Raw genomic sequence first — 122,100 nt, forward strand, 5'->3', positions numbered from 1 at the left:
ACAAAATGGTACATACTTTTCACTACATACATGCATATGAGGGAATACCAAATACATGCTAAATTGAAGTTGTCTGACCCCTTTAAGCCAACATTTATCATAGAAATGGTCACATCCTGGTAGGGTAGGTTGTGAGATCCAACTCCTCTCCCTCATTTGTAACATGAACACCTGTTTATCATTATTGCCCTCATCTGTGTTCCTATTCACTGTCCCTCAGTGAATATAAGTTATTCCTTTCCTAGTGTATCGTCAGTCTTTGTTTTGGTTTCGCCCATGTGTAACATTGTTTGGTTTTCTTGATTTAAGTTCAGTTACATCTTAGTTCTTTTGATTAAAATTCCTGTGTTCTCAGTGCATATGTGTCCTGCCTTTTCGTGAATTGTCACAGCGATATATTTCTTGGGCTACATTTCCTTGCTAATGACTCTTATACCATGTTTTTATTTAATCTCTTTTACAGTGGCTTCTGAATGTATTCAGACCCCTTCACTTTCTCCAAATGTTGTTGTTATAGATTTTACAATTCTTTTTTTGTCATTAATCTACATAAAACCCCATAACCTCAAAGCAAAAACGTGTGAGACCAAATAGAGACAAATCTGGTCAGTTTGGTGTTACCCATACAGGTGAATGCAAACACACGATGCAGAGAGGAAAGGGGATCTCAAAGGACATCAGAGAGAGGGTAGTCAGAGCACTTCAGTCTGGGGATGGCAATACAAATATCTCAAAACCATTTGAGCAGTTCACTGTAATGCAAATAATTTACAAATAGAGAAATATAATTTGATAGCAACTCAGCCTAGACATGGACTCCCTTCCAAAATATCTCTAACAGCCGCAAGAAAACATTTTAATTAGGTAGACCAACCCAATCACACTCCTCCATGAACTGCCACCTTAACGTGGTGGAGGGGTTTGAGTACCCGAGTGACCCTAGGAGCTATGTTGTCTGGGGCTATATGCCCCTGGTAGGGTCTCCCAAGGCAAACAGGTCCTAGGCGACGGGTCAGACTAAGAGCGGTTCAAAACACCCCTTAATGATGAATAATTATTTGAGTTCCGTGACGTCGCCCGGTATGGCGCAGCCGGGGCCCCACCCTGGAGCCAGGCCCGGGGTTGGGGCTCGCACGCGAGCGCCTGGTGGCCGGGCCTTTCCCCATGGGGCCCGGCCGGGCATAGCCCGAAGGAGCGACGTGGGGCCGCCTTCCCGTGGGCTCACCACCCACATGAGGGACCATAAGGGGTCGGTGCGTAGAGGATCGGGCGGCAGTCGAAGGCAGGGGCCTAGGCAACCTGATCCCTGGACACGGAAATTACCTCTAGGGACGTGGAACGTCACCTCGCTGGCGGGGAAGGAGCCTGAGATAGTGCGTGAGGTTGAGAGGTTCCGACTGGAGGTAGTCGGAATCACCTCTACGCACGGCTTGGGCTCTGGAACCACACTCCTTGAGAGAGGATGGACTCTTCACCACTCTGGAGTTGCCCATGGTGAGAGGCGGCGGGCTGGTGTGGGTTTGCTTATAGCTCCCCAGCTCTGCCGCCATGTGTTGGAGTTTACCCCGGTGAACGAGAGGGTCGTTTCCCTGCGCCTTCGGGTCGGGGATAGGTCTCTCACTGTTGTTTGTGCCTATGGGCCGAACGGCAGTGCAGAGTACCCGACCTTCTTGGAGTCTCTGGGAGGGGTGCTGGAAAGTGCTCCAACTGGGGACTCTATCGTTCTACTGGGGGACTTCAACGCCCACGTGGGCAACGACAGTGACACCTGGAGGGGTGTGATTGGGAGGAACGGCCCCCCTGATCTGAACCCGAGTGGTGTTCAGTTATTGGACTTCTGTGCTAGTCACAGTTTGTCCATAACGAACACCATGTTCAAGCATAAGGGTGTCCATCAGTGCACATGGCACCAGGACACCCTAGGCCGCAGGTCGATGATCGACTTTGTTGTCGTTTCATCTGACCTGCGGCCGTATGTCTTGGACACTCGGGTGAAGAGAGGGGCGGAGCTGTCAACTGATCACCACCTGGTGGTGAGTTGGATCCGATGGCGGGGGAGGAAGCTGGACAGACTCGGCAGGCCCAAGCGTACTGTAAGGGTCTGCTGGGAACGTCTGGCCGAGTCTCCTGTCAGAGAGATCTTTAACTCCCACCTCCAACAGAGCTTCGACTGGATCCCGAGGGAGGCTGGAGATATTGAGTCCGAGTGGACCATGTTCTCCACCGCCATTGTCGAAGCGGCCGTTCGGAGCTGTGGACGTAAGGTCTCCGGTGCCTGTCGAGGCGGCAATCCCCGAACCCGGTGGTGGACACCGGAAGTAAGGGATGCCGTCAAGCTGAAGAAGGAGTCCTATCAGGCCTGGTTGGCTTGTGGGACTCCTGAGGCAGCTGACGGGTACCGACAGGCCAAGCGGACTGCAGCCCGGGTGGTTGTGGAGGCAAAAACTCGGGCCTGGGAGGAGTTCGGTGAGGCCATGGAGAAGGACTATCGGCTGGCCTCGAAGAGATTCTGGCAAACCGTCCGGCGCCTCAGGAGAGGGAAACAGTGCCCTACCAACGCTGTTTACAGTAGAGGTGGCCAGCTGTTGACCTCAACTGGGGATGTCGTCGGGCGGTGGAAGGAGTACTTCGAGGATCTCCTCAATCCCGCCGTCACATCTTCCATTGAGGAAGCAGAGGATGAGGGCTCAGAGGTGGACTCGTCCATCACCCGGGCTGAAGTCACTGAGGTGGTCAAGAAACTCCTCGGTGGCAAGGCACCGGGGGTGGATGAGATCCGCCCTGAGTACCTCAAGTCTCTGGATGTTGTGGGGCTGTCTTGGTTGACACGCCTGTGCAACATCGCGTGGCGGTCGGGGACAGTGCCTTTGGGATGGCAGACCGGGGTGGTGGTCCCTCTTTTTAAGAAGGGGGACCGGAGGGTGTGTTCCAACTACAGGGGGATCACACTTCTCAGCCTCCCCGGGAAAGTCTATGCCAGGGTTCTGGAGAGGAGAATACGGCCGATAGTAGAACCTCGGATTCAGGAGGAACAGTGTGGTTTTCGTCCGGGCCGTGGAACACTGGACCAGCTCTATACCCTCTACGGGGTGTTGGAGGGTTCATGGGAGTTTGCCCAACCAATCCACATGTGTTTTGTGGATTTGGAGAAGGCATTCGACTGTGTCCCTCGCGGCATCCTGTGGAGAGTTCTTCGGGAATATGGGGTCCTGGGTCCTTTGCTAAGGGCTGTCAGGTCCCTGTACGACCGAAGCAGGAGCTTGGTCCGCATTGCCGGCAGTAAGTCAGACTTGTTCCCAGTGCATGTTGGACTCCGGCAGGGCTGCCCTTTGTCACCGGTTCTGTTCATAATTTTTATGGACAGAATTTCTAGGCGCAGCCAGGGGCCGGAGGGTGTCAGGTTTGGGGACCACACGATTTCGTCTCTGCTCTTTGCGGATGATGTTGTCGTGTTGGCCTCTTCAAACCAGGACCTTCAGCATGCGCTGGGACGGTTTGCAGCCGAGTGTGAAGCGGTGGGGATGAGAATCAGTACCTCCAAATCTGAGGCCATGGTCCTCAGTCGGAAAAGGGTGGCTTGCTCACTTCAGGTTGGTGGAGAGTGCCTGCCTCAAGTGGAGGAGTTTAAGTATCTAGGGGTCTTGTTCACGAGTGAGGGAAGGATGGAACGGGAGATTGACAGACGGATCGGTGCAGCTTCTGCAGTAATGCGGTCGATGTATCTGTCTGTCGTGGTGAAGAAAGAGCTGAGCCACAAGGCGAAGCTCTCGATTTACCGGTCAATCTACGTTCCTACTCTCACCTATGGTCATGAGCTTTGGGTCATGACCGAAAGGACAAGATCCCGGATACAGGCGGCCGAAATGAGCTTTCTCCGCAGGGTGGCTGGGCGTTCCCTTAGAGATAGGGTGAGAAGCTCGGTCACCCGGGAGGAGCTCGGAGTAGAGCCGCTGCTCCTCCACATCGATGGGGTCAGCTGAGGTGGCTTGGGCATCTGTTTCGGATGCCTCCGGAACGCCTTCCAGGGAAGGTGTTCCGGTCCCGTCCCACCGGGAGGAGACCCCGGGGAAGACCTAGGACACGCTGGAGGGACTATGTCTCCCGGCTGGCCTGGGAACGCCTCGGTGTCCCCCCGGAAGAGCTGGAGGAAGTGTCTGGGGAGAGGGAAGTCTGGGCATCCCTGCTTAGACTGCTGCCCCCGCGACCCGGCCCCGGATGAAGCGGAAGAAGATGATGATGATGATGAACCCAATCACAACATGTGGAGGTTTACAGGCCTCCCTGGCAGCGTCTCAGGTTACTGTGAATGCTTCAACATTAAAAAAAGACTGAAATGACAATGGCATTCATGGGACAGTTGCTAGGAACCAACCTTCCCGTCTTAACCAAACTCCCTGTGTAAGAGCACCTGGATACACCTGAAGATTTCTGACAGTTCATTCTCTGGACAAACAAGTCCAATTTTTTTTCTTTTGGTCACAACCAAAACGGATATCTTTGACAAAAACCTAATATTGCCTAACACCATTTTTTTTTATCCCAACAGTCAAGCATGATCGTGGAAATGTCAAGATCTGGGGCTACTTTTCCTATTCTGAACCTGGTCAACATCATTAAGGGAATCATCAGCCAAAGAGATAATGCTGGGCCGAAAATGATTCCTTCAACCAGACAACAAACCAAATCATTCGGGCAAATCTACCAAAGAATGTCTCAAGATTTCAAGATTCTCAAGATTTATGTTTTGAATTGGCTGAGCCACATTTCTGACCTTAATCCAATTGAGATGCAGTGGCAGGACCTGAAGTGGGCAGTATATGCCAGCACCCCTCGAATCCTCACTCAAAAGTTTGAGTGGAAAAATCACACAAAAAAATATGTCAGAGACTGACTAGTTGCTATAGGAGACATTTACTCTAATTTAGCGCTGCTAATGGAGGTGTGAGAGGCTATTGAATAAAGTGGTTCACATATTTTTTCACAGATAAATTCTGAGAATTTTTTTAAAATTCCAAAGATGGAGTCCAAAGAAGTTTGGCTGATCAAAGGACACAAGGTAAATTTGTATGCAATTTGGAGTATCATAGTGTCTGAATAAGTAGCTGTAGGTATGTAAAATATAGAAATTTTTAATTTTCAATAAATTAGAATACATTTTTTCGTCATGGGGTAGTATGTATAGATGAATGACAAAAAAGAAAATGTAATCAATTATAAATTAAGTTTAGGGGACGGAATGCCTTCTGAATGCACTGCATATGCAGTAACATATACAACCCCTTTTCCAAAAAAGTTGGGATGCTGCATAAAATGCAAATAGAAACAAAATGCAATGATGTGCAAATCATTTATCCCTATATTTCATTAAAAACAGTACAAAGGCAACAGGCTTGGTGTCTTTTAAAAGCACTGTGTGACAACTGCTGATGTAAAAAGATCTTTATAAATTAATTTATTTGTTTGAACATATCAAATGGTGAATGTGAGAAATGTTATTGTTTTTGGAAAAATATATACCCATTTTGAATTTGATGCCAGCAACACATTTCAATATTTGGGACAAGGCCATGTTTACCATTGTGTTACAACACCTCTTCTTTTAACAATACTCTGCATGTGTTCTTGGAACTACAAGGTCTTCTCTGAAAAAGACATCTGGATGGCAGCATATGTTGCTCCAAAACCTGTATACATTGTTCAGCATTAATGGTGTCTTCACAGAGGTGCAAATCACCCATGCCATGTGCACTAATGCACCCTCATACCATCACAGATGCTGGCTTTTGAACTGTGAGCTGACATCAAGCCGGATGGTCCCTCTCATCTTTAGTTCAGAGGACGCAGTGTCCATGATTCCCAAATATTATTTCAAATATTGATTAGTCCAACCACAGGACAGTTTTTCACTTTGCCTCAGTCCATCTTAAATGTGCACAGACCCAGAGCAGGGGGCAGTTGTTCTGGATCTTGTTTATATTACGGGTTCTTCTATGCACGGTAGAGTTTTAACTTGTATTTGTTGATGCGGCGATGTACTGTGTTCACAGATAATGATTTTTGGAAGTGTTCCCCACTTCCAAACAGAGTGGCCCCATCCTCACTTCTGACAGACCCATCCTCACTGGAATGATCTTTTAATACCCAAACATGTTACTGACCTGTTACCAATTAACCTAATTATTTGTGTAATATTCCACCAGTTTGTTTTGTTAGCATTACACAGCTTTTCCAGTCTTTAATTGCCTCTGTCACAACTTTTTTGAAACATGTTCCTTGCATCAAGTTCAAAGTGGTCATATATTTTTCAAGAAACAATACAATTTCTCAGTTTCAACATTTGATAAGTTGTCTTTGAACTTTCTATTTTCTATTGGATATTGAGTGCATTCAGTTTTTATTTACATTTTATGCAGCGTCCCAACTTCTTTGGAAAAAGGGTTGTACATAATGTATCAAGGTTGGATTTGAAGACAGATTGTTCTCATCTTAATAATGTATTTAATTGGTCATTGACTGAAAGGTTGTCATCTAGGTGTAGCTTCTAGCCAAGTTTTTCTTTGCATATCTTGTATGTCAAACTTAGAATTATGGCCTATTCACACAAGATAGAAGACTTGATCAAAGTTTACATTTCTGCAAGTGATACATACCAGTGATCATTGCTCATGGCCTTTACAACAAAACAAGAAGTAATATATTATATAATAACTCCCTCCCCAGGTTTTAGACTGTGATGACTGCTTCCATCTTATCGGTTCTTCTCAGCTTGTGCAAAAATAGAATATACATTTTGCTACACAACATTGCCTTCCCTATCCTGAACTAGAATTATTGTTGATTCAAGGAACCCCTTGAGGTTCTTAAAGTACATATGCTAGTCATTGTGTGCACATGTGCATTTTTGAAAATATGTCAAATGGTTCTTACACAATTCCTTCAATTTTAATGTCAACGTGCATGCAGACATGTCCATCGTAATTTTTTGGGATTGGTTTAAAAGGCCCTGGGCTATTCTGAATACTCCTGGGGCTGAATCCCTGGAACCAAGCCTAGGCCCTACAACTCTACTGGGCTAGGGTATGAAGGGCACATACCGTGGTACTTAGAAGGATGTGAACTATTGTTTTGTGTTCACCATGAAATCTTCATTTATCAGGAAGCCTCTTCTTTTCTTTACCCAATATAACAGATTTCATAGTTACCAATTCCATAGAATGGTGTAGAGCAAAACATGAGTGTAATAGAACAACTAAATGAAAAAATAAGTGAATCCCTTCATTCAATAGCTTTATTTATCACTGCACCTCCATTAGCAGTGATAAATCAGCGATAAGAGCAGCCACTAATAAGTCTCTGATATAATTATTTAAATTGTTTTGCCCACTCCTCTTTACAGAACTCAGCCAATTTAATGAAGTCTGAGGGGTGCCTGGCATTTACTTCCCACATCAGATCCAGCCACAGCATGTGGCTTGAATTAAGGTCATGACTTTGAGTTGGCCAATCCTAAGCACAAATCGTATTTTTCCTGAGCCATTCTTGTTTTAATGCATGAATTGGTTTCTTGTTGGAAGACCCGTTTTTGTCTTAGCTTTAATTCCTTGACTGATGGCTTGACTGCTCAAGGATCTCCTGCTGTACCTTACAATTTATGGTTCCCTTAATGATGTGCAGTATACCAGGTCCAGAGGAGGAAAAGCAGTCCCAGAACTTGACATTACCACCATCATGCTGGACTTTAGTGATAAGTTTATATTGGTGGAAGGCAGTGTTGGGTTTTCATCAAACAATGCGGTTTGAATTGTGATCAAAACGGAGAATTATGGACAAAATCTTTTTTAGAAGGTTGTATAGGCATTCTCAGACTGATGTGCTCTCACTACCCTTTTCCTAATGTCCTCTGAAATCTCCTTTCCTCTTGTCATGTTGGGTTTTGCCTTCACCTGTAAGGCACAAAACTAACCAGGTTTCTAATGTCTATTTATCAGTCCCGTCCCAACGGTTTCCAAAAGATACCTCCTTTGATTGGTCCATTTGGTATCCATTTATTTACCCTCCAGATTATACTTACCCACATAATTTAACTAATTCAACGTGGGATTAAACTATTTGTGCATCCTTTTTCATTTAGTTTTTCTGCTACATTCATGATTACCTCAAAACCAACATACAGTGCCCTCCACTGATATTGGCACCCTTCGTAAACATGAGCAATACGGGACTTCAAACCTTTAATTGAATATGAATAAATCAAACCTTAACTGGCAGCACTTCCCAATAAAGGCATTCATTGACATTAGTTGATGATGTAGTAAATATTAACAAACAATAATTATTCATATAATACATGAATATCTTCTGTCATCACGGTTAAGGTTAGAACATGTTTTCTCTTCAAATGATCATGCATTTTGGTCGTGCTCCCTTGCCATAAGAGTTCTGCATTGCAAACTGTTTTTATTGAATTCCTAAACATAAAGTGGTCCCATACGGTACTTTTTAAGTTTTGGATCGTACGCGACTACCCTCGGCTGCAGCCTCCACCATTTTTTTTATTTTAAATTTGTTGCTGCGTCTTGTGTCGACCCAACTAATTGATAATGACATTCATTGCCAGCAATTTTTATTATCAACGTTATCGACACAAGCATATATAAAGTATAGTTGTAACTCAAAGATGAGTACATTCTAGTTAGTCCTCTGTCCTCAACCTGTTCCCAAGAGGAAGATGTGATACTGGAAGAAGAGCAAGTAAGTTAAATGTGCAGAGACCGAAAATAGCTAGATAAAATACTGTCTAATAAATGTATTATAGTTATTTCCTTCAAGAGAACAATCACTTATTAAATGAGTGTGGTAATTGTTAATACATTTGAACTAATACATTACCAAACATTAATGCTTATATGTATTACTGCTTAGGTAATATTAACAAGAAAATAAATACATGTTTATTAAGACTTGTAACTAATGTTTGTTAATATTTACTACATCATTAACTAATGTGAGTTAATATACCCTTATTGTAAAGTGTTACCCTGAGGGGTTATCGGTGCATCTGACGCCGCCAAGTAGCGCCACAGACTGTCCAGGAGCTCACTGTGTAAAGGACCTTTGTGTTCACATAGAAACAGCCTTCTCTTGCCATTGCTTACCATAATTTTGTAATGGCCCTTTTCCACTGCTTGGTACCGGCTCAACTACTCGCCTACAGCCTCGACTTTAATGCTTCATGGGGGACAGTTCTTTACTGTGTTTAAACACCGCCGTGTCCGTAGATGGCGCTGTAGCGAATATGAATTGCACATAAGGCAAGAAAATCGCATTTTGCAAACTAGGAATCCCACGTTCTAGTAATGAGAAAACTGGATGATTTTAGTGACTTGGTTCTTTAAGTCTCGTTCAGGAAAAGGAACAACTCAGGGTGTAAGGTATAAGCTATATGCTCTGAACTGGACAATACAACGTGGATTATGACATTGTTTTATTACAATTTGATGAAGCCCCAAAACATACAGACATACGTTGGACTGAAAATTATTGAACGCTGAGTCACCTACATAGCTATGGTGATTTCGGTCCTGCGTTATTATAAATAACTAAGTGTTGTTAGGTTACTAAGTAAGAATGTAATTACTTTTGTATTAAACAATGACTGTATGCAATATTCAGTTAACATTCAAATGTTTAGTCAGTCAGTGGTAGCTGAACGCAAGTTCTAAACCATTGGCGGGAAAACATGTAATAGAAACTGAGCTTGTAAAAAACAGTGTTGGCCTGAGATGAAATACCTACAGTACCCCTTGTGTATCCACATTGTTCTTAGCTAGCCTGTGTGTTTCTTATGCTGCCGGTTTTTTTAACTTATTTTCTAAACATTGCTTTCAGGTTATGACGTTTTCTGTAGTTTTGTTCCCGGAGGAGGATGACTGTGTGGCAGTAGTTCCACCCCTGTGGCTCAAAGGGGGACATAACTGGCAACCACACAGCATCACCTGCAGGAAGTACTTCAGCCACAACAAGTTTGTCCGAACTTGTTCACCACCTGAAGACCCCTGTGAGGCTGTCCCTTATAAGCTCATCCAGCATGCAGGTGAATTTGAAAAGGTAATAACCATTTGAAACTTGGAATGAAAATATGTTTTGCAGGGAAAATGCTTACAAAACCTTTACTTTTCCTAGACACCAGACGTGTGTATCGCCAGAAGAGCGAAAATCGTTCCAGCGTGGGCCCCTACCACCCCAAGGATGCACCTCCACACCACAACACCCTGTGGATTGCAGCCCTGGAGGTATATGAATAACATGTTAATCTTGTAATTGAATGAATAATTAACTGTCTTTACTTTTGGAACATTTGGAGATGACCGTGCAGGTGGGAGAAGACGTCGCTGCGGTACAAGGGACCTGCCGTGAATATGAATGACATCTCCAGCACAACCAATATTGTTGTTAATCTACAGTACTCTTGTTTATTTATTTTTTAACTGCTGCTGTACAGTGTTATGTATATGAGCACATTATCCTCTTAATATATTTAAAGCATGGGAATGTGTGGGAATGTTCTTAATTCTGACTGTAGTTGTAGTTTGCTATGCCATCATTTATATGCTTATTGCACTGATGTATCTATAATATTCAATAAGTATTGATTGCTGCTAGGTCATACTTATGTATATTACTGGCATTCTAGCCCTTTTTTATTTAGTATTGTATTATGTTTATTTTGTACTTTTTCACAATCAAATAATTTGATTTCATCTCTTGCTGGACATGTTGTACTATTTGATTTTAAACATTTTATTTCAATTCATTCGCACATGTTTATTTTGTATGCTTGCTGTATAATGCATGTTTTTTTGTATGCATTTTATTCAGTTCATTATAATTTCTTATATGACCAAAATTATAAAGGATTATTATATATAAAACCTAATATTGGGGCGTGAGGCATCCTGCTGGGTTTAGTGCATAAAAGCGGCTAGCCGCCGTCGAGCCGCTGGTAAGCCGCTGATCAGGGTATTGTTAGAAGGCACATAAGGCACACATGCCCCTATAACAAAAGGTGGCCACATCTGGCAGCCCGCTGGTCAGACGCTTTGAAGAAACGCTCGGCGACCGCAGCAGCAGAAAGCTTGTGGGCCGCCGGTGGGCCACTGGCGTGTTGCTTGCTAGGTATCAGTAAAATATAACAATAACAACATAATTTGGTGCATAGTGCATGATTATTGAGAAGGGAAATAATCTGCCCCCTGCATCATTTGATGGACAGCCCATCTCTGAAATTCTAAAAATACTGTGGGCAATCAGGCTTCCCCATGTGGGGGTTTACCACAAATAATAAGTTACAGCAAATAAAGAATAACAACTGTGTTTGCGTGTGTGTGTTCCAAAGGAAAGAGTTGAACTTTGAGATTTGACTAGTCAAGGTGTGATAGGCGAAAAGCACCTTTGGAATTTCCTATCTTCAGCTGATAAAATATATTCTGGCTATGACACATACAACTCATAATTGACGGCATTTAGTCCTCATGCTGTCAGACTGGTCAATAAAACACAAATTAAAACTCAAAATAAAAGCCCAGAATCAAGACAAGATATTGAAATCTAATGATGCAAACAAACACCTACCTATGAGATATAACATAGTACATTTCCCAAACAAACACCTACCTATGAGATATAGCATAGTACATTTCCCAAACAAACACCTACCTATGAGATATAGCATAGTACATTTCCCAAGTACTTATGGTACCCTAAAATGTAGGGACTATTTACAAAACATGTTGTTAATTTTTCAATAGTTAAAATAGATAAATATACCCATAATTCAATAATAGCTGATAGTATTCATTTGGGTGATTTGAAATGATAGACCTATCCATTTCAAACCACTGATCACAAGAACGAGCCCATGACAAAATTAGAGTGGCTCAATGAAAAAAAGGTCTATGTCCCACTGTGGCCTGATATCCATCCCATTTATTTTGCCAATTTAATAGCTGCAAAGTAATTTGACATTTCTGGAATGTATATGTAGTGTAATGAAATAAGTTCTTTAGAAGGTTTGTGAAGGTGCTGTGTTGTCTGGCATCTCAGCTCAGGGGGGCATCCTAACCTCACACCAATGGGCCTATTTGCGTCCTGAAAGGAACGGACATGCTGGGTGGTGTTCAAGGTAGCCCCATCTGCTCAGACAAACCAGGTGTGAGGATGGACAATTCAACAAAGTATGACTTCCGTTGGATTAACTGCACTGATGTTTGGTCTTTTAATATGTGTCCAATAAAGGGATGAACACTCCAATATGTTTCAATGCTGCACATGTTATGTGTCGTTTGTTACAGGTTAATGTTTACTAGATGAAGAATCCTACAAGACTAAGTGTCTAGCTTTGGATTTGATATGTGTAAATGTGTGAATGCCGGTTTCTTTGTTTTAATTGTTTTAATTTTAGCCAAGTTGAGGTTATTTTCATTTTCCATGAAAGTAACACCAAATTGATCAGAAATACAGTGTAGACATTGTTAACATCATAAATGTCTATTGCAGCTGGAAACTTTTTGAATGGAATATCTAGATACAGAGGCCCATTATCAGCAACCATCTGTCTTGTGTTCCAATGGCACATTGTGTTTGCTAATACAAGTTTATCATTTTAAAAGGCTAATTGATCATTAGAAAACCCTTTGACAATTATGTTAGCACAGCTGAAAATCGGTGTGCTGATTAAAGAAGCTATAAAACTGGCCTTCCCGGCAGTTGGCTATTGTGGAGGCTTTCGGGCGAGTGACTAAATACAGATGTGACAGTGCCAGATGGCGCACGTTAACAGACTGTGTAACACAATATATATATAGTCAAAGAAATTATGCTGTTCAATACTGCTGAAAAAACAGCACTTTTTGCGGGCAAATGTTTGACGTTAAGTTATTATTTATGTAATATTTACCCTTTGTTTACAAAGATCAAAAAGAACAAAGAAATTATATTTATTCTTAAATACAGTTCCAATGTTAATTGTCAATAAATTACTTTTCATAAGGCTTATGTGTATTATTCCAATATTATTAGGCTTAAGACACTAATAATGTCATAAAATGTACAATATTGATAATTAAATTGTTTATTGCAATTATTTGTGTGACAATTTATCGGCAGCTAAAATTTCATAAATGTGACATTGTTAGGAATGGAGAGAACATGATTGTATGAATACTCCAGAACATATTAAGGTAATCCAAGCACAGAGCGCAATATTTTATTATGAAACAGTTCAAAAGGATTAACTCCCCAGTGAGCAATCGATGGCGGCCCGCCGGCGTTTTGCTGCTGGCGGGCCGCAGGAGGCTATACTGTCCTACAGCCAGCAGGCCACCAGCTTTTGCATCAGCTTATTTACATCTCACGCGGCTTTCCACCAGCAACCCGACTGCTTTACGTTGGCGGCTAGCCACCGAAGAGAGGGCGTGCGCTGTGATTTGCTGTATCTGCTTGTGTTTCCATTTTCTTCCAGCAGAGATGCTATTGTACCCCTTTCATTCTTGTACTGATTATTTGTATGAACTTTATTTTAATATTGTTAAATCTTAGTGAACAGAATTTTGGTCAACATTGGTAGTTTATAAATAAAATAGACTTTGACTTATACACTATTGCTTGTATAAAGGACCTTTGTGTAGACATGTACAGTAAACACATAGAAACAGCCTTCTCTTGCCCTTGCTTACCATAATTTTGTAATGGCCCTTGCATTTTACCATCTCAACTACTCATCTATAGCCTCGACTTTAATCGCAAGGGGGACAGTTCTTTACTTTGTTTAACCCTCCTATTATGTTGTGGGTCAATTTGACCAATTTCCACTTTTGCGTCATCTAATATACTAGTTAACCACTTTTTTTCGCCATGAAATTACATGATTTTTCCTCATTTAGGGTCATGAACCTAACTGTAAAATGTGGACATACTGATGTGTTGTGGAATGTCTGTGTAGATTTTGTATGATGTTGTGGGTCATTTTGACCCGGAGGCTTTCATGGGTATATATATTTGCACAGGTGCAAAATAAAAAGTGTCTTTGATTTATTTTGTTTTGACTTGTCCTGGTTGCACTTTTAGAATTGTGTTTGGGTGAAAAGGGCTTACCTAAGCTCGGTATGAGAGCAGCAGGTCTCTGACACAGACACTCAAAAATGAGCTCCAAAAGATTTTCAATCAATGAAGTCTTATCACAAATGCTGGACTGTGACAGTGAAAAATAAGAAGAGGTTTCAGAGACAGAGGATATTTCAGAGATAGAGGACAATGCTGTTGATGATCCAGATTTAGTCTTCAGTGAAGAGGATTCAGAGGAGGAGTCTGCCCTAACATCCCCTCCATCAGATGAGAGAGAGAGCATACAACAACCATTACCAAGAGAAGAGAAGATATGGAAGTCTAAAGATGGACATATTGAATGGTCACCGTCACCACAACGAAGTCAAGATAGACTCTCAGCTTCCAATGTAATAAAAATGGTTCCAGGGCCTACACGATTTGCTGTCACTCGAGTCCATGACATACAATCAGCTTTTGAGCTCTTTTTACCCCTAGCAATAGAGGAGATTGTACTGGACATGACCAACTTGGAGGGGAGCCCTGTGTTTCAAGAGAACTGGAAGCCACTGGATCGGATTGACTTGCATGCATACATTGGATTGCTCTCATTAGCTGGAGTCTACCGGTCAAACGGAGAAGCAACGGCCAGCCTGTGGAATGAAGAGAATGGAAGGCCAATATTTCGGGCAACAATGTCTCTACAAGAATTCCACATAATTTCTCGGGTGATTCGCTTTGATAACCGTGATACCAGACCGGGTCGACGTGAAAGAGACAAACTAGCTGCAATCAGAGATGTATGGGATAAATGGGTGGAAATTCTACCGTTACTGTACAATCCCAGTCCTCATGTAACAGTTGATGGACGTTGTCCCTTCCGACAGTATATGCCAAACAAGCCTGCAAAATATGGCATCCAAATATGGGCAGCATGTGATGCCACATCAAGCTATGGATGGAATATGCAAGTTTACACTGGGAAGCCACCCGGCGGAGTGCCTGAGAAAAACCAGGGGATGCGGGTGGTGCTGGACACAAGTGTAGATCTGCAAGGTCATTACATCACGTGTGACAACTTCTTCACATCCTACCGCCTTGGTGTTGAACTACAGAAGAGAAAGCTGACCATGGTTGGAACAATAAGAAAAAACAAACCTGAAATTCCCATTGAGCTTCTGAAAATGCAGGGCAGAACTGTGCATTCCTCTAAATTAGCTTTCTCTGAAAATGCAACTGTCGTTTCATACTGCCCAAAGAAGAACAAGAATGTTATTGTAATAAGCACAATGCACAAAGATGCTGTCACAAACGGTGGTGTAGTGCAGTGTTGCATGGACAAGGAACCAGGTGCAGGCAGGGGTAGTCGGTGTGGATTCTTTAATTGATAAGAAATAAACAAACACCGAGCACAAAACACACAAAGTAAAGGGCTGACTAAAGCAGCAAAAAACGACAATATGAAATAACACAAGTACTTACAATAACGGCAACATACACGACATCCAAACATGACAAGCACAATGAGCCACAATGTGGGGAGCAGAGGGGAAACATATATACACATACAAACGAGCTAGATTGGGACCTGGTGTGGAAGATTGGAAACATGTGACAGTCCGGGATGTGTTCGTGAGATATGGGAACTTGTGAAAACATGGCACGGTGGCGCTGCTGCTCACCGCACCATGACAGTACCCCCCCCCAAAGGCCCGGCCACCGGACGGGCCAAGACGAACCCCAGCCCAAGGGAGGGGGGGCGGGGCAGCACAGTACCCCCATCGGCACAAACCCGCCGAGGGGGCGGAACAGCCGCGACTAACCAGGGTGGCGGAGCCGTCGGGACAGGCCGGGGAGGCAGAACCGGCTGAAGATCAGGAGCCGGCGGAGGGTCAGGGGCCGGGAGAGCCGACGGAGGGTCGGTAGCCGGCGGAGGGTCAGAGGCCGGGAGAGCCGACGGAGGGTCGGTAGCCGGCGGAGGGTCAGAGGCCGGGAGAGCCGACGATGGGTCGGTAGCCGGCGGAGGGTCAGAGGCCGGGAGAGCCGACGATGGGTCGGTAGCCGGCGGAGGGTCAGAGGCCGGGAGAGCCGACGATGGGTCGGTAGCCGGCGGAGGGTCAGAGGCCGGGAGAGCCGACGGAGGGTCGGTAGCCGGCGGAGGGTCAGAGGCCGGGAGAGCCGACGGAGGGTCGGTAGCCGGCGGAGGGTCAGAGGCCAGGAGAGCCGACGGAGGGTCGGTAGCCGGAAGAGCCGAAGGAGGGTCGGTAGCCGGAAGAGCCGAAGGAGGGTCGGTAGCCGGAAGAGCCGAAGGAGGGTCGGTAGCCGGAAGAGCCGAAGGAGGGTCGGTAGCCGGAAGAGCCGAAGGAGGGTCGGTAGCCGGAAGAGCCGAAGGAGGGTCGGTAGCCGGAAGAGCCGACGGTGGGTCGGTAGCCGGAAGAGCCGACGGTGGGTCGGTAGCCGGAAGAGCCGACGGTGGGTCGGTAGCCGGAAGAGCCGACGGTGGGTCGGTAGCCGGAAGAGCCGACGGTGGGTCGGTAGCCGGAAGAGCCGACGGTGGGTCGGTAGCCGGAAGAGCCGACGGTGGGTCGGTAGCCGGAAGAGCCGACGGTGGGTCGGTAGCCGGAAGAGCCGACGGTGGGTCGGTAGCCGGAAGAGCCGAAGGAGGGTCGGTAGCCGGAAGAGCCGAAGGAGGGTCGGTAGCCGGAAGAGCCGAAGGAGGGTCGGTAGCCGGAAGAGCCGAAGGAGGGTCGGTAGCCGGAAGAGCCGAAGGAGGGTCGGTAGCCGGAAGAGCCGAAGGAGGCGCCGGGGCGGCCGGGACAGGAGAGGGCGGTGGCAGCCAAACCCCGGCAAGCTCAGGCGGTGCAGGCCACTCCTCCTCGGCCTCAGGCGGTGCAGGCCATTCCTCCTCGGCCTCAGGCGGTGCAGGCCACTCCTCCTCGGCCTCAGGCGGTGCAGGCCACTCCTCCTCGGCCTCAGGCGGTGCAGGCCACTCCTCCTCGGCCTCAGGCGGTGCAGGCTGCTGCCACTGGCAGGAAGGAGGCCCTGGCTGCTGCTCCAATGCAGCAGGGGGCGCTGACTGCCGCTGCTGGCAGGTAGGAGGCGCTGGCTGCTGCTCCAATGCAGCAGGGGGCGCTGACTGCCGCTGCTGGCAGGTAGGAGGCGCTGGCTGCTGCTCCAATGCAGCAGGGGGCAATCGGCGCCGTGGCGCAGGGACAGGGGCGGCGGAAGGCCGCGGAGCAGGAAGCGGTGTGCGCCTAATTGCCAGCCTACAGCCTGGCCAGCCTGCACGGGGTCGAGGAGGCCCCGGACATAGAGGGGGCGCCGTCGGGGCTTCCCTCGGGCACCCACTCAGCCCCCCCCTAAAATTTTCCTGGGGGGACCTCGGGCTGAGCTTTGGGCACCTTGCCCTCTTCTGTGCTTTCCCAGACGAAGGGAAGATGTCCCTCCGCAGACGGAATGGGTACCGGGCCAGCAGCTCCTTCGTGCTGGTGATGGCCCGTTGTCTGCACGCCTCCACGAGTACACGCTCGACACGCTCCACCGTAAAGGGAGCTTCCCGCTCCATGTCTCGGTAGAGGAACGTGCCGAGCATGCATGAGAGGAGGCGGCGATTCCATAGGTGGTCCTCCTCCGTCATAGCCTGCGGGTTCCAGATTAGGTGGCTCATTCTGTCACAAACGGTGGTGTAGTGCAGTGTTGCATGGACAAGGAACCAGGTGCAGGCAGGGGTAGTCGGTGTGGATTCTTTAATTGATAAGAAATAAACAAACACCGAGCACAAAACACACAAAGTAAAGGGCTGACTAAAGCAGCAAAAAACGACAATATGAAATAACACAAGTACTTACAATAACGGCAACATACACGACATCCAAACATGACAAGCACAATGAGCCACAATGTGGGGAGCAGAGGGGAAACATATATACACATACAAACGAGCTAGATTGGGACCTGGTGTGGAAGATTGGAAACATGTGACAGTCCGGGATGTGTTCGTGAGATATGGGAACTTGTGAAAACATGGCACGGTGGCGCTGCTGCTCACCGCACCATGACAGATGCACCGCTGAGCACAAGAGACATCAAGCCACAAATCATACAGGGCTACAATTCCACCAAAGGAGGAGTTGACAATTTGGACAAAGTCACAGCAACATATAGTTGTCAGCGCATGACTGCCCGCTGGCCTTTGGTGATTTTCAACAACATTGTGAATGTGTCTGCTTACAATGCTTATGTCCTGTGGACTGAAATCAACCAGCAATGGAATGGTGGCAAATTGTACCGACGTCAGCTTGTCCTAGAGGAGCTAGGTCGACAGCAGCTGCATCTGCCATCCAGAAAATTCAAGCTGGACCATCAAGACATGCCTCCAATCAACCAGAAATGGATCCAGTGGATACAGGCAGTGGCAAGAAACAGAAAAGATGCCAGCTCTGCCCCCCTCGACAAGACAGTATAACAAGCATTACTTGTGTAGAATGCAATAAATACATCTGCAGAAAGCACACACACACACACATTGTGTTCAACATGTGGAGAGAAAGACTGAAAGGATAATATTGACCAATAGGGGGAAAAAAACCTACTTGGGGAAACTGAAAAATCTTGTTTGTGAGAAAAGAAATGTGTTTTACCAAATAGTTCTTAAATATCATTTAAAAAAAATTAAATGTCTTGTATTTCATCTTTCTGAAATGTCTGATAAGACAAAATAAAGTTGTTGCTGTTTTTACTTAATTCTTTGACTGTCTTGAGTGTGTTTAAACTGTGCGGGTCAATTTGACCCGTAACATAGTGGATGTCATTTTTCTTTGCATAATAGGAGGGTTAAACAACGCTGTGTCCGTAGATGGCGCTGTAGCGATGTAAATTACATGTTGATCTCGTAATGGCTGCAATGTTTACTTGGTTTCACCATATTTACCTGTTCACCAACTTTTATGTTTATTTTTAGGATGGAGCAAGCACAGTACTCCAAGGCACCAGAGAGGTAATCCACGCCACCATGTGGAGGACTGCTACATAGATATGTGTGGGTTCATTCACTTAACCCAGATGCTTAACTTGTTATTAAAGCATGTTGCTTCCAATTTTATTTGTCAGTTTAACTGTCTGTCTTTACTTTCAGAAAATTTGGAGAAGATCAAGCGGCTGACTGAAGAGAAGGTCGAGCTGAGGGAAACAGGACACAGGTTAGAGACACACACACATAGTCTGACAGGCGAGACAGAAACCAGAAGGGGACAAGAAGATGTTTGCATTTATCCTTATAAGGAATAGAACTGGAACTGGACCAATAGCATACTTGCTTTGTGAATTTAACGACTCTATCTTTTGGGCGTAGTAGAAGTATAAAATTATCTGTTGAATGTTGATCCTTAGACATTGTGCGGCGACACTTGTCTCCAAAAGCTTTTGTAATAAATGGAATATACGGTATGGTAATTGACCTGACTCCTGGTGTTTTATTCTCCTTTCCAACAAACCAACTCGGGGAAGTGTTAGACTTCAACAATTTTGGGGGCTCGGTCCGGGATTGGAAAAAGGGAGAAGGAATTTGACTCGGTCCAGTTGAACTACACGGGACTCACAGGTTCCAGCACCGGTGCATCATAAAAAAGGTAAGCAGAGCCTGTTATATCTAAATCTGCATATTGGCTATGAACTAAATTGTGAACCTGTGGAAAACGTATTGGGATACTGGTTTAAATTCAGGAGGGCGAGGCAATTGCTATTGGTTCTGGGGTTGACTACCCTACGCCACTTCCCGAAGGGGACAGTGGAGAGTTGCGAGTTAGAGTCTTGGCAACCAGTCGGGTTAGAGGCCCGAGGACTTAGGGGCACCTCGAAATACTTATTGTGTGTAAAAGTTCAGCTGGGTTAGAGGCCCAGGGAGTTTGGAACTCCCCGAATTTTTTATCAGAGAACTGGGTTCAAGTCCCAAAAGTGTTGGGTCAGGGACCCGTTAATCATTTGTTAATCATTCTGAGTCTGGGACTCACAGTAACATAAGTCAGGTTGAAATGGACGGGGAGTTTGAGAGAGAAGTAGATGACGACGGGTGGGGTCCAGGTACGGGAAAGTGGAAACAATTGGGGATACAGGTGGCAAATGTAATGACGGTTGTAGGCAGGATGGACCCAATTCAGATAGAAAAAGAAGGGATAGAAGAGAAATTGCGACAAGTGGTGAGTGAGGCAGGATTAAGGATGGAGGAAAGGAGACCATTACATGTTATTTTGTGGAATAAGGAGAAGGATTGTTCCAAAAATCGAGATAGAGTTAGAGACAAAAAGGAAACAGCAAATTTGGTCAAGAGAGGGAGATATAGAGAAAAGGAGAACGAATGGGAAAAGCACAGAAAAGAATGGTGTAAATTAGCAGTGTGGTGTCAGGGCGTAGACCATTTCAACAAAGAGAAAAAGGAACAGAAAATTAAGGAGGAGAAAAAGGGAGGAGAGATAGAACCCCCAGTATATGAAGATGACTTGGTGCTTGGTACAGAGCGTGCACCATTAGATCCAGTGTTACGTTTAGAGAAGGGGATATTGTCTTTAGACACACAGAACAGCAGGCCCATAACTCAATTCACAGGAAAGCAAGATAAGAGAAAGTTGAGTAGGAAGGCGGAGTCAGAGAGCGAGACAGACACTGAGGGGGAGGTGAAACCATTCAAGGCAAGGGCAGAGAAAGAGGAGCGAGAAGGGGAGACAACTAGGAGAGAATAAACAGGATGAGATTACAGGGGCCAGAAAGAAAAGATCAGGCCGTACTAAAGGCAGGTTAGGTGAGAACTCAAAGTCAGGGTCGGACGATAGTGACACAGTGAGAAGGACCAGAACCAGGCAGAACAAAGGAAATTCACATAGAGGACGGGTGGTACTCACGGGCAATGCAGTAGGGAGATGGACTGACTCAGACGAAGACCCCAACGCAGACAGTAGTGGAGATGGGAGTAAGGGAGACGTAGACGTATACCCTCTCCCGCGTACGCCCCCACCAGAACATAAACTACACCATGACGCAGTAGAATCAATTCAAAAGACTCAAAATAAAATGTATATGCGGTCACATGCAGGGGAAGCTTGTTGTGCTGGGTTTCAGCTGCCTCTCTTTAGAGTGGGAGGCGGCGAACCGCGATATAAACCATTGGGGCTGGGAGACGCACAGGCACTGGTGGATAAATTACCCCCGATGGGAGAGGGAGGTGGACTATGGTTGTCACAATTTGATAAACTCACAGCTGGTCAAATGTTGGCACTGGGGGACTGGAGGGCAGTAGCCGCCCGAGCCATGTCTGCCCAGGATACCCTGACGACACCCTTTCAGTCAGGTGGTCGGACGCATAGACGCAGCCCTGAGGGAATGATTCCCATTGCTGGCTGGGGCCCCGGTACCTAAGTTACCCTGGGAAAAAGAGCAACACCCTAGACAGAATCTGGAAGAATGCAAAGAAACATGGGCCAAACACACAGGGCACCATCCGGGGAAGGGAGGTCTGCAGCAGGAGTGGTTTAGAAGGGCGGTCTTAGAGGGACCTCCAGAGAAAATAAAAGAGGCAATGATGGCAAATCCTGACTTGCCGGGTAGTGAATCACACGTATGGGAAAGAAATGTAGTGCATCATTTACAGAGGGCTAAAGACGAGGAGACCGAGAAAGACAAACAGATGCAGGGACTGAAAGAGAAGTTGTTGCGCTTACAGCTGCGGGAGGCCAAAGTAAAGGCAAACGAGTGTAAAAAGAAACACAGACAGATGGCAGCCCTAGGCTCAGGAGAACCTGACACACACGATTTATACCCTGTTCCCACATGGGCACCCCAACCTCACAGTGGCCGGGGGGCATTCACCGCGCCCTATCGACCAGGGACTCCGAGGGGAGGTTATGGTAGGGGGAGGGGGCAGGGTAGAGGCAGAGGGACTCCAGGAGCCCAAGTCCCATACGGAGCCTGCTTTGCGTGTGGTGACCCGAACCACTGGTCCAGAGAGTGCCCACAGAACACTACAAAGGGAAGAGGATACCCAAACCAAGGGGCAGCTCCAGTTCCCAACCCACACGCCATCACACCACCTAGTGCACCTGGACAATTCCCACTCTCTTATGAGGGAGGGTGGGACCAGGAATGACGGTCTACAGGGAGGGGAGGGGACAGCGGGGGAAAGGCAGACCCTATGCTGTCCCTGAATATCGACGGGAAGGACTTAACTTATTGGGGAGAGACTTGTTGATAAAACTGGGGGCTAATATCTTGTGTTCTCCAGATGGACTAACTGTCACGTTACCAGGCGGGACATCGACTTCAAGTGGAGGCCGTGGATCTCCCTCCTCGAGCCGTACTTTCCTCCGCCAGACCCCCCCACATGTAACCCTATTTTATGATCGGCAGGGCGATGAGGTGTATAGAGAGGGGTTTGGGGATGTAGTGTGTGGGGACACGTGGCAGGTCGGGTCTAAATTCATATATGTAGGCCCTGAAGGGGTAGCGGCAGATGTACAGTTGACAGAGGAGCAGGATCAGTGGTACATGATGGCGGAGGAGTCCGTCCCGCATGTGTCACTGGCCCTGCATCCTAAACACCAAGCAAAAGACCTGGGGCCCATGGTTAAAAGGGCGGTCGAATGTAATGATTGGCGCCAAACGTATGGTACTCACACAGCTGTAAGACGTAAAAATGGTTCACCTGCATTGACCTGGCTAACGCTTTTTTCTGTCTCCCACTAGCAGAGGAACTTCGTGATATTTTTTCTTTCACACATAGGGGTCGGCAATGGCGATACCCGAGACTACCACAGGGGTTCGCACTTTCCCCTGGCATATTCAACCAGGTACTGAGAGAAGCGCTGCAGGGATGCTGCCTACCGACAGGGGTAACTTTGGTCCAGTACGTAGACGACCTGCTGCTGACGGCCCCGACGGTGGCCGCCTGCATCCAAGCTACAATGACGGTCCTCACCAGACTGGCTGAGAAAGGGTTCAAGGTGTCAAAAGAAAAGCTACAGCTGGTAAGGACGCAGGTCTCCTTTCTGGGCAGAGTAATCTCGCAGAAGGGAGCGGGGCTTTCCCCAGCTCACCGCACAACCATCCTCCACCATCCTAAACCCACTACTGTTCAGGAAATGCTATCATTCCTGGGGCTCACGGGGTACAGCCGCAATTACATCCCAAACTATTCAGGGCTCACAGGGCCACTTAGAGCGCTAGTTAAAGAGCAGGGAATGCGTAAACTTAAAGCCACTCTCAATTGGACTTGCCCGGCCGACCAGACCTTCATTATGCTGAAACAACAACTAGCCACCGCAGCTGATTTGGCAGTTCCCAACTACACAAAACCCTTTTTTTTCTAGATGTTTCTGAAACAGGTCGAGTCATGAACGGGATCCTGTTTCAGAAAAAAGGGGGAGAAGGCCCTGAGAGAGACGGGCTAGTGAAACATCAAAAGGGGGCTTCCCCACAAGAGAAAACAATTTGGCAACAGAGAGGAGCAACAGAGACGAGCGGGCTCTGGAGAGGGCCAGACAGTAGAGTAATACTTCCACCAGCCATGCGGGGAGATAAATTTGCAGAAGCCCATGGGTTGGGCCATGTAGGGCCAGCACAGATGTTGAGGAACTTGTGCCATTGGTGGCACCCGTTTATGGTAGACATGGTACGTAACTACACTAGGACATGCACCATCTGCACACACCACAACCCAAAACCGACGATCAAACCTGAGATGGGGGCGTTCCCCATGACGACGAGACCTGGACAAGAGATAGTGATAGACTACACGGACATGGGGGAAACAGTATGGGGGTGCCGTTACATGTTAGTGTGTGTGGACATGTTCACAGGGTGGCCAGAAGCCTGGCCGGCAAGAAGGGAGGACAGTCAGACAGTGATCAAGTGTTTAGTGAACCAGTACATTCCCAGACACGGCTTCCCAGAGAAAATTAGGTCAGACAATGGGACTCACTTTAAGAACAGTGATTTACAGGAGGTAGAGAGCTTATTGGGCCTAAAACATGCTTTTGGCACGGTGTACCATCCACAGTCCCAGGGAAAGGTAGAAAGGATGAACCAAAACTTAAAAAACAAGTTGGCTAAGATATGTGCACAGACTAAATTGAACTGGGTGGATGCACTGCCACTGGCACTCATGACGATTCGATGCTCGTTAAATCAGACCACTGGGTTCACCCCATACGAGCTGCTGACGGGGAGACAGTTTCCAGTACCAGCCGCGGGGCCTGCGGTCCCGGAAGGGGAAAAGTGGCCCAAAGACCATAAAGTGTATTTTGATGAATTGCGAGCTCTCGTTTCAGAATTCACCAACAGAGTCGGAGAAAGGAGGGACCTGCACCCGCTGGACCAGAACCTGCCCCAGGCGGAGTGGGTGTTGCTGAAGGTCATCAAGCAAAAGTGGTCGGAGCCAAGGTGGACGGGTCCTCATCAGGTGGTGGAGAGAACGAGTCATGCGGTCCGCCTGAGGGACAAAGGAGAGACCTGGTACCATTGGAGTCAGTGTACAACACTGACCAACACCAGCCGGACCGGTGCCAGGAGCGGATCCCAGGACACGGCGGGACCACGAGCGAGTGAAGGAGACAAAGGACGGCGTCAGGAGAATAGACTTTTAGGGGAAAGAACTGAAGAATACTGTAACAAAAGGGGGTATAGGACACCGAGTGGCTCATACCACTCGTACCAAGATGACAGGGTTACAGAGAAAGGTCTGAGGAGATGAGAATAGAATGAAGTGGTACATGGACATTGGTGGAATAATGATGTGTGTTGTTACAGGTTTCCCAGGTTGGCATCGGGTCTTCATTCCCCCAGCGAAGAGGTTCGCGACACCTGTTTGAGGAAATTTGGGGGATTGAATTGGACTATGTCAAGGGGTCGCATGCGAGCATTCTGGGATAGATAATCCGCTGGAGGAATGGATGATCTCGATGTTCGGCCAGTGGAGAGGTTTGATAATGTCTGTTCTTTTATCACTTGCTACATTTGGTGCTATAATGGTTACTTGTGGGTGTTGTTGTATCCCATGCATAAGAGGGCTTGCCATGAGAGTGATCTCTACAGCCATTGAGAAGGCTCCAGGATCGCCACCAGGGATGCTGATGCCTCTACTGGAGCAGCATGACCCAGGAGAACTGGAGCTTGGCGAATAGGGGTGATCTCTCTGGGGAGAGATCAAAAGGGGGAATTGTAGATGTAGTGATTGTATGAGTTAGTGAACTGTTGTAAGCTGTTGTAACCAATGTAGATGTATTGATTGTATAAGTTAGTGAACTGTTATAAGCTGTTGTAACCAATGAAACAGAATATTAAATGTTTGTAGTATGAGCTGAAACTGAAGGAGCAAGTAGGAGAATAGGAAACCCTGTTCAAGCGGTTGCCGGGGAGAGAAAGATTTAGTATGTCTGTCTTTTGAGAAACAGGACACAGGTTAGAGACACACACATAGTCTGACAGGCGAGACAGAAACCAGAAGGGGACAAGAAGATGTTTGCGTTTATCCTTATAAGGAATAGAACTGGAACTGGACCAATAGCATACTTGCTTTGTGAATTTAACGCCTCTATCTTTTGGGCGTAGTGGAAGTATATAATGATCTGTTGAATGTTGATCCTTAGACATTGTGCGGCCACACTTGTCTCCAAAAGCTTTTGTATTAAACGGAATATACGGTATGGTAATTGACCTGACTCCTGGTGTTTTATTCTCCTTTCCAACAAACCAACTCGGGGAAGTGTTGGACTTCAACAATGTATATGTCAGTTTTGTTTATTTCACTATTAAACTATTGACATTTCATTGTGCTTTTTAAGCTTCTGATAAAAGTCTAACTGAAGAGAATGTCGAGCTGAGGGCACAGCTGGCTCTACAATCAGGTAAAAACAAGACTACAGTTGCTCTAGCATGTTGTCTTCATGAAACATTTAATTTGTCTGGTATGTCGTGCAATTTTCTAAATCATGCCAGACCATTGAAGTACAATATCTAATGACTTTTTTACCAACCTGGTCTCAGGAACCTACGTAGACAATTTTCCGAAAATTCTTGGCACCCGATTTCGTATGATATGTGACGTTACGTTCGGTTACATTACAATGCGCCACCAAACCGTATGATACATAACAAAATTATTAAAATGTAACGCTATTACAACGTAGCAAATTTGACGTGCACTATTAAAATATAAAATAACATACGAATGCCAGACAAACGTATGATATTTACGAACGCTATGAAAGAAAAAAAATATTACAAAATGTTTGACCTGTGTTTTGAACCAGCAAGATTTAGATAAGAAGACAGTCACCCTATTCTCTACCCCACACTGGAAATGTGGATTTAAGGTGAGTAACAGGTCCCTAGAATATGTTAAAAAAGTATGTTATCTTTAAAGTTAGGTTAAGGTTAGGCATCACAGCATTAGGGTTAGGGTTAAGGTTAGATATCACATCATTGGGGTTAAGGTTTCGTCTACGGTTAGGAAACAAAAAAGGTTACTTAAAGGTTTGGTTAGGGTTAGGTCTCACAGCTCTGAGGTTTAGGTTAGGGTTTGGGTTAAAGTTAGGTATCACAGCACTGGGGTTAAGGTTAGGGTCATGGTTTGGGTTAGGATTACAAAGAAAATCACTTCAAACTTATTTACAGTGGTATGAAAAAGTTTAGGCACCCCTCTGAGGCTATGTAACGAGGACTCGCGAGGGAGATGCCCGCCCTCCCCCCCTGCATGGTTGCACACTCCCCCACGGCATTTCCTCGCACACTACGACAACACACGCTGACAGGCTGCATAATAATTTACTCTGTCATCACAGAAAATTATCACAGTGGCATGCCATTCATTTTCGAATAAAAGCTGAGTACTGGGGTAATTTCCAGACAAAGAGTTTTAGTGTAGCAATATTAAGTTGTATGAAATCAAATCAGATGTGAAAAATAGGCTATGCAAAAATTTGGGCACCCTTGTCATTTTGTTGATTTGAATACCTGTAACTACTTAGCACTGATTAATTGGAACACACAATTGTTTTGGTAAGCTCATTAAGCCTTGAACTTCATAGACAAGTGCATCCAATCATGAGAAAAGGTATTTAAGGTGGCCAATTGCAAGTTGTTGTTCTCTTTGACTCTCCTCTGAAGTGTGGCCTCAAAAAAACTCCTTAAAACAAAGATTATTCAACATTATGGTTTAGGGGAAGGCTACAAAAAGCTATCACAGAGATTTAAGCTGTCAGTGTCCACTGTGAGGAACATAGTGAGGAAATGGAAGACCACAGGCACAGTTCTTGTTAAGGCCAGAAGTGGCAGGACAAGTAAAATATCGAAGAGGCAAAGGCGAAGGATGGTGAGAACGGTCAAAAACAGCCCACAGACCACCTCCAAAGACCTACAACATCATCTTGCTGCAGATGGTTTCACTGTGCATCGTTCAACAATTCAGCGCACTTTGCACAAGGAGAAGCTGTATGGGAGAGTGACGCAGAAGAAGCCTTTTCTGCACACACGCTTGATGTATGCAAACGCACATTTGGACAAGCCAGCTTCATTTTGGAATAAGGTGCTGTGGACTGATGAAACAAAGATTGAGTTATTTGGTCATAACAAGGGCCGTTATGCATGGCGGCAAAAGAACACAGCGTTCCAAGAAAAACACTTGCTACCCACAGTAAAACTTGGTGGAGGTTCCATCGTGCTGTGGGGCTGTCTAGCCAGTGCTGGTACTGGGAATCTTGTTAAAGTTGAGGGTTGCATGGATTCCACTCAATATCAGGGTTAGTTGAAGCTGGATATTTCAACAAGACAACGACCCAAAACACTGCTGAAAATCTACCCAGGCATTTATGCAGAGGAACAAGTACAATGTTCTGGAATGGCCATCCCAGTCCCGAGACCTGAATATCATTGAGAATCTGTGGGATGATTTGAAGCTGGCTGTCCATGCTCGGCAACCATCAAACCTAACTGAACTGCAGATGTTTTGTAAGGAGGAATGGTCCAAAATACCTTCATCCAGGAATTGTCTAGAGGCTGTTATTTTTTGCAAAAGGAGGCTCTACTAAATATTGATGTGATTTTTCAGTTGGGATGCCTAAATTTATGCACCTGTCTAATTTCATTTTGATGCATATTGCGCATTTTCTATTCATCCAATAAACCTGATTTCACTACTGAAATATTACTGTGTCCATCAGTTATTTGATAGATCAAAATGAAATTGCTGATCCAAACACCCAATTATTTATAAATGAAAATCATGGAACTTGTCAGGGGTGCCCAAACTTTTTCATATGACTGTATGTAGTAAGAACACCACTCGCCTTTGTGGGTTACAGGTTCCTCACTGGGGCAGTGGGTAGTACACCTGCCAGGGATGTGGAAGGTTGCCAGTTCAAAACATGGTTTTTCAGTTTTTTTTCCCTCCATTCTGACTCTAACTATATTTTACTGAACGTAATATATCTTACGAAATCCCCTGGCTAAAATGTACGTAAAATAGTCTGCGTAATCCTTCTGAGACCAGGTTGGTATTACAGGAGCCATTAGGAAGAATCCTTCCAACTGGGATGCCACTGGCGAGGCTGTCTTCAGGTACCAGAAAGGGGCAGCTGACCAAACAGGTGGAGAAGACGTTGCGGCGGTACAAGGGACTTGCCGTGAATATGAATGACATCTCCAGCACAACCAATATTGCTGCTAAGCTGCATTACTGTATTTCTTTTTTATTTCTGCTATGTACAGTGTTATATATATGATTACATTATCCTCTTAATATATTTATAGCTCTGTGTGATTGTTCTTAATTCTGACAGTAGTTGTAGTGTTGCACAACAACAACAGGGTGTTGTGGTGTAGATGTGCATCCTTGGGGTGGTAGGAGCTTAAGGACTTCCTGCTGGTGATGCTGTTTGGTGGCCAGTAGCAAAGTCCTCCTTTGAGCCATAGGGGTGGAACTACTGCCACACAGTCATCCTCCTCCGGGAACAAAACTACAGAAAACGTCATTACCTCAAAGCAATGTTTAGAAAAGCTTAAGACTCACACAGGCTAGCTAAGAACAATGTGGATACACAAAGACACCTCAGTAACGGAATTGTAACAAGTGCAGGTTTAGCTAGTCTAAATTTACTGCCAAGAGTAACGTTATCCACATGATGTGGATAGCATTACATAAAGAAACACGATTTAGCTAACGTTATGTATCAGTTGATAAAGTTACAAGGAGTAAGCACATATTATAATATTCTAACTTGTTGATACCCTAAGAAACAAGATTTAGACAAGTTAGCTAACGATGTTACCATACCTGTTCAACTGTTGAAATGCGAAGAAGCACAAAACCTCCAAACTTGAGGATAAACGAAGAAACAAAAAATAGTAAGCAACCAAACTTGTGGGCACATGAATAAACAAGGGTTACTGTAGGTATTTAATCTCAGGCCAATGCTGTTTTTTTCAAGCTCAGTTTCTATAACTCGTTTTCCTGCCAATGGTTTAGAACTTGGGTTCAGCTACCAGTAACTTGACTAAAGAATTTGAATGTTAATAGAATATTGCAAACAGTCATTCTTTAATACAAAACAGTCATTATGTTCTTACTCAGTAAGCTAACAACACTTAACGCTAGTTATTTATAATATAATTATTTATAATAGAACAGAACTCACCATAGCTATGTAGATGACTCAGCGTTCAACAACATCTTCGTTTGTTTCGGGAGTTCATCAAATTGTAGTAAAACATTGTGATAATCCACATGTTGTATTGTCCAATTCAGAGCATATAGCTTATACCTTACACACTTTGACAAAAGAACCAAGTCGCTAAAATGAATGATCCTTCTAGTTTTCACGGTACTACAGCGTGGGATCCAAATGGCGATTGTCTTGCCTTACACATGTGCAATTCACATTCGCTATAGCGCCATCTACGGACACGCCAGTGTTTAAACACAGTAAAGAACTGTCCCCCATGAAGCATTAAAGTCGAGGCTATAGATGAGTAGTTGAGCCGGTACCATGCAGTGGAAAATGGCCATTAGTTCGGGAAAATATTATGGTAAGCAATGGCGAGAGACGACTGTTTCTATGTGTTTACTGTACATGTCTACACAAAGGTCCTTTACACAAGCAATAGTGCAATAGTCAAAGTCTATTTTATTTATAAACTACAAATGTTGAGCAAAATTATGTACACTAAGATTTAACAATATTAAAATAAACCAAATAATCAGTACAAGAATAAAAGGGGTACAATAGCCTCTGCTGGAAGAAAATGGCAACACAAGCAGATACAGCAGACTAAAGCGCACGCCCTCTTTTCGGTGGCTAGCCGCCAGCGTAACGCAGTGGGGCCGCTGGTGGAAAGCCGCCTGAGATGCAAATTAGCTTATTAAAATTGAGATCAGGAGAAAAACGGCGAAAGCTTGTAGCCCGCTGGCTGTACTACATTATAGCCGCGTGCACGATTGCTCACTGGGTTATTATATTAGATTCAAATTTATTGTCATTGAACAAGTACAAGTACAGTCACAGTTGGGGAGTAATGGATTACAAGAAAACAGTAACTGTTATCCGTTACGTTACCAACAAAAATATTACAGATATTGTAAAAAAAAATCTATGATTAATTTTGGATTATGTCAATAGAAAAATTATAGGCGCGCAAAATAATTATGACACGTCGGATGTTTGATTTTGTTATTTAATGTTTTAAAAACATCTTTATTCGAACCAAAATATGAATTGCGTGCCTTAGTTGTGTGTGAACATCATGCGCACAAAGGTGTGCTCTTATAACCAGATTAGTGACAGAAGAAACGCTAGTTCATTTTCTCCGGTTTTGGTTGGTTGGTCAAAACAAAATATATTTACGACAATATTAGCCGAGCAATATGTTTAGTTATCTACTGGATGCATCTTTCTCAGAACAATAACAGGCCTACCTGGTGTTATATATTTTTCAAGTTTCAAGGTATATCTGTCAAATGCACCGAACAACAGAGCCAGGACTAGTTGCACAGAACAATTTACAGGAATTGTTAAAAAAAATTAGGCAACTGTTTGTAAGACAGCTGTAACATGGCGCTTCTTTCAAGACTAAACATTTTATGTAATTTGTCACGACATTTGAGGAGAAAATGTGTGTTGGGAAACACTGCCAAAGGATGATTATTTTCATTTGACACAGTCACACCAACTCTGTCCATACCGGTAGACCATGTGCTTGCTTTGCATCTCTGAAAATTGTGTTAATTGGTTATCACTGGCTGCTGACGTCATTCATTTTAAGCTAAGAGTGCAGGTTTATAATCGCAGTTGTTTATTTAATTAGTGTTTTGAAAATCTGTCACTGATTGCTCTAATAATCGCAGGTTACGTTCGCGCGGGTAAATCTTATTTCTATGTGGGTGTTCACGATAGCAAACTGGTATTTGCGTGGTTTCTGCAACATTTTGACAATGTTGTTGGTTGTGGAGCAAAACATCACACTAATGCATATTAAGTTTATGCGCGAAAAGCTATGGATATCTTATTTTTTATATACAACACTGCACTTTTCGAAATTGCCATTTATTTTTCAACAATGTTTGGAAGCATTTAAAAACATGAATGAAATAGAAATAACAGAATAGGCTAACACATCCTTAGATTTTGGGTTATGTTCAGATAAAAATATGTTCAGATTCTGGAAGACCAAGCGTTATTGGTTTTATTCAAATGACTGAATGTCTGACAGGCCGTTAGAGTGTAATGTAGAGATGTTGCCCAGTGCACCCCGGAGCAGGACGGGTTGCCGGAGCCGAGGGAGGCTCTACCCGAGGAGCAGGATGGGGTGCCGGAGCAGAGGGAGATTCCACCCCCAACGCAGGACGTGGTGCCGGGACAGATGGCGGTGGCGGTATTGGCTCGTTGTCCCACCCCTCCAAGGGTGGCACTGGCGGCTCAGGGCAGGGGACCAGTGGCACCAGCTCCCCGAGCGTGAGAGGCGGAAGCGGCTCTCCTTCCTCCTCCCAAGGCTGCAGGGGCTCTCTCAGGAGCCCCCACAGGTGTTGTGGCAGGAGAACCTCGTTTTCCTCCAACGATGACTCCAGGTACTCCTGCTCCCAGGGCTGAAGGGGCTCTCTTCTGAACAGGGCAATTCTAGATGTGCAATCTAGCCAAATTTAAGGAGTAAGGTAGCATATGCAACCAGGATTCAGAGATAGCAGCAATTAAGGTAGACATACGTATGTAATAAATGCAAGCACCGTGGCAATTCTTGATGTGCAAAGAAGCTATTTGAATGTGCAAGGTGCATGTTCAACTGAAATGCAGGGACAGCAGCAGTGAGGGTCCTAAGGTAGACATGTACCTGTAACAACTGAAAACTTACATTATCAGAGTAGTACAAGGCAGTGTCAGAGTAGTACAAGGGAGTAGTGCAAGGTCCCTGAGACGCGGGGGGCGGGTCACAGTTCTCTGGGTCAGAGTTTAGCAGGGTTACAGTAGCTGGAAAGAAACTGTTCCAGATCCTGCTGGTGCGGAGGCGAAGAGACCAAAAAAACAGTTTGTGGCAGGGATGTGGACGGTCGCTGATGATCCCAGGCACCCTGTGCAGACACCACTTGCACTGGAGGTCTACGATGGCAGGAAGCTGGGCACTAGTGGGCGTTTTTCACAGCCCATTGCAGGGCCTTCCAGTCGGCTACAGAGCAACTGCTAACTGACCGGAAGCGGCCTTTCTTTCACTGTAAGATTACGAGTAGGTAATTATCATTTCCAATTTGTATTGTGAGAGCTGTGACTTGACGAGTATTGGCTAGATTGACTGAAATAAAAAAAATAAAAATCTAGATCGAAGTCACATACGGTAACAAGCAGGCAAGGGCATAGGTTTGTATTTCATTTTGGTGGGTCAGGGTCTTTTTTATGTTTTCCAGGGGTTCAAATTGACCTGTTATATTTCCGTAGGGTTCATGACCCACCTGACCCCCCAAATCTACACCCCTGCATGACGAATACATGTTACAGTCCCAGAGCCTCTTTTTAACTAGTGTTGAAGTCTAACACTTCCCCGAGTTGGTTTGTTGGAAAGGAGAATAAAACACCAGGAGTCAGGTCAATTACCGTATCATATGTCCATTTATTACAGAAGCTTCTGGAGACACGTGTCGCCGCACAATGTCTAAGGATCAACATTCAAAACATCATTTTTATACTTCTACTACACCCAAAAAGATAGAGTCGTTAAATTCACAGAACAAGTGTGCTATTGGTCCAGTTCCAGTTCTATTCCTTATAAGGATAAACGCAAACATCTTCTTGTCTCCTCCTGGTTTCTGTCTGGCCTGTCAGACTATGTGTGTGTGTCTCTAACCTGTGTCCTGTTTCTCAAAAGACAGACATACTAAATCTTTCTCTCCCTGGCAACTGCTTAAACAGGATTTCCTATTCTCCTACTTGCTCCTTCAGTTTTGGTTCATATTACAGACATTTAATATTTTGTTTCATTGGTTACAACAGCTTATAACAATTCACTAACTTATATAATCAATACATCTACATTGGTTACAACAGCTTACAACAGTTCACTAACTTATATAATCAATACCTCTACATTGGTTACAACAGCTTACAACAGTTCACTAACTCATACAATCACTACATCTACACTAGCCAGTCAGCATGTAACTGTTACAAAATCACAGGAGGCAGGGGTAGACCCAAGCACGGAGCATAGGTTTTTTAGGCAGATGTACAAAAGGAGCAGGCCAGGAAAAAAGGGGGGACAGGTAGAAGTTCCAATAAACACAATAGCGGATCACAGGGCAGAAGTGCAGACTAGGAATGGGCAGAGACAACGATTTCTGATAACCAAGCTAGAATTGACAACAGATGTGAAAACCAGAGAACAAGCTAAACGCTCAGCATGCACGGAGAACCATACAATACTTCGCAAAGCACACAGGGAAATCAGGGGTACTTATACACAGGCTTAATAACAGTAATCATGATACAGGTGTGCACAACAGAAGGGCGGGGACGGAATGGAACATTCCAGAATCTAAGCAGAGGAAGGGAGAACGTGGGATATGCCAGGAACAGATCAATATTCAGGGGACTGGGAGCGCTGAGATGTGACAGTAACTCTCAAGTATCAGGACATTAGAATGTTTTAGCTGTACCATTTGTTCATTCTCTCATAATTTTTGTATGTGTATTTCGTAGCCAGTTATTGGCAGCTTGCTGTAAAGGCCAGATTAGATTTTTCCAAAAAAACACTGAAAAAAGCCAGCCCATGTCTGGAACAGTATTCTTTGGACAGATGAAACTAAGATTAACCTGTACCAGAATGATGGAAAGAAAAAAGTATGGAGAAGGCTTGGAACGGCTCATGATCTGAAGCATACCACATCATCAAAAACACGGTGGAGGCAGTGTGAGGGCAAGGGCATGCATGGGGCTTCCAATGGCCCTGAGTCACTAGTGTTTATTGATGATGTGACAGAAGACAGAAGCAGCTGGATTATATAGGGATATATTGTCTGCTCAGATTCAGCCAAATTCAGTAAAATTGATTGGACTGCGTTTCCAAAACATACCGTGAAAGCAACCCAAGGGTTTTTTAAGGCAAAGAAGTGGAATATTCTGCAATGGCCAAGTCAATCACCGGATCTCAACCCGATTGAGCATGTATTTCACTCGCTGAACACAACTTCAGGTAGAAAGACCCACAAACAATCAACAACTGAAGACAACTGCAGTAGGCCTGGAAAAGCATTGCAAAGGAGTAAACCCAGTGTTTGGTGATGTCCATGCGTTCCAGACTTCAAGGAGTCTTTGCCTGCAAAGATTCTCAAAGAAATTAAAAATAAAATTAATGACAAATGTATTGTGGTAATTTGTCCAATTACATTTGAGCCCCTGAAATAAGGGGACTGTTTATGAAAATGGTTGCAGGATGGGGCGCCGGAGCAGAAGTTGGGGCGCCTGCTTGAAATAAAGCTGAGAGTCTGCACTCCAACTGCATTTCGGTTGTTTCATTGCAAATCCATTGTTGTGTTGAGTCAAAACTATGAAAATTGTGTCAGTGTCCAAATATTTTCAGACCTAACTGTATAATTACATGGTCTGTACCACAAATAAGCCAGTCCACTGTGTCTAACTGGCTTTTTTGTTTAGTTTAGTAGAGTGAGTCTGAGCCAGAGGCAGGGCACTGTCAGAGGTTTGTGAGGGACAGCAGGGTTGATGCTGTGGTGAGTGATAAATGCATAAACCTGTTTAATGCATTTATTGTGGTACTCTTGCTACAGATAGCCTATCAGTGGCTCCCAACCTTTTTCTGTTACTGTACCCCCAAAAAGATTTTGCACTGCTTGAAGTCATTTGTGTTTTCAAGTACTCCCAGTGGAGAGGCCAACTACCCCCAGGGGTCCTAATATCCCTGGTTTGGAACCACTGGTGTAGATTAATGTCTTAGCATTACAGTGGATATAAAAAGTATATACACCCCTGGTTCTTGTGATGTAAAAAAATTTGACAAAGATAAATCATGTCAGAACCTTTTCCACCTTTAATGTGACCTATAACGTGAACAATTAAATTGAAGAACAAACTAAAATCTTTGAGGGAATTTTTTTTAAATTCACAACCTGGTTGCATACAGTGGGGGAGAACAAGTATTTGATACAATTCATCTTCCTTTTATTTACTTATTTATTTGTCATTTCAATGTCACTTTATTTTAAATCCTCTTCCTAATTATTTTCAACCCAATTACAGTGTAATTTGATAGTAAAGGCATGAAAGTATGAGGAAATACCATTGACACAAAATCTCATAATGCTTTAAAAAAAAATCTTGATGCTGAATGGCAGAAATGTTTTCAGAAAAAAAAATTGAAAAGCCTTTCAAACAGATGAGTTTTATAAATAGTCACCCAGAAGTCTGTTTTTATGTGTTTTTATTGTAGCCAGAGGGGTTGCTATTAAAAGGATACATCATAATAGGTTGTATCTGTTACAGAAATGAATCTAGGACCCAAAATGTCCCACTAGTGAAATCCGGCCGAAAGCCCCATAGGCTACCAAGGGTTAAGACAGGATTTATTTTATTTTTTATTATTATTTTCTCGTTGAGGACCCCCTGTCTTAATAGGTTTTAAGTTTCCAATATCCTCTTGGTCTTAAGATGTCTGTCAGGATTTTGTGGATGGATATCAGATAATAGTCAATCCCTAATCAATACTTTGCTGTCAGCACCACTGAGAATGAAATCAAACTACAAGCTCATTAAAGCTTCCTCCAGGTATTGTGATGGAAATTTCTAAAGTCAAAACGATTTCCGAAGACAGAGGAAAACTCAAATACACAAGCAAGGAGTGAATACACAGGTTACAATGTAACAATGAATAATCTCTAAATTAGTATAGGAAAATCATCAGTATCTAAGGAGGGAAAAGGGGTGTGGTAAGATCAATCAATCACATTTATTTATGAAGCCCTTTTTACAACAGCTGTTGTCACAAAGTGCTTTACAGAGACACCCGGCCTTAAACCCCAAGGAGCAGACAACAGTAGTGTTGAATTTCAGTGGCTAGGAAAAACTCCCTAAGAAGGGAGTCCAATTGGAATAATAAATACATTTCTCTGGGCTAAATCCAGAGTATATTTGATTTTAGACTAGGTCAGAAGTATGACCAGCTGGACAAGGACAGGGACAGCAACGGTCCCCCCAAACCAGGTAATCCGCAGGTGTGGACCAGGACCTCATCTCCTCCTAAAATGTAAAACTGGAGGAGACTGAGAAAAGGTAGTAGTGCATTCCTCATATCCCCCAGCACAATAATATAGCAGCGTAGCACCTTGGAACTGAGACGGGGGGGTCCGGTGACACTGTGGCCCTACCCGGGGGAGGCCCCGGACAGGGCCCAACAGGCAGGAAATCAATCCACCCACATTGCCAGGCATCAACCAAAGGGACACCCACCAACCGCAACCCCCCTGAATGAGGGCCGAGTATTGCTAGCAGCGTAGAGCCCAATTGCACAAGTGCGCAACAGAGAGTCAACAACAAGCCAGTGACTCTTCCCCCGAAAGGCATTGGAGGGAGGGCATCCCAGTAGCGATGAGAGCCCGCCTGGCAAAACAGCAAGGGTGGACAGTATCAAGCCTACTGGTCACCTTCACGCCCCCGGGCCAGGCTACACCTAATTATAAACCGTGCTGTAGAGATTAGTTTTTAGTAGACACTTGAAAGTTTGCACTGAGTTTGCATTTCTAACCTTAATTGGCAGATCATTCCACAGGAGTGGAGCTCTATGAGAAAAGGCCCTGCCGCCAGCTGTTTGTTTAGAAATTCTAGGTACAATTAAAAGGCCTGCATCTTGCGATCTAAGGTTACGTGTAGGTGTGAATGGCTGGATCATTTCAGCAAGGTAAGTAGGAGCAAGTCCATGTATTGATTTATAGGTTAAGAGTGAAAGCTTAGATGCTACCCATCTGTCCCATGTCAATCAAACACATGTTGTCTTCCCCCATCTGGTTTACTTTCTCAATCCTTGAGGGGGAATTAAAGCATAACACACTCCTCTTCACATCCAAACAATCAGTCCTTTACTCAGTAAGAATGCATCAGGTTTCAGAAATTTCCCTGACAGTATACATTTCAAGCCCCATGCTTTTAAGCCTTTGAAAATATATATATATATTTTTTATTTATTCCCCAAATATGTCTTTTCTTTGGGTGTAGACTGGCCTTAGTTCTTTGAACCCCAATATTCCATCAATCATATTTTATTTTCATTCAGTTGAAAAACTCTGCAGGTTTTTGTTCATTGGAGTTAGTAGTTAGGTTTCTAATATTGTAAGTATCCAGGTAATCCAAATCATCTCTGTCCTTCGGGAATCTCTTTTTCCCTTTTGAGACAAATCTTTAGAAGTTTTCTTTACCTGGACACTAATTGTTAGATCCATCATTTGTCTTTATTTTCATTGCCTAACACCATTATAAAATTGGAGAAAGGTTGCAGCTTTTACTGCTGTTGCATTATAATTTTGCAAAGTGTTTTCAAACAACCAAATGAATAGATATAAAACAAACCATTTCAATGTTGCTTTATGTTTAACTCAAAATACTAAAATAGTGTTTTCAACCTTTCTGAACAATGCTGCTAGTTTTCTGGTTGTCATGTTACAACACACCAAGACATTTTTTCAAACTTCACGGAATGATGTGTTTCAATACTACAGCGATGTTAAAGTTTCTTATCCTTGAAGTTTGTGGCAGCTCAATTGCCACTAGCTTTGATGTTTCAAATCACCTCGTTAGGACAAGTCCGATATGTGCATGTTCAAGAAACAAATATACCAGATATAACTTGATCTAATTTTCAAAAACAAAGTTTATTTGATGTGACATGTTAGTTTCCTTGTTCCTTGGCTTTTTTTTTTAAATTGGATTGTAAGACAATGCAGCTTTTATAGGCAATTTGAAAATTGTAATGTTCAACATGATGTAGTGCAATACAATCTGTAATATTGTACTCAACTACAGGCTATATATGGTTCACAAACCAGTAATGTTAGCTATGTATATTTCTGATACTGTTACAATGATGACATTGTATTTTAAAAGTTAAAGGGTCCTGGTTTAATACCTTTTATTGTAAGCTAACGTAAAGGTTTGAATGATATGTATTCTGAAAGAAGAGAAGGCAACAAAAAATAACTCATTATGACAGCCACAATGTGGATATAGAAGATGGAACTGCTCAACGCTTGGACTTTAAGTTGAAAAGTGCATGGTTTGCTTACCTATTTTTTAATGATTTTTTTTAACAAGGTACTTAACAATGAGATCTGAGAACACAAAGGAGTTGTAAGGATGTGTTATGGCCTCAATTCCTTGCTTTGTCAATAGTACCCTGCAAAATATTAAACATAGATAAACTTTTGCTCTCTTTGAAAAATAAAATACTTTTTTACCCGGTCGTGACAGAAAGACAGCCTTGGAGTAAACCTTTTATAAAAACCAACAGAATGACCTCATCACGTCTCCATGGCAATCTGTCAGCTCTGAACATAACTTCTTATATAATCAGGACCTGTATTCAAAAAAATTATCATGGTAAGAGAGTACAGACAATCAGCGTGAATGGATAAGGAGTTTGTTATTAAAAGCTTGATTATAACAATTCCTATCAACACCTTGTCATAATGTATTTAGCTTTCTGTAAACCATAATAATGTTAATAATAATGTCAGCACTGCACATTATAGTTGATATTAAATCCGGGGTTGCCTTCCATGAACAGTTATAACGGTTACTACAAACGTTGCAATGAGAACTTAATTTCACCCCACAAGACACATGCTTATTTAACTGTTGTTTAAGGGACAATTAATGTGAAGTGTGACATAAAATCTGATATGACTCATGGTGTTTTGTGTGTGTGACCAAAACAACACAGAAAATACAAATGGATGTCACCAACTCTGCGCAATCCAATATTTCCCTCGTGAAATAATTAAACACGATTGAAAAGGAAATGTGGCAGGGGGTAGCAGCGTTTTATTTACTCAGATGCTTACATTTTATTATCTTTTGTGACTGCCCATTAGGATAAAAACAGCAGGCCAACGATTTACCTTGAGTGATAGGTACTCCGAAAGGGTTCAGTCATTATTCCCCTGCAAAGGTAGAGGAGCAATGTCAGGGGAGCGGAAGCGTCAGGGGTATTTAAACCTCTCGTTGCATGAGAGAGCATAGTCTGCTTGTCTCTGCCTGTCCTGCGAGGACTAGGGGGATGACAGTGAAAATGCACATCTTGTTACTTATCAGCAGCTTGAGTCAAGCACCAATTTATTTTCTTCTGCTGCTTTCGCATTTTGCTGCTACTCCAGGTCTCTGCAGTGGTATGAATGGGACCAAATCTCACCAGCTACTGATTGGCTTCCAGGCTCCCTGGAACATGTCCTATCCCTTCAGTGCCTGCCGTTTAGGCTCCGCAATACAGATGGCTCTCGAAAAGGTCAATAGCAACCCGTCATTTCTGGGGAACTACAGCCTGGATTTTGTTTATGTTGACTCTGAGTGCGACTCCAAGGTTTCCCTAGCAGCTTTCATTCACCAGGTGTGGAAAGAAAAGGTGTCAGCGCTCTTTGGTCCTGCTTGTCCTGAAGAAGCAGAGGTACAATTCATCTTCCTTTTATTTACTTATTTATTTGTCATTTCAATGTCACTTTATTTGAAATCCTCTTCCTAATTACTGTTAAAGTTTTCTCTAATATTTCCAGACCTCAACTGTGGTCTTACATTGAGGTTTGCGTTTAATGTAGTTTTGCAAGTTGTGGGTAATGTAGGGGAATCCAACTACCCTTCAGGGCATCATGGATCTTAATTAATCAGTTTTTATGTTTTTTGTCAGTTTATTGCTGAGACATATGAATAGAGTAAGAAAAAGTGAGATGTGGATTATTCTTTATGTGGGATACTGAAATAAAAAAAAAACTTAAATTTTGATTACCAAAGCAGACTTTGTGAATAAAACCTTATTTTGTGAATTTTGTATACATATGCCTATATGTTAAACAGATTTGTCCGTAACAGTATTTTATCTGTGGACATGTTATACAGTATGTGATTTTGGTCATTTAGAATTGTCAGTTCTGAGGCAGGTAAAGTAGCAAGCACGTGTCACAATCATTGCTACTCTTTTTGATCACTTCTTCAATACAGCATCTGCAATAAAAAAAGTCCTGAAGTGTGAGTGAACAAAAGACAATTAAGACTGTTCCACATTTTGTCTTCCAGGTCACTGGTCTTATTGCATCTACTTGGAAGATCCCGATGTTTGGCTTTGTCGGACAGTCCTCCAAGATGGATAATACTGCTGTTTACGATACTTACATCAATATTGTGCCCCCTCTCAAAAGAAATGGAGAGGTCTTAGTGAAAACATTGCAATATTTTGGGTGGCGCCATGTGGCTTTGATTGGAGGGGGGTTAGAAACAAATACTTGGGACAAAGTTGACGCTTTATGGAAGTCTGTTGAGGATCAGCTCAGAGCTCAGCTGATCGTAACTGCAAGTGTTAAGTTTGACACCAGTAACCTGGATCTCATTCGCAGGAATGTCGAGTACATCTCAACAGTGGCAAGAGGTAATTTTCCCTGGTTATACTGTATATGCTGCAATGTAATTCAGTTAGGGCAGCTGTTCCATTAGGAGTAGTAACCAGTTGACCTTGGTTGCGCTTTTTCCCTATTATATCTATGGCCATAGAATCAAACATAATTAGCGTAGCTAAAGTAATTGAAAGTCATGTTAGTGAAATGTAAGGTTCAAGTATTTTTTACACGTTTTTCAAGGTACCTGAGATATTCCCTGTTGAATCTTTTCTTGACGGTCCATCAATCAGTTTGTATGTAGTCTCCTTATACTCCTTTTAGACACTCACAGTACCTGCCCTCACCCTAAACCATCCTGGTTGACCTACAGTAATACTATTCCAGTCTTGTTCAATATGGGGAAAAAAGGGGGAGAAATGTCATGTCACAGATAAACACCTTAATATACCAACCAATGAACCATTGCCCTTAATACCTTTCTCCCTCATCCTCCACAGAAATGCACACCTAGTGTTGTGATATTGGTTGTTTCAACAGTTGTAGGTCAACAGTAGTTTGTGCAGGTCTTTCTAGTTGGGGATAGCAATTTTGACCACTGTCAAATTTTAACTAAGCCTCGCTCTTTTATTAACTTTAAAGACATTCTCCTGACCTACCACCTTAACTCTCCTAACCTGTTGCATAAATCGACCATCAGTCCTGTCTAACTATCAATGAGGCGGCAGGGTAGACTAGCTGCTGAGAGCGTTTGGCCAGTACACAAAAGGTCCCTGGCTCTAATCACCAAGCTGATCCCTTAAAAATGCAGTCAACCAGAAATCACTCCCATGTCACTGTTGTAAAATAATACTTGTGAACTATGGCAAAAAAAGTCAGCCTGGTCTCAGGGAGGCAGGCTGGTACCGTACATTTTTTCACATAAATCTTTTGACAGCCAAATTTGTAAAATATATTACGTCAGGTCAAGTATCTTTAGAGTAAAGACCACTTGTTAGATGCAGTGGTGAGCACTAGTACGGAGATGGTGGATGGTCGGAAACATCCCAATTTTCACTCTAATGGTCGCAAGTTCAAAACCCAAACCTTAACCACAGTACTGTGAAACCTACCATTAACCAAACCTTAACCTAACCTTTTTCATTTTATAAGCTTAACCTAAACCCTAACCTTAACCCCAGTGTTGTGATGCCTAACGTCAACTAAACATTAATCTATCATTTTTCGTTTTATAGCCCAAACCTTAACTCTAACCTTAACCCCAGTGATGTAAAACCTAACCGTAACCTTAACACCTGTGCTGTACTGTAACCTTAATCTGTAACATATTTTGCCATCTTGGCAAAAGCCCATTATTCGTCCCCCTAAATGGGATTATCCCAATATGGAGCAGTGGGTAATGTGCCCGCCTGGAGAGATAAAGGTTGTGGGTTTGAGACACTGCCTGGCAATTGTTACAATACTTTTTTTTAATAATATATGATACTTAATAGTAGCATTCGTAATATATGATACCTTTTAGTAGCATTTGTAATATTTGATACGTTTTAGAAGTGTTCGGAACATACGATACATCCTAACGGAGTTTGTAACATGATACATTTTAGCAAATTCGTAATGTATTATTTGTTTTGGTAGCTCATTGTAATATAACCAAACGTGACGTAACATGTCATATGAAATTGGATGTCACAGATTTACATATAATATTTCACATTCCCTTGAGACCACGTTGCAGCCCAGCCACATACTTAACTCTGTTAACCTTATATGTGCTTAGTGCAACAATGTGTGGATAAAGTTACTGAAACTCGAACTTTTCCATTTTCTCCAAGTGATTGTGGTGATGACAAATTCTGAGGATGCAACAAACCTTTTCCTGGAGGCCGAAAGGCAGGGCCTAATGACAGGGGATTATGTGTTTTTCCTTCTTCAGCATTTTGAGGTCAGTGGCAATATGGTGAGTAAGCCTTTCAAAATTGATGCTACAGATAAAATGTAAATATATACACTCACCTAAAGGATTATTAGGAACACCATACTAATACTGTGTTTGACCCCCTTTCGCCTTCAGAACTGCCTTAATTCTACATGGCATTGATTCAACAAGGTGCTGAAAGCAATCTTTAGAAATGTTGGCCCATATTGATAGGATAGCATCTTGCAATTGATGGAGATTTGTAGGATGCACATCCAGGGCACGAAGCTCCCGTTCCACCACATCCCAAAGATGCTCTATTGGGTTGAGATCTGGTGACTGTGGGGGCCATTTCAGTACAGTGAACTCATTGTCATGTTCAAGAAACCAATTTGAAATGATTTGCGCTTTGTGACATGGTGCATTATCCTGCTGAAAGTAGCCATCAGAGGATGGGTACATGGTGGTCACAAAGGGATGGACATGGTCAGAAACAATACTCAGGTAGGCCTGTGGCATTTAAACGATGCCCAATTGGCACTAAGGGGCCTACAGTGTGCCAAGAAAACATCCCCCACACCATTACACCACCACCACCAGCCTGCACAGTGGTAACAAGGCATGATGGATCCATGTTCTCATTCTATTTATGCCAAATTCTGATTCTACCATCTGAATGTCTCAACATAAATCGAGACTCATCAGACCAGGCAACATTCTTCCAGTCTTCAACTGTCCAATTTTGGTGAGCTCGTGCAATTTACCCGGTGGGGTCTTCTGCTGTTGTAGCCCATCCGCCTCAAGGTTGTGCATGTTGTGGCTTCACAAATGCTTTGCTGCATACCTCGGTTGTAACGAGTGGTTACTTCAGTCAAAGTTGCTCTTCTATCAGCTTGAATCAGTCGGCCCATTCTCCTCTGACCTCTAGCATCAACAAGGCATTTTCGCCCACAGGACTGCCGCATACTGGATGTTTTTCCCTTTTCACACCATTCTTTGTAAACCCTAGAAATGGTTGTGCGTGAAAATCCCAGTAACTGAGCAGATTGTGAAATACTCAGACCGGCCCGTCTGGCACCAACAACCATGCCACGCTCAAAATTGCTTACATCACCTTTCTTTCCCATTCTGACATTCAGTTTGGAGTTCAGGAGATTGTCTTGACCAGGACCACACCCCTAAATGTATTGAAGCAACTGCCATGTGAATGGTTGATTAGTTAATTGCATTAATGAGAAAATGAACAGGTGTTCCTAATAATCCTTTAGGTGAGTGTAAATCACTATGGCAAATAGTAGGCCTACATAAATTAATGTGATGATGCTACAGTATGCTGTAATTAATAAGTGTCAATACAAATCTAATACAAATTTGCAGAAAGATAAGAATCAAATAAAGTCTTGTTAATATTAATGCCTTGCCTTAGATGTGGTGCAGATTAGCATCAATATATTGACATTAAGAGAAATGCATCAAGAACATACAGTGAGGGGGAAAAAAGTATTTGATCCCCTGCTAATTTTGTACATTTGTCCACTGACAAAGAAATAATCAGTCTATACTTTTAATGGTACGTTTGTTTGAACAGTAAGAGACAGAATAACAACAAAACAATCCAGAAAAACGCATGTCAAAAAATAAGTATTCGACCCCTCTGCAAAACATGACTTAGTACTTGGTGGCAAAACCCTTGTTGGCAATCACAGAGGTCAGACGTTTCTTGTAGTTGGCCACCAGGTTTGCACACATCTCAGGAGGGATTTTGTCCCACTCCTCTTTGCAGATCTTCTCCAAGTCATTTACGTCATGGAAACTCAAACCTTCAGCTCCCTCTACATATTTTCTATGGGATTAAGGTCTGGAGACTGGCTAGGCCACTCTAGGACCTTAATGTGCTTCTTCTTGAGCCAGTCCTTTGTTGCCTTGGCCATGTGTTTTGGGTCATTGTCATGCTGGAATACACATCCACGATCCATTTTCAATGCACTGGCTGAGTGAAGGAGGTTCTGAACCAAGATTTGATGGTAAAAGGCCCCGTCCATCGTCCTTTTGATGCAGTGAAGTTGTCCTGTCCCCTTAGCAGAAAAACACCCCCAAAGAATAATGTTTCCACCTCCATGTTTGACGGTGGGGATTGTGTTCTTGGGGTAATAGGCAGCATTCCACCTCCTCCAAACACGGTGAGTTGAGTTGATGCCAAAGAGCTTGATTTTGGTCTCATCTGACCACAACACTTTCACCCAGTTCCCCTCTGAATCATTCAGATGTTCATTGGCAAACTTCAGACGGGCCTGTACATGTGCTTTCTTGACCAGGGGGATCTTGCGGGGGCTGCAGGATTTGAATCCTTCACTGCATAGTGTGTTACCAATTGTTTTCTTGTTGACTATGGTCCCAGCTGCCTTGAGATCATTGACAAGATCCTCCTGTGTAGTTCTGGGCTAATTCCTCACCGTTCTCATGATATTTGCAACTCCACGAGTTGAGATCTTGCATGGCGCCCCAGACCGAGGGAGATTGACAGTTCTTTTGTGTATCTTCCATTTGCAAATAATCGCACCAACTGTTGTCACCTTGTCACCAAGCTGCTTGGCGATGGTCTTGTAGCCCATTCCAGCCGTATGTAGGTCTACAATCTTGTCTTTGACATCCTTGGACAACTCTTTGGTCTTGGCCATGGTGGAGAGTTTGGAATCCGATTGATTGATTACTCCTGTGGACAGATGTCTTTTATACAGGTAACAAACTGAGATTAGGAGCACTCCCTTTAAGAGTGTGCTCCTAATCTCAGCTCGTTACCTGTATAAATGACACCTGGGAGCCAGAAATCTTTCAGATTGAGAGGGGATCAAATACGTATTTCTCTTGATTTTTTTGTTGTTATTCTGTCTCTTAGTGTTCAAATAAACCTACCATTTAAATTATAGACTGATAATTTCTTTGTCAGTGGACAAACGTTCAAAATGAGCGGGGGATCCAATATTTTTTCCCTCACTGTACACTACCGTTTAAAAGTTTGATTTCAGTTAGAAATGTCCTTGTTTTTTAAAGAAAAGCACATTTAAAATTACATGAAATTGATCAGAAATACATTGTAGACATTGTTAATGTTGTAAGTGACAATTGTAGCTGGAAACAGCAGATTTTTAAAGGAATATCTACATAGGTGTACATAATTAGCAACTATCACTCTTGTGTTCCAATGGTACGATATGTTTGCTAATCCAAGTTTATCATTTTATTATGCTAATTGATCATTGGAAAACGCTTTTTCATCTATGTTAGCACAGATGAAAACTGTTGTGCTTATTAAAGAAGCAATACAACTGACCTTCTTTGGACTGGTTGAGTATCTGGAGCATCAGCAATTGTGGGTTCAGTAACAAGCTCAAAATGGCCAGAAACAAATAACTTTCTTCCGACTTTCTTCATCAGTCTATTTTTGTTCTGGGAAATAAAAGGTGCTCCATGCAAGAAATTGCCAAGAAACTGAAGATCTTGTACAACGCTTTGTATGGTACTACTCCCTTAACAGAACAACGCAAACTGTCTCTAACCAGAATAAAAAGAGTGACTAGTTTGAGAAACAGGCACCTCACAGGTCCTCAACTGGCAGCTTCATTACACAGTACCCACAATACAACAGTGAATAGGCAACTTAGGGATGCTGGCCTTCTAGGCAGAGGTGCAAAGAAAAATCCATATTTCAGACTGGCCAATCAAAAGAAAAGATTAAGATGGGCAAAAGAATACAGACACTGGACAGAGAAAGAAAAAAACAGTGTTATGGACAGACACACCTAAGTTCAAGGTGTTCAGATCACAAAGAAGAACATTTGTGAAACAAATTCTGCACCATGTATAAACCGCACCATAAATTTTATAGCTTTATGTGTATACAAACCTGAGTATTAACCGCACACATATATAAACCACAACTGACCTTTTGCAAAACCCCTCCCCCAGACAACAATGTTATCTAACGCTGACGTTATAGTTATTTGTGCTAACGTGACTTACTTGATACTACTACGTTAGCTAAATAGCTATCTACCTCTAATATTAGCTTGTTACGTACGGGCACTCATAGACTTTCTGCTGAAGTTGATAGAATGATGTTGACTCATTAAAGAGTTAAATAATAGCTATATAAACAACTTACCCAGCAGTACAAGACTGGTCCACAAGGCTGTGCTGGTTGCATTTGAGTTCATGGGGTTTCTCATTCTTTGATTGAGATCTGTATGCTTGTTTCTGTTATTATTAATAATTATTATTATAATATTAACCCATTTTATTTTTAGGGGCCTTTCTATGCACTCAAGGTCACCATACAAGATACAAATAACAATACAAATAAAAGCAGAACATTACTAAAAGAAGATAAATAGTGATCATAAACATTGCTATAAGCAGATGAAAAGTGATCATGTTAGATATGCCAGTGTGAAAAGAGGAGTTTTTAGATGGGATTTGAAAATGGAAAGCGAGTTGATGTTACGGATGTTGTTAAGAATTTACGTGTATCAGAATCTCTGAAGAAGGACGAGGCTTCGGTCCGAATTAAGATTTAACAAAGTAAATTTATTAATAGAAAATGATGAGTCAAAATACATGAAATACGCTGCAGCGGTCAAATATTTGTTGTAACCCTCAAGCTTCCATAAATATTCGCCCTGAATCAAAATTAACAATTGGTTTGGTTTTCTCCCGCCACAGGGGCGGTTACTTTTCACTTTCGTGAGTAAAACCCATCCTTATTGGCTCTTCGTTGGCATGGTGACATGTTGGACGAATCTCTTTGTTTTCGCTGTCCAATGAAGAAGGGCATGCTCTAAACTCTTCCCATTTGGGGTTATTTTCGGTTGCAGATCAACAGGTTCTAGCATACAGATGTGAAATCTTAACAAGGTTACCGGAATTAGCATTCTATTGTCCTAACCTAGACTAGAACATCAGCGGGTGGGAGACAGAAGGTTTCTTCTATATGTTAATTGCTGGGTTCTCATCCTGTCTCTCTAACCAAGACAGGAGAAAAGTCTGAGTGAGTGTGAGACAAAAGGCGGTTTTGACCTATTCTTCCCAGAGATAAGGTGTGCAAATTTGGATTATGTTGTTGTTATTCTGTCTCTCACTGTTCAAATAAACCTACCATTTAAATTATAGACTGATCATTTCTTTGTCGGTGGGCAAACGTACAAAATCAGCCCTCACTGTAAGTGTGCCTGCATTGGGCAATAACAGGCCCTTGGGTATTCCCTGGGTACTATATTTTTGAGTATTGTTCCAAGTGTTTAAATGAGCTGTGAACCAGATTAATCTGGTGCCGGCACATCACCTAATCAGAACTATCATAAAACAAAATCTCTAGAATGTTTTATGATAGTTCACCCAGGACTGGGTGTTATTTCCCATTATCACAAAAAAGGTCTCAAACCGAACATAAAATCACATGTAACTGTTTTACCAATGGCTTGAATGCATTCACATGGTGAATAAAAAAGGAACAAATATAATTCAATTGTGATGTCTGAAAAGGCAAAATGAGAGCCACCAAGGATACTAATAAATATGGAATGTATTGTTTTATTTCATTAGATGAAAATATTCATGAACAAATTGTCTTTATGCATGTTGGAATCATTAATTATATCTTTGAGGATAATTTTTTATATTTTTTTACCTGTTTGCATAAGTGTGCACACCCTTAAACTAATACTTAGTTGAAGCACCTTTTGATTTTATTACAGCACTCAGTCTTTTTGGGTATGAGTTAGGGTTGCACGATATTAGAAATAACTAATATTGCGATGTTTTGTTTTTCTACAATATATATTGCGATATGAAAAAACTGAGGATGTCTTCAGAAAGAGCTGTGGCTATCAACCTGACAGTCTGTATCCTTCATTCTTCCCCAGCCCCATCCTCTACAGCAGAGGCGTCGCTTGAATCACAATACATTCGGGGCTTAGCCCACCCTCCTTTTGAATACATGCGGAACATTTCGATGTACACGCTAGCGACCTACACGTCTACATTGTCATAATGCGCAATCGGAATTATAGATGAATAGATCAGGGGCTATTTATTTATGATTATTATTTTTGTTGCATTTGAGATCTGGAGCTATTCATAAAAGATCCCGGGCTATAGCCCCGGATGCCCAGAGCTAACGACGCCACTGCTCTACAATTAAAATGTATGAAAGTTATGAAAGTTTTTATATTTCAGAACAGGTTGCAGGTTACTAGGTAACTGTAATAGTATAGCAATAGCAACAGTAGTAAAATAGAATGCACAATTGGGCATAACTTACCAAATGCAAGATGCAGTCTGTGGCCAAAGCACTGTAATCTGGTCCACTTGTTCAGGGCAGCAGCCTTCACCATGTTCGCGGCATTGTCTGTTGTTATACAGACTAGATGACTCTCATCTAGGCCCCAATCAGCTAAAGCTTCTCTCATCCCTGTTGCAATGTTCTCGCTTGTATTATCCTCTGGGGAAAATGCAGTTTGCTAACATAGACATTTCAGGTGGGCTTTTGTGGATTTGGATGTGTGCTTTGGGTCGTTGTCGTGCTGAAATGCGAACTTCCTCTTCATCATCAGCTTTCTAAAGGACGCCTAAAGGTTTTGTGCCAAAATTGCCTGGTATTTGGAACTGTTCATAATTCCATCTAGCTGAAGAAAAACAGCCTCGAGCATGATGCTGCCACCACCATGCTTCACTGTGGGTATGGTGTTCTTTGGGTGATGTGCAGTGTTGTTTTTGTGCCAAACTTACCTTTTGGAATTATGGCAAAAATGTTCAACCTTGGTTTCATCAGACCATAACACATTTTCCCATTTCATTTTGGGGGACTTGATGTTTGTTTTTGCAAACGTGAATGTTTTTCTTTGTAAGAAAAGGCTTCCGTCTTGCCACCCTACCCCATAGCCCATTCATATAAAGAATACGGGAGATTGTTGTCACATGTAACACACAGCCAGTGCTTGCCAGAAATTCCTGCAGTTCCTTTATTGTTGCTGTAGGCCTCTTGGAAACCTCCCTGACAAGTTCTCATCTTTTCGTACATTTTGGAGGGACATCCAGTTCTTGGTAATGTCTCTGTTGTGCCATATTTTCTCCACTTGATGATGACTGTCTTCACTGTGTTCCATTATATATCTAATGCTTTGGAAATTATTTTGTACCATTCTCCTGACTGATATCTTTCAACAATGAGATCCCTCTGATGCTTTGGAAGCTCTCTATGGACCATGGCTTTTGCTCTGAGATGCAACTAAGAAAATGTCAGGAAAAACCTACTAGAAAAGCTGAACTTTGTGATTAATCAGAGTCACTTTAAATGATGGCAGTTTGAAGATTTCAGTTTGTTTTTCAATTGAATTGTTCACATTATAAGTGGAAAAAGTTCTGGCATGATTTATCTTTGTCTCATTCTTTTACATCACAAAACATGGCATTTTCACAGGGGTGTGTAGACTTTTTATATCCAGTGTAACACAATGTACACCTCTCCCTTGAGTGATAAATCCCTCTCCAACATTCATCTGATTCTGTTTACAGTCAAATTCATAAGAGCTCATGATCCACAATAGCAGTGACCTCTACTACCTAAAATGCATTCCTAATTAACCAACAGAACAGGTTTGAAAAGAAAAAGAAATTCATACATACACTATTGTTCAAAAGTACTGTTTGGAGTCACTTAGAAATGTCTTTGTTTTCTATGAAAACATACATGAATTGAGTTTGAATAGGAATAATAGCAAAATAGATAATACAGTCACTGACAGGGTTAGAAATAATGATGAAGATCTTTGGCATTCCGGTTGGCAAGTTGTTGAAGTAACTGAAGAGATTTCGTCCCATGCTTTCTGAAGTACCTCCCACAAATTGGATTGGCTTGATGGGCACTTCTTATGTACCATACCATTAAGCTGCTCCCACAACAACTCAATCGGGGATTTACGCTACCGTTCAAAAGTTATAGGTCACTTAGAAATGTCCTTGTTTTTGAAAGAAAAGCCCATTTTTGTCCATTAAAATAATGTCAAATTTATCAGAAATATAATGTAGACATTGTTAACATTGTAAATGACTATTGTACCTGGAAACTGATGATAGATATGTAAAGAGACCCATAATCAGCAACCATCACTCCTGTTTTCCAATGTCACGTTGTCTTTGCTAATCCAAGTTTATCATTTTAAAAGGCTAATTGATCATTACAAAACCATTTTGCAGTTATGTTAGTACAGATGAAAACTGTTGTGATGATTAAAGAAGCAATTAACTCGGCATTATTGAGACTAGTCGAGTATCTGGAGCATGAGCAATTGTGGGTTCGATTTCAAGCTAAACACTTTTTCATCTGAAATTTGTCATTTATCTTTTCTTTCTTTCTTTTCTCTGTGAGAGATAAAAGTTAATCCACGCGAGAAATTTCCAAAAAACTTAAGATCTCATACAACGCTGTGTACACCTTCCCTTCACAGAACAGCACAAGCTGGCTCTAACCAGATAAGAAATAGGAGTGGGAGGCCCCGGTGCACATCTGAGCGAAAGGACGAATTCATTACTGCAGGGCTGCCCAAACGTACAGGACATTAGATCTCCAAGAACAGGTTTTGGCAGCCCTGCCCACCCTATTGAGGTGTTGTGGGAGCAGCTTGACTGTATGGTACATAAGAAGTGCCCATCAAGCCAATCCAACTTTTGCCAAGTGCTTCAGGAAACATGGGGTGAAATCTCTTGAGATTACCACAACAAGGCTGTAATTGCTGCAAATGGAGGATTCTTTGACAAAAGCAGACTTTGAAGGACAGAAATACAACCCTGTTTCCCAAAACATTGGGACGCTGTGTTAAATATAAATATGAACAGAATAGAATAATGTCCAAATCATTTAAACCCTATATTCAATAGAAAATAGTACGAAGAACATATCAAGAGACATTTTATTGTCTCTTGAAAAATACATGCCCACATTGATGCCAGCCACACATTTCAAAAAAATTATGGAAACATTGTGCAATGGGAAGAAACTTAACCTGGTGAAATATCACACAACTAATTAGGTCAATTGGCAACAGGCCAGTAACATGATTGGCCATTAAAAAGATAATTCCAGAGAGTAGGGGTTCATCACTCTGTGAGAGACTGTGCGGGTAAATAGTGCAACAATGTAAGAATAAAGTTTTTCAATGTATAATTGCAAAGAGATTGGGCATCTCATCATCTACAATACATAACATCATTAAAAGATTCAGAGAATCCAGAGAAATCTCTGTATGCAAGGGTCAAGGCTGACAATATATTGGATTAGTGCACATGGCATGTGTGAAGGCACCATTAATGCTGAACAATATATGCAGGTTTTGGAGCAACATATGCTGCCATCCAGGTAACTTCTTTTTCAGGGAAGGCTTTTCTTATTTCAGCAAGAAAATGCCAAACCACATTCTGCATGTATTACAACAGCATGGCTATGTAGTAAGAGTCCAACATTTGATACTGTCATTGTACTATTTTCAATTTATTACAGGGATACATGATTTGCATTCTGTTTTTATTTGGATTTTACGCAGTGTCTCAACTTTTTGGGAAATTGGGTTGTGTTATTTCAGTAAAAAATAATTATTTCTAACCTTGTCAATGGCTATATTTCCTTTTGCTCTTGCTATATTTCTTATCCAAACTAATGTTATGTATGTTGTCATGGAAAACAAGGACATTTCGAAGTGACCCCAAACTTTTGAACGGTAGTGTAACTCTCAAATAATCTACAACAAAGGCTCATGATTAAAACAATAATATATAGCATTTCTAATAAACCAGCTAGAAAAATCACCTGTTTTTACATATTTTAATCAGGTTGTTTAGTGCAGCGGTTCTCAACTCCAGGCCTCAGGACCCAAAGTTCAAATTTTTATTGTGTCCCTCAAAATATTGACTAATTTAGGCCTGGGATACCAGGTTAACACAATTAACTATCAGGTAGAATAGGAAACAAGCAGAAGTCTGGGTCCCCGGGCTCCGAGTCGAGAACATGGTCTAGTGTTCAGCAGGCCTAAGAGGAATGAAGAAGCAAATGTAGCCATGTTAACTCATCTTTTTCCACCATGTTTGGTTTGAACAGGATAACCTTTGGAAAGTTGCCATGAATAACAGGAAGGGAGTCGTAAGTGCCTTTGACATGACCTTTGTCATTGGTCAGAAGTCCTATGAGGGTTACGACTACTACGACTTCTTTGAGCAAGTATATAAGAGGCTGAAGATGCATCCTTTTCTTACCAACCTTACATCAGAAAAAGAGGTAGAAAATGCTACAAATGTTTTACCCATAAAAAAGATTATATCACTTTACTTGATAGGTACAGTGGGGCAAAAAGTATTTAGTCAGCCACCAATTGTGCAAGTTCTCCCACTTAAAAAGATGAGAGTGGCCTGTAATTTTCATCATAGGTACTTCAACTATGAGAGATAAAATGAGAATTTTCCTGAGAATCAGATTGTAGGACTTTTAATGAATTTATTGGTAAATTGTGGTGGAAAATAAGTATTTGGTCTATAACAAAAGTTCATCTCAATACTTTATTATATACCCTTTGTTGGCAATGACAGAGGTCAAACGTTTTCTGTAAGTCTTCACAAGGTTTTCACACACTGTTGCTGGTATTTTGGCCCATTCCTCCATGCAGATCTCCTCTAGAGCAGTGATGTTTTGGGGCTGTCGCTGGGCAACACAGACTTTCAACTCCCTCCAAAGAAATCCAGAAAATCACATTGTAGGATTTTTTATGAATTAATTGGTAAATTCCTCTGTAAAATAAGTATTTGGTCACCTACAAACAAGCAAGATTTCTGGCTCTCACAGACCTGTAACTTCTTCTTTAAGAGGCTCCTCTGTCCTCCACTCGTTGTCTGTATTAATGGCACCTGTTTGAACTTATCAGTATAAAAGACACCTGTCCACAACCTCAAACAGTCACACTCCAAACTCCACTATGGCCAAGACCAAAGAGCTGTCAAAGGACACCATAAAACAAAATTGTAGACCTGCACCAGGCTGGGAAGACTGAATCTGCAATAGGTAATGTGATGGCAATTTCTAAAATCCAAATAGTTCTATGAAAATGGTAGGTAAGACAGGAAAAATATATTGCGCAATAAACGGTTTTAATCTTGCTTGCAAGGAGAAAGTATACAGGTTACAAAGTAACAGTGAATAGTTTCTAACTCAAGATAGCTCATTCAACTGTATATATCACATAGGAAAAAGGGGTGTGGTAAGATGCTGCCATCTGTCTCATGTCAATCAAACACATTCCCTTTGTTCTATCACACAAGTCAAATGCTATCTTCCCCCACCTTATCCTTCCTGCCATAATGTTTACTGTAGTGTTTACCCAAAGGGGTCAACTGACCTTACTCCCCCTGTTGTGTATCTTCTCCTATCCTGTCCTAAAACCCATTGATCTGCATCTGGACAGACAATAGATGCCCCCTATGCAAATACCAGATTCCACACATTCCTCTACCTATCTTAACAGTGGGACTCAGTCCTTTACTCAGTGAGAATACATTGTATAAAGAAATTTCCACAACAGTAAGCAGCTTGGTGTGAAGAAATCACCTGTGGGAGCAATTATAAGAAAATGGAAGACATACATGACCACTGATGATCTCCCTCGATCCGGGGCTCCAAGCAAGATCTCACACCGTGGGGTCAATATGATCACAAGAACGGTGAGCAAAAATCCCAGAACCACACAGGGTGACCTAGTGAAAGACCTGCAGAGAGCTGGTACCAAAGTAACAAAGGCTACCATCAGTAACACACTACGCCGCCAAGGACTCAAATCCTGCAGTGCCAGACGTGTCCCCCTGCTTAAGGCAGTACATGTCCAGGACTGTCTGAGGTTTGTTAGAGAGCATTTGGATGGTCCAGAAGAGGACTGGGAGAATGTCATATGGTCAGATGAAACCAAAATAGAACTTTTTGGTAAAAACTCAAGTCATCGTGTTTGGAGGGGGAAAGAATGCGGAGTTGCATCCAAAGAACACCATACACACTGTGAAGCATGGGGGTGGAAACATCATGCTTTGGGGCTGTTTTTCTGCAAAGGGACCAGGACGACTGATCCGTGTAAAGGAAAGAATGAATGGGGCAATGTATCGAGAGATTTTGAGTGAAAACCTCCTTCCATCAGCAAGGGCATTGAAGATGAAACGTGGCTGGGTCTTTCAGCATGACAATGATCCCAAACACACTGCCCGGACAACGAAGGAGTGGCTTGGTAAGAAGCATTTCAAGGCCCTGGAGTGGCCTAGCCAGTCATCAGATCTCAACCCCATAGAAAATCTTTGGAGGGAGTTGAAAGTCTGTGTTGACCAGCGACAGCCCCAAAACATCACTGCTCTAGAGGAGATCTGCATGGAGGAATGGGCCAAAATACCAGCAACAGTGTGTGAAAACCTTGTGAAGACTTACAGAAAACATTTGACCTCTGTCATTGCCAACAAAAGGTATATAATAAAGTATTGAGATTAACTTTTGTTATTGACCAAATACTTATTTTCCAACACAATTTACCAATAAATTCATTAAAAGTCCTACAATGTGATTTTCAGGAAAATTCTCATTTTGTCTCATAGTTGAAGTGTACCTATGATGAAATTTACAGGCCTCTCTCATCTTTTTAAGTGGGAGAACTTGCACAATTGGTGACTGACTAAATACTTTTTTGCCCCACTGTACCTATACATACTTGTAAGTATAGTTATTCCTATTAAATCACCTGGAAGATAGCTTTTAAATTACATTACCGGTAAATGAAAAGCTGCTAGATTGAAACTACGAACTAGCAATGTGGAAAAATCTGCTGTTTGTTCCACGACGCAAGAAAATTAACCCTGCGACACTGTAGTTTTTTTTTTGGGGGGGGGGGGGAATTAAACCCACATATTTTTGGATGGATGTGAAATGTTGTTTATAGTGTGCTTAATCCATAAGCATAAGTATCATATTTCAGTTAACTAAGTTTGAGAACATCAGGACGTGAATGTACATAATTTTCTGAGGCACATTTTGGCTCAACAGCGCCACTTTTACTACCAGTGGCCAAGTCTTTAATCTGAACGTTCACATTGAGATTTTTGTCACCTGAGCGTTGCATTGGCAAAGATATCAGCATACATGAATCACTTAGGAATGTCCAATCAAGTAAGAATCACTGTTTACACTGATGGGATTCTGTGGTGGGCGATGTTGTGTTTCAGGTTAGCCCTTACTCCGCCTACCTGCATGATGCAGTCCTGCTTTATGCCATGGGGCTGAAGGAGGTCCTAAAAGATGGCAAAGACCCCCATGACGGGCATGAACTTCTCCAGATAGTGAAGAAGAAAAAGAACAATATTCGCTTTTATGGTAAATTATTTAAGCTTCTCTTAATTCATAACTATTTATGAAAATGTGTTTGTTTAACTATACATCTGGACACTGGAAATACCTTTAATATTCACCCTATCAAACAATTACAAATGCAAGATTCTCATTAAAATGCATTGACATTCACATATCTATGTCCTGTCTAAGCTCAAGTCTTTGGGAAAGCACAATAAACAAATGTATTGTGTTTTTGTCAATGTCGAGGAGGCAGGACACACGTGCAGTGTTGAAGAGAAACATAATTTTAATGGTTTTCTTTACCAAACTGAAAACAATAAAAAGAGCGGCAGACTGCAAACTGAATGCAAAAACGAACACAAAAAACTTAAATAGGGCCCCCAATTAGTGGCAACGCGGGACAGCGGGACAGAGGAAGGAAGCCTCCACCCCCAAAGCAGGACGGGGTGCAAGAGCAGTGGGAGGCTACACCCCTGAAGCAGAGGGAGGAGGTGGCGATGGTCAGAGGCTCGGACCACCCCTCCGGGAGTGGTAGCAGAGGCCCCTCTTCAAACCACTCCGGATGTGTTGGTGGCAGTGACAGGGGCATAGGGGCCCCCAGCCAGGACCGGACATTTTTTTTTGTTGTTGTGATTTTACCCCTTTATTTGTCCAAAGACAATTTCCTGATATCCAATTCCCTTGTTGTGGCAGTTACACAGGTTGGGCAAGATGGTTGAAGTTCAACACATGCTTTGCCAAACACATCACACCAAGCCAATCTGATTTCTTATCATACTGTTCATTCAACCCAGAAGCCTTTAGTGTTCACCGACTATACAATTGCAATTGTTCGCAAGCCCTCTCCCTTAGTAGTTCAAGTTCAAAGTTTATTTATCATTCTGTCCAATTAAATTCTTGTGACATGGCACACAACATCTACGTAGTAAGAATCAAGAAATACATGAAGCAAAAATATAGCAATAATATACATGAATAACTAGCAGCAATTTTAAAGACTTTAGAATGGGGCATATGAAACAATATGGTTTGAAGCATTGAATATGATGAAGATAATAATATGAGTGTGATATGCCTATGAATGCTACATACAAAAGAATATTCTAATGTACATTGAATGTACATGGAAAGACATCAGAGCATTTGGGATGTTCATCTGTGATCAATATGATCATAGCCAGTGTTGCTGGTTGAGGAGCCTTATGGCCTTAGGGGGAAAAACTGTTTGTGAGTCTGGAAGTGCGTGCTCAATGTTACGATACAACCCCATTTCCCAAAAAGTTGTGCTAAACGTAAAGAAAAACAGAATCCAATGATGTGAAAATCATTTAAACTCTATATTCAATAGAAAGTAGTACAAATACAACATATCAAATGTTGAAGAAGATACATTTTATTATTTCTTGAAAAATATATGCCCACTATCAATTTGTTCTCCCCACTGTACAATGTTTTACATCACCTTTCTTTCCCATTCTGACATTCAGTTTGGAGTTCAGGAGATTGTCTTGACCAGGACCACACCCCTAAACGCATTGAAGCAACTGCCATGTGATTGGTTGATTAGATAATTGCATTAATGAGAAATTGAACAGGTGTTCCTAATAATCCTTTAGGTGAATGTGTATATATAGGTATATTTAAAAAACTATAAGGGCTTTTCGTATGTAAATTAGTCACACTAGAATGTGATAGAGCATTCCAGTGGCAATGCTGGGGTCTGCCAGTGATAGAGTTTTAAATGTGTTAATAACTGGGCTAGGAATTATAAGAATTTTGATGACTGCTTAGGAGAAATATTATATTTCAGTACACAACATGTTAACCCTCTCCTTGAACTGCCACCTTAACGTGGTGGAGGGGTTTGAGTACCCGAGTGACCCTAGGAGCTATGTTGTCTGGGGCTATATGCCCCTGGTAGGGTCTCCCAAGGCAAACAGGTCTTAGGCGACGGGTCAGACTAAGAGCGGTTCAAACCCCCCTTAATGATGAAAAAAATATTGAGTACCGTGACGTCGCCCGGTATGGCGCAGCCGGGGCCCCACCCTGGAGCCAGGCCTGGGGTTGGGGCTCGTATGCGAGCGCCTGGTGGCCGGGCCTTCCCCCATGGGGCCCGGCCGGGCTCAGCCCGAACGGGCGACGTGGGGCCGCCCTCCCGTGGGCTCACCACCCACAGGAGGGACCATAAGGGGCCAGTGCGAAGAGGATCGGGCGGCAGTCGAAGGCAGGGGCCTAGACAACCCGATCTCTGGACACGGAAACTAGCTCTAGGGACGTGGAATGTCACCTCGCTGGCGGGGAAGGAGCCTGAGCTAGTGCGTGAGGTTGAGAGGTTCCGATTAGAGGTAGTCGGGATCACCTCTACGCACGGCTTGGGCTCTGGAACCACACTCCTTGAGAGAGGATGGACTCTTCACCACTCTGGAGTTGCCCATGGTGAGAGGCGGCGGGCTGGTGTGGGTTTGCTTATAGCTCCCCAGCTCTGCCGCCATGTGTTGGAGTTTACCCCGGTGAACGAGAGGGTCGTTTCCCTGCGCCTACGGGTCGGGGATAGGTCTCTCACTGTTGTTTGTGCCTACGGGCCGAACGGCAGTGCAGAGTACCCGACCTTCTTGGAGTCTCTGGGAGGGGTGCTGGAAAGTGCTCCGACTGGGGACTCTATTGTTCTACTGGGGGACTTCAACGCCCACGTGGGCAACGACAGTGACACCTGGAGGGGCGTGATTGGGAGGAACGGCCCCCCTGATCTGAACCCGAGTGGTGTTCAGTTATTGGACTTCTGTGCTAGTCACAGTTTGTCCATAACGAACACCATGTTCAAGCATAAGGGTGTCCATCAGTGCACGTGGCACCAGGACACCCTAGGCCGCAGGTCGATGATCGACTTTGTTGTCGTCTCATCTGACCTGCGGCCGTATGTCTTGGACACTCGGGTGAAGAGAGGGGCGGAGCTGTCAACTGATCATCACCTGGTGGTGAGTTGGATCCGATGGCGGGGGAGAAAGCTGGACAGACTCGGCAGGCCCAAGCGTACTGTAAGGGTCTGCTGGGAACGTCTGGCCGAGTCTCCTGTCAGAGAGATCTTTAACTCCCACCTCCGGCAGAGCTTTGACTGGATCCCGAGGGAGGTTGGAGATATTGAGTCCGAGTGGACCATGTTCTCCACCGCCATTGTCGAAGCGGCCGCTCGGAGCTGTGGCCGTAAGGTCTCCGGTGCCTGTCGAGGCGGCAATCCCCGAACCCGGTGGTGGACACCGGAAGTAAGGGATGCCGTCAAGCTGAAGAAGGAGTCCTATCAGGCCTGGTTGGCTTGTGGGACTCCTGACGCAGCTGACGGGTACCGACAGGCCAAGCGGGCTGCAGCCCGGGTGGTTGTGGAGGCAAAAACTCGGGCCTGGGAGGAGTTCGGTGAGGCCATGGAGAAGGACTATCGGCTGGCCTCGAAGAGATTCTGGCAAACCATCCGGCGCCTCAGGAGAGGGAAACAGTGCCCTACCAACGCTGTTTACAGTAGAGGTGGGCAGCTGTTGACCTCAACTGAGGATGTCGTCGGGCGGTGGAAGGAATACTTCGAGGATCTCCTCAATCCCGCCGTCACGTCTTCCATTGAGGAAGCAGAGGATGAGGGCTCAGAGGTGGACTCGTCCATCACCCGGGCTGAAGTCACCGAGGTGGTTAAGAAACTCCTCGGTGGCAAGGCACCGGGGGTGGATGAGATCCGCCCTGAGTACCTCAAGTCTCTGGATGTTGTGGGGCTGTCTTGGCTGACACGCCTGTGCAACATCGCGTGGCAGTCGGGGACAGTGCCTCTGGGATGGCAGACCGGGGTGGTGGTCCCTCTTTATAAGAAGGGGGACCGGAGGGTGTGTTCCAACTATAGGGGGATCACACTTCTCAGCCTCCCCGGGAAAGTCTATGCCAGGGTTCTGGAGAGGAGAATACGGCCGATAGTAGAACCTCGGATTCAGGAGGAACAGTGTGGTTTTCGTCCTGGCCGCGGAACACTGGACCAGCTCTATACCCTCTACAGGGTGATGGAGGGTTCATGGGAGTTTGCCCAACCAGTCCACATGTGTTTTGTGGATTTGGAGAAGGCATTCGACTGTGTCCCTCGTGGCATCCTGTGGAGGGTGCTTCGGGAATATGGGGTCCTGGGTCCTTTGCTAAGGGCTGTCAGGTCCCTGTACGACCGAAGCAGGAGCTTGGTCCGCATTGCCGGCAGTAAGTCAGACTTGTTCCCTGTGCATGTTGGACTCCGGCAGGGCTGCCCTTTGTCACCGGTTCTGTTCGTAATTTTTATGGACAGAATTTCTAGGCGCAGCCAGGGGCCGGAGGGTGTCAGGTTTGGGGACCACACGATTTCGTCTCTGCTCTTTGCGGATGATGTTGTCGTGTTGGCCCCTTCAAGCCAGGACCTCCAGCATGCACTTGGACGGTTTGCAGCCGAGTGTGAAGCGGTGGGGATGAAAATCAGTACCTCCAAATCCGAGGCCATGGTCATCAGTCGGAAAAGGGTGGCTTGCCCACTTCAGGTTGGTGGAGAGTGCCTGCCTCAAGTGGAGGAGTTTAAGTATCTAGGGGTCCTGTTCACGAGTGAGGGAAGGATGGAACGGGAGATTGACAGACGGATCGGTGCAACTTCTGCAGTAATGCGGTCGATGTATTGGTCTGTCGTGGTGAAGAAAGAGCTGAGCCGTAAGGCGAAGCTCTCGATTTACCGGTCAATCTACGTTCCTACTCTCACCTATGGTCATGAGCTTTGGGTCATGACCGAAAGGACAAGATCCCGGATACAGGCGGCCGAAATGAGCTTTCTCCGCAGGGTGGCTGGGCGATCCCTTAGAGATAGGGTGAGAAGCTCGGTCACCCGGGAGGAGCTCAGAGTAGAGCCGCTGCTCCTCCACATCGAGAGGGGTCAGCTGAGGTGGCTTGGGCATCTGTTTCGGATGCCTCCGGAACGCCTTCCTGGGAAGGTGTTCCGGTCCCGTCCCACCGGGAAGAGACCCCGGGGAAGACCTAGGACACGCTGGAGGGACTATGTCTCCCGGCTGGCCTGGGAACGCCTCGGTGTCCCCCCGGAAGAGCTGGAGGAAGTGTCTGGGGAGAGGGAAGTCTGGGCATCCCTGCTTAGACTGCTGCCCCCGCGACCCGGCCCCGGATTAAGCGGAAGATGATGCGATGCGATGCGAACATGTTAACCAACTGGTCACAATTGTGACTAAGCATAAAACAACTTTTCAACTACATTTCCATTAATGTTTAAAATTATTATTATTTAGTATTTAAAAGGGTTGCTATTGACACATTTGGATATTTTAATGTCTGGGGATAAAATGGTTAATGCTGAACAATATATACAGGTTTTGGAGTAACATATGCCATCCAGATGATGTATTTATCAGGGAATTCCTTGCTTATTTTACTAAAACAATGCCAAACCACATTTTCCACATATTACAACAGCATGTCATCCATTGAAAACATTTGACGCATTATGAAATGAAAAATACGACAAAGGAGTCCCCAAAGTGTGAAATCCTATGTCAAGAAAGAATTGGAAAACGTTTCACTTTCAAGGTTACAGAATTTGGTCTCCTTAGTTCAAAGTATGTTAAAAGAAGAGGTTGCTGGCGTGTATTTTTCCAAAAACAATCAAATTTCTCTGTATCAACATTTGACATATAGCCTAGCCTTAACAGTCTGTTAGCCAGCCTGCTAGCATAGTGGAGTCTGTCAATAGCATAGGCAGAGTAGTTAGTACAGCTTTACCTATTGCAACTGTGACTCGTTCCAGGCTGAGAAAAGTTAAACAAGGTAGTGCTAACAAAAACAACCTTATTAAGATAAATCCTTCCTCCACCTCGGTCACAAATAAAAATAATTGTATCACTTCGCATCTCAAAATGGGACTCCTAAATGTTAGATCCCTTGCTCCAAAGGCAGTTGAATGAATTAATCTCTGATCATAAACTAGATGTTATTGGTTTATGTGAAACGTGGCTAAAGCCTAATGAATTCATTGCCTTAAATGAGGCCTCTCCTCCTGGTTATACTAGTGATCATATCCCTCGTGCGTGCCGAAAAGGAGGGGGTGTTGCTAATATTTATGACAGTAAATATAAATTTACTCTCAAACATATCACTGAGTTTCATTCTTTTGATGTTTTACTCATGAATGTTAACCAGGCCGATAAATCGTTCTACATAGCTAATATATAGGCCCCCCGGGCCATACACAATGTTCTTCAATGAGTTTCCAGAATTCTTGTTTAACCTTGCAGTCATGGCCGATAGTATTCAATTTTTTGGCGATTTCAATATTCATATGGAAAAGTCCAATGATCCTCTTCAAAAAGCCTTTGAAGCCATAATTGACTCAATGGGTTTCATCCAACATGTCTCAGGTCCAACACATTGCCACAATCACACCTTAGATTTAGTCCTGTCACGAGAAATAGATATTGTCGATCTAATAACTTACCCCCAAAATCCTGGATTATCAGATCACTGTCTTGTTACATTTACCGTTAAAACAAGAAATCCACTTGCTCCCCAAACAATGAGTTTCAAAAGCCGTACTATAAATTCTCGGACTACAAATAAATTCCTTGATATTCTTACAAGTTCGCTTGTTGACGATAGAGTAAATAAATCTGTAAACGATCAAATCGATGATCTAAACTCAATACTGCGAAATACATTAGATACGGTTGCACCACTAAAAACTAAAGAAATACGCAACAAGAAACTTGCTCCCTGGTACACAGACAATACTAGAGCACTTAAGCAAGCCTCCAGAAAATTGGAGCGAAAGTGGCGTTCCACCAAGTTGGAAGTATTTAGACTAGCCTGGATAGACTACAGTACAATACCGAAAATCACTCACGTCTGCTCGATCAGCATATTTCTCCAACCTGATTGAGGCGAACAAAAACAATCCAAAATGTCTATTTGATACAGTTGCAAAGTTAACAAAAAAGCAAAGCTTAGCAAGTGAAGTGGGTCTTCATTTTAGTTGTTATGAATACATTAACTACTTTGATGAAAATATCGTCACCATTAGAAAACAAATAACTGACTCCTCCTTAAATAGTTATGGTCCTCAAAATCTCAGTTGTCCTGAAAATGTCCTGAACCTCCCTGACCAGGTGTCAATGGGGACACTTGAATTGAAACCGTATCGCTCGACACATTTACTAAATTTGTAATGAGTTCTAAACCCACAAACTCTCAGCTAGACCCGATTCCAACAAAATTACTTAAGGAGCTATTTCCTGTGCTAGGTCAGCCAATGCTGAACATAATAAATTGCAATTTCCTCCGGATGTGTACCAAATTAAGCCTCTTCTCAAAAAATAGAATCTGTATCCCGACATATTAAACAATTATAGGCCAATATCGAACCTCCCGTTCCTCTCAAAAATCGTAGAAAAATGTGTTTCCCAACAACTGAATGCCTTCCTAAAGACAAATAACATTTATGAAATACTCCAGTCCGGTTTCAGATCCCATCATAGTACTGAGACTGCACTCGTGAAGGTAACAAATGACCTTCTAATGGCCTCAGACAAAGGTTCCGCATCCGTCCTGTTGCTTCTTGATCTTAGTGCTGCTTTTGACACTATTGATCACTCCCTTCTCTTAGAGAGACTGGAAACCCATATTGGGCTGCGTGGACATGTTCTAGCCTGGTTTAAATCGTATTTATCTGAAAGATATCACTTTGTTAGTGTGGATGGCATATCTTCTGACAAGTCAAAGGTATGCTTTGGTGTTCTTTAAGGCTCGGTTCTGGGCGCATTATTGTTCTCACTATATATGCTCCCTCTGGGCGATGTAATCCGAAATCACAATATTAACTTTCACTGTTATGCTGATGACACACAGTTATATATTTCAAGGAAGCATGGAGAAGCCCCTAAATTAGCTACTTTGGAAGCATGCGTTTCAGATATTAGGAAGTGGATGACAGAGAATTTCTTGCTCTTAAACTCAAAGAAAACAGAAATGCTCGTTTTAGGACCCAAGAAACAAAGAGTGTTGTTAGCAGATCTCACTGTGAACCTCGACGGCTGCATGGTCGTATCCCAAAAAACTGTAAAAAACCTTGGCGTTAACCTTGACCCTGACCTCTCCTTTGAAGAACATATAAATTATGTCTCAAGAGTTGCTTATTTTCATCTTCGAAATATTGCAAAAATTTGAAACTTTCTATCAAAAACTGATGCAGAAAAATGTATCCATGCTTTCGTTACTTCTAGACTAGATTACTGCAATGCTCTTCTCTCTGGTTATCCAGACAAATTAATAAATAAACTTCAATTAGTGCTGCACACGGCTGCTAGAATCCTAACTAGAACAAAAAAATTTGAACACATTACTCCTGTCCTGGCGTCCTAACACTGGCTGCCTGTTGGGGTTAGGGCTGATTTTAAGGTTTTACTCTTAACCTATAAATCAATACATGGACTTGCTCCAACTTACCTTGCTGAAATGATCCAGCCATACATACCTACACGTAACCTTAGATCGCAAGATACAGGCCTTTTAATTGTACCTAGAATTTCTAAACAAACAGCTGGTGGCAGGGCCTTTTCTCATAGAGCTCCACTCCTGTGGAATGATCTGCCAATTAAGGTTAGAAATGCAAACTCAGTGCAAACTTTCAAGTGTCTACTAAAAACTTAGGTGTAGCCTGGCCAGAGGGCGTGAAGGTGACCAGTAGGCTTGATACTGTCCACTCTCGCTGTCTTGCCAGGTGGGCTCTCGTCGCCACTGGGATGCCCTCCCTCCAATGCCTTTCGGGGGAAGAGTCACTGGCTTGTTGTTGACTCTTTGTTGCGCACTTGTGCAATTGGGCTGTACGCTGCTAGCAATACTCGGCCCTCATTCAGGGGGGTTGCGGTTGGTGGGTGTCCCTTTGGTTGATGCCTGGCAATGTGGGTGGATTGATTTCCTGCCTGTTGGGCCCTGTCCGGGGCCTCCCCCGGGTAGGGCCACAGTGTCACCGGACCCCCCCGTCTCAGTTCCAAGGTGCTACGCTGCTATATTATTGTGCTGGGGGATATGAGGAATGCACTACTAACTTTTTTTCAGTCTCCACCAGTTTTACATTTTAAGAGGAGATGAGGTCCTGGTCCACACCTGCGGATTACCTGGTTTGGGGGGCCCGTTGCTGTCCCTGTCCTTGTCCACCTGGTCATACTTCTGACCTAGTTTAAAATCAAATAGACTATGGATTTAGCCCAGAGAAATGTATTTATTATTCCAATTGGACTCTTAATACCTCACCCGGCACAGCCAGAAAAGGACTGGTCACCCCTCTGAGCCTGGGTCCTCTCTAGGTTTCTTCCTAAAATTCGACCTTCTTAGGGAGTTTTTCCTAGCCACTGAAATTCAACACTACTGTTGTTTGCTCCTTGGGTTTAAGGCCGGGTGTCTCTGTAAAGCACTTTGTGACAACTTCTGTTGTAAAAAGGGCTTTATAAATACATTTGATTGATTGATATTGTCTTTGTACAATTTTCAATACAATTCAGGGATAAATGATTTGCATATCTTTACATTCTGGTTTTATTTGCATTTTAGGAAGCGTCCCAAATTGTTTTGGAAACTGTTGTATAGAGTCGCTATAGCACAAGGCGGCAAAGCCACCCCTTCTCATTTGCAGCACACCAGTGCCCAAGTCCCGGGTATTGTTGGCACGCTGCCACTAGGACCCAATCTCCTGGCCACTGGGACGTAGTTGTACTATAAAGAAATGATTCAGACTGCTGTGCCATGCAGTGGCCCATACTGTATGTGGCATATGGTGTTTCATTGATTCATTTGTTTCAATTGATTTACATTTTGAAAAGCATCTGCCATTGTCAGTGAGAACCTGTTGCCCATAACTAGGCATTCATGAAGTTTCATTTGAGTATTCATGCTTGCAGTACCAGTATCAATGTTAGATTTCTAAAGGAATTTAACTGTAATCATTTTGTGTGGTGAACTGGGCATTGCAGGAGCCTCTGGACTTGTTCACTTTGATGAGGAGGGTGAGAGGAACTTGGACTACTCCATATTTGATCTTCAGCTTACTGACGGCAGTAACACATTTGTGCCCATCCTCCATTTTGACAGCCACACCAAATCTATCAGGTGACATACATATTAAAAATGTAATTGTAATTCATATTCAGATGGCTTACACATAAGAAATCTTACATCCTTTAAATGCAAATTACATTTAGAATCTTTATATGAACATTACAATAATTAATTCACCACACATAACTCCCAAATAGTTTGATATCTGCACATTAAAGAAAATTATTATTATTATCTATTTAATTAAATAGTAATTTTACCTTTTTATATACTGTTTTTAAATAGCTAGGCATTTCTGTACTGTGATATGAATTGTGACAGACATTAATATTTTGACTGTACTATGGTAGAGAATATATTGTTTCTTTGCAGATCAACCCCAAAGTTAGCATCTGTGATCTGGCCAAAGGGAAATCCTCCAACTGATATGCCTGAATGTGGCTTTGACAACAAGCTCTGTGAATGGCTCTCCAATGGTAATTCCCACAATCACAATCCCAACAACAATATACACATTTTCACATTAATGTATTCAAATAGAAATAGTTATCTTCCTGTTTTACACCACGTAGTTATTTTAAATAGACTAAAAGTTTCCAGAATCTATCTGAAAAGATGAAGGGACACTGGTGTCCCACCATGGTGTGCAAGAACAGAAAAGATCATTCACTGGGCTAAATAGGGAGCTGCCCTTCCTTAAGGGTGGGAAAGAGACCAGAGCTGGCAGAACGAAGAGCTTTTGTAGGGATGTAGGGTTTGAGTATTTCCTGAAGGTAAGTTCCTCTTGTAAAGCACATTGAATTGCTTCAATGTATGAATTGTGCTATATAAATAAACTTGCTTGCTTGCTATGGCATTATACCCAGACAGCAGTGAGTCGGCGGACCAGAGGCGGTCCTCCAGAGACAGTGGAAGCGTCAGAATGTCTAAATCGCAAACACGTTTGCCGCCTTCCTACCGCCTGTGATCTACGGCAGGCCCGTGGGCCAACCGCCGTTATACAGAAGGCGGACCTTCCGCGGTTTTTGAGCGATCTGCCGCTTTTATATATTTAATATTTATAGCATGCAGTTTATCGAGAATAACGATTGATCAAATCAGACAAATTTCCATTTGGTGTGTTAATTCCACATTTCAAAGTACAGTAACTGTCATTCAAACAAGATGTCAGATCACTGAAATAAATAACAGGCAGAAGAAAATATACATATAAATACACACTACAGAACATGCAGGTTTCCAATTAAATTTTGGTAAAAAACAGCCATACAAGCAAATTATAACACAAACACAATAATTGTTAATAATATAAAAAGAGGTCAGCTCTGGGATGAAAATAATAACCAGAAAAAATAAGTAATGAGGATATTTGGTACCAAAGAATGTGCAGGATAACAAATAAATCAAGGTATAACATCACATTTTCAAGCCATTTCTAACAATAAGAAAAGTGGTAATAATTTAGAGTAAAGCTCTAGAGTAGAATAGACCATTATAATGGCATTGCTGACCTGGAGCACAAGATTGACACCGTGCTGCAATAAGATCTGTGTCTCTTGTATCTGTGATAAACAAAACTTGACATTTATATTTATATAAAAATACAGAGTTAAAAACAGTAGTAGAACAGACCATTATAACTGCAATGCTGACCTGTGGCACAAGGATTTACAAGCTATATTTAACAATAGAATAACAGTTAAGCACTGTGATGGAATGAAAAATGCTGATGTTAAAAACAGAGTAAGTAGAATATTTGGTACCAGGTAATGTGCAATATCAAGTATCAGAAATAGTATTTCCAAGCTATTATTAATAGAATAACAGTTAAGCACACTGATGAAATTAAAGTAGAATTTTAGTACTAGTTAATGTGCAATATTAAGTAACAGGTATGAAATAGGATTTACAAACTATAATAGAATCGTTAAGACGGAATGAAATAAGCCAATACTAAAGTTAAAATACAAATAAAAACAGGGTGGATTTGGTGAGTGTAGTCTGGCACTTCTGGCTTCTTGATGTTACTGACTGCAGGATAAAGAAAGTGTTCCAGTTCAGTGATGCTGGGGTGTCAGTAGTCAGCCTAGGTTTAAGGGGTCGGCTGTGGGTCCTTCTCAGCTGTGCGGCTTTTTCTGCCTTCATGGTCAGATGCTCCTTTCAGGTAATGCACCTACAGGGGTTCCCAGAATAAAAGAATAAAGTAGACAAAAGAATAAAGTACACAAAAAACGTCACAAATAACATCACTTACTTGTACTCAAACTCTTGGCACTGTGAAGTGGAGTCTGGATTACTGGGGAGAAACCTGGTTCTGAGAAAGAGGGAACAGAAATGTGAAAATCTAACAAAGTGTATAGTTTAGTTACAGGATCACAAATTAAGCATCACAGCAATACATTTTACATACCAGCCCGGAAGTCTGCAGATGGCTCAACATTTTCCTGGTTTTCTGGAATCGATGCAACTTCTGTAGCATGTAGTGATTCAAGTGAATGTCCTGTTTGTCCCTCTCAACTCTTTTCAATATTATTTTCCTTTTGGCCCAGTAACTAGACATTGTGACTAACAATGCATTTACCTTTAAAACCAAAACGATTGACCAACAGTAGGTCTCTTGGGTGAAGATAACCGGTTATGCTCTGGCCAAGGTATCTGCAAGAAAACATGAACAAAACCAGATTGTTAACGTTAGGAATATACAGTAGCTATGCTGCGGGGGGGAAACATTATCAGCCAAATGTGGAACAGTGAAATTGTTAAAAATAAAATGTATTCACCGACTGTTGTGATTCAAGTGAACACAGAATTTTCCTCAAACATAAAAAGTACAGCAGTTCAGAGAATTAGAAACCATAATCGCCTTAAATCCAGTACAGTAGCAACACAGCACAAAACTTGCTAGCCACAGTGTGTACTGTACAAGCGTGTCGCACAAGCCCTGAAAAGTGAAGCCAAAACGTCTCGATCGCCCCCTGGTGAGTGGTCCCAGTATAGGTCATAAACCCCGCCCTCCCCATGTTATTCAATGGGACGCGAGACCAACTAAACAATTAAATTACCCTTCAAATATATTTTTTCCGAAGCTGGTTTCTGTCATTTACTGTAGTTTGTATCACGCTAATGTAAATTCAAGAGTTTGTTTTTAAAATAAGTTTGTTTTTAGTTAGTTATTTAATGCTCTAAAAACGATGGTGTGACGTCGTGATTCACAGCTGTGATTGACAGCTATCTGAGCCGAGGAGCCACTGAATCTTCGGAGGACTGAGGAGATTGGAGCTTTACATTTAATCTCTAAATTTCTATAATTGATATAATTTCACACGGACATAATGGGTTGTTCTGCAGTACATTGTGCTAACCGATCTGGCATTTCCAATCGATCTTTGAATTTTTTTCGGTAAGTTAAATTTATAAGCTATTTAATTAGTAAATAAATGTAATGGGCTAGCTAACGTTAGCTAAAAGACAACAAGCCTCGTTAATAGCCATGTTAATAGCTAGCAGGTGATCGTTAGCTAGAAGTTACCAATTATTTTTGTATTAGGCCTATTCTAAATTAAGGTTAAACATGATGTAAGTTAGGCTATAACATATCGTCTAGGTTTAACAAGCAAAGGTTGTACTGTACTTGGACTTGCGATTGATTACGGTATGCGCATTCTGCGAGGGAGAGTGAGGGCGGGGCAGTTGATTTCGCGGCTTTACAGCTTTACTTCCTTCTCGCTACTGCGCATAACTACTGCGCAGAACTGGTCCCAAGATCGCTATCTGCGCAGACGCAAGTCCAAGATGTCAACGCCGTATCGGGACACTGTTGGCTTCATTTTTCACCAATGGAAAAGAGCGAAAGGGCGTCGTCCATTATTCTTACAGTCTATGGTACTGTAACACAGGCAAAAAAGCATGTGCTAGCTAACACTTACTAGCCACTCTAGCTACTGGACTAGCAGCATACTTGTTCAGGCAAACAAAATAATTTAAAAACCATATATACATCGTTATTTTTGTAAGAAAACACTAAAAGGTAAACTTAGTCTTTCTAGATGTAAAGCTTTTGCTACCTATTATAGCTCATTAAAATTCTACATGTACTAACAACATTGCGTAAACAAGGCAAGAACAATTGCGTAGCTGGTTAGGCAAGAACAAAGATGACTACACATTTTCAATATATAAACTAAAAACAATGTAAACATAATATTGCGTTACACAAAAAGGAAACATGTACTTACTTAAACGATGATATTCGATGACTTTGCTAGCTAGCAAACTGCAGGCTGTAACTCGCGATTGAGCGACGAACTGATGCGAATGTGTGTCCAAACCAACATGGCCGGTCGATTTTGAGAGTAGCCTATTTAAAAGCGTCTTGCCGCCGGAGGACCGCGGTCCTTTTAGACCCAGGCAACCGCCAGAGAAAATGAAGCAGTCAAGAAATATCGCAAGAAATGGGAGTGACGTAACCGGGGGCAAACGTTTCAACCCCGCCAGCAGGACGCACCTATAGCCGACAGCTTAGGGCCGGCGGCAAAAAGAAGCCGTGCGGATATTTTTTGCTATCTGGGATAGTGGATATAATATTTAAATGGTAGCAAGTTGAGTATGCAGAGGATTTATATGGGCAAACTTGTTCAAACATTTTCATATCCAGTTGGGCTTCTGTTTTCTGGATAATTTGCATAGATTTAATGGTACAAATATGGAGACATACCGACAGTGAATTGTGCTAAACGTAAAGAAAAACAGAATGCAATACCGACAGTGAACATAACAAGAGCTTGGATCTAACTGATTAGATGTTTTTTAGATCGCAAAAGCAGTCAAATGTAGTAATAAATCTCTCTGGAACCGAAGAAATGTGAATCTTTCTGAAAAAAAATAGATGGCCCTTCCTGAACACTAAACAAAAACGAGAACACACCAGTATAAAATGAGGGCAAAAGGGTGTAAGCTGGAGGGCACCAAGGCACTAGAATACATCTGTTTTTAAGAGATGCATCACATTTTCGAAATCTGAGATATATAAAAACAACCATGTCTTGAATTGATAAATAATCTAAGCCCAGGCATGTGGGAATTGTGTAGCCTGCAAAATTAGCGAGAACATACAGTATTGTCCTTATTTAAAAAGCTTTCCAGTTTGTACTTTCAGGCATAGTATGTTATTAACCAATATAGGCTATTGATTGTTTAATGCAAAGTACTCTCTAATATCACTTTATATTGCACATGCAGGAACAAATGTTTAGATATTGGAGTGAACTGTTCTAACTGTCACTTAAAAGCTAAGCTTTGTCTTTTTTTATACAGACATTTCGCTGGTGATCCTGCTGGTGTTGTCCCCTCTAATTGGTGTGTTAGCCATAGTCTTGATTGGCTTCCTTATGCTCCAGAAGCTTCGGCTGCAGACCAGGCTGAACGACTCTTGCTGGTGGATCATCAACTACAGTGACATCACTATAGTCAAAGAGCCTAAAGTATTAGCACATCCCACAGCATACCTGTCAGAGGTCCCTCTCATCTGTAAAAAGCATTGTATGTGAATGTAAAACAATTTGTTTGTATCATTTCAGGGAATGCCGGCCCTATCTCTGAGCACCACAGCCAGCAAGAGTGGAAGTGGAAGCTCCCATCAGACCATCCTCTCGTCCACCAGTTACGGTCTGAGGGACAATTCTGGGAAAGAGCACATCTACTCAACCATAGGCCTTTTTCAGGTACAGAATTTGATTTAATTTAATCTCCTCAAATACAGCGGGTGGCCACGATCCTCTGACAGTTCAATGGACATACTTTTACACAGCCGTGTTGGAAATCCCAAGTATTTGGACAATTACATATTGTTTCTATCACTGAATTCTAGCAGTTTGGATTTGAAATTATCATAGGGGTTAAGTGCAGTCTATCAGCTTAACATTGTTCTTTAATCCATGTCTAGTTTTCTATGATTTGCATTTGGAGTATGTTGCTGGTGTATGACAGCTTGAGGACCAAAGAAGTGTGAAGCTGGCCATCATGACGCCGATGAATAAATCCTAATAAATCATTAAGAGACATAACCAAAACATTACATGTGCTAAAACTAACTGATTCATACATTATCAAGAAGAAAGAATGCACTGGTGAGCTCTGTAATGGCCAACAACCTGCTACATCCAGGAAGACCTCTACAGAGAATGACCAAAGAATGCTCACTAATAACTGTGGAACTGGTTCACTTGTCATTGAAGATGTAATTGAATGGCTGCAAATGGAACTGGTTGACCTGTTACTTTTGATAGTAGCTGTAGGATGAATTCTGATGTGTACAGAAACTTCTCATCTACTCAGATCAAACCACATCCTTCAGAACATAAAATACCACATTGCCTTGCAGCAAGACAAGACCCCAAGCATAATGATAAAGCAACCAAGGAGTTTTTCAGAGCCAAAAAGTGAAATGTTCTATATTGACCAAGTCAATATAGAACACTAAAAACTGTCTGAGATATTGTAGTTGTGAATGTGTCTACCATTACCATTCACAAAATAATTCACTGGCTGCATTACAGAAGCTGGAAAGGTCAACAGTATGTAACTCCAAAAACATTATGGCTAAAAATATACCTAAAACAGCCTGCAGAGTGGTAGAAAAGTGACACAAAACCTAGAGAATTGAGAATACCTTGCAACCGCTGAAGACCTGTTTGGTCTATTGAAGCTCTGTAGGCAGAGCATTGTGCTTGTAATCCCAGGCTTGTGAGTTTGATTCACGGAGGGAAAGGGGGGAGCAGTACAAAAGTAAGATTCTCTTGAGTTGACTTAGATGTAAACCCTGTGGATGTTGAAGCAAAACCTATGTGTTATGAAATGTTCACCATGTCTGGCATTACCAATGCTTGACCAATACAGCTGTCAAATAGTGTTGTACAGAAATGCTTTTATCTGACACCTAATACATAAAAATGTGCCAATGTGTAACTGTCATTCATTATTCTGTTCAGGGAAATAAAGTGGCCATCAAATACCTGCAAAATCAACCTGTCATTAATATCAAGAAGCCCTCCATCATCCAAGAGTTCAACGTGGTAAAGTTGGTTACACACCGTTCCTATGTTTCTTGATATTTTTATTGCCTTTATGAAGACCTATTTTAAACTACATGAATATCCTCACCGCGAATGATAAAGGGCCTGTAGATGAGGAGTTGAGGTGTCAATGGGGGAGATTTTAACATTTCTTTAAAGGAAACCACTGTCAATTTTTTAAAGACATAAAAACATAGGCAGCCATGTCAAATCTGAGTAGGAGACTGTAAATTATATGCTGCTGAGAATTCTATTTTTATTTTTGTTCTGTTTGCATTACATTGATGTCACTTTGAACCTCAATATTTATGAATATAACATTATTGTAGAAAAAACAATTTCTATGTGTTTTTTGTGTAAATAATGCTCAGCTGACAATTCTGTTGCTTTTGTAAGTAGTTGAGACAGATGAAGCATGAGAACTTGGTGCAGTTCTTTGGGGTTTGTGTTGAGCCTCCTAACGTTTGCATGGTCATGCAGTACTGCAAGAAAGGCAGCCTGAAGGTAACCGTGTGGGACTGTGTGGTCTGGTTTAATGACAACTACTTAAATGAATGCAGCCTCCATAGACCCCTTGGAAGGCTTTCTGTGTTATTTTACAATTTAATTCAAAGTAAAGTGTTATTATACAATATAAAGTGTTAAGCAACGCACTTAGAATGATGTAATGAGTGAAACATCTGTGAAGGCCCTAATGAACAGTCAAGGAAGACTTTATAAACCCTTTAAAGTGGTTGTTAATGTAGAGCCAGTTTTGCGGACACAGATTAAGCTTAGTCCTGGACAAACAAAATCAAGCTGAATGGAGATTTCAATAGAGCTTGATTTTTTTCATCCAGGAAATTGGTACCAATGGGCTACTCCTCTTGTACCACTCTGCATGAAGGATCCTGTTATTTGTTGTAACTACCCATTTAACTGTGTTCCAAAAATGCTTACTAATGCACCCAACTTGGTTTTGGACGGCAGGATGTTTTGAGATGCAGTGAAATGGAACTGGACTGGATGTTTAAACTGTCCTTCGCTTATGATATTGTCAACGTAAGTATTTTTTAAACAACTGCATTTCCTACCTATTGTAAATAGAGCCAGAATTGTAATATTATTTAGACACTATTCATTTACTTGTTTACAGGGTATGGACTACATCCACAAGAGTAGCCTGAAGTCCCATGGCAACTTGAAGCCCAGTACATGTCTAGTGGATAGCAGGCTTCAAGTCAAAATATCTGGCTTTGGACTCTGGGAGTTTAAACATGGCACCAAATACAAGGTCATCTGTCTGGAAAATACAAAATTTGAAGGTAAACAGATCTCTTGATAAACGTTGTAGACCTGGTTAGTGTGAAGCATAAACCATTCAGACAGGTACTTATTTCAAGGTCTTACAAAGCTTCACTGATGTTGGAGAAAAACGTAATTACAGGTTTATGCCAAACATTGTGTTGGCATTTTATGTTATCCTAAATAGACTATTAAGTTTATGAAAACTATTTACAAAGCATTGGCATGAATCCATGCCTTATTAAGCTTTTATGAATTGTTGTAAAAAGGCCATTTCAAATTTACATGAATAAATACAGATTTTATACAAAAACCAGACATCTATTACTGTGTGAGAACACTCATGAACATGCAACTCTTAAGTGAAATGGTTAAAATGACGATAGTTTGATGCCACTTCCAGAGATGTACTGGACAGCTCCAGAGCTTCTGAGGCAAGACCAAACACCACCCAATGGTACCACCAAGGGGGACATCTACAGTTTTGCAGTGATTATGCGTGAGCTAATCCATAGCTCAGAGGCAGGTCCATATCACGATATCCAGCTGGAACCAAAAGGTGCGTTATTTATTGATTCTTGAAGTAATTGAAAATACCACAAATATTAATACATCTTTACGGTGGAATGAAAAACCTCTTTACAGCAGCAAAGCCAGACAATGCTGTTCCTGGTATGCTGCAGGTACTGCGGTAACGCAGTGACTGTAAGTCTATTCGCTTTTCAGAGCTCTTACGCTGGTTAGCAACAACACAAAGAAAAACTCTAACGTCCCTCATACAGGATGCAGAGATCTAAAAACGTTATCCAAATTAATTTGGCTCATTTGAGGAAATAGACATGGGCTCATTTGCCAAAATACTGAAGTGTCTTTTTAAAATAAATGTATGAAGTGGCTGCAGCATTCAAGGACCTGAGTCCTGGAGTGGGCCCAGGAAACATTGCTGTAAACTGTAAAAAACTGTATTGCAACGTATAAAGTCCATTCTAAGCTGGGTCTGGAATATCACATTGTTTTACTTGTAGAACATAGTCCCTCTATTTTAGACTATTTTACATAAATAAAGTGATCATATTCAGCAACCTATAGACATCACCAGATGCTGTGTATCTTCCTTATGGGCATTTTCTACTGCAAGTGAAATGGGTGCTCAGTTAGATTAATGTCGGTTGATTGACTTGGTCAATATAGAACATTTCACTTTTTGGCTCTGAAAAACTCCTTGGTTGCTTTATCATTATGCTTGGGGTCTTGTCTTGCTGCAAGGCAATGTGGTATTTTATGTTCTGAGGGATGTGGTTTGATCTGAGTAGATGAGAAGTTTCTGTACACATCAGAATTCATCCTACAGCTACTATCAAAAGTAACAGGTCAACCAGTTCCATTTGCAGCCATTCAATTACATCTTCAATGACAAGTGAACCAGTTCCATTGGCAGCCATTCATGCAAAAATACGACAGTTCCTGTTTTACCTTCACATCTTCCTGTTGCCATCACTCTGGTAGATTTTAAGATAACACTTTATATTGAGACTCCAAAAAGTGTGTATGTAGATCCTTAACAGATAATCTACTGACAAAATGTTTTACTCTCTACTAATCCTAACCCCCTAACACTAATATGTATCTTAACCGTAACTTTAACCCTAAATCTTCTTCTAAACCATTCTCTAATCTTAACAAGCAGTTGGTTATGAACAAATGTTACTATAATTACTATTTGTAAAACATCTACTATACAGATGGAAATTGGGACTCTGAAAATTAAATAACCAATATTAAATCTATTCTCTGTAGCTTTTTTATGTGACTTTGCAGGCTCTTTTTGGTATTTTTAGACCATCCAGTTTTTTTAGGCTAGACTAGTTTTTCAGCACATTGCAGTCCAGCCTCCCTAGTTTGGCTGAAGTTGTCTGTGAATGGTATTGGCTGACATATTCCCTATCTCACGGAGAGAGTTCATGATTTTTTGTACTATTTTCTTATCATTATGGTGAGCATTCTTTGGTTATCCACTGTAGAGGTCTTCCTTGGTCTAGCAGGTCAGTTGTCATTGCTTAGCTAGCCAGTGCAAACTAGCACACCTGCCAAATAATTGACAGCTGTTAAGCCAACTGTTCAAATATGTTTGGTACCCTTAAATGGGGGGACTATATACAAAACATGCTGTTATTTTTAAATGCTTAATCCTATGTGTATGGATTTACACACCCAAAAATGGAAGTTGACAGGCTGTACTTTAACTCCATCATCACTGTATCACTTCACATCTAAAGGGCTGGAGTAAAGAACCAAAACCAAAAAACTTGTGTCACTGTCCAAAAACGTATTGAATTGTGTGTTGTGTATCTTGCTTTTCTTCCAGACATTATCAAGCAGCTGCAGACTCGACTTTTAGGGGAGCCACTCAGGCCTACCTTGTGCCCGCAGATGTGCAGCGAGGGACTGGTCACCCTGCTGAAGGCATGCTGGAACGAGAACCCAGAGCACAGACCCTCATTCTGCTCTATCAGGAGACGACTGAAGGAGGCCTGCCCAGAAAGGTCAGTCGTGGAGAGACCCACCCAGACAGGAAGAGGCTTATCTAGACAGAGAGACCAAACCACACACAGAGAAACCATCCAGGCTAGACAGGGGCAGACAAACCCAGACATGGAGGTACTTTTGACAGAAATCAATCAACGGGAAGACACTAGCCAACATAGAATGGGAGAAACAACCCTGACATTGATTCATCTAGCCATACAGGGAGATTACAACGTGGACATAAAGAAAGCAAACCATGCAGGGAGACACAAGCCAGCCAATAGAGGGAGACTAACCAGAGAGTTAGTCTACATTTTGTGACTCAATGCTCAATGATGAGAACTTTCAGTGCTGCTTGAAATTATGTGAACCCCTTGTGCGTTTTTTTCATATTCACAATGAAATCTTTCTTTTATTGAACCAGTTATTTTTGCTTACCTAACAAGTTAATATTTACAAATTCCATGTTGGTTCAGAGGAAATTAACTGTATAGTAGAAAAACAAAATTAAAAGTGATTAGTGAAGGACCAAAAACATATTAGGCAGGTGGTCATAATGTTTTGGCTCATCAGGGTATGTACAGTCAGTAAATTATTTGATATTCAATCTGACTGAAAACCAGTGTCACTAACCATTACAATGTCAGTGTTAGTTGGCCAGCTATTGTAAACTGGTCTGAACATTTATTTGATGAAAGCAAGGACTTCAAACTGTTGAATTAAAACTCCTAATGTTGAAACATGGATCAAGTTGCAAACTTTGGATTTGATGCAGTTTTGTGCCGTATCAAATCCAAATTTAGAGGCTGATATGGTCAGCACAAGCATAATTTCTACCAGATATTTCTGAATTCTGTGTGGCTCTTTTGTCAAAATGACATCCCATAAGCCATTGTATGGCTTGTCCATAAATTGAGCCTTCAGCGATGTTTTAAGCATCCACTCAGTTTGAATTGCCTCTATTTCACATTCATTGTTAACCAAGAGATATTTTTGCTGCACACGTGTTTGGCATTTACCTTTATTTCTGTATTTTTGGAGGAGGTGGCACGGTCCTCCAGGTGGTGATGCGAAACTGTTTATTGGCTGTTTATTGGGATGAACAGTGAGCTCAGCATTCAAGAGAACAATAGACTGCTGTAGTTTAATATCACTGTCTAACTTTGCTGCGTGTGCCCCAGGAACCAATCAAAATCAAACTAACCTTTTGCACCTTTTTTTTTTTTGGTCACCATTGCAAAATACTTTGGTCGTAGTGTTAGAGCCTACTTTTTAAGAAGCTAAGTGGAATAACCACCCAACTCAGTAGAAGCCAGTACATTTTACTCAATTAATTTGATATCGGCAAAAGTCAGTTCTGGAAACCAGACAATACAAATAATAAACTTAAACACAATAAACATAGCACATATTGGTTCAAGAAGGCAAAATTGGGGTTGGCTGTGTATTTATTTGAGGTATTTTTTCAAAAGGAAGGGTTTCAGATTTGAAAATGGGCAGAGGCAATCCTGGCCTCAAGGGGAAGCTGGTTCCGTTGGGATGCAAGGGCAGACCAGAGTTTTTCCACTGGGCAGACCAGAGTTTTTCCACTGGGCAGACCAGAGTTTTTCACTGGGCAGATAAGGTGCTGCCTTCTCACAGGGTGGGCATTTGTAGAACTATACTTCTCTTTGATCTGCCTTTTCCTTCAGAATCACAGCCTGACCAATGGTCTTGCAACAGTGGGCTTTTCACCCAGAGAATTTGACAGCTGCTTTAATGTTTCACAGGTGGAGGCCGTTTCAAGGGTAAGACAGTTGGGCAATTTATTTCATCTGTGTAAACTGGGATCTTCCATGGCACAGTGGTTAATCATTTATGAATACTAATGCAAAAAACACTTAATTTTTTTGTTCAGGTGATAAATATTTTCCAACATTAATCTTATGTCACCTTAAAATAACTCATTTTGAGTTTCAGGGTTAAAAAAAAAATTTCAATGTACTATTTGGAATTCTGCAATACACGATGATTGGTCAGAGTTTGAAATACTTTTGCAAGGCACTTTATATTATATCCATCAATCCACTAAACAAAACATACTCACTGGCTACAGGGAAATGTTCTGTGCTAGTTCTGTACTATTCATTTTATGACACCAACAGTTATGAAAAACATCCTCTGTATTCCTCATTCAAAGTGCATACTTTGTTTACTTGCATACCATGTTCCTCATCATCATAATCATCTTTGTTATCTGTAACTGTCCTGACAGTTGATAAGTATTTGAACTTTAGCTGTGCAGTTTACATAGTTTGATCTATTTGTCCCTTGTTATGAAATTTTAACGATGTAATTTGAAAAGATAAAAACATTCCTGGTGTATGCTCTGATACACTCACCTAAAGGATTATTAGGAACACCATACTAATACTGTGTTTAACCCCCTTTCGCCTTCAGAACTGCCTTAATTCTACGTGGCATTGATTCAACAAGGTGCTGAAAGCATTCTTTAGAAATGTTGGCCCATATTGATAGGATAGCATCTTGCAGTTGATGGAGATTTGTGGGATGCACATCCAGGGCACAAAGCTCCCGTTCCACCACATCCCAAAGATGCTCTATTGGGTTGAGATCTGGTGACTGTGGGGGCCATTTCAGTACAGTGAACTCATTGTCATGTTCAAGAAACCAATTTGAAATGATTTGCGCTTTGTGACATGGTGCATTATCCTGCTGGAAGTAGCCATCAGAGGATGGGTACACGGTGGTCATAAAGGGATGGACATGGTCAGAAACAATGCTCAGGTAGGCCGTGGCATTTAAACAATGCCCAATTGGCACTAAGGGGCCTAAAGTGTGCCAGGAAAACATCCCCCACACCATTACACCACCACCACCAGCCTGCACAGTGGTAACAAGGCATGATGATCCATGTTCTTATTCTGTTTACGCCAAATTCTGACTCTACCATCTGAATGTCTCAACATAAATCGAGACTCATCAGACCAGGCAACATTCTTCCAGTCTTCAACTGTCCAATTCTGATGAGCTCGTGCAAATTGTAGCCTCTTTTTCCTATTTGTAGTGGAGATGAGTGGTACCCGGTGGGGACTTCTGCTGTTGTAGCCCATCCGCCTCAAGGTTGTGTGTGTTGTGGCTTCACAAATGCTTTGCTGCATACCTCGGTTGTAACGAGTGGTTATTTCAGTCAAAGTTGCTCTTCTATCAGCTTGAATCAGTCGGCCCATTCTCCTCTGACCTCTAGCATCAACAAGGCATTTCCGCACACAGGACTGCTGCATACTGGATGTTTTTCCCTTTTCACACCATTCTTTGTAAACCCTAGAAATGGTTGTGCGTGAAAATCCCAGTAACTGAGCAGATTGTGAAAAACTCAGACTGGCCCGTCTGGCACCAACAACCATGCCACGCTCAAAATTGCTTAAATCACTTTTCTTTCCCCTTCTGACATTCAGTTTGGAGTTCAGGAGATTGTCTTGACCAGGACCACACCCCTAAATGCATTGAAGCAACTGCCATGTGATTGGTTGATTAGATAATTGCATTAATGAGAAATTTAACAGGTGTTCCTAATAATCCTTTAGGTGAGTGTATATCACTGCTTTAAGCAAATCAGCTTTCAGGACATTTCCACCCAGTTTATAATGTTTCAACTCAGAAATGTTATATTCCTCAGTCATGTAAATATCCTTGACAACATGGTGAACAAGCTGGAGAAATATGCCAATCACCTGGAGGAAGTGGTTGAAGAGAGAACTAATCAGCTTACTGCAGAGAAAACACGTGCGGACAAGCTTCTCTCCAGTATGTTGCCAAGGTAACACAGGCAATTTACCTGCAAGATCTTCTTTAAAATGAAATGCCACAAAAGTATTATTATTTTTTTATATATACATAGTTCTGTGGACAGAAATCCCCCTTGATTTGAGAACTTGGTGTTTACCGGTGTCTTTAACCTTTTTTTGTCCAGGGACCCCCACCCAAACCAAGAGGCAGTCCAGGGACCCCCATTAAAGCTCATTTGGTTGTTTTTATGCATGAAAATGAATACTCACTACTTTTATTCACTCCTGACATGTGGCAGCTAAATTACTTTTGGTAAATGATTACTAGTTCAAGGCAGTATAATATGTTTTTGACTCTTTATTATTAAAAAAATTCACAACCTAAATTTTAACTTTGCACTTAAGTTGTTTTAAATAATACATTCACAGATTTTTACATTTAATTTAAAAAAGAATCCCCTTTACAATTTATTTCCTGAAATCCATTATCTCAAAATAAAAAAACACCATTACTTTAAACCATGAATCTCTTTAACTATATACGTAATCCTCATTTTCTTCAGTTTTCATATTTTCAACATTAAGCAAAAAAATTCTATTAATATAATAATCATAAAAATAACTTCCAAAGGACCACTGGTTTAAAACACCTGGTGTAACATATCAGTTGCTTGCATTTTACCCACACACCATTGACTTCCCTGACTTGACTCATAGGTACATAGCGGACCAACTGATGGCTGGGAAGTCAGTGGAGCCTCAGAGTTACGACCTGGTGACAATCTTCTTTTCAGACATCGTGGGCTTCACCGCCATGTGCTCCATTAGCTCCGCCCTTGAGGTGGTCACAGTTCTCAATGACCTCTATAGCCTGTTCGATGACATCATCAAGCTCTACGATGTTTACAAGGTATAACTGGCTTCCTATGATTTTCACTGTCAAAAATAGCATTAAAAAGCACAAAAGAAATGATTAAGGAGAGTGCATGTGTAGTTTGAGCCCTGAGTGTCCTTTTTTTTTTTTTAAAGGAAGTAAACAATAGTATAATTTGTTAATAGGTAAAAATAATACAGGACATTTTCTAAGAATATTGTTTTATGTTTTTGGATCCCTGGTCTTTCAGCAAAAACTCTCTACTAAATCTTTCCCCACTGTCTATATCCATGAATTCGACATTTAATTGCTAGAAAATGGATAAAATATTATATTGTTTATAATAAACATACCAACAGAGAAGGAGCAGACAATCATGAACAAAAGCAAAAATACCCACATTTGCATTCCACACTACTTGTCCCTATGTCATATGTCAAGCATAGTGGTGATAGTGTGATGTTTTCAGGATGCTTTGCTGCATAAAGACCTAGAAGACTTGCCATTGAGACATACATCATGTCTCAGTTCTAAATTAGAATGTCAGCAGATCCACCTGTGAGCTGAATCTGAAGCGCAACCAAGTCATGCAGCAAGACAATAATCCAAAACACACAAGCAGGTCTTCATCTTATTGGATGAAAATATATACATTAAAAGTTTTGTAATTGTCTTATACATGAGGAATGATTGCTTTGTCTCCCACTTCATATTTTAGGTCTTTATAAAAGTGACACAAACACTAATAATTACTTTTTCTTGATGCAGCATGCTTTTCACTCAATAGGTCAATAGTTTGACTTGGTTTGTATGTAGGACCATATTTCTAAATCATAGATTCATGATCTGTTCCTTGACTGTGTGGATTCTAAACGTCATTTAAAGCTGTAGCAGATCTGGACGTAACCAGAGAACCTCCTCAGCAAGCCCTCATAATGACTGTCTTGCTCTATGAAAGGACTGGAAACCACCGATAATATTAACTGTTCTGCCCTGAGTATGCAGTTTAAATCAGCTATTTACAGATGACAATGTAAATGTTTAGAACTGAATTTCGAATTGTCTTCTTTTTTCAAAGAAACGGGAACTGTTGTGGAATGTTAATTCAAATCAATGCCACATTTTTAGTTCAGGTATGTCACTAGGCAAAGACATATGCTACATCTTCATGCCAATCCAATTCAATCCAAGTTTTGAGATAGTAAGAAACAGACATGAATGTAAACCAACAAATGGGGAGGACGTGATCCATATTGTGTTTTATTCAGGATGCAAAAGTTATTGTGTCCTTAAAGTAGCCTTGAAATAAACATGTAGTTTTCAGTGTGTGGGAATACATGTTTTTTAGGTGGAAACTATAGGGGATGCATACATGGTGGCTAGTGGGCTGCCCATCAGTAATGGCATGAAGCACGCATCGGAGATTTCCACCATGGCCCTGCACTTCCTGTGTGCCATTGGGCTCTTCAAAATTCGCCATCTGCCCAATCAGAGATTAGCTGTCCGCATTGGTATACATTCAGGTCAGTATGAACGAAACAACTTGTGACATATATATTACCTAAATATTTATGTAACTTTCAAAATCACACATGAATGTAAATTCACCGCAAGTTGCCAATGTACTACAAACGTGAGTGTGTGTGTGTACGCAGGTCCGGTGGTTGCTGGAGTTGTAGGCACCACCATGCCTCGCTACTGTCTGTTTGGGGACACTGTAAACACTGCTTCAAGGATGGAGAGCAACAGCCTGCGTGAGTTCTTCACATCTGAAACCTAATAGAACATTGAAATAATTTAAAATGGATTGTACATTGTCGTTTCCACGTAATGTTCCATAGCACTTTGGTGGCTCTGGACTATGTTTTTATTTATAATTATCCCAAAGGGACTGATAAACATCCATGAAATATAATGTAATTATATTCCCTTAACCATGGCTTGTTTGTGAATAGTAAATATATTGTTTGATCCCAAGTCCACTAAGTTGTAGGTCCAGTTAATACGTTTGTGCATTCCCCATATGTTGGTAGTGATTGTATTGTGTTGGCATTATAATATCTTTAGTCTCACATTGATTTGACTTGTGTAATGTTGCACAGCCCTGAAGATTCAGATATCCCAGAGCACAGCAGAAATCCTGACTCAGATAGGATGCTTTGAGCTGGAAGAGAGAGGAGACATTGAGATCAAGGTGAACGTTTTACCCTTGATGACTTGTTGGAATAATATTTTTTTATCACTCTTGTTATCAAAAAACTATTCACACTCAACACATCTAACACTAACTAGTTTTCTGACTACATGCAATGAACCCTGCAAATCTTTTCATGATGAGATTGAGCCAGCAATCATTCAAGGTCCACAGCTACTGTCATCATAACAAAGTAACCATAAGGCACACAAATCTCAAGTCACATTGCTTTTTATCAAGGATAAATTAAAGTATGTGGCACATCTTTTGGCAGATTCATTAAATCATTGCGATCAAATGACATTGTTGTCAGCAAAGCACAACATACAGTTGAGCTCATAATTTGCATTTGGCAGTAATTGCATTTGGCATTGGCACTGATTTTGAAAATATGACTGATCATGCAAAAAATGATCAGTCATATTTACGGATAGTGATCATATGAAGCCATTTATTATCAAATAGTTGATTGGCTCCTTTTTAAATCATAATGGCATGGCATGGCATCATGGCATGGCATGGCATCATCTACCGCTTATCCGGGGCCGGGTCGCGGGGGCAGCAGTCTAAGCAGGGATGCCCAGACCTCCCTCTCCCCAGACACTTCCTCCAGCTCTTCCGGGAGGACACCAAGGCGTTCCCAGGCCAGCCGGGAGACATCCAGCGTGTCCTAGGTCTTCCCCGGGGTCTCCTCCCGGTGGGACGGGACCGGAACACCTTCCCAGGAAGGCGTTCCGGAGGCATCCGAAACAGATGCCCAAGCCACCTCAGCTGACCCCTCTCGATGTGGAGGAGCAGCGGCTCTACTCTGAGCTCCTCCCGGGTGACCAAGCTTCTCACCCTATCTCTAAGGGATCGCCCAGCCACCCTGCGGAGAAAGCTCATTTCGGCCGCCTGTATCCGGAATCTTGTCCTTTCGGTCATGACCCAAAGCTCATGACCATAGGTGAGAGTAGGAACGTAGATTGACCGGTAAATCGAGAGCTTCGCCTTGCGGCTCAGCTCTATCTTCACCACGACAGACCGATACATCAACTGCATTACTGCAGAAGCTGCACCGATCCGTCTGTCAATCTCCCGTTCCATCCTTCCCTCACTCGTGAACAAGACCCCTAGATACTTAAACTCCTCCACTTGAGGCAGGTACTCTCCACCAACCTGAAGTGGGCAAGCCACCCTTTTCCGACTGAGGACCATGGCCTCGGATTTGGAGGTACTGATTTTCATCCCCACTGCTTCACACTCGGCTGCAAACCGTCCAAGTGCATGCTGAAGGTCCTGGCTTGAAGGGGCCAACACAACAACATCATCCGCAAAGAGCAGAGACGAAATCGTGTGGTCCCCAAACCTGACACCCTCCGGCCCCTGGCTGCGCCTAGAAATTCTGTCCATAAAAATTACGAACAGAACCGGCGACAAAGGGCAGCCCTGCCGGAGTCCAACATGCACAGGGAACAAGTCTGACTTACTGCCGGCAATGCGGACCAAGCTCCTGCTTCGGTCGTACAGGGACCTGACAGCCCTTAGCAAAGGACACAGGACCCCATATTCTCGAAACACCCTCCACAGGATGCCACGAGAGACACAGTCGAATGCCTTCTCCAAATCCACAGAACACATGTGGATTGGTTGGGCAAACTCCCATGAACCCTCCATCACCCTGTAGAGGGTATAGAGCTGGTCCAGTGTTCCACGGCCTGGACGAAAACCACACTGTTCCTCCTGAATCCGAGGTTCTACTATCGGCCGTATTCTCCTCTCCAGAACCCTGGCATAGACTTTCCCGGGGAGGCTGAGCAGTGTAATCCCCCTATAGTTGGAACACACCCTTCTTAAAAAGAGGGACCACCACCCCGGTCTGCCATCCCAGAGGCACTGTCCCCGACTGCCACGCGATGTTGCACAGGCGTGTCAGCCAAGACAGCCCCACAACATCCAGAGACTTGAGGTACTCAGGGCGGATCTCAACCACCCCCGGTGCCTTGCCACCGAGGAGTTTCTTGACCACCTCTGTGACTTTAGCCCGGGTGATGGACGAGTCCACCTCTGAGCCCTCATCCTCTGCTTCCTCAATGGAAGACGTGACGGCGGGATTGAGGAGATCCTCGAAGTACTCCTTCCACCGCCCGACGACATACCCAGTTGAGGTCAACAGCTGCCCACCTCTACTGTAAACAGCGTTGGTAGGGCACTGTTTCCCTCTCCTGAGGCGCCGGATGGTTTGCCAGAATCTCTTCGAGGCCAGCCGATAGTCCTTCTCCATGGCCTCACCGAACTCCTCCCAGGCCCGAGTTTTTGCCTCCACAACCACCCGGGCTGCAGTCCGCTTGGCCTGTCGGTACCCGTCAGCTGCCTCAGGAGTCCCACAAGCCAACCAGGCCTGATAGGACTCCTTCTTCAGCTTAACAGCATCCCTTACTTCCGGTGTCCACCACCGGGTTCGGGGATTGCCGCCTCGACAGGCACCGGAGACCTTACGGCCACAGCTCAGAGCGGCCACTTCGACAATGGCGGTGGAGAACATGGTCCACTCGGACTCAATATCTCCAGCCTCCCTCGGGATCCAGTCGAAGCTCTGCCGGAGGTGGGAGTTAAAGATCTCTCTGACAGGAGACTCGGCCAGACGTTCCCAGCAGACCCTTACAGTACGCTTGGGCCTGCCGAGTCTGTCCAGCTTCCTCCTCCGCCATCGGATCCAACTCACCACCAGGTGGTGATCAGTTGACAGCTCCGCCCCTCTCTTCACCCGAGTGTCCAAGACATACCGCCGCAGGTCAGATGAAACGACAACAAAGTCGATCATCGACCTGCGGCCTTGGGTGTCCTGGTGCCACGTGCACTGATGGACACCCTTATGCTTGAAAATGGTGTTGGTTATGGACAAACTGTGACTAGCACAGAAGTCCAATAACTGAACACCGCTCGGGTTCAGATCAGGGGGGCCGTTCCTCCCAATCACGCCCCTTCCAGGTGTCACTGTCGTTGCCCACGTGGGCGTTGAAGTCCCCCAGTAGAACAATAGAGTCCCCAGTCGGAGCACTTTCCAGCACCCCTCCCAGAGACTTCAAGAAGGTCAGGTACTCTGCACTGCCGTTCGGGCCGTAGGCACAAACAACAGTGAGAGACCTATCCCCGACCCGTAGGTGCAGGGAAACGACCCTCTCGTTCACCGGGGTAAACTCCAACACATGGCGGCAGAGCAGGGGAGCTATAAGCAAACCCACACCAGCCCGCCGCCTCTCACCATGGGCAACTCCAGAGTGGTGAAGAGTCCATCCTCTCTCAAGGAGTGTGGTTCCAGAGTCCAAGCCGTGCGTAGAGGTGATCCCGACTACCTCTAGTCAGAACCTCTCAACCTCACGCACGATCTCAGGCTCCTTCCCCGCCAGCGAGGTGACGTTCCACGTCCCTAGAGCTAGTTTCCGTGTCCAGGGATCGGGTTGTCTAGGCCCCCGCCTTCGACTGCCGCCCGATCCTCTCCGCACCGGCCCCTTATGGTCCCTCCTGTGGGTGGTGAGCCCACGGGAGGGCGGCCCCATGTCACTCGTTCGGGGAAAGGCCCGGCCACCAGGCGCTCGCGAACGAGCCCCAACCCCGGGCCTGGCTCCAAGGTGGGGCCCCGGCAGCGCCATGCCGGGCGATGTCACAGGACACAAAATCTTTTTCATCATTAAGGGGTTTTTGAACCGCTCTTAGTCTGACCCGTCGCCTAGGACCTGTTTGCCTTGGGAGACCCTGCCAGGGGCATATAGCCCCAGACAACATAGCTCCTAGGGCCACTCGGGTACTCAAACCCCTCCACCACGTTAAGGTGGCAGTTCAAGGAGAGGTTAAATCAGAAATCACCCAAATGGTCCTGAGCAAAAGTTTACATACCCAGGTGCACGAGCGAGTGAGTAGGTGTTCCTAAAGGGGTGTGGAGAGCTGAATTACTGGACTGGAAAACGGGAAAAACACAAACTGACAAACGTGAATGGAATAGAGAACAATGAGGCGTAGAGCATTTGCTGGCAAAAACATGACACAATCCGGAAGGGCGAGACGTCTGGACTTCTCCTATATGCTTCTGGTGATTGGCAAGGCAGGATGAGGTGTGTGATTACTGAGTGGATGCAGCTGGGCACAGGGATCACCTCCGTAATGACGTCACGCCCCCTCACCCGTAGTCCGGGAGACCGAAACATAGAGAAGACAAGAGGACACACACACGCCAAGACAGACACTCCTTCACAAATGACACCTATGAAAAACACACACCTCATGGAGGAGGGGTCTTGACACCGACAACACCTTGACACGCCTCACAGCTTTTGGCACACTGTAATTTGGAGTGACAAGACCAAAATAGAGCTTTATGGTCACAACCATAAGCACTATGTTTGGAGAGGGGTCAACAAGGCCAATTGTGAACAGAATACCATCCCCACTGTGAAGCATGGTGGTGCCTCACTGATGTTGTGGGGGTGTGTGAGCTCTAAATGCACGGGGGATCTTGTGAATTGATGGCAAGATGAATGCAGCATGTTATCACAAAATACTGGCAGACAATGTGCATGGACTTTCTAGCACGACGATGACCCTAAGCACAAGGCCAAGTTGACCCTCCATTGGTTACAGCAGAAAAAGCAGAAAACAAACACAGAGCCTTTGCCTGAGTAAAAAAGACTTGTGAATGACTGACTCTGACATTTTTAGCGTTTAATTGAACGATTGCTTCGTTCATTTGAATATCTGCCAGCGGAGTTCTACCCTGACCGCTGACTTCCAGCTCAATAGCCTACTCTCTGTCCAGCAGGTGTTAGTTTGATGTTCTCAAAGAAAAGTTGATCAAGAAAGTAGCATTGTAAATACATGTTTGTAACAGATAATTGGATGCATGGCCTACCTTAATGTACTATTTGATTTTGATTGTAATGATAAACATAGTTGTAATCATAGAGTAAAACAAGCGTTTGTTTAAGTAGAAAAGACACATAAACGACATTATGATGATGAGCATTCGTTGGCCCGGGGAGGTGGGTGGCTGTAGGCATTACTGTTTCTCAATGTAAAATTGCAAAGAGTTTGGGGATGTCATCATCTACGGTACATAATATCATTAAAAGATTCTGAGAATCCAGAGAAATCTCTGTACGCATTTCTGTAAGTTACCTTTATTCTGCCCCTGTGGGTTTCTCTTAGTGTCTTTATTCAAGTATTTAGTAAAGTTCATGAAAGCTTAAGCAACAAGTTTTATATTTTTATCCACGTAGATTAGGTTCGATTAAGATTTTCTTCTGTTGGCGTTAATACCTTCGACGTGGACCTCAACTTCTGTGACCTTGAAGGAGACGGAAAGGGGTCGGGTTAAACGTGTTTCACTCAGCCCACATTGAGCCCGGCCTCGAAACGGACATTGCAGTCAGGGTCTTCTCAAGGAGCATGCATATCAAGTTATCATGACAGGATTCCACAATTGTCATCTAAAAAAGACCTTTTTTCACAGCATTTCACAGCATCAAACATGAAAAATAATTAACATAAGCACAGTTTATGACGTCATATATGCTTTCAAAAAGCAAGGACATTTCCAACTCTATCACCAAACAATATAGAGGTCTCTTCTAATGTGAAAAGTCATGGCTGATTTGGTGCTAGCATTTTCAGTAAATAAATGGAAAAATTTATTATTTTTTTTTAAGTAAAATCATAGCAGTGCCTTTTTGACCTTGCAAATACAGTACATAGCTTTTATGAAGAGGACTTTGTGATATTTACACACATTTCATTGTTAAAGAAACATGGACTTTCACAGCCGCAACAGTAATTTAAAGGGGAGCCGTCAACCGCCACTATGGTATTGGGTATTGTCAGTGGTGGGGAAACACTTTGGCCTGAGGGCCACATCAGAAATGTAATGGAGGGACACTCATATTTTAATTTCACACTGATATATTTGTAAAAGCAATTTTTTGGCCAGAAAAGGGAAGCAGTAAAAAACATTTATAAATATATTATCACTTCTACATGCATTCAATTTAGTTTTAGACATTCAATAGTCAGAATGTACTGTAAACTCAAGTGGTGATTCAAAACTGTTAAAAAAAATGTCAGAAACTGCTTATTTTCTGGGTTTTATTTTCACAATATCAATATTTTACTCAAGATACTACACCTTGTCATGTTCCATATATCTAGTGATGCATGCCCATGTTCTGCGAATGTGTTAAACAAAAACCCTTTGTACTATGTAGGATGTTTTTTGGTGTATTTGGTCATCTTCAAAAGTCAGAATATTTCTTTGTTATATTCTACAATATTGAAATTTACATTAGTGGATAGAGAAAATAAGGTATGATTGATCAGGTCCCTACAAGAAAAACATTGCTTCATGTCAGCAGTCATGGGCTGCCTTGGTGTGTGGACGAGATACACATAACTTTTGTGATGTTTGAATACTATCTGACTATAAATTTGAGATGTTTGTGCGTGTTTGTGTGTATGCTATAAATTCTGTGTATATCCATCCATACCATTAGGGAAAGGGCTGTCAGAAGACCTTCTGGCTGTTGGGTAAAGCAGGTTTCAACCCTACTCTCCCATGCAACAAACCACCAACTGAGGTGCTTATCAGTATTGATCCCTCTGCTTCAGAATACATGCTTATCTATTGTGTAGTGGAGCGTGATTGGTTAAGAAGTTTTCTTCAGGTGCTGTCTATGATTTATATGTCTGTACCAGAAAGATTGTGTTGCATTTTATCCAAACACCCTTCGAGAATTTAAATTTTTATTGTTTGTTTTTAAACAAACTAAATCGTCCGATTATACTGTAGGGATTGCATTTATTTGCTGTGTACATGGACAATATACTTTTGCTATGAACATTCATTGTTTCATTGTTAGGTCAAAACAGCAACATCCAAAGTTCAAGAGAGCACAGAGACAGGAAGAACATAGAGAAGTCTGACCATAGTCCCATGATGGAGAGCTGGTGACTGACAGACGCCACACTGAATGTCGACTCACACCACACTGAATTTCCATTTTTGTTTTCTAACAAGGTTGTTAATGGCAGCTATTTTTCCATCTATTGTCCTGTTTTGAAACAGAATAATGACAGACATTGCTTTCCCCTCGGTTGTTGCTGGAATATACAGGTGCTGGTCATAAAATTTGAATATCATCAAAAAGTTGATTTATTTCAGTAATTCCATTCAAAAAGTGAAACTTGTATATTATATTCATTCATTACACACAGACTGATATATTTCAAATGTTTATTTATTTTAATTGTGATGATTATAACTGACAACTAATGAAAATCCCAAATTCAGTATCTCAGAAAATCTGAATATTACTTAAGACTAATACAAAAAAAATATTTTTAGCAATGTTAGCCAACTGAAAAGTATGAACATGCAAAGTATGAGAATGTACAGCACTCAAGACTTAGTTGGGGCTCCTTTTGCCTGAATTACAGCAGCAATGCGGCGTGGCATGGAGTCGATCAGTCTGTGGCACTGCTCAGGTGTTATGAGAGCCCAGGTTGCTCTGATAGTGGCCTTCAGCTCTTCTGCATTGTTGGGTCTGGTGTATTGCATCTTCCTCTTCACAATACCCCATAGATTTTCTATAGGGTTAAGGTCAGGCAAGTTTGCAGGCCAATTAAGAACAGGGATGCCATGGTCCTTAAACCAGGTACTGGTAGCTTTGGCACTGTGTGCAGGTACCAAGTCCTGTTGGAAAATGAAATCTGCATCTCCATAAAATTGGTCAGCAGCAGGAAGCATGAAGTGCTCTAAAACTTCCTGGTAGTCGGCTGCGTTGACCTTGGACCTCAGAAAACACAGTGGACCAACACCAGCAGATGACATGGCAACCCAAACCATCACTGACTGTGGAAACTTTACACTGAACTTCAAGCAATGTGGATTCTGTGCCTCTCCTCTCTTCATCCAGACTCTGTGACCTTGATTTCCAAAGGAAATGCAAAATTTACTTTCATCAGAGAACATAATTCAGCAGCAGTCCAGTCCTTTTTGTCTTTAGGCCAGGCGAGACGCTTCTGACGCTGTGTCTTGTTCAAGAGTGGCTTGACACAAGGAATGCGATAGCTGAAACCCCTGTCTTACATAAGTCTGTGCGTGGTGGTTCTTGAAGCACTGACACCAGCTGCAGTCCACTCTTTGTGAATCTCCCCCACATTTCTGAATGGGTTTTGTTTCACAATCCTCTCCAGTGTGCAGTTATCCCCATTGCTTGTACACTTTTTTCTACCACATCTTTTCCTTCCCTTCGCCTCTCTATTAATGTGCTTGTACACAGAGCTCTGTGAACAGCCAGCCTCTTTAGCTATGACCTTTTGTGTCTTGCCCTCCTTGTGCATGGTGTCAATGGTCATCTTTTGGACAGCTGTCAAGTCAGCAGTCTTCCCCATGATTGTGTTGCCTACAGAACTAGACTGAGAGACCATTTAAAGGCCTTTGCAGGTGTTTTGGGTTAATTAGCTGATTGGAGTGTGGCACCAGGTGTCTTCAATATTGAACCTTTTCACAATATTCAAATTTTCTGAGATTCTGAATTTGGGGTTTTCATTAGTTGTCAGTTATAATCATCAAAATTAAAAGAAATAAACACTTGAAATATATCAGTCTGTATGGAATGAATGTATACATTATACAAGTTTCACTTTTTGAATGGAATTACTGAAATAAATCAACTTTTTGATGATATTCTAATTTTATGACCAGCACCTGTATATATACAGTGGAGAGAAAAAGTATTTGATACACTGCCGATTTTGCAGGTTTTCCCAATTACAAAGCATGTAGAAGTCTGTAATTTTTATCATAGGTACTCTTCAACTGTGAGTGACGGAATCTAAAACAAAAATCCAGAAAATCCCATTGTATGATGAAGTAATTAATTCGCATTTTATTGCATCAGAAAAGCAGTACTTAATATTTGGTACAGAAACCTGTTTGCAATTACAGAGGTCATACATTTCCTGTAGTTGTTGACCAGGTTTGCACACACTGCAGCAGGGATTTTGGCACACTCCTCCATACAGACCTTCTCCAGATCCTTCAGGTTTCGGGGCTGTCGCTGGGCAATACAGACTTTCAGCTCCCTCCAAAGATTTTCTATTGGGTTCAGGTCTGCAGACTGGCTAGGCCACTCCAAGACCTTGAGATGCTTCTTACTGAGCCTCTCCTTAGATGCCCTGGCTGTGGGTTTCGGGTCGTTGTCATGCTGGAAGACCCAGCCACGACCCATCTTCAATGCTCTTACTGGGGGAAAGACGTTGTTGGCCAAGATCTCGCAATAAATGGCCCCATCCATCCTCCCCTCAATACGGTGCAGTCGTCCTATCCCCTTTGCAGAAAAGCATCTCCAAAGAATGATGTTTCCACCTCCATGCTTCACGGTTGAGATGGTGTTCTTGGGGTTGTACTCATCCTTCTTATTCCTCCAAACACGGCGAGTGGAGTTTAGACCAAAAAGCTCTATTTTTGTCTCATCAGACCACATGACCTTCTTCCATTCCTCCTCTGGATCATCCAGATGGTCATTGGCAAACTTCAGACGGGCCTGGACATGCGCTGGCTTGAGCAGGGGGACCTTGCGTGCACTGCAGGATTTTAATCCATGACGGCGTAGTGTGTTACTAATGGTTTTCTTTGAGACTGTGGTCCCAGCTCTCTTCGGGTCATTGACCAGGTCCTGCCGTGTAGTTCTGGGCTGATCCCTCACCTTCCTAATGATCATTGATGCCCCATGAAGTGAGATCTTGCATGGAGCCCCAGACTGAGGGAGATTGACCGTCATCTTGAACTTCTTCCATTTTCTAATAATTGCGCCAACAGTTGTTGCCTTCTCACCAAGCTGCTTGCCTATTGTCCTGTAGCCCATCCCAGCCGTGTGCAGGTCTACAATATAATCGCTGATGTCCTTACACAGCTCTCTGGTCTTGGCCATTGTGGAGAGGTTGGAGTCTGTTTGATTGAGTGTGTGGAAAGTGTCTTTTATACAAGTAACGAGTTCAAACAGGTGCAGTTAATACAGGCAATGAGTGGAGAACAGGAGGGCTTCTTTAAGAAAAACTAGCAGGTCTGTGAGAGCCAGAACTTACTGGTTGGTAGGAGATAAAATACTTATGTCATGCAATAAAATGCAAATGAATTATAAAAAAATCATACAATGTGATTTTCTGGATTTTTGTTTTAGATTCCGTCTCTCACAGTTGACGTGTACCTATGATAAAAATGACAGACCTCTACATGCTTTGTAAGTAGGGAAACCTCCAAAATCGACATTGGTATCAAATACTTGTTCTCCCCACTGTATGTACTTATAAATGACTTCAATGATGATGAATGAATGTAATATATTGTATATGAAGAACACGAGGGCTTAGAGTTGTAAAAGTCCATACTGATAACTAGAAGAGACAATCACATAGGGGGATGTTAATAACACTATATGGTTAATAAGGCTTTACTCAGTATGATGAATAAAGGATGAATGTGTAGGTACACTACTTGAGACCTCATGTATGTGTCCGGAGGGGGGACATTGTATTTTTTTGCATTCACGTTTAAGATACTCTTGTTGCTATAGACAGGTTGCTTGACAGTTTCAAAAATGATTTGTGCACATCCGGGAGACAGAAGGCTAGCCTGGCTGATGTGAACTACCTGAATCACAGAGCAGGAAAACAGGTCTGGACAGAAGCCTGTTCTATCTGGAATATTCTCTCAGTGCTTGGTTCTTATTTACTAGATATTATCACTGCAAGCTTACTCATCTATTTGCTATGCCAGAGTGGTTGGAAGTAAACCTGACGGTTGAGTTTTGTGATCACAGTGCTTTAGTAAATCATTGATAATGATTTGTTTAAGACTAAGTTTGTTTTCAAGGAACATTTGGAGACAAAAAAGACTATGTTGTCAATCTCTTGGAGTTGCCCTAATTAGGGTTAGATTTTGTTGTTGAACATTCCACACGTATGTGTTTGCAGCTTATTTGATTTGTTGTATTTTCATATAATCTCTGAAATTAAAGTTGATTTACACATGAGAGATGCTTCAATTGCAGTGGCATTGGGGCAAGCTTGTTTGAGAAAACAACATTTTGTCTGGGTGTGTTTTTTACTTAATTTTAAAATGGAAGTTAAACTGTTAATTTCAGTTTAACTTCCATTTTAAAATAATCTATAATGGTAGTTTAATTAAATTAGTTTAAATTATTGTTATCACTTTGATAGCTTTATGCCTTTGCTAGTATTATTTTTTTGCATTTTAGGATTTTTCTTTTTAATGGAGGACATCTATGCTTACCAACACCCTAAAGGAAGAAGACTGACAGGACCCATATTTGTACAACATGTTTATACAATTCTACACATAATTATAAGGACCACCAATTTACTTGCTCTTAGTATTTTAAACAATTAAAAACATAACAATAGCAGTATATGCATTACGTTTCTTTTTTTTAAACATGTATGATGTGTATCTATTCATTATTTTCTGCGTTGCACAAATGCTACAATTTCAGAAAGACCCATTTACTGTCCTAAAGCAGTTTTCCACAATGAAGGTAGATTCACACAACCCAAAAGTGTATTTACCAGGACTATGCACAGGACCCATAGAGACAAGCCTATAGGAAAAGAAGAAAAGAAAAACAAAATGGGGTAAATGGAGTGCATCACAAATAAAATCGCAATACACTACAACAGACCTCCAAAGAAAGAAATTCTATTTTTCTCACCGAAAATAAATTGTTTTCTTTTGTTTGAGTGGAGTTCCAGTAACCTTTCTACAACATCTATCAGGATTAATCTCCAGACTTTGCAATACTATGTTCAAAACAACATTAAAAGAACAGCAAGTGTGCTTATTTTGTCAGAGATTAGCTAGCTAGATTATACACTGAACAAAATTCTAAACGCAACTATGTATTTTTTTTGCCTCCATTTATGAGCTGAACTCAACAATCTAAGACTTTCTCTATGTACACAAAAGGCCTATTTCTCTCAAATATTGTTCACAAATCTGTCTAAGTCTGTGTTAGAGAGCACTTTGCCGAGATAATCCATCCACCTCACGTGTGGCATATCAAGATGCTGATTAGACAGCATGATTATTGCACGTGTGCCTTAGGCTGGCCACAATAAAAGGCCACTCTAAAATGTGCAGTTTCTCTGTATTGGGGGGGGTCTGAAAACCAGTCAGTAAATGGTATGACCACCATTTGCCTCACGCAGTGCAATACATCTCCTTCGCATAGAGTTGATCAGGTTGTTAATTGTGGCCTGTTGAATGTTGGTCCACTCCTCTTCAATTGCTTTGCGAAGTTGCTGGATATTGGCAGGACCTGGAACACGCTGTCGTATACGCCGATCCAGAGCATCCCAAACATGCTCAATGGGTGACATATTCGGTGAGTATGCTGGCCATGCAAGAACTGGGATGTTTTCAGCTTCCAGGAATTGTGTAGAGATCCTTGCAAAATGGGGCCATGCATTATCATGCTGCAAAATGAGGTGATCGTCGTGGATGAATGACACAACAATGGGCCTCAGGATCTCGTCACGGTACCTCTTTGCATTCAAAATGCCATCAATAAAATGCACCTTTGTTTGTTGTCCATAACACACCCCTGCCCATACCATAACCCCACCGCCACCATGGGCCACTCGATCCACAACGTTGACATCAGCAAACTGCTCACCCACATGACGCCATACACATGGCATGTCTGCCATCTGCCCTGTACAGTGAAAACCGGGATTCATCCGTGAAGAGAACACCTCTCCAAAGTGCCTGACGCCATCGAATGTGAGCATTTGCCCACTAAAGTCGGTTACGATGACAAACTGCAGTCAGGTCGAGACCCCGATGAGGACGACGAGCATGCAGATGAGCTTCCCTGAGACGGTTTCTGACAGTTTGTTCAGAAATTCTTTGGTAATGCAAACCGATTGTTGCAGCAGCTGTCCGGGTGGCTGGTCTCAGACGATCTTGGAGGTGAAGATGCTGGATGTGGAAGTCCTGGGCTGGTGTGGTTACACGTGGTCTGCGGTTGGATGTACTGCCAAAATCTCCGAAACGCTTTTGGAGAAGGCTTTATGGTAGAGAAATTAACATTCAATTCACGGTCAACAGCTCTGGTGGACATTCCTGCAGTCAGCATGCCAATTGCACACTCCCTCAAAACTTGTGACATCTGTGGCATTGTGCTGTGTGGTGGAACTTTTATTGTGGTCAGCCTAAGGCACACCTGTGCAATAATCATGCGGTCTAATCAGAATCTTGATATGCCACACCTGTGAGGAGGTTGGATTACCTCGGCAATGGAGAGGTTCTCACTAACACAGATTTAGACAGATTTCAGAACAATATTTGAGAGAAATAGGCCTTTTGTGTACATACAGAAAGTCTTAGATCTTTGAGTTCAGCTCATGATAAATGGAGGCAAAAAAATATGTAGTTGCGTTTATAATTTTGTTCAGTGTATATGCAATCTACCTCTGTCAATAACAATATGCTTTTTTGTACATCACCAGTCATGTGACTGACACAGGAGACGCAACATATTCACACTCCAGTAACCCGTAGGGGGTATCTATTGCGTAAGTCTCCAGTTTCCTTGGAATGTGACAGGCAACAATTTAGATTTTCACAAGATTTGCAAATGATGATTTTCTTGCAACAAGTCTTGTTAATCTAAATTGAAATATTGTAAAAAGACCCTCAGAAAATAAAAAACTTTATTTTCTGAGGGTTGCTGGATGCAATTAAAATCAGCAGCGTAAGAGGTAGTGGCCTATATTGATAGTTTATTGAGAGAACAGCTATCAATAATTTAGTGGCAATTCATGCTGGCAATAGGCCCACCATACAGATCATATAACCATGGTGTACCACCAAATATACAACACTGTTCCCAAAAAAATTTGGGATGCTACAGATGATATTGATCTGCAAATCACTTTAACCCTAAATAGAAAATAGTACAAAGACTTAAAAAATATATGCCCACTTTGAGTTTGATGCCAGCAACATGTTTCAAAAAAGTTGGGACAGAGGCAACAAAAGACTGGAAAAGTTGTGCAATGCTAAAAACCTAAAGCTGGTGGAATTTCACACAACTAATTAGGTCAGTTGGCAACAGGTCAGTGACATGATTGGATATTAAAAGATCATTCCAGAGAGGATGGGTTTGTCAAAATTGAGGATGGGAAGGGGTTCACCACTCTGTGAAAGATATTATTGCAACAATTTAAGAATAACGTTTCTCTACATAAAATTGCAAATAGTTGGGGGATGTCATCATCTACGATATAATATCATTAATGGATTCAGAGGATCAGGGGAAATCTGTGTACGTAAGGGACAATGCCAAAAACCAATATTGGATGCAAAAATGTCCTGTGGTCTGATGAATAAAAATTTGACATTATTTTTGGGAATAATGGACACTGCATCCTCCAGACTAAAGAGGAGAGGGACCATATAGTTTATTAACAATACACAGTTCATAGTAAGCATCTGTGATGGTATGGGGTTCATTAGTGCACATGGCATGAGTGACTTGCACATCTGAGAACGCACCATTAATGTTGATCAACATATGCAGGTTTTGAAGCAACATATGCTGCCTCCCAGACTATTTATTTTTCAGGGAAGGCCTGCACTTCCCTGAAAAAGAAAAAAAACTGTCTGCAGTCCAGACCTGTCACCCATTGAAAACATTTGGCGCATTATGAAAAGAAAAATCCAACAAAGGAGACCCTGAATTGTTGAGCAGCTGAAATCCTATAACAAGCAAGAATGGAAAAACATTTCACTTTCAAAACTACAATAATTGGTCTCCTCAGTTCCCAAACACTTCCAGAGTATTGTTTAAAGACGAGTTAATGCAACACAATGGTAAACATGCCCTTGTCACAATTTTTTTGAAATGTGTTGCTGGCATTAAATTCTAAACTGACATGTATTTTTCCAAAAACAATAACTTTCAGAGAAATAAACAGAGAAATAAAATGTCTCCTTTTCAACATTTGACATGTTGTATTTTGATTATTTTTTATTAAATACAGGGATAAATGGTATGCATATCATTGCATTGTTTTATTAGCATTTTAAGCAGCATCCCAAATGTTTTGGATACGGGGTTGTACATCGGAGAGTGGTGACATTTCTCTAGCCCAAAAAGGTGGCAGGGTGAATGCTTTGTTGTTTGTTTGGGTGGTTTTGGCATTGAGGCAATAGTACTATATGTTTGAGACATGATGGTTGCTCCATTCAAGAATGCAGCTACATCATTAAAACCACACAACTTATCAAGTAAATGAAAACAGGTGATGTACATTTTTATTTGCAACATTCCTTAGGATCAGCATTTTTATAATTACCTGACATGTGTCCATTGTTAGAAGATTCATTAGCTGTGAAAAACATAGCAAGACTCACAAGGGAGGCAGACTGCAAATACTGACAGCATAATGATGTTACATTTGTTTTCTGATACTTATTTGCATTCTTTGACAATCTCTTCCGAGCCACTATAGTGAAAACAGTCCGGTAACACTTATTCAGAATGATTATGTATTAATCAACCTTTGGCCACAACTGTCGTTGAGACATCATTGGTGCATACGTCACAAGCATTAAGAAACCACGTGTAAGGTCAGGAAATCTTCAATCAAGATGTAAAGACATACCTTTAACGTGTAGCACAGTGGTAAGGATACCGCCACTTGGATCTCCTTCAGAATTGAGGCTTCGCGCAGTGCAAGGGTCCTTAAAAATATTAGATATTCTATAATGATTCTGTTGATCCGAGCTGTATACTGTGCTATCAGAGCTGTGTATTTCTGCTCTCTCTGCATCCTGGTTGCACATGCTACCTTACTCCTTCAATTTGCCTCGGTTGCACATCTAGAATGCCATTTAGGATTGCCATGTTACCCGCACAACTGTTATCCCACTTGTAACATAAATTATACTTAATACTAGTATCCTACTTGTAACATACACTATACTTAATACTAGTATCCCACTTGTAACATAAATTATACTTAATACTAGTATCCTACTTGTAACATACACTATACTTAATGCTATTATCCCACTTGTAACAAACACTATACTTTATACTAGTATCCCACTTGTAACATACACTATACTTAATAGTAGTATCCCACTTGTAACATACACTATACTTAATACTATTATCCCACTTGTAACATACACTATACCTAATACTAGTATCCCACTTGAAACATACACTATACTTAATACGTGTACATTTTCTGCCCTGCTCTATTCGCCTTCATTGCCCATTTAGTATTGGCATTTGTACTGCATTTGCCTTCATTGCACATTTAAACATTCCACTTGCAATATATACATATACATAATACTTACATTTTCTGCCCTCTTCTATTTGCACTTCTGGTTAAATGCTAACTGCATTTCATTGTACTGTACTTGTTCAATGACAATACATTTTAATCTAATCTAAATCTAATATGCATCTCTCAGTGGACTGCCATTCCACAAGAGTGAGTGTATATTTATAAACACAGAAAAAGAAATGTCAATGCAATCCACTGACAATCAATCAAATTAATTTAAAAAGCCCTTTTTACCACAGCAGTTGTCACAAAGTGCTTTTACAGAGACACCCGGCCTTAAACCCCAAGAAGCAAACAACAGTAGTGTTGAATTTCAGTGGCTAGGAAAAACTCCCTAAGAAGGCTGAATTTTAGGAAGAAACCTAGAGAGGACCCAGGCTCAGAGGGGTGACCAGTCCTCTTCTGGCTGTGCCGGGTGACAGAGGTTAGTTGGTCATATAACCTAGTTAGCTAACCCCCGACAAAGAAACTATGTGCGTATGTAATGCCTATCAAGCACACAGGGGACGTCTAAAAGACATTAGGTCCTGGATTGTTACAGATATTATGTTAAAATAGTCTTAACACGACTTTTAGGAAACATTATAAAAAGTATCTTGTTTGGTTCTGATTAAATTACTGTAAATGAAACATTTAAGGACCACAAGGAACCTATAAGACAAGTCCTGAATTGTAATACATACAGTGCATGCCCAATCATTTTGTGGAATGACCATTAAAGATTGTTTCCATAAGGTCCTATTATGGTCCCAGGTTTCCAGTTATAGGTTAGGTAAAAAAAAAAAAAAAATACATTTTTGTAAATGTATTAAAGACCTTTTTAAGGCATACTACTGTACATGAAAACATAACAGAATGTTTATAGTATGTCCTATAAGTGTCCTTGGGGACATCCCCAGGTCATAAGCCATGAACTAGACAAAAACCTCCATGAAACAGCATCCTGATGACTTCAGGCAACCATTTTGTTTAATCTGTGGATGTTCAAAGAATTAACTGTTGTATCAAATATGCTTATTAATCAGAAACATAATATATTTATTACTTACTGGCTGACATGAGAGTCTTTCCCCATCACAAACCCCAATCTCGCAGTGGAGCCAAACTGTAGACACTTTCTCCTGGCGCTGGAAACGGAATGAGTTGAACTTGAACATGGAACGGCTGTCTTTCGCATTCTCAAAAATTGTCACAGTTTTGTCATACGGGCAGCTGTAAATAAGACAGCAATACATTGTTAAACAGTTGCATTTATTTTGGAACAATTATGACACCTCTACAGAAGTACAATACAATTCTGTAATGCAAATGATATAAATACAGCACCAGTCAGAAGCTTGAACACACTCATTAACTTGAACGAGTAATTTTGTCCAAACTTTTGACTGGTAGTGTATATATTTATATACACACAGCGCCCTCCACCAAAATTGACACTTGGTCAATATTAGCAAAACGGACTGTGAAAAATATGTCCATCAGGATTAATCTCAATATGCTTATCATATTGATCTTTCATTCTAAATATTCGCAAAAATCTAATTGAGAAAAATATTAATATAATAATAACATTTAAATGTAAAATGTTTTGTTGAAAACAGGTGCCACAGTTATTGGCACCCGTAGAAAGTGTTACGAGTAAAATCTAACTGAAGTATATTCTCATTTATATTTTACATTAAGTTCACCTGTGTGATTAGGAACACTTAAGTGGTAAGCCATGACTTCCTGTTTTACTGGTATAAATATGAGGTGACACCAAAGGCCAAATTCTCATAGTCATCTATCAGAATACAGAAATTATGCTGACAAAAGGTTGTTGAGCTGCACAAATCAGGAATTGTCAATAAGATAATAGCTCAATGGGTAAAACTACCCATTTCCACTATCAGGGCAATAATTAAGATGTTTAAAGCAACTTGAGATGTTAACAATTGGCCTGGAAGAGGATGTGTGCATATATTGACTCCATGCACAATGAGAAATATAATTTGAGTGGCTAAAGAACTTCTAAGGATCACAGATGGACAATTGCTGACAATTAGTTAAGTATTGGGGTCAGAAAGTCTCCAAAACTACAATCAGATGCCACCTACATAATCACATGTTGTTTGGGAGGGTTGCCATGAAAAAATCAAACAACAATCGCAAGTGCCTACAGTTCACCTAATGTGGAAGCTTCAATGGGACTGGGTTCCATGATCAGATGAGTCCAAAATTATGGTTGGGCGTTGACAGAACAATAACCATGCAGAAAAGTACACTGTGAAGTACATCTTTTAATGTTGTGGGGCTCTTTTTCTTCCAAAGACCTTGGACAACTTGTTAGGTACATGATATAATGGTTTTCACCAAGTACCAGCAGATATTGACTCTGCCAAGAAGCTTAAAGTGGGCTGTGATTGGATCATCATGCAGGACAATGATCCAAAGCACTGCCGCAGTGTTTTAGTATTAAATGAAGTGGTCCCAATTATTGTGGCACACATATATTCGAGGATTTTTTTTTTTTGTGATTTGTAGATTTTACTTTTTTAAGGTTGAATCAGGCAAGCAACATCTGCAGTCGCTTAGGGCCCCCGACAGCTAGGGGGCCTCCGACTGCTAGGGAGCCCCCGACAGATAGGGGAAAGTGGGCCCCAAATTAAATTTAACTTAGGACCCCCAAAAGGCCTTAGGCCGGAACTGGGTTGAATGTCAGATTTCTCACTTTATCAGCTTTGCGAGCTACATTTCCCATTAAATGTCTCCTAAATACCTGTTGATAATGAGATTCCACCTCTTCCTGTCTGTTGAGTAAGGAGTGGGTGTTGCCCAGCAGTTGCTTATCACCACTTTGAATCTGCAAGGCCAAAGAATGTTGGACAGTGACAATACATTCAATATACTGCTGCAATGTATGCCGTACAATTACCTTCAAAGGTTGAATGTATTTTATAAAGCTGCTTTTTACATGATACCCAATATAGTATACTAAAAGAAACAGTAATGCAGATGTGGGAGCACAGTGACAAGGAGGTGATAAGATTAATATTATTATATATAATATTTATTACATTTGTATTTTTTATTATGAAGCTCTCTTAGTAACTGTCTAATTCAGAGTTACTTACAGGTGCAGTGAGAGTTCACAACCTTACTCAAGAGAACATCAGCAGATTTGTACCATTAAGGTTATAATTTCTATTGATCAAACATTCAGCACGGTCAAATAATAATCCAATTAACCTATAGATGGGGGTTCAGGTCAGCACAATTATACATAAATTGTCTTCTCATAGCCAAGCAATCAGAGGTCAAGAAAACAGGTCAGGTAAAGATTTCCTTCACCTTTAAAACCCCATTTCAGGGGACCAAAAGTATTTGGACAAATTAACATCTGAAATAAATGTGTAATATTTAATAATTGATTCCAAATCCTTTGCATTCAATGAACTCCCAGTCTTCGATTCATAGTTATCTGTAAACACTGAAGATTTTTTCCCTGGTAAGGCTCTGCCAGGCCTTCAAGGTAAAGTGCCATTTTCTTTTAACAATACTCTGGAAGCGTTTGGGAACTAGGGAGACCAACTGCTGTAGTTTTGAATGTGAAATGTTTTTCATTTCTTGCTTGATATAGGATATCAGCTGCTCAACAGTTCGGGGTCTCCTTTGTCAGATTTTTCTTTTCATAACGTGCCAAATGTTTTCAATGGGTGACAGGTCTGGACTGCAGGCAGGTCAGTTTAGCACACAGACAATTTTACTATGGAGCCATGCTGTTGTAATATGTGCAGAATGTGGTTTGGCATTGTCTTGCTGAAATAAGCAAGGCCTTCCCTGAAAAAGAGGTTATCTGGATGGTAGCATATGTTGCTTCAAAACCTGTATATATTGTTGAGCATTAATACCTACACTGATGTGCAAGTCACCCATGCCATGTGCATTAATGCACTGCCATACCATCACAGATGCTGGCTTTGAACTGTGTGCTGATAAGAAGCCAGATAGTCCCTTCATCTTTAGTCCGGAGGACGTGGCGTCCATGATTCCCATAAATTATTTAAAATGTTGATTTCGTCAGGCCACAGGACAGTTTTGCACTTCGCCTTAGTCCATCTTAAACGAGGTCAGGCCCAGAGAAGGCGGTGCTGGATCTTGTTTGTATATGATTTTGTTTCTCTACACGGTAGGTATTCTTAAATTGTTGCCCTGTGCAGTCTTTCACAGAGTGGTGAACCCCTCCCCATCTTTACTTCTGAAAGACTCATCCTCTCTGGGATGCTCTTTTAATACCCAATCATGTTTCCAATAAACCTAATTAGTCTTGAGATGTTCCACCAGGTACATTTTTTAGCATTACACAACTTTTCCTGTCTTTTGTTGCCCCTGTCCCAGCTTTTTTGAAGCCTGTTGCTGGGCATATATTTTTAAAGAAACAATAACAATAATTTCTCAGTTTCAACATTTGATTGAATGCAGTGTTTAAATGATTTGCACATCATTACATTCTGTTTTCCTTTACATTTTTACTTTTATGGAAACAGGGTTGTATATTGACAGTTAACTAATTAAAAACATTACACTAGAATATTATGCTTTGCAATCACTTATTTATATTAAATCAGAAGAAATGCATTTTTTGGGGTGCAGGAAAATAAATACACCCCTAGCTTCAATAGCTGTTCTTGCCAACTTTAACAAAAATTCCTTATACTTAATAATAATAATTATATTCAAACAATTAGCAGATAAAACAGTTTCACTATGGCAATATGGGTGTTTTGTGTTGATCAGTGGCAAAAACTTTGTACTCTGTACCATTTTGGTCACAATGGGGAAAATATCAGGTCCTGGCTGGGGTGCCTCTAGGCATCTCTCTGTGCCTGGAGGCCACAGTCAGGACCTGACTGCAGAGGTGCCTCTTGGCATTTCTGCATTTATGTTTAATTATCCCCAAACAGAGTCAACTGTTCCCTATTGCCTCTGGTTGGGGATCCCATTTAAGTTGCTTCAGTTTATCTTTCAGTTGTCGGTCATTGTTTGTGTCTGCGTTGTATGCCATATCAGTTTACATTTGTTTTTCTGCTTTGTTGTTTGGTGTAAGAATAAGCATATGAAAGTAATGGACATCCAAAACCGCTCTATGCCTCACGTCCTTCACCTCAGCCGTGACAGAAATGTCAAAGGATGTACGTATTTTCGAGAGCCAAAATGTCCAAATATGTAATAGAAATAAAATATAACTTTCTGTGGGATGTGTACTTTCTCACACGACTGTATATTCAATCTGGTCAATCAACCCCAGACACTGTCTCATACAATTCCAGATTTCACATTACGTGACTACACTACTCAAAAACTAAGCTACAGAGAATCTTCCCTGATCCCACTCCAATTTGTGAGACGAATAACAAACTGCGGAGGATACACTACTCCACAGCGTAGTCCTGACATGCACTGCTACTATTCTGGAATCTTTGAGATCCTCTCAGACATCCTGGAGGTTTTGATAAACCTGACCCACTCCTGATTATTTGCAGAAAGGATAAAGGTGCCCTAAAATGTACCTAAGAGGCACTTCTGCTTATCAGGGCAATGTTTAAGAAACTCTTGGCGCATTCAATTTGTACTCGGAAGTTGTAATTTCCAAGTTCCAATTCAGAAGTTTCAACTGGAACGCCCCCTCAAATCTAAATTCCAACTCGAAAAGTCTTAAAAAAAACCACTAGCCCCGAGTTCGTAATCCAAGATAGCAGCACCTTGTATTTCATGCATCCATGCATGCTTTTTGGGGTAATATAGACCACAATGCTTAATGGTGTCTGGCTAAATATTCAAACTTGGCGTGATGTTATTGAAGTTGTTTTCATTACTGTAAAGGTAGTCATCTACAGTCATATCTTTCTAATTGAATGTGTTGAATGGGGTTTAGCAACCCTGTTATACCTGTTGTTGGTTTGGATGTCAGCTAATGTATGGAACTAGTTTCGAGAACCGTGGAGTTTCGACTTACTGGAGAAGTATGCAGAAGTATACCGACACTGCACATGTATTGTTTAGTGGTGTATTGGTTAAAGACACAGCCTGTCACATACTGTAGGACACGCTGGTTTGATTCCGGTGAGGGCAACAACATGCATCCCTTCTAATCATGGGTTGGCCAAACTAGGCTTGACTTTTTCCTTTTCTTGTTTTCAACGTGGATAGATTTTTTTTTTTTTTTTTTAACATCTTTAAATAGGTTTACTATTAAAACAAATATATTTTATCTAAATACATGAAGAATTGACATTTGACAACATTTAAGATAAATACATAAAAACAACCTACTGAATAATATTAGGTTCCTTTTAGCTAATTAAAAAATTCTACAACAAAAAGATATTTGATTATCTCCATCATATAATACAAGTTTTGAAACTTGAAAGCGAAAATGAAGGGCTTGTCTTGACTCGATCTGAGCAGTGGACTTGAGACTTGCCCATCATTACTTGGGACCTGACTCAAGACTTGACGGTTAAGACATGAGACTTGCCCATCGTTACTTGGGACCTGACTCAAGACTTGAAGGTTAAGACTTGAGACTTGCCCATCATTACTTGGGACCTGACTCAAGACTTGACGGTTAAGACATGAGACTTGCCCATCGTTACTTGGGACCTGACTCAAGACTTGAAGGTTAAGACTTGAGACTTGCCCATCATTACTTGGGACCTGACTCAAGACTTGACGGTTAAGACATGAGACTTGCCCATCGTTACTTGGGACCTGACTCAAGACTTGAAGGTTAAGACTTGAGACTTGCCCATCATTACTTGGGACCTGACTCAAGACTTGAAGGTTAAGACTTGAGACTTGCCCATCATTACTTGGGACCTGACTCAAGACTTGACGGTTAAGACATGAGACTTGCCCATCGTTACTTGGGACCTGACTCAAGACTTGAAGGTTAAGACTTGAGACTTACTTGTGACTTTCAACTACGTGACGTGGTTCCATTTCTAGGGTTAGGACAGGGTTAGGGTTGGTTTTCTGAAACATCGTCAAACTTTAAATATTTGAATAAATATTTGAATGAGTGGGTTAGCTTGAACCTGGGCAGAGCTGCTTTAAAATCAACCTGTTAGCCAGCAGTGCACATTCACAGGCACAATTCAGGGCACCTTTGTCCTGTGGGCTGATTATTCAGGGATTTTCGGGGGCTCTGGTCAACTCATTCCTTTCCTGTTCCCTTTCAGTATAAATATTTAAATATGAAATTTTTGCAGGACAAAGATATATCTATTTACAAATATATGTTGTGAGTGAGTACCTGTTGCTGAGTCCTTTGGCTTCAATCCCAATGAACACTTCTGAGCCGATCTCTGATGTGTCAATTACATAGGGGGCATCTTTAGTATACAGGAACTTGGAATTCTAAATGTATGAACACAATTAGGTCAGTTACCATATTGTACTGCATATACACATTAGGTTGCTGATCCTTATAAGTCCTAAAGAGGTTATTATAACCACATAATTACAAAACAACTATTAATATTATATTTTATATTCAAGCAGTTAAAATCCCGGCTCCCCGGACCAAAATCTAGCCTAGTCCTACACTAAAAAGTATGCTGAATGGAGAATCTCTATTGAATATCCAGGACTAAGCTTGATCTGTGTCCAGGAAGTATATGGGACCAAAGCTTAAGGCACTTACCGTGAATACGTTCATAGACAACTGTGAACTAAAAGTGCCTAAACTCCCGTTGTTGACAAAAACTGTAGCCACTCTGGAAGAAGCAAAGGGTTTAGTAAAAACACTGCAAGTCATTGTGTTAGAATACAATGCTCTCCAGATTGTAGGAGCTGTGATACACTTGCCAGGATCGGTGCATACCTTTGGCTGAAGACAGCGTTGTTGACCAAGTAGGCAGCCCGGTAAGTGCAACTGAACGTGTAGTTGACCGGCTGGTTTCTGACTGTTAGCGAAGTGTCGTTGGACACAATTGAGTTGTAGAAGACATACTTGGGGTCTTTACCACCTAAAAACTAGGGAACAAAGTAAATTTAAAAAATAAGAATGGATGGTTGACCACTTTGCATTTAACTCGAAAACCTTAGTCCTGTAAGTTTAGATCTGTTGTTTTAAGTAAAGGTGCAGTATTTCACCTCCGCATGAGTGCCACAGTACGAGTTGTTTTTGGGTGTCAGGTCGGGGATTGTAAAGCGGAAGAACCCTGGGCTGTTGACACCAGTGTAACACAGACCTCCTAGGGACAGCTGGCCAATCTCCCAGCCATAGGGACACTCCAGGACATTTGCAATGATTGCGTTGGGGAAACATGACACCATAACATAGTCTGGAAAAATACTAATTTTAGTTAGATGCTGTTAGAACCTGTAGCATGATAGCAGCCTATAATCGGCATATTCAACAGTGGTTTTGAAATATATTCTCTTTTTACAGTGTAATCGTTTTAACAATGTGTTATGATTACTGGTGACATAAATATTATATCAAGTATATGAATAGTGAATAGCATGTCTTATACTTCAGACGAAATACAGTATTGTTTTAGCTAAAATTATCATACAGGACTCACCTGCTTTTTGGGGGACACAAGTCCAAGCTACAGGCAGTAGAAGAAGTAAAGCACTAACAGCAACCATTTTCAAAGGCTGAAAATAAATATCTTAATTAGCATTTCACATCGCTGTGGTAGACCTAGAAAATCACCACATTACCATTAAGTCATTATTTGGTTTAATCATAGCCACACGCACACACAAAAAACACAACAACTAAACCTACAATAGTTTTAGCATTAATTGTAATAATTTGACAATGCCATTGGTATTTCTAGAGAAGCTAAACGTGTTGACATTTTGAATATACTTAAAAACTGGACGAAGGGCCAGCACCTGAAAAACTTAAAATAAACAACCTCTTACTGTAGATGGTTCATGAAGAGTAGTCTGGTAGGGGTAGGTCTTCTGGCTAGTTTTCCATCAGGCTGTGTTCATGGTCTAAATTCTCTGACTGGGAACTAGCCACAACTGACAACTTGATAACCGAGAAGGTGGATTTTATACTTTTACAGGTAAGACATCACCCAACCCCCCTTTTCTCTCCTTAAGTCCCCTTCTCGGCAAGTGCATTGACAATTTGGGAACCCCATTGTGGTGATGCTCACAAAAGACGTCTGTGAAGAAAAAGACATTGACTTTCAAATGACTTCCCAGGGGATCACTGCAGCAAACTCAACATTTGTTTTCCCATATCTTCTATCCGTTTTTCTCTATGCTCTATTCTCCTAAAAGTGAGATTTAAAACTCATGGCTGAGTTGGGTCCAGTGACCTACTAAAATCATCACTGAGACCTTATGCATCCAGTTTAAAAGGAATGTTTGATATTTTAGCATTGACACTATTTATCTAATTTCACAGAAGCAGTTGTTGATATGTACAGTAACAGTCAATACCTTTGATTGCTACTTTAAAGTGCACAATTGCTTACTAATGTTAGCCCAATTACATGATGTTGTGCTAATGCTAGTAAGCTTTAGTACCTCAGCTTTACTACCACTGGAGAGGTTCATTCTTTTCCTCACGCATATACACACATACAGACACAACACTGTCACTCTCCATAGCTCTTTGTAGAGCACCTAGCATTTTTTTTTTGTCTGGCAGTGTGTCCCATGCCAACCTTACGTAACTTGATGGAATCTTGGCGCTTGTCATTGTTAATGTGGCTAAAGCAATGTAACGCTAGCTGTCCCCTGACCCCTGCTGATTGGTATCTTCTATGGATCCCTCTCCAAGATGTGCCCTTGGGTCTATTCTGATGCTAATGCTAACGATATACAGCCAACGATGCCCCTTGAATAACACTGAAATTACTCCCAAAGTAGTAAATGAATGACATCAGTGTCTTGATCCACTCATATTGATTTATATATGTTTAGTGGTAATTACATATAAAAAAATAAAATTGATAATATGGGTAATATGGACATTTACTATTATGTAATCTCCAATGCAGGATGTTTTCCCTTTTGAATGTACACTGTATCTTATTATCTTCACTGTGTTTCGACCTCCGTATAGGTCAAGTCCACGTACTAAGCCATCATGTATCCAGCTATTTCTCAATCCATTGTTACACGCATTGCAAATCACTTGGTGCTTATTAGTCATCAGACTGCTTAGTGCAATGACCTTCTGAGGAGCTTTCATCATGGCTGACTAAATATAAACGGAGAGTAGGGTCACTGAGGACACATTCCCCAGGTCTCTGTATCATTTTGACAAGAGAGGGACACCAGACCAGGGACCAAAGCTGCCTTTATCTTAGCCTGGGCTCTGTGAAACCCCATATCTTTGAATGATGTGAAACATCTAGTGAAACAGCCACCCTTCTCATCTCCGCTTTGGGACACTCGTTAGTGGTGTGTCTTGTTTTATATCAGTACCTCCATCGCAGTTAAGGGATATCCATACATGCCTGTTTGCTGTGTTTTGTTGCCAAGAGAAATGGTTTCGTTTTCAGCCATTAGAAACCACAGATAACTTAATCAATTGTCAGCTAAAACGTTGATGAATTTCATGGCCAAATCACTTTCACATAACAGTTTATCAAACTTGGAGTTGATTTCATGCTTTATCTTTACATACGTATACCAATCGGTGACAAATTAAAGCAAAACCTCTTGTAATGATGGGTTTATGCACTGAAAACCTGTTATCCCTCACTGTGTTGTAACAATGGACTGTTGCTGACACATCCTGCATTGACATTCTCAGTCACCTAAGAATTTGTTGCTTTTCTGTTTTTCCTTTTTTTTTGCAGTAATGCATGATCATCACAGTCATCGAAAATGTGCTTTCTACCACAATTTCTGACCCTATGGATAGAGTATGTCCCATACATCTCAATGCAAATCTATAAAAAATATTAACAAAACATACCTACAACAAACTTTATAATACTTTTCCAAACTCAATTAATATATTTCCTAAACTTACAAGAGTCACCATCAGGTTGCACCTCAAAGGGATAGCTTGTCCAAAAATCTGATATTTCAGAAAATTCTGCACATAATGTTTTCCAACCATCCATTATTCAGCTCTTTCCCAGGCTGTAATTAGCGTTCTTAGCATCTTCCAAATACATGAATAAAAACTGTTCGTCCCACTAGAGCAAAGCTGCATTGTAAGCGGAAAACTATTTCAAAACACTATAAAATAATACTAGTAGTGTTGTTCAACTCAAAGAACATGACGATGTAGTATTCCTCGATTTTAAGTTCCGCAATATAATTGTCATTTCAAATAAACTGGTTCTTCCTGTGTTAACCAGTCATTTTTGTTGACAATTGCATAAATCCACACAATATTTCGGGAAGAGGAGGTGTATACGTCACAGTAAACAATAATTCATATTTGTTAGCTAGAAAGCAAGTTAACTATTTCGTCACTGATACACACCAAAGGACAGTCAAAGTTTATTTGCTTGAGAGATAAAGAAAAATACATATGTATCATGTCTGACTCTGAATATGACCAGGAAGAAAACGTTTTCCCGGGTAATATACAGAGGATGAATTGACAGAAATGGATGCTCGGACAGCAGCTGACGATGGGGAGATGGTGAAGCAGTTAATCCCCAACCCTTGGCCAGAAGGTCCGGAGGATGCTGGTGCAATCTAATGCCAACCCAAACAGAATGCTTTTGTTGCAACGAATGGGAACTATTGATGTTGGAAAAGATGAATGACCCAGTCCCTGAAGCTGAACTCAGGTCTAGTGGAGTTCATGCCTTGATGGGTCAGGGCTGTTTTGACAGCAGAAGGGGGACCTACACAATATTAGGCAGGTGGTCATAATGTTATGGCTGATCTGTGATTTTTTTTATGCTTAGAAAGAAGAAACAATCAGGTATAATAAAACTACATTTAGCATCAGAAATGTCCAACTTGGCAAGGCAAATGCCTTGTTGTTAGCTAATCCCTTTCAAATGAATTTGATGAGGATGTTTTAGAATCTTTCATGTTGACTGTAGGTTTTTTTTATAGTCAAAGGTGCTATATTTTTGTTTTGATTCAATCAGTAATCTAGGTTGCTATACTTTGCTGGACAGACAGGCATTTATCTGATAAACGTATTTTTTTGCCAACTATGTTTCTACGTTTTTCATAATGTGATTGTACATTCAAAATGCACTGTTTAGGCCTGGTGTATATAAGACTAAAGATGATGCTTTTGCATCATCTATAGTATGATGAGCAACATTCAAAAATGTTGCTCATGGTCATCTCTATTCATTCAATCATGTGTTTCTGAACGGAGCTAATCTGCTGTCTGGTCCTTAGTTTTTGGTGAACAAACGTTGTCTCAGAGACTTTAAGCTCAAAGCTAAACTTTTCAATTCAAATGATGTCAACAAAGCAAATCAGACAATTGTACAACCTAAATGTATATGATTTCATTAATTTAACCATTTAAGTAGCGTTTACAAGAGTCAATAGACCTGTATATCTAAAAAAAATCGCATGCCAATAATTGTAGAATGAAGTACATGTCTGGATTAAAATATGTCAACGAGTGAAACAAAGTCTTCTCTCCCAGGTCCCATGTATCTTTCTTCGCCAATAAAACACAATCACAGCATTTTCCACAATGACAAAAACAAGTCCACCAACGATGTTCACGATAATTGGTCAGCTAGAGAACCTCTCACCTCACGTAGCTTCTGGATGTTCACGTCCCACCCTGGTGACGTCATTTCCGAATGACAGAAGCTGTGTTGGCTCTAGGATATAGTTAGCCAGTGCCAGTATGGATAGAACAAATTCCTCCGGCTGTTTGGTCATTGTACAGTTTAAAAAATCGATGCTACCGCGACATATTACTGAAAATAGTTTTAAGTGTTTTAGAGTAATTTTCCGCTTGCAATCCAGCTTTGCTCTTTTGTTGTACAGTATTTAGTAATTGTTTGGTTTGTATAAAAGAATATTGTCAACCTCTTTTTCTGATATACAGCTCTGGAGAAAATTAAGAAACCACTGCAACTTTCCTTTTCAACTTTTTTGGAAAGTAAAGAAAAAGGTGCCATGGTCTCTTAATTTTTTCCGGAGCTGTAAGTGGACTTCCATATGAACAATACTTCATTCACTTTTTTGCAGCAACAGCAGTCCTATTCAGATGTGGATGGAATCTTGTGTTGTGAGGTAAAAACCAATAACATTACTGGTGGTCCACAGGTTTTACTCACTTTAACTATGTATTTATTTGTTTTGTAGTTACATTTATATGTTAATCTTTCAAAAAAATATCTGCAGAATTAATAATTTTTTACGGATCAAGAAATGCATTGCACGAGCCCAGTAATGGAATACATTAATGCCTCATACTGGCAGATTCAGAATTAAAATAAATACATGAAGACTACAACACAAACACAGACCATGATGATGCCATGTCTCACCAGTAAGATAATTGATTCCTGTAGGAAGGAAAGAATTTAACATCCATGTCTTGGCCTCAAACGTACACAGCAACTCAACAATACAGTAAAAAAAAAAATTCACCCTGGGAAACATGCAAACATATATTTGACAATTGCAAAAACCTTGCAAAAAACATTAGGACTCCTGACCAATTTTCTGATATTCATGAATTACAAATGATTCATAGAACCTTTGTTCTGTTTTATGATTCTTTTAAAATAATGAAATTAAAAGTCAGTTATTGTAATGTGACACTCGTTTGCTGCTTTCACTTTTCAACTAACTCTCATTGGGCAGTGTGACATGTATGACATGTATATTTAATTGTGCAACAAATGTATTTAGGGTGACTCCTATACTGTATTTCAATGCAAATTCAGGGACACAAATTCAGGGACACTTTTGGAGCAACCTCTGGGACTGACTGACTGGGAATGAGGAGCCATCTAGGCTTTGTGCAATTTAGTTTTATTTGGTTTCAATTGGTTAGTAGTGTAAAAATCAAATTATCTTTTTTATTTGTATTTATATACTACAATTTGTTTTCTATTCGTCTTTGTTACTTCTTTTTGATATCCCTTTGAGGTGCAACCTGATGGTGACTCTTGTAAGTTTAGGAAATATATTAATTGAGTTTGGAAAAGTATTATAAAGTTTGTTGTCTTATTTTTGTATATATTTTCATATTTATATGGGGGGTGCTGAACAGAAGCTTGCCCCGGGAGCCGCCACTGCTTACCAGTAACCAAAAGGTTGCTTAAACAAATCTCAGAGCCAGTTGGCAGTTAACCCTGAATGCTTTCGGGGGCGTTCGCTTATCATTGCAGCTCATTGCATTGTCGGAGTGGTTCGTTTAAATGCAAATGCAAATCTAATTTGGACTTGGTGTACAAAGTGACAAACAGTTGGAGAATTGGTAATATATGTACCATTTGTAAAAAAAAATATGATTGAGCAGGCAAAACATGTCTTATATTTCTTATGGGATTCATATTCAACTGTGGGCAGAGTTGGGGAGTAATGGATTACAAGTAACAAAAAACAGTAATTGTAATATGTTATGTTACCAACAAAAATATTGTAATCAGATTACAGATACCTTTGAAAAATGTTGTGATTACTTTTGGATTACTTCAATTAAAAAAGAATATGTGTGCAAAATTATTATGACTGACTGCATGCTTCTTATTTTTATTTAATATTTTTAAACATCGTTATTTGAACCAAAATAACAATTAAGCACCTCAGGGTGTGTGATCATAATGCGCGAAAACATGGACACGCGTAAGCAGTTTAGTGACTGATGAAGCCCTAATAATCATTTTATGTTTACGTGGGTAAAACGTATTTGTGTGCGGGTGTTCACGATTGCGTTTGCCTGCCTGGGGTTTCTGCACCGTTTTGACAATGTTGGTGGTTGTGGAGCAAAACATCAGACTACTGTATTAATGTACGTGCGAAAACGAATATCTTGATTTTTATATACAATACCCTTTTTGAGAAATTGCCATTTATTTTTAAATAATGTTTTGAAGCAATTAGAAACATGAATAAAACAAATAACAGAAAAGGTTAACCTATCCTCCTATTTTGGGTTATGTTCAGATAAACAGCCAGATTCTGGAAGATCGAGGGTTATTGGATTAATTGGAACAAATGAATATCTGACAGACCTTTAGCGTGTAATGAGGAGATGTAGCCCAATCATATTGAAGTAGAAAGCAATGGTTTAGAAACCCTTTCTAAAAGCGCTGTACAAGACCCATAAGTTAAAATGCTAATTCAGTTTTTGGCCAGCTATGTAAACTCTAACACTGACTGATCCCGCAAAGGGTGTTCAACTGGTTATAGGCTATTCCTATTTGTTTTCTAATGCATCTTAATATGAAAGTATTCTAAAAGAAATTCAAAGTAATCAGATTACCTTACTAATTTTGAGTACTCTAAAAGATACGTTACTGATTACAAATGTGGACAAGTAACTTATAACTGTAACGGATTACATTTAAAAAGTATCCTACCCAACCCTGACTGTGGGTCATAAAGAATGGCACAATAATAAAATAAACATGGCAACAAAGGAAATATTAACTGACCCCTGTTCAAAAGTCTGCATACCCTTAGTTATTAATACTGTGTATTGCCCCCTTTAGCATCAATGACAGCGGGCAGTCTTTTGTAATAATTGTCTATGAGGCCCCGAATTTTTGCAGGTGGTATAGCTGCCCATTCGTCTTGGCAAAATGCCTCCAGGGGGGTATTCCATCTACGCCACTAATGAAATATAAGCTTAATTGAAAAAGCCCTGCTTGAATGGACGCCAACTTCCACTTAAGGCTCAAGCCATTCCATTAACACAATCTAGCCGTGTCTTGTGTACGTTAACTCAAACCAGGCTTGACCAAGCTTGCATTGTGAACGCGTATGGAGTACATAAGCAGCCCAGAACAAGCAGTCATCGAAATGAAGGTACTACAGTGAGGGTGAAAATTATTTGATCCCCTGCTGATTTTGTACGTTTGCCCACTGAGTCTATAATTTTAAAGGTAGGTTTATTTGTATAGTGAGAGACAGAATAACAACCAAAAAATCCAGAAAAAAACATCACCAAAAAGGGCAGTTCTGCCGCAGTTGACAAGGTGAGGGAGATATCTGACATATTAAATGCATAAGTCATACTAGCCAACCTATTGTTTAATATGTAATAAATTAAGACTCACTACATTATCAGGCAAGATGATATCATATTATTACATTATGATCAATCAAAATTAGGCTAACTATTGTGAACTGACATAATGACAATGCATTTACTGTTAATTAGCCTAATTCGGTGAGGTTTGAAGCCTTTCTGACCTAGTAAAACTAATAATCTATATTAATTCTCAGCGGTTACATCTCAACAGGGGCCAACTGAATAGCCAAAAAAGAACGTGGCAACACCTTTGTTATTAGATATCAGTCAACTTCCATCGCAGATCATCTGACAGCATAGAGTGTGACCATTGATGTGACACACTTTGCTTGGCAGAGCATTCCTTTTAAATTGCTCAGCATGATTAAGAACAGTTAATGCAGTGGTGTCTTTCAAATTGTAAATTCCAGTTCCGAATAATCTCAATATTGCTCACATTCCAGAATAAAAATGTTCACTTTGGGTCTGACATTGTCTGAGGTTTCAAATCTGGTTTTGCATAGGCCTTCTGCAGATACATGTTAGTGCTATGACATACTTGGTTAGGAAAATAAATAACAGATTTTATTTCTGATTGATCTCTGCTGATAAGGTAAAGTGAAACAATATCTCTGTATGGTACAGTTACTACTTTGCGTGACGCAGACATTGAAATTGACATTTCTGTGAACAACTGCCAGGGTAACAGGATTTAAATCCAAAGAAGTGTTGACATCCAAACGTATTTGATCTAGTTTCACATACGTGCACATTTCATCCAAATCCAATTACGACTATTCTGCCTGTAAGTGTGTGGACAGGCGCTTCCAGTAGATGCCTGTATAATTAGGCTATTGTAAGAAGTTAATGTTTCATATAGGATCTGTCTCAATCATTGTGAAAGCTTTCACCAGTCTATCTAAATTACATTCAGTATAAGCCTAGAATAACATGTTCCAATTGAAACAGTTATGTGGTTTTCATTACTGTCCACATGCTTCCTACCTATAACGCTCAGAGACAGTACAACCTTTGAGTAATAACAAGATGTTCCAGTATGCAATAACAACTAGAGATAACCAAGAGGAAAAGGACATGTGTGTTATGACTACTGAACGCTGTGCTTCTAAATAAAAACGAGTCCACCCATGGAGAAGTGTGAGTTGCTGAGTTGAATCCTACTGGCAGGCTCGTTCCTGGCTCAGTTGAGATCAATGGCTCTCTCCCTTCTGCAGAAGTGACTTCTAAAACGTCTTTCTGACTCTTGGTGTGGTTCTTTCTCATTAGACAAATTAGACTATATAGAAGTTTGGTGAACTGAACCCAACATTAACTGGTGCCGAAACCCGGGATCCGATACCTGCCCGTCGGGGCGACGGAGGAACAACAGGTCATTAAACCTGTCGACAGCCCCGCCGACCTTCACAGAGGGGGACCACCTAGGTGTTGATCCGCGGCCGTCCCGAGGGACAGTGAAGGATCCCGTCGAACCAGGACCTCACCGGGAGACAGAAAAACGGTAAAAGTTTTCGTTATCTTTTAGAAAAAAGTAGTGAGTTGTGTGGAAACCACTAAGAAACTGTATTCGTGGGTTAGATAAAAAGCGTGTCAGGGATACGTTGTCTAGGTCTGGGACCTGGTGGGGAAATCAGGGATTTCTAGCCAACCTAAACGCTCTCTACGGTCGTGGGTTAGATTAAAATGTGTCAGGGATACGTTGTCTAGGTCTGGGACCTGGTGGGGAAATCAGGGATTTCTAGCCAACCTAAACGACAGTCGTGGGTTAGATTAAAAACGTGTCAGAGATACGTTGTCTAGGTCTGGGACCTGGTGGGGAATCGGGGATTTCCAACCAACCTAAACGCTGAAATCTGGGATTTTCGTGGAGAGACAGTAAATGGTGGATTCGATAGGATTCACTATAAACAAGATAAGAACCTTTTATTGAATTAAAGTTAAAATTAGAAGGGACGTCCCAGGTAAGTAAATGCAAATATAGTATTATAAAATGGGGCAATGTAATGAGAAAACGTTAACAACAGATGAGAAATACATGCGAAATAATCACCCGGGTGCCATAACGTACATAGGAGGATGGAAAAAACATTTTGATTTTTCAGGCAACTTTAAATTAGAAGAACTGCAGTTCATTAGGCGAAGTTTGCAAAGTAAGGAAGTTTTAAGCAAGGGAAGAAAAAAAATAAAAAATCCAAGCCCAATCAACGGCGATAGCTGTGTGGATAGAACAAGCAAAGAAGAGGGAACAATACAGGGAATATTGGTTGAGGTATTAAATACATTGGTAAAAAAAAGTATACATAATGGCCTCTGAAGAAATCGGTGGAATCTAATCAGAATTAAATGCGTCCAGAACTCAAGCTATGGAGTTAGATTTGATTAAAGGTAGAAAAGTGCCTTTTCCAGATTTGCCAAGCATGTTTCACCATTCACATAGGCATACAGGAACACATGCACGTCAATAGTTGACCGCGCACAGAAGCTGGAGTCCCCAATCTATACTACGTCCTTCAAACAAATCAAGAAAACCCCACCAGAAATCCTGCCGTACAAACAATAAGCAGGATAATAACAATTGCATTGTGCTGTGGAACACAATGTTCCTATTGACAGTAATGCGATGAGCATGGGCCATTATTTTGAAGTTAACCACCTGAAACATGTGCATTGATGAGGACAGAAAAAATATAGACAAAGAAAGAATAGAACGAGATTCCCTATTTGGGGGACTACATACAGAAAATATTTTTGACAAAGAGGATTATCAGGGCGCAAAAATATATTGGAAATTAAGACATTAAATTGCATTTCAAAATAAAAATACATTTATTATTTTACACAATTACATCTTGTTTTATTTGTTATAATATGAATTCTGAAATTGTCGCAGAATTCATTGTGATGACACAGCCCTTAACAGGTTTCAAGGCCCGTGCTGGTTACATATTGGAGAGTCCAAAAACTGGACATAAATCAGTTGATAAAAGTTGGAGGCATCTTTCCAACTCAAAGGCACCTGTGGAAGACCAGTCTATGACAACATAGCCTAGTTGATTGACTAAACAGAAGAACAAAAAATTACATATGCACATACATTTTAAAACATGGGATCCATAAATGTGCATGATACAAAACGTTACATATACATAAAGCGACTTCACACATACATGGGTAACCCTAGACTTGGTAAACATCTAAGAGGTAGGATAATTCAGAACCCTGACCTAGACATATTTTTCCTATATCCGACAACAGTCCAAAACATTGGAGCCTATGGTCAGTGTCAGCTCTAGCCTTTTGGGGGCCCTAAGCAACATTTTATTTGGGGCCCCGACCCCCTAGCTGTCGGGTGCCCTAAGCGACTGCATATGTCGCTTATGCTTAGAACCGGCCCTGCCTATGGAAAATAGTATCATTAGGGGCCAAGGCCAATTACACATTAAATTATATTAAGATAAAATTGATAACTAATGTAATGTCTTTTGATAGATTTTGGAGTATGTGTGTGTGAGTGAGTGAGAGGGAGAGCTCAGTGATTGGTTCCATTTGTGTGTGTTTGTGTGTGTGCATGGTTTACTCTGTGGGAGGGTATGTGTGGAAGTGGAGAATGTCACCTAATGAAGGTATAAATTAAGTCGGTATATGTCACTTTGAAAGGTGTTGCAGACACAGAAAGTGGATTGAATACAAGGGAGTCTAAACCTACACTGTAAGAACATACTCTTTAATGATATGCTTCTTAGAAATATGGAAATTATCAGCAATTTCTACATTATTAATAACCTTTTGGTTCCTTTTTTTTTCATATAAAGTGTTTGATTCGCTCTGGCTGCAAGATTGAGCCATGGTCACTGCCATGTCTCAACAGGAGGGATGGAACTAATAATAAGGAATGCGTTCCACGCATCTCCAGGACTAAACTCTTATTTAAAAAAAAATTTGTAGACAGTGTTTGATTTGCTGTAAGCACAACCCTCAAGGTAACATAAGGCCAAAACGGGGCAGATGTCCTAGCGGTACTTACCCTTTTGAAATCATACACATGGACTTCATAGAATTAACAAGAAGCACAAATAAATACAAATACTGTCTAGTGTTAATAGATACGTTCTCCAAATGGGTAGAGATAGTACCAGCTAAAAAAGCAGACGCATTGACAGTAGCCAAAGCCATCTGTAAAGAAATTGTTCCAAATCATGGTATTCCGAGAGTAATCTGGAGTGATAATGGGACTCATTTTGTAAACGAAATCATACAGAACATGAGTCAACATTTAGGAATTACATTAAAAAATCACTGTTCATACCACCCCCAAAGTGCAGGGTTAGTTGAGCGTACGAACGGGACTATCAAGCTAAGGCTTAGGAAAACCATGGAACAAACAAATAAAACATGGCCGGAATGTCTGCCGTTAGTCAAAATGTACATGAGAATAGTACCAAACACAACGGGCCTGACACCTTTCGAGATAGTATATGGGAGACCTTTCACATTACCGTTGTGGGAGGGGGAACCATGGCAGGAGAATGAGGGGGAATTGGATCCATTGACAGAATGGATGTGCAAAATGTTTAGAGAAAAGAGTGTGCAAAATGCCAGTAACTTGCCAGTCTCCTTGTCTCCTCTTCCACAGGCTCTCCTGAAACCGGGTGACGAAATCCTGATAAAGGTCATCAAAAGAAAGTCCTGGGCGACACCCAAGTGGGAAGGACCGTTCCGAGTACTCATTACCACCCCAACTGCGGTAAAAATCGCAGAACGAAGCACCTGGATACATCAGTCTCAGTGCAAGAAGTTGACACCAGACACTGCCCTTGAGTAAGTGGGAAGACGGACGGTATCAAAACCCTTGTCCGCCGAAGAAACCAACAGACACTCACTCACCAGCCACAGGGAAAAACCACCCTCCTGAGGGTTGGTTGGACTGGTTCACGTCAGGGTCATGGGCTATGGTATTGTTAAAATGTTTGGCCCCGTTAGGGATTATGCTGGTTGTTTGTATGTTTGTTTTCTGCTGCTGTATTCCCATCATTCAAGTTATGGTTAAGCGCACTATGACTGGGTCTATGATCCAGTATGCAGAGATACATTACCAACAACTCAATGGACCAGAAATGTATGACAGACCGTAGGACGTTGTTCAG

At 41.7% G+C, this 122,100-nt stretch overlaps 2 protein-coding genes across 2 annotated transcripts; one reads left to right on the plus strand and one right to left on the minus strand.

Moving 5' to 3' along the window:
• Positions 1–39,894: 39,894 nt before the first annotated feature.
• On the plus strand, positions 39,895–91,498 carry gucy2g (guanylate cyclase 2g). The gene is made up of 22 exons (XM_010864068.3): positions 39,895–40,278; positions 40,902–41,250; positions 43,051–43,160; positions 53,278–53,454; positions 56,421–56,568; positions 66,555–66,690; positions 67,012–67,115; positions 71,953–72,119; positions 72,216–72,359; positions 73,626–73,714; positions 74,114–74,213; positions 74,679–74,750; positions 74,845–75,013; positions 75,397–75,552; positions 77,359–77,536; positions 81,199–81,339; positions 82,025–82,217; positions 83,530–83,704; positions 83,837–83,935; positions 84,284–84,375; positions 90,894–90,977; positions 91,260–91,498. The coding sequence occupies exons 1-22, from the start codon at positions 39,895–39,897 to the stop codon at positions 91,311–91,313; spliced, it is 3,321 nt and encodes a 1,106-aa protein (XP_010862370.2). The 3' UTR covers positions 91,314–91,498.
• Positions 91,499–95,674: 4,176 nt separating this feature from the next.
• tectb (tectorin beta) lies at positions 95,675–109,933 on the minus strand. The gene is made up of 11 exons (XM_020046430.2): positions 109,705–109,933; positions 109,356–109,431; positions 108,922–109,112; positions 108,650–108,801; positions 108,470–108,542; positions 108,080–108,183; positions 103,544–103,627; positions 101,835–101,997; positions 100,090–100,168; positions 99,781–99,813; positions 95,675–96,020 (listed from the first exon to the last, which is right to left on the minus strand). The coding sequence occupies exons 2-11, from the start codon at positions 109,420–109,422 to the stop codon at positions 95,926–95,928; spliced, it is 1,041 nt and encodes a 346-aa protein (XP_019901989.2). The 5' UTR covers positions 109,423–109,431; positions 109,705–109,933; the 3' UTR covers positions 95,675–95,925.
• Positions 109,934–122,100: the final 12,167 nt, after the last annotated feature.

The sequence above is a fragment of the Esox lucius genome, chromosome 5, assembly GCF_011004845.1.
Source record: "Esox lucius isolate fEsoLuc1 chromosome 5, fEsoLuc1.pri, whole genome shotgun sequence".
Taxonomy (NCBI): Eukaryota; Metazoa; Chordata; class Actinopteri; order Esociformes; family Esocidae; genus Esox; species Esox lucius.

What these genes read in the sequence shown, in the direction of transcription:
- gucy2g (XM_010864068.3), top strand. Translation starts at nt 39,895, where the DNA reads ATGACAGTGAAAATGCACATCTTGTTACTTATCAGCAGCTTGAGTCAA. An exon ending in CTCTCCAGTATGTTGCCAAG is followed by an intron (nt 81,340 to 82,024) that starts GTAACACAGGCA and finishes CTTGACTCATAG; the next exon opens with GTACATAGCGGACCAACTGA. An exon ending in CCGCATTGGTATACATTCAG is followed by an intron (nt 83,705 to 83,836) that starts GTCAGTATGAAC and finishes GTGTGTACGCAG; the next exon opens with GTCCGGTGGTTGCTGGAGTT.
- tectb (XM_020046430.2), bottom strand. Translation starts at nt 109,422, where the DNA reads ATGGTTGCTGTTAGTGCTTTACTTCTTCTACTGCCTGTAGCTTGGACT. An exon ending in AACGCTGTCTTCAGCCAAAG is followed by an intron (nt 108,543 to 108,649) that starts GTATGCACCGAT and finishes TGCTTCTTCCAG; the next exon opens with AGTGGCTACAGTTTTTGTCA. An exon ending in CACTGTGCTACACGTTAAAG is followed by an intron (nt 99,814 to 100,089) that starts GTATGTCTTTAC and finishes TGTTTTTCACAG; the next exon opens with CTAATGAATCTTCTAACAAT.